General features: G+C 41.2%; 3 protein-coding genes across 13 annotated transcripts; 2 read left to right on the forward strand and 1 right to left on the reverse strand.

Annotated features, from left to right (window-relative positions):
- The first annotated feature begins 5,050 nt into the window (after positions 1 to 5,050).
- NFE2 (nuclear factor, erythroid 2) lies at positions 5,051 to 27,520 on the forward strand. Of its 3 annotated transcripts, XM_081936444.1 has the most exons (5): positions 5,051 to 5,550; positions 8,447 to 8,547; positions 19,339 to 19,420; positions 21,229 to 21,441; positions 25,977 to 27,520. In XM_081936444.1, the coding sequence occupies exons 3-5, from the start codon at positions 19,370 to 19,372 to the stop codon at positions 26,979 to 26,981; spliced, it is 1,269 nt and encodes a 422-aa protein (XP_081792570.1). In that variant the 5' UTR covers positions 5,051 to 5,550; positions 8,447 to 8,547; positions 19,339 to 19,369; the 3' UTR covers positions 26,982 to 27,520. The 3 variants fall into 3 exon arrangements, with proteins under 3 accessions (XP_081792570.1, XP_081792569.1, XP_081792571.1); XM_081936443.1 differs by lacking the exon at positions 8,447 to 8,547; XM_081936445.1 differs by lacking the exons at positions 8,447 to 8,547; positions 19,339 to 19,420.
- Positions 27,521 to 31,184: 3,664 nt separating this feature from the next.
- On the reverse strand, positions 31,185 to 40,736 carry HNRNPA1 (heterogeneous nuclear ribonucleoprotein A1). Of its 5 annotated transcripts, none has more exons than XR_014174203.1 (12): positions 40,585 to 40,718; positions 40,456 to 40,494; positions 38,510 to 38,626; positions 38,089 to 38,235; positions 37,345 to 37,555; positions 37,149 to 37,241; positions 36,980 to 37,072; positions 36,613 to 36,717; positions 36,314 to 36,424; positions 35,459 to 35,587; positions 32,238 to 32,329; positions 31,185 to 31,611 (listed from the first exon to the last, which is right to left on the reverse strand). XR_014174203.1 is itself a non-coding variant. In XM_081939582.1 (12 exons), exons 1-11 carry the CDS (start codon positions 40,597 to 40,599, stop codon positions 35,211 to 35,213), a joined length of 1,116 nt encoding a protein of 371 aa, XP_081795708.1. In that variant the 5' UTR covers positions 40,600 to 40,715; the 3' UTR covers positions 34,651 to 34,974; positions 35,204 to 35,210. The 5 variants fall into 5 exon arrangements, 4 of the variants coding, with proteins under 4 accessions (XP_081795709.1, XP_081795708.1, XP_081795710.1 ...); XM_081939582.1 differs by lacking the exons at positions 31,185 to 31,611; positions 32,238 to 32,329 and adding exons at positions 34,651 to 34,974; positions 35,204 to 35,266 and having other exon boundaries at positions 40,585 to 40,715; XM_081939583.1 differs by having other exon boundaries at positions 31,185 to 32,329.
- Positions 40,737 to 40,863: 127 nt separating this feature from the next.
- CBX5 (chromobox 5) lies at positions 40,864 to 91,775 on the forward strand. Of its 5 annotated transcripts, none has more exons than XM_081939588.1 (5): positions 40,864 to 40,980; positions 61,075 to 61,252; positions 66,302 to 66,485; positions 80,852 to 80,949; positions 84,431 to 91,775. In XM_081939588.1, the coding sequence occupies exons 2-5, from the start codon at positions 61,116 to 61,118 to the stop codon at positions 84,579 to 84,581; spliced, it is 570 nt and encodes a 189-aa protein (XP_081795714.1). In that variant the 5' UTR covers positions 40,864 to 40,980; positions 61,075 to 61,115; the 3' UTR covers positions 84,582 to 91,775. The 5 variants fall into 5 exon arrangements, with proteins under 5 accessions (XP_081795714.1, XP_081795715.1, XP_081795713.1 ...); XM_081939589.1 differs by lacking the exon at positions 40,864 to 40,980 and adding an exon at positions 41,014 to 41,093; XM_081939587.1 differs by lacking the exon at positions 40,864 to 40,980 and adding an exon at positions 41,053 to 41,133.
- Positions 91,776 to 144,179: the final 52,404 nt, after the last annotated feature.

Genomic DNA, 144,179 nt, shown 5'->3' on the forward strand with positions numbered 1-144,179 from the left:
TCAGCAATGAATCAGGTCAAGTTATATCTGCACTACACTTTAGAGTTTTCCAATAAGCTAGCCTGTTTTTTGTGCTTTTTAAATGGCAACTTAATCTGCGAAAACAAACAACTTTTTTGTGACATGTACAGCAGTAGATTAGATCTTTGTTTAACAGAATTGCTATTAAAGCACACAGGAACCAAATCTGTTGCCTGTGTGTGTCGTGGCGAATCTCCCTAGAGTGACACTTTACCTTCTCAAGGCCTACAGAGGACAAGGCAATGAAGCCAAGTGGTTTTTAAAAATTAAGGTACCAACTATAAATAGATTTGAGATACGTGCTGCCCAACTCCAGCCAACCACTAGATGGCAGCAAAACCTTCCACATTTTGCTGCCATCTGCTGGGTATTTGATTTTTTGCAGCACATCCGTTAATCCTATCCTGCACTTTTCATTCCAAGGAAATATTCATGGATGTGCAAACTACCATGACCACCTTTTTTTCCTTACTTAAAGGGCAGTTTTACAAGGTCCAAGAATTCTCCGTAGGCTCTAGATAGTGAATGCTGGGTTTTGCCATCTACCCTTCTTTACATCAACTCAAAAGTATAGCAATCTAGATTTATGAAAGCTCTCCCTGGTAAATATGAAGAAGGGGGAATAAGATGCCGCAAGCTCATACACAAACCCATGTGCCCGTTTCTGCCTCATAGCATATGGTGCTGGAGGGTCGGGGTCCCTCCCCTGAACTCTGCAGGACGGTATTGTGAGGCTCTTCAGATGAGTCTCTGGAGGACCTGACTGTTGGAGTGGAGGGAAGCGCCTGGGTTAGGAATAACTGCCACCCAAGCCTGTCAGCTTGTTGTACAGGAAGTTAGGAAGGCAGATGCATTGTGAGGAGCTGATAACTCAATACAACTCTCTTTCCTGGCCTTGCCAGCTGCCTCCCCTCCCCTCCTCCTTCACTGGTTTCATAATATCCCACAAGCCCAGGGGAGGGCCTGGAGGGGTGTGGGGGGAGAGGGTTCAACGGGGCCTCTTCCAGGCATCATTTTGGCTTGGCATATTTCTTGTACCGCAAAGTTCAGTTCTTCCAGTGAAACAATAGTGTAACTTTTATGAGTAAGACTGCCTCGGGGCAAGCTGACCATCTTTCTCCTATTCCCACTGAATCACCAAGTACCCCTTGAAGGGAAGGAAGCCTGGTTGCTCTCATTCTAGAAGGCCGATTGTCTACCAGGCAGCAGCAATGGATGGAGCCACTGAGGAATAAGGAGGGCAACTACCCTTGAATGGCAATACCCTTCTAAACGCCCATCCCTCCCCACTTCTGCACATTTTAGAGTTATTTGTTGTCAGGATGATTCTACTTGTTGCATTTCCCTTTGGCCTGCTCCAAAAGTGACCTTGAGAGTCCTACAGTTCCCCCTTCCTGCGCCCTTTTCATTTCCTGGGTAACACAGGGCAGAATTCCTTTCTTTTATGCTCACGGAGGCCTTCAGGGAATATCCAGAAATAGGCCTCACCCTTGAGGGTTTTGAGGGGTCCATATGGCAGAAGGAGACAGGAGGCACCACAGAAACCACAATAACTGCCTTCCTGTGGTGGGCAGTCGTGAAAGATGCAACCGTGGGGCAGAGCAAGGTAGGAAAAGGATGGGGACTTAGAAAGGGAGAAACACAGGCACAGCAGTATGCCCGCCCGGCTCATGACATTATTATATAGTTTGTAAAAGGGACTGTGTGTGTCACTCCATATTCTGTCCTGGACTATTACGAGCTACAAATCTTTTTCTTTGACTCAGTTGCATGAGCCTAATAAATTGTCGAACAGTGATCAATATAACGCTAGCTTCAGTCCACACAGTCTGGTGTATTCTTCTCTGTGAAAAAGCTCGTTGTAATTTGTGTGGTATATTTCAGAAAATAATTACAGTGGATTGAATTCTGAGGTTGAATTGGTATCTGATATTCTTCTGCATGCATAACAACTGTGCATGATATAAGGTTCCTGCCTTCGCTTTTCAATTATGCTACATGGAGTTTTCATTTTCAGTCTTTTTTTCCTTACAATTCCAACCCGTTTTGGTTTTGTCATAACTGCAGCCACATTGACCCAACATTTCTATTGGGGGGGATTTTTTCCCCTGTGATTTCTTAACTAACCATAGTGTGTGCAAAATTTCAGATGTGCGCTTTGAATATTATTTTGCACCTTCTTTAGCCCAGTTGTTAAATAACACTAGTTTCCATAAGCGCATTAGGAAATCCCATTGCTCATTTATTTATAAGTACAGTAAGTACATCATTACGTAAGAATATTTATTTTTTTCCTGGACTTCCTGTTTTAACTTGCTACTTAGAGTAGAGTAGAATAACAGCATTGGAAAGGACTTTGAACGTCTTCTAGTCCAACCCCCTGCTTAGGTAGAAAACCCTATACCACTTCAGACAAATGGATATCCAACATCTTCTTTAAAACTTCCAGTGTTGGAGAATTCACAACTTCTGGAGGGAAGCTGTTCCACTGGTTAATTGTTCTAACTGTCAGGAAATTTCTCTTTAGTTCTAGGTTGCTTCTCTCCTTGATTAGTTTCCACCCATTGCTTCTTGTCCTGCCCTCAGATGCTTTGGAGAATAGTTTGACTCCCTCTTCTTTGTGGCAACCTCTGAGATATTGGAACACTGCTATCATGTCTCCCCTAGTCCTTCTTTCTATTAAACTAACATACCCAATTCCAGCAATCATTCTTTATATATTTTGTTCTCCAGTCCACCAATCATCTTTGTTGCTCTTCTCTGCACTCTTTCTAGAATCTCAACATCTTTTTTACATTGTGGTGATCAAAACTGGATGCAGTTTTCCAAGTGTGGCTTTACCAAGGCGTTACAAAGTAGTATTAGCAATTCACATTATCTTGTTTTTTATTTTGTGATTTGTTTTTCAAAAACACATTTAACGGTACTAATATATGTTAAATTGTGTATGTCTACTTTTTCTTGCTACTCAAAATTTGCTGAAATGTTGGTTGTTTTTTCATTAGAAAGACTTATTTTGCTACATGTCTCGCAATGCAAAGTTTAAGTACACTTTATCCTATTGGCATATTTTGTCAGATCTATAGATTTTGGATTTTCTCTCTCTTTAAATTGCTTTTGAAATTGCTATTTTTAAATCAGAGAATAGGTTTGTTTGTTGTTGTGATTGTTGGAAAGCAAAGCACAACTGAATGTTGCCTAATCTATTTTTTAAAATTGGAGTATTCTCCATTGCAGGTTTCATTTGTGCATATAGGAAGGGGCTGCAGGGATATAGGAAACAAAAAGTACTCTTTTCCTCAATTAGACATCTCAAATTATATTTAGTTTGTAAACTTTTTTAATAAATGCAAATTAAACCAACTTTCTTAGCTTATTGAACAAATGAATTTCCACTGCCATCTTATTGTTAGAGTAAGTCACAGTATTAATGCTGGGGATGGAGGCTGAGTAATAAATCCTTCTAATGTATAACATCTAGCATATATAGCCTAGTTTATGAAAAACATTTCTTCATGTTAAACAAGCCTAAAAGGTTGTCATATTTTTCTGAACTTTTCTGGTGAAATTCTAATGATTGTCTCATTTCTTATACTCCTAATGTCTAACCCATGTTAGTCCACTCTCCAGGGATTACTTTACCTTATTGGAACAGTAATATGCTTCAAACAATAGTGATTCCTAGTAATTCTTACTAGTAACTCTCTGCTCCTTAATTACTTTGGTCAATTACAATTTACATAGAACGTGGGCAATAGTTGAAGGGAGGATAATGAAAGTTGAAGCAAGCAGTCTGGTATCCAAGCATCTCTCTCCCCCCCCCTTTTTTTCCACCTGCTACAGAAGGCCACCCTTCCCAAAGGGGCCATCCCTCTCAAGGAAGAAAACAAAGACCTCTTTATCACTCCACTTCCCCCCCCACTACACATTTGGGAAATTTGCAAGCACAAGAACCTGTCTTAAAGGCACAGGTAGGTTCTCTGTCCATTCCTGGGCTGCATTGAAAGGAAGCTTCAACACAATAAACTCTATTCTAGAATTAGGAACTACAGTACATATATTTAAAGGGCCATTGTTTGTTCATTGTCCCCCATCTATATAGATTAGACATCTAAAATTCAACAATATTAGCTATCAGAAAAAAAACCATACCTGAACTAAGCTTCAAATATGAAACTTGCTCTCAAGTTTATAAACTTCCTTTTTTATAAATAAAATATCCAAGTATTCTACGTTAAGCAGAATTTCTATACGGATATATACTTTCCCAATGGTGCAAGCTAGGAGACCTGAAAAGTGTTTTATTATATATTAAGGGATAATGATTAAGTATGTCCACTTACCATCAAATTGAGAAGATGACTTTCAGTACCATAAAATATAAAAACCAATGAAAACACAAAATTACTATAGTGGTGACATGGACACCTAGGTCTTAAGTGAAAAAAAATTACAAATTAAGAAATCAGGTATCACGCTAGTACCACCCAGCAGGTTTTAAAGAACTCAAGTGTGAAGTCGCTGATCATTTGACGAAAACAACTATTGACAAAACCTTGTATAACTGCCACAGCTTATCTCAGGCAACTTGAGAATTGGATTCTAATGTGACAATTACCGGCAAGTGTTTTAAGGATTTTGAAAATGTCCCAAAGTTATAATTCCCCCAAAGTCTTTGAGATATGCCTTGCAAGCAGTCAATCAATCCTGTTTTTAAATATTGGGTTTGACAAATGGGTACAATTTTTTGTTTCTTTCATTTGGGAGAAGGAATGGGCATTTCATTTTAAAGATACATTATGTATGCCAAATATCTCTTTAGTCCAGTCATTGCAGGATTCTCTTTGCTGTGTACCTCTGCAAACAATATAAAACAATGCATAGTGTCTGTTTTGAATGCCTTTCTGGATGCCGACACAATGTGGGTGTATCCCATTCACGGCTGTGTTGTAATTAAGTGTGGTCTTGATTTTTCTTCCCTGTTCTTACTATATAGCCAGTTCTCTGGTTTGGTTGACTGTGTGGTAACCTCAGAGTAGCTTAGATCATTTCTCTAGTTTTCTTCCTTTTGGTACATGTGTGCATTACTGTATTGTAGTGATCTGCTTGTTTTCTTTTCCTGAGCACTGAAAATGTAGATAGGAAGCTTTTCTGTGGAGCGTGTTTCTTGGAAAGAATGCAATACAGCGTTTCTTGGGAGGGAAAAGTACAGTGCTGGGGCCATCTCCACCATTACCAACACTGTGGTTTCCCTGCCCCTTGCACAGGGGCGGCTCCTGTTATGTAATATCAGCAGCCCCCAGCGAGGCGAGGCGGGGCTCGCACTGTACAGCTCTGGCCACCTGGAGTCTGGAACAGCAGCAGCGATGGAGGCACCCTGAAGCCCCATAGCAACTGGGCCCCGAGAAGTGGAAGGCGCTTACATGTGGGGAAAATTGGGGGCCTTTTCTGCTGCACATCCTGGAGGAAAGCCTTTTCTTCCCCACCCACAAGCTGCACACCTGGCTAGACAGCTAGGAATTTCAGCAGGTAAGGGGCCATGCCACAGCCTCAAAGGATATCATTGTTTCCACTCCTGTTAGTGAAGGAGGGAGGGTGGATGCTATTTCTGAACTGAATGCCTAACCAGGCAAACTTTTTTTTGGAGGGGGGGGAGTAATGGGACCTCTAACCAAATGTGTGTTTAAAACTCCAAGACCAGTAAGTTCCTTAACCCATGGAATTACGCATCACCTTCAAAAGGTTCCCGAGGGAGCAAATTCTGCTGGACTGTAGTTCCTGTCTCCAGGCATTAGGATTTTGCTTGATTTTAAATCCTTCATCAGTGGAAATAGATGTTCTAAGTTCTGTAGAACATGATCCAAAGGATTTGCTGGGAAATATGTGAGAATGGAGAATGGGAAGCGAATGAAGTTTTTTTTTTGGCTCACCCATCCATTCTGATGTGGAAATTGCAGGTGTGTCAATGTGATATTTTGTTCAGGAACTTTGAGATAATACCCATTGAGTTACTCTTTTTAGGCAACATAGCTTTGGCTGGAGAAAATATAACTTTCTAGTGAGGTCTGAACTTCTAGGGGAGCAGGAGAGCAATGCAAACGTAAATGAAGGTGAAGCACACAAAACCGTACATAAGCAACGATCTCCTGCAGGCATAGAGGAACATATAACTGTAAAAAACAAACTTGTGATCTCTGCATGCCTAACAAATTTATTATGGCATAAACTTTCCTGGACTACTGAGGAACATATAACTGTAAAAACAAGAAAGAAACTTGTGGTCTCTGCATGCCTAACAAATTTATTACGGCATAAACTTTCTGGACTACAATCCTCTTACTCAGATGTTGATAAATTTCCTGTAATAAATTTGTTGGCTTGTAAGACGCCACAAGACTGTCTGTTGAACATGATTATAACCACTAGAAAGTATAACTGTAGAGGTTCACTTACAAACAGTGCAGCATGCAGTCAATTGAGTGCACAAATGCCACTCCATGGTACAAAGATGCACAAAAATAATTTTATATATCATCAGGTCTTTTGAATGTTCTTGTGAGCTCATACCAGGAAAACATCAACATAACTCTAACACAGATCACGAGTAAACACTGTCTGCCTTATCCATTTCATAGTATTATTGTTATGGGATTCAAATTAGGTAACTCTCATTATCTATTAGATCTCTAGCTAGATGTAGTAAGCAAATAAAATATGAAGCATTCATTGGAAATATCAGATAGATCAAATGCCTGGGTATTGGCAGCCATCTCCTAAGTCAGATTAATAGTATTTTTTTTACAGTATACATGCTTGGGAAATTTGCTTCCATACATGAGTTATGCTTGTGTAGTGTAATATAAAATGTGATGTAAAATAAAATATTTTTACAGGTTCCATAATATTCAATAATGGAAGTTGTGAACAGTGAATGGAACTGGGAAATTTTAGTCTAGTAAAAGGCACCCAGTTTAATTTGTTTCATAACTTAAAGCTAGGAACAAGGTTTGGATGTTATGGTTGGTGTAGTAATATGTGATGCATGTGAACCAGTGCAGTGCATTGGGGATAAGCTCAAATTCTCCTTTAGCTCTTTCATTAACTTGGACCAAGTCACTCTGCATAAAATGCCAATAGGTAAGCTGAGAGCTGTACATGCAGCCACAGGGTTTGATAATCATCAGAGGCTAAAGCGAAGTTATTGGTTGTAAATATTCTTGGATGTTTTGCAGAATACTAAAAGTGGCCAGGAACTTTTAATGTTTGTAGTGCACATACGCTCATTGCATTTATAACCTCCTGTAAAGAGGTTTTTTTGGGGGGGGGGGGTTGTGGTATTATTTCAGATACCTGAAAAATTATTTGGCAGGGGATGAATATCTACTAGCTAGCTAGCGTATCTACCAGAAAAACTGAAAAAACTACTGTATTTGAGCTGGAGAACAATTGTATCTTATTGATTTATCCTCTATGCTTTGGGTACATTAATTGTAGATTGCATTTCTTGTACAATCTTAATGAAAAGGTTACTATGTAATAAGAATCAAAAACCCAGTTCATATATATATGCTTAGCCATTATGTGGGTGTTTGGTTCTGGCTTAGCAAGTTGTATATGATGATTAGGGGACTGGAGACTAAAACATATGAATAACGGTTGCAGGAACTGGGTATGTCTAGTTTAATAGAAAAAAGGACTAGGGAAGACATGATAGCATTGTTCCAATATCTCAGGAGTTCCACAAAGAAGAGGGAGTCAAACTATTTTCCAAGGCACCTGAGGGTAGAACAGGAAGCAATGGGTGGAAACTAATCAAGGAGAGAAGCAACTTAGAACTGAGGAGAAACTCCCTGACAGTTAGAACAATTATTCAGTGGAACAGCTTGCCTCCAGAAGTTGTGAATGCCCCAACATTGGAAGTCTTTAAGATGATGTTGGATAGCCATTTGTCTGAAACGGTATAGGGTTTCCTGCCTAGGCGGGGGGGGGGGGTTGGACTAGAAGACCTCCAAGGTCCCTTCCAACTCTACTATTGTATTGTATTATATTATATACTATGATATGAAGAAGATGGTAAGATGGAAGTTTTGACTTTGTCTGGTTTATTTTCCTCTCTTCTGAATTGAACAGTTCCCTCTACTCTTTGAGTATTCTATAGATTCTTTCACTAATGCTATTTCCTGCAGTATACAAGAACTATTATTGATTCAACCTATGTTGTCTATGATTTATAAGGATGCAATTGCAAACTCACATTTTAAATTCACTGCAATACGGGATGTTGTGAGCATGCAGAACTGTGTGTTCTGTATGTACGGATATATATTTCATTATCTACATGTGTGTACATACATGTGCATATGTTTTCAGTCTACTGCCCTCTTCTGGGTGTATATAGGTGACACTGCTTAATTTTTTTCTTAAGTGGAATCCAGAGAGGAGTCTGGAAAAAACTTCAGATGCTGTTCTAGGGATGGAAGCAGGGATCTTCTACCAAACGTACTATGGGTCAATATACATGAATGGGTATGCTCCACTATACATTGATAAGGGATTCAAAACTCACATACTTGCATGTCCTCATTCCTGTGTCGCATTTAGGGAGCATGTGAATAAATGTTATATGTGGGAATATAATAGTGCAGACATAAACGGATTATGGGCTGAGAAGCAAAACTGGGATTACTTTATAGGCCCATCTGTGCATGTGCTTTTTGCAGTAACACAATCAAAGAAGCACATCTTCTTCAATGGCCATATTTGATTATGAATATATGCATTTTTGCCAAGTGAATTTCAAGGTCATTTGCAGCACAATTGAATGGGAGGATGAAAAGCAAGCAACTGCTTGGTAGACCAACTGCAAAGACTCAGGAATGGGAAGTTACTTTCCTTCAGGTCTGTCTAGCTCAGGATTGCTGATTTTGACTGACAAGAACAACTGCTTTCCAAATTTTGACTAGAAGTCTTCCCTATCACCGGTTAATGATAGTTCAAACTAGAGATGTCTATCATATATATATATATATGCTTTACCATCAGGCTGTGGTTTTAAGGGTATGGGATGTATTGATTATTGTCCGGTCAGAAGAAGTATGAGATATTATTTGGGTCTGTGTGTAAATGCAACATTCTAGCCAGATTGATTACCTACTTATTTATTGCCTAGCGAAAAATGTTCCCACCCCCATAGTACATGCACACAATGTTCTCTTCTTGCTTATCACAACCCTTTCTTTAAACATGGAGATTATATTTAGTAGACCATGGGTGTCAAACTCGATTTCATTGAGGGCCGAATCAGGGTTGTGTTTGACCTTAGGAGGGCGGGTGGGGAGGCATAGCCAGCTCAACATCACTCATGTCAGGGGCGCCTGTGGAGGCCACTCTTCCAGCCAAAACGGGCTCCCAAGCTCCGTTTTCAGCTGCCACAGCTTCCTGCAACCCTCTGCCAGCGAAAACGTGCACGGCCCTCCTGAGCTCCGTTTTCATTGGCAGTGGCACCTTGGGCCAGATCTAAGCACCTCGCAGGCTGGATCCAGCCCACGGGCCTTGTGTTTGACACCCCTGTAGTAGACACTGGCCATCCATAAACCATGTTTTCAGATCACGAATCTGATGAAATAACTTCTGTCAGTTGCTGGATATTATTCAACTACAGTTCCCATCTCTTCGAATTAATATGATTAATGAGGAGAAATAACGGGAGTCACAGTTCAACAAGGTTAGAAAAAGATGAACAAAGCCTTATTCTGTATTTATCCTCACTCCGCTACAATCCTCTAGGCCCACTTTCCAAATTCCCTCTCAAGTGGCTTAACTTTCGGGGGGGGGGGACTGTTGACAGACTTATTTTCATTCATCTAAAACTCTTGTGTCATTTACCTGATTATTGCTTTTGAGGGTGGGAGAAATGAGCATGAGAATGTAGCATTTTGGAGCTCTTCTAAAGCCTTCATGCATTTTCTTCCCCTGTCCCTGGAGCTCTGACAGATGTTCTCTCTTGTGCAACATCCCAACAGAGAGGCTGAGGAAATTGCAGGACCGGTCTCTGTTGAAATATACATGAGAAAAGCAAAGAGTGAGTGGCGATAACGGACCACAAAGAGAATGGAGGAAGAAGATCGTGGAACAATTACTTTCAGATATTTGGTGCTTTCCACAGTAACTCCCTCCCCTCCCTCACAACTAAGCAACATGCCTCATCTGCCGCCCTAAGCTATGGTAGTTAAGGGTGATGGCATTCAAAGTTATGGTAGCTAAGGGTGATGGCATGAAAACTTATTTATCCATCCTTGAGAATCAAACAAGAAACATCCCACAGTTATACCAGAAAACTGTGCCAGTAATATTTCAAAAGAGATGTGTTGGATCGGAAGTGTAAAGTAATCAATATGATTCACCCAGCTATCCAAATATTATCCGCTCTGGCAATTAGGGATTTTTGCAAGTTCTCCAACAGAGAGAAGACTTTCTGTCACTGATATACGATTCTCCTTTCTCCCAATTGGAGATGGCAGTGACTGAAAGCAAAGTAGGTATATGAGGAATATGACCTGAGTGCTACTATTGAGCTTTTGTCTAGCGATAACTCCTTTTTCTTGTAGCTTCTCAGCACAGGTCTAATTTAATCATTGCTATTTTCCCTTAGCACTTTGGCAATTCTGTTTATATGAGGAGGTTTTAGCAATTTCTTAAGAGGAAACTCTATAGCTCCCAAGATTCTTTGGGAAGCCCTGCTTGCTAGAACAAGAAAGAGCCATCTGAAAATTGTAAGAGATTTATTGTACTTTAACAAGGGGTGGCCGAAGAAGAGTTGGACTCAATTCCTTGTCCCGAAGCAAGTGAATTTGTAGCTGAATTTTATCTCAGTTGCATTGATGACATTAGCTATTTTAAAGAAGTGGAGAAACAGCCTCGTGGCATACTGTTAGCTTTTTTTTTTTTCAACAGAAAGAAATGATCAGAAGGTTTACAAATAATGGCAGGAAGATGGGGGACTGCTCCAGACCCCAAAAACTGCCACCTGCAACTGTGGTGATGCAATGGTTAGAGTGCAGTACTGCAGGCTATTTCTGCTGACTGCCAGCTGCCTGCAATTTGGCAGTTCAGTTCTTACCAGCTCAAGGTTGACTCAACCTTCCAAGGTCGGTAAAATTAGAACCCAGATTGTAGGGGGCAATAGGCTGACTCTATAAACCACTTAGTGCTATAAAACACTGTGCAGCATTATATAAATCTAAATGCTATTTCTAGTCTTTCCTCATTCTTGCCAAGAGCAACAGATCATCCTAAGATGGGCCAGGACTCCAGAATCTTTAACAGCAACTAACAAAGCGGACTTTGGCCAAGATAATGTTTATACCTTCCTCTAGTTGAAATATTTAAGATCTTCTCTATATACTCTTTGGTAGATTTGTTTCCATAAATTAATTTGGGTACTACTTGTCTGGAATTTGTCATGAATATTAAACTGACATAAGGGGTATGAGAGAAAACAGAAAATGCATAGGATAAATGAATCTGGATCTGTACAGATCTAAAGTAATAATATTTTTCAAATGCCTAAGTAATTGCAGTAGGACTTCTAGCTGTTTGATCTTCTGAGATTTTAAACAGTTCTCCTCCGTGCATAGTTGTGTAATTGCTTCAAGCAATTTACTAAAAGTTATCATTTCTCCCTCACATACCATTACTCTGATGCAGTCCTTTGCAGTTTGTTCCATCCTGCCAGCCAGTTAAATAGTGGCCAATGTTTTCCCCAATTCAGATACCTCAGTCAGTAGCGGAAGTGAGCGAAAAGGTGAGGTTTAGAGGACATTTCTGCATTGGTGTTGCAGATAGATAATTTTAGACTTTGTGTAATATGAGTGAGGTAGGTATCTTTTTAGATGATAATGTTTTATTGCAATAACCCATTTCTATTACCATCAGCTGAATGATGGCTTAGGCTTCTGTCCACAATGTTCCATGATGTTACGTTTCCATGCTTCTGCCATGTATGTCACGAGGAAATTTGGAATCCTTAGAAGAGCAGGAACTTCCAGAGGTAGCAGGAATTACCCATTATATTTTTAATTCTCTCGGCATATACTTCCCCTCTCAGCCACAAATGACATAAAATATATATTTTTAACCCACTTCACTCTACATGGGTCTGGAATAAGTAATAAATAATGTTTTGAAACAATAAGAACAATCTAAGAGGAAGAAAGTCAACAGATATTAGTAGTGACTAAAGCACACAACTCAAATATTTTGGCCACCTAATGAGAAGGAAGGACTCACTGGAGAAGAGCCTAATGCTGGGAAAGATTGAGGGCAAAAGAAGAGAATGAGATGGCTGGATGGAGTCCCGAAGCAGTAGGTGTGAGCTTAAATGGTCTCCAGAGGATGGTAAAAGACAGGAAGCCCTGGAGGAATGTTGTCCATGGGATCGCGATGGTCGGACATGACTTCACAACTAACAACAACAAAAAGCACACAAAAAATATTTCACAGTGTCTGAACCATTCCTTAATTTAGCTTGGTATATTTTCCTACCATTACCTCAAATACAAGCTGATGCTAACCTACAGAATCATAGCCCTTTTTTTTTTTTACAATAAATAATATATCCAAACTTATTATCATGATATTAAGGTGATACCTAGTTAAAGAAATCTACTGATAAAACATGAGCTTGAATTGGTTAATCAAATAATTCACGGATTATGTTTGTACATGATTAAAAACCATAATTCTAGAATAAGATGATGATATACGTAATATATGTCACAACAGATACAATAGATAAGTCTTAAAACAGGCTCCCCCCCCCCTGCACTTGAGGGAATAGGAAATGCCTCTTCTTAGATGGTATTTTCCATCAGCGTTTTTAATAAATACTTTTACTACAAATATTTTAAAATATTCAATTAAGTGAGGGCTTTTTAAAGCTACTTTTAATCAATGAATTTTTCAACAGTAAAATCTTAAATATATATGGATGAAAAAAATGCATGTTCATGTAGGTTTTGTCAATAGGCATTTGGTTCAGAAACCACAAAGACTACTGCACTAGATCACACATCAGATATATTTTAATTGCGTTGTGTGTTTCAGATAAAACGTGTTATGTGTTTTAGGTAAATATTTGTGAAAACACTGTTCTGAAAGTGAGACTTTCTTAATCACTGACAGACAGGTTTGTGACTTTAAAAGGATTTGTACACCAGTCTAATATATTTGTGCAGTACTAGATATTTCCAAATAGCTGAGGTTCTGAGTTCTGAGATACTGAGAAATATCCGCTTTTCACAGAACTTGATTAAAGAGAGAACAGGATTGAAAAAATTATTTGGCCTGTGATTGTCATCACAAAAGTCTGTTGTATTTCTGAGCATTCCTCCCCCCTCAAAAAAACCTCCTCCCTTCCAAAATTTTGGGATGTTATTAAATTTAGGCAATCTTACTCCCTTTTTTTGCAAGTTCTGTATAAGAACACTGAAAACAGGTAATCTGGAAATTTGGTGAGATTGTGGATTATTTTATGAATTTATTTTGTAATTATTTTTAAATGAAGCTTGGGGTCAGATTGGATACCATGATATTCATGGGTAAATTTTTTGGCTATCATAATAGATTTTTTTTTTAAAAAATGTAAATATTTTATACCTTATCTTTTTGATAAATTCTCATAGTTTGCAACACATTGCAATAATATATGCAAGGAAATGAAAATAGCAGGTAAGAGGCAGGTGAAACACATCATTCTGCTTCTTTCTAGGAGTTGGTTGCATGGATCAACAAAAAAGGCTACATAAACTAAATGAATCACAATTAAATTGTGAAACAAGAGATCACGGAAAGACTCTGTCAGCGTTCCAAATATCATGCAGAATTAAATCATTGTCCAAGGCAAAGTTATCCTTAAAACTCCAATTTAATAAGACAGACATGTTGGCATTATGCTGTGAAATTTCAACTCTAATCAAGGTTTTGATTATGATCTTTAAAGCGCTCCATGGCACAGGGCCTAGTTATATGCAGGATCGCATCCTGCCCCACACATCCCTACGACCAATTCGCTCACACAGAGAGGGACTTCTCCGGGTGCCGTCCGCCAAACAGTGTCGGGGGGCGACACCCAGGAGCAGAGCCTTCTCTGTGATGGGCCCAGCCCTATGGAATGACCTCCCCCGTGACATCAGGATTACTTCCGATCTCCGCTCCTTCCGTGTACAGCTGAAGACCCACCTCTTTCAATTATCCGGCCTGGCTCAATCGCAATCGTAATTTTCCCATTCCTCCAAACTGTTTTTTAAATTGTTCTTAAATATTAATTTTATTGGGTTTTTACAATTGGGGTATTTTAAAGTAGATTTTTAACTGTCTATTGATGTAATTTGTTTCCTCCTCCGTGTATATGTATATGTGTTGTGTATGTATGTACGTTTGGTGTTGTTATGTATTTTATGTTATATGCTCCATTGTACGCCGCCCCGAGTCCTACTTGGAAAGGGAGCGGCTAATAAATCCAAATTTATTATTATTATTATTATTAATGTACATCCTGTGGGTTCACCCAGTTGAAAGTTCATTATCTATCCCCACACCCCATAATTCATCACATGGTCCAATCTTCATCTTCCACGCTGGCATGTACACCCCTCTGCTTCCGGTCAGGTGTCGAGGTACGGAGACAAAAGACGACCTTGAGCTTCTAAGAAGAACCATAACAATACATTCCACAATCCTACTCCTTTCTATTCCCCCTCAAAGAGGGATTATAAGAGACTCCTAGATATACCAGAACAGTCAGAGATCACTGTGTGGATCTTTTGACAGGAAAGAACAAATATCAATAAGAGGCAATTCAGAATTCATAAAACAGCCAGACACAATAAGACACCTGCAGTGAAGCCACCCTCAGTACGTACAGCTGTTGAATCCAGTCAACTGTTTTCTTCAAGACGGTTTGGAATACTTATAATTGCCTTGATTAATCATACATTGTATGCAAGTTTTCTGCTAATCTCCACTATCAACTTAATTCAATCATTAATTGAAATGTAACTCTATTAATGAAACTGTATGTCTGTCTTAGTTGAAAAATAGTAACAATCTTGATACAGATACTTGAAACAGAGGAGAAATTTCCTGACAGTGAGAACAATTAATCAATGGAACAGCTTGCCTCCAGAAGTTGTGAATGCCCCAACACTGGAAGTCTTTAAGAAGATGTTGGATAGCTATTTGTCTGAAACGGTATAGGGTTTCCTGCCTAGGCAGGGGGTTGGACTAGAAGACCTCCAAGGTCCCTTCCAACTCTACTATTGTATTGTATTGTACCCTAATAAGGAACATACCTTGATGGAAAACACAAATGAATCTCTCTGTAACATATTGTTTTGAATGGTGTAGAAAGGACACTATTCTTCTTGCCCTCCATATTTTTATCTGACCATAATGATAATTTGCAGGGTTGCTGACTTTTACAAGTTAGAGTTTTGTTTTTTTTAATGGTTCCATAAAAATGAAATGATTTCACTAGTTTCAGATCCCTAGTTTAGATGTGCCTACTGTATTCTGGAGTACTCCTGATTTGTCCTTGAGCTGAACTTCTCCACTGCTGCCCACTTCTTGGTACATGAGCATCATTGTTTGTTCAAGAGTTAAGAATATTGGTGAGCTTGCTGTTCCCGGAATAGAGGAGACATTTTTGAAGTCTAGCCAATGAGAGGAATACAGAATGCTTAACTTACATGTGCATCTAGAAGCCTTCTCTCTGTCAGTGCATCATCAGTCCAAGATATTTTATTGCCTGGAATGGAACTAGGACCAGCATATTACTTTTTTCCCCCCAGTTCAGACACCAATTCCTGTATTCAGAGCCATATTTTGCCCTCCCTCCATGCTGCCATTGAAAGTCAGTTACTCATCTTGCGGTGAGGAACAGAATTAGCTCTATAAATCGAGAGGTAAACAAGGGCTGTAAGTCATCCCCAGCAGGCCCAGCCTCTGTGTATTTATGTATTTATATCCCACTTTTATTATTTTTATAAATAACTCAAGACAGTGAACATAACTAACACTCCTGCCTTCTCCTCTTTTCCCAACGACAATCCTATGAGGTGAGTTAGGCTGCAAGAGAGATGACTAACCCAAAATCACCCAGTTACCTTTCATGCCTAAGGCAGAACTAGAACTCAGAATCTCCTGTTTTTTAGCCTGGTGCCTTAACCACTAGACCAAGCTGATTCTAGATTCATTTTTAGGATAAACAGCAAGATATCAAGAGAAAGGTAAACATGTACTACTGTACTGTACCTAAAGGAGGATAGGCATAGGACCGTGATGGCGAATCTATGGCATGTGTGCCACAAGTTGTTACTCCAGCTCAGCTCCACCGAGCATTCGCACTTGCCTCCTGCCAGCCAGCTGATTTTCGGGTTTTTGTCTTTGTCACACATGCAGGAAATGCGCACACATGTGCAGTAGTGGTGGTGGGTCGTGCGTGCATGCGTGGGGGTGGGGGGAGTGGGGGGTGTAGCGTGCCCCCCCATGACCCACTTTTGCTCCCAGGCGGCTTTTGCTAGGCCCAAAATGGGGTCTAGGGCATTGCGCATGCATGCGCAGGGTGGATGGACAGGGGGAGTAGCACATGCATGCGCAGGGAGGGCATTGCATTATGGGTGTGTGCCCGCATTGTCACGCGGATGCACGTGCTTTCAACACACAAGGACAAAAAAGTTAGCTATCACTGGCATAGCAGATCAAGCTAGGTATGTCAGTTATCTTCTTCCTCTCATTTGTCACTCACAACTTGTGATTAAGCCTGTGTTTCCTATTTACTGTGTGTAAACTGTCCAAGCTTTCCCTCTGCAAGCACATTGTAGCTGCGATTGTGGATTAAAGTATCAGAATGCGCTTTTGTGTTTTAATATCAGAGCAGGGTTATGTGTTCATACACAAACACACACCCACATAAACAAAAGTGCACAGTTTCTCTCCTGTTGCATAATTTATTCTGGTTTTGGTAATAAGGGGAGTAATTTGTTCTCCACCCTTAACCACAGGAAATCTTATTCAACAACTCCTCTGCCTTCTGAAATTTCTCCAGGCTTTCCCCATCTAATTAAACCTTAACTGCTAATCATTTACTGTTCCAAGAGTTGTAAACTAAGATTCTTAAACAGCTATATCCCGCTACCATCATTGTTTTCTGTGACTTTTCTTCTTCTGTTATGGAATGTTGAGAAACAATAATCAAGAATAGGGTTTAGCTTAGAAACCTTGGTTCATTTTCTCTTCTCTCTTGAAAGTATTTTTCAAGACCTTCTTGGTGGCTCTTCTCGGGCATTGGAGTTTCCTGGAATATTCTCCTCTACATTTAAAATAAAATAATCTGATTTCACAAATGTTCAACTGGTTTTCCTAGTAAGGTCGCCTTCCTATAACACTGTTGTGTTTCTTTCTTTTTTTTTAAAGCACTACAATAACTTGTGCTGGTTCCAAAATTTATAGTTGGGCAATACATTTGTTCAGGTCAACTATAGTGTCACAAAATGTTTCTTTTAAAGGCCCATATAGATACGAGCAACAAAAAGAGATATCTTTTCCCTTCAGAGTTGGCTATTTGAACCATCCTCTTCTTTTTCTTTAACTAAGGTTAAAAATAGAATTGGAGGAGAATTAAAGCATAGAAAGTTGATAAGAAGCTTTCGGCTGAAGCCCTCCACTTAGAAGAACATTCTTGTTCAGCTGAGCAGAATTCAAGTAGTCATACCAACTCCAGCATTCCTCTTAAGAAAAAGTGTTTTGCACGTGTACGTATCTTTTCTAACAAAATGACACAAAACTTATTTGTTTGCTCAAAGCAAGCAAACAAGTAAGCAACTAAGCAGTAGAAATCAAAAGGAAGAGGAACAGTTAGCAACTATGACCATGAGGGAGTAGGCTCAGTGAATGAGGAAAAAAACCAGATAACTGTTTTTCTTGGTGAATTAAAATGTTAATCAGTTAACGATCCATTAATTAAGAGCACTTAAGACTTATATAATACTTCATAGTGCTTTACAGTCCCCTCTAAGCGGTTTACAGAGTCAGCCTAATGCCCCAACAATCTGGGTCCTCATTCTACCCATTTCGGAAGGATGGAAGGCTGAGTCAACCTGGAGCCAGTCAGGATCGAACCCCTGGCAGTCAGCAGAATTAGCCTGCAATGCTGCATTCTAACCACTGTGCCACCAGGGCTCTTCTAATGTCTTCTAGTGAAGACCCCTTGCCCAAACATCTCCCAAAACATGGAACTGGTTCTCATTATGTTTATCTTCAACTCTTTCACAATTGCTCAGGATTGTAACTTGGAAAGAGTGGAGAATCATTTGTATTCTCATGATAACCTTACAGGTTAAGCTAACATAGAAACAGGGTCCACATAGCACACTACTGTAAGCATACGGTAGTCTGTTTGTTTGGAGCTAGTTGTGTAAAACCTGTCAATTGGTTAACTTGCTTAAATAAGTCAGTTTAGGTTGGTTAAATAAGTTGTGGCTGACTTGCATTGAGGAATGAAACTGGTGGCCTATCATGTCCCTTTCTGAGTTTTTGAGGTCCTATTTGAACATGAATTCTGAAAATAAGGCTTGATTTCATGCTGTTTTGAAGTGGGAAACTAATGGAAAAAATGATGTGACCTATGCCATAGCTAAAAGACAAAGAACATTTCCAAAACGGAACTGGCCCCATCTGTTCTGCAGCCTTACTACACCAAACATATGCCATGGAACATCATATAGGCACCATGTGAAGTCTGATAATTTCACAAGCACTTCCACTATTCAAAAGGCACTCGGCAGCCTTCTTGCACTCAGCAGCCTTATCAATTTGAAAAAAAAAAACTTGCAGATGACAGCTTTTCCTTTAACCTCTGGAACAAGCTTCAATAAATAAAAATACAGGTGCAATGGAATCAATTCATTATGTTTTAAAAGTTATGACCAGCGCATAAAAGTTCCAGAAATCTCAGCTTCATGGAATTTAGCCTGACTCGACAAAAAAGGAAGATGATGTGAAGGATTGGACTACTATCATTCCAGCTCTTTTTGTTGCATTCTGTCAAGTTCTCCCTCAAACTGTTCTTGTCCTTTAGCGATGACCTCAGTCCGTACTTTACATGGTTTTTAAAATAATGAATAAAATTGTGGACCCAGAGCTCTTGATTGATGAACAGTTAATAAAACACACCACACATATTTAAATAAAAACGCCTCCCCAATACTTCTCTGGACAAACCCTAGGACTGATGCAAAGGTTGTTATCTGTCTCTTGCAGGAAGAAACTTGGCATCCTTGTGGCTTCATGAATGTCTGATCCAGGCAGCTGCACGCTGCAGATTCACAGGGCTGCTGCAGAGGTAAGGGGAAGAAACATAGCAGCTTATCAGGGACCAGATGGGCAATCCCACCCTTGCCAAATTGGGACTAAGAAATGGAGGCAGGGAAAAAGGAAAAAAAAAAGTTTCTGAAAATCATCCAGAAAGAGAAAGTGGTAAATTGTTCCATTCTACTGCCCCCTAGAGAAATCTCCCTTGCCATTATTTAGGTTACGAGATGAGACTAGTAAAGTGAGAATGAAGGAAGCATAGAAAATCCAGAGTAGAGCTTCCGCAATTTTTTCCATTCTCTTTAGCACTAGTGGCCATAAAAAGCTTCTGTATTCCATCTGTGTAATAGATTAACGTGCTTTTGTGTGTTTCTGTTTTGCTTTCTTGTGCTGCATCTGTGTATCCAATTAAAAAATATATATATATTTATAGTTCAGGATTGAAATGAGGGCTCCTTGGTGCTCTGCGAGCTTGACTGCTTTCTTGCAGATGCTTCATTACCAAAACTAGGTAACATCATCAGTGGGAGAAAGGAATGGGGTTTGCTCTCAGTTTATATTCTAATGGCTTGCCCTGTTGGTGTTGGCAAGCATGGTCTTTGAGGTCCTTTGGTTGGGCTGTTAGCTTATTTGGCAGTTCCTTGATGGGGGAACTTCTTGATTGTTGGTCTGATGATAATCTTGGAGACAATCTACGTTCATCTAGGTCAATGGTATCAAACTCACATCATCATGGTGGCATCACGTGACTTATTGGGACTTTTTACCCCTTCGCTGAACCAGGCATGGGTGTGGCCAACACATGATGCATCTGGCCCACGGACCGGGAGTTTGACAGCTCTGATCTAGGTGCTGATAGCTGGGGAGGTGTTTTAGGCTTCTTGTTCCCTTTTTTGGCTTGTTGATTAACTCTTTTGCATAGTGTGCAGATATTGTTTGTGTCTATGTGTCTATTGATGGCTTAATTTGCCAGAGTGCCAGGCTTCTAGAAATTCCCTAGCGTTTTTGGACTTGGCTTGGTCTAGGATGGTCAGTTTCCCAGTTGAAATTATGGTTAAGTCTGTCCATTAAGTCTGAACTTACTCCAATAAACTCCCATTCCTTACTAGCACTGATGATGTCACCTAGTTTGTGTAATGAAATGTCTGCCAGAAAACAACCAAACTCAGAGAGCACAAAGCACCTCACATCTGTGTGTTTTTGTGCACATGCCCCATTCTAGAGAATATGAACAAGAGAGAGAAGGACTTTAGACCAGAGAGCAGTCAGAAGCATTCTGAGTCACTGCCCAGTGGCTTTGATTGTGTATTAGTTTGTTTAATTGGTTAACACTCCTCAGAGACTTTATAACTAACCAAAATGATACAAAAAAGAATGCACGTGTGTGTGTGGGCACATGCGGGGGAATGTATCACTGAATTAATCAAAGCCCAGTCTAGTTGGTTTTGGTTTTTTCTCATACATCTCATACATTTTGACAATTGTGTTTTTAAAAAAAGTTGAGTTCTTGTATTGCAGGGGTGGCATGCCCACCCCCCGGTTTAGCGAGGGGGGGAGTCACAATATGTCATGTGATGACGGCGTGACGACACGAGTTTGACACCCTTGTTGTATTGTAAATTTAACTTCAGCCTCAGGAAGATTACAAAAATCATAATCAAATAGTAAGAAGGGATACAAACAGTAGATATTAGAATGTATGTATTGATTTCATGACTAACCCTAATCTGCAATCAGCCAATAGTTTACTCAGCTTAATGTAATGTAAGCAAGAGAGAAAACTGACTAGATGGAACTATTCAAGACAGTCAAATCTAATTATCGTTTTTTCTATAACAGAACTTTGCTGCCACGGCTGATTTTGGAGGCACCTTGCTGGAGCAGACACTGGGCCGAAGTCGACCTGATAAGATGTCCCCCTGCCCACCCCAGCAGGGATGGACTCGGAGTACCTTCCTCCCTTTGTACAACCCCCTGGCAGGGGGGGAAGCTTGCTCACAGGGGGAAATGGAGCTAACCTGGCAAGAGATTCTCTCAATCTCAGAATTGCAGGTAAGCATGGGACTGACAGAACACGCTATTATTTGAACAGCTTTGGGGAAGATAGGTTGGACATATTGACAATAGTCAACACAGTAGCTAAAATAAGAACTTGCTCCATAGAGCAAGGCAAAGGGGAAGGAAGGAGCAAAATGAAGAGGATTTGTTCATAATGGATAGTCCTTGATTAACAATCAAAACTGGGACCTGCAACTCCATCTCCGTTAAGCAAGACATCATGTGACTGTAACTTGCAATTTTACTGCTGGCTTCTCTATTGATTTCGCTTGTCACTAACTGGTTATCAAGTGGCTTGGTCCATGTATTATCCTTAGTCAAGTGGCAAAAACATGATGGCTAATATGATGTCTGAACCCAGTTGTAATAGTTGGGATGGGATTTGGACAGCCCATAAATGTAATAATAAACAAAACAGACAAATAGTGTCTCTTGCAGGAAGTGGATCTTTATTTCTTCTTCCTTTGCCTTTTCCACCTGGTATCAATTTGCAACCTTTGGCCTGGTATAAAGTGATTCATTCAGTTCTTTGGCAGGAATTCTTTTCCTTTTTCCTGGCAGCCAGCTCTGTATAAAGCTAAAGAAAAGAGGAGAAAAACCAAGAGCAAAATGTGCCATACAGAGATTCTGCAACAGGCAAGATAAAAAGAGTGATTTACCAACTGTAAAGCCCTTGGTTTTCTGATTGAACATACCTTTATTAGAAAAAAACCACTTCTCTAGTCTTAAACCTTGAACACAATGCTGTAGCTGCATATTGCTTGCTTCGGTCTTCCTGCTCACGCCATTTTTTTTTCCTTCAGAAGAAATGGTGTATTTCATTTGGTACTTTTGCAAACTTTTACAGCCTTAAATGCTAGTATTTCTTTTAATCAAAGTTCACTAATAGTTCAAATCAGTCTCAATCTAGAATTTGTTTTGTTAAAGACTGAACTCCCAATCACCATTCACTAACAGCTACAGCAAGTTTCCTAAAAGGTGCCGGGATTTAAAATTCAGCAATATTAGGCAGCTATTCTTCTTTTCAGTAAGATTTAGAGTTTCAATTTTCAGATGAGCCTTTTGTTTCATCCAGGGCATGTAGTGTCTACATTTTGTAGATATGATGACAGCAATAAGGAAACCTCCAGATGGTTTTAAACTATACTTGCCTACATTTTCTTGGGAATTACTTAAGACAGTGGCCTTCATTTCCAAGTTGATATTCCTTTATTTCTTCCTTCAATTTAACTTAACCAAGTGACTCTGGGCAGTTTACAATTCTAAATTTATAAAACAATTAAAACAAAAGAGTAAAAACATCCAGAAAATAAATATCAATAGCAGCCAAGATAATTACTCAATTAACAATACAGCCAAGAAACAGGGCCCTTAAAACATTCTGAGCCCCAGACCTGAGTGCATAGCCACATTTTCAAGCTTTGTGTGTAGAATGTAATCAGAGGTGGGTTGTTCCCAGTTCGGCCCAGATCGGGCAAACTGGTAGTAGTAGCAGCAGCAGGAGGCTCCGCCCACCTGACTGGATGCTTCTGTGCATGCACAGAAGTGTTGTGCGCATGAGCAAACCGTTAGTAAAAAAATTGGAAACCCACCACTGAATATAATATTAGAATATTGTACTGTCTTTTAAAAAATATTTATTTTACTTAGTAAATAAAGCAAATCACAATTACAGGGTAAAGAACAGAGGTGGTATTCAGCAGGTTCTGACCAGTTCTGGAGAACAGGTAGCGGAGATTTTGAGTGGTTCGGAGAACTGGTAAATACCATCTCTGACTGGCCCTGCCCCCATCTATTCTCTGCCTCTCAAGTCTCAGCTGATCAAGAGAGAATGGGGATTTTGCAGTAACCTTCCCTTGGAGTGGGGAGGGAATGGAGATTTTATAGTATCCTTCCCCTGCCATGCCCACCAAGCCACAGAACCGGTAGTAAAAAAATTTGAATCCCACCATTGGTAAGCAATGTATGGCTTGGCAACAGATAATAAAACATTATTAAACATTATTAAAAATAGTATTTAAAATATTTAAAACAATAACCTAAAATAAAAACAGCCATTAAAATGTAAAAATATCACAGGGGAATGAACAAATATTTTAAAAGATGTAAGAGAACAAATCAAAACTCCAACTTTTGTGTATCTTGTTTGTTTGTTTCCGTTCATTCATGTACGATTCTTGGATATTGCCTGCAGTTTTTTTGCTAACGTTTTTCAGAAGTGGTTTGCTACTGCCTCCTTCCCAGGGCAGAGAGAGAGTGAGTGGTAGGTCCAAGTTCATCCAGCTGTGTTGTGCCTAAGGCAGGACTAGAACTCAGTCTCTTGCTTTCTAGCTGATGCCTTAACCACAAACTGGCTGTCTTGTATATACTAGGGCAGTGGTGGGCAACCTTTTTTTTCAACTGAGCCAAATCTCGCCAAAACCATGATTGAAATTTATTTTGAGAGCCACATTTTTAAAACCGAAAATACATAGGATGGTACACAGTTTTTAGTTTCTATAAACTCTGGCATTTGAAGCACGCAAGTCTTAAAGCTGTCAAGTTACAAGATCCTTGCATCCCTAACCCTTTAGGAAAAAAACCCCAAGGGGTCTTCAAACCTGACAGCTTTAAGACTTGTGGACTTCAACTCCCAGAATTCCTCCTCCAGTCATGTTGGCTCAGGAACTCTGGCATTGAAGCATGCAAGTCTTAAAGCTGTCAAGTTGCAAGACCCTTGCACCCCTAACCCTTTAGAAAAAAACCCCAGGGGTCTTCAAACCTGACAGCTTGAAGACTTGTGGACTTCAACTCCCAGAATTCTGAGAATTGAAGTCCACCAAGGGCATCAATCATATTAGCCCAGGGATCTGCAAAATTGGCTCTTAAGACTGGTGGACTTCAACTCCCAGAATTCTGAGAATTGAAGTCCACCAGTCTTAAAACAGGCAACTTTGCAGACCTCTGTGTTAGCCCAAAGCCTGGCGCTGGGCGGGCCTTGCTCCCCCATTGGTGGAGCCCCAAGAAGCGAGGAGGGAGAAAAAGAAACGGAGGCTAAGGAGCTTCCCCCCCGCCCCCTCCCAGCAAAAATCTAACCGGGGAGCCGGGAGGGCAGTAGCAAATTAGCCAATCACGCCGCGTGGGCAGTAGCAAATTAACCGATCACGCGGTGTGATCGGCTAATTTGCTACTGCCCGCCCAGCTCCCCGGTTAGATTTTTGCTGGGAGGGGGCGGGGGGGAAGCTCCTTAGCCTCCGTTTCTTTTTCTGCCTCCTCGCTTCTCGTCCCCGCCCAACTTCAGGATCCTCCCTAATCATTGTGGGTCGAAAAGAAAAAAGGGAAAGGGGCGCTTGTTTTGAAGTGCCCGAGAGGAGGGAGGGGAGCGGGCGCCCAGCACACAGAAGAGCCGCATTAAAGTGTGTAAAGAGCCACATGTGGCTCGCGAGCCGCGGCTTGCCGACCACTGTACTAGGGCAAACAATTGTTGGTCGATTCGACCTCTGATGTTTTGCAAAAAGGATAAGTGTTCCCCAGGCTGAATCAAAAGTAACTTTTCTAGTATAGCCCAACATTTCTCATTCTTTATGCTTCAATTTTTCCATAACAACAATCTTCCATATTTCTTTTTCATAGCAGAGATCTAATGATGGAGGCTCTGAATGTTTCCAGTATGGTACTTCATTATTCAGTTACAGACCCAAGATATGTTTACAGTAATTATTTCTTGAGACAACTCAAAGAACTGAAAACGTAACTGTTTAGTCCGTGATAGTTGCTACCAGGTTGGCTGAACAGTATACTGTTGAAGTACCATACTCAGTGGAATGGGTGGAGCTCATCCCACAGCTACAAAATATGCATTTGTGGGGGTTTGTCCCATTACAGAGGAGTGTACTGAATCTAAGTTGCAGGGTGGCAGGTATCCATTACATCCATCTGCCTTTTAAATCTTGAATCTCCCAACACTGCCCCCATTCAACAGCAAACCCCGGGGAGAAGTGAGGTGGGGGAAACCATGTACAATGGGGGATCTGTCCGATGGGATGAATCATTCTTTTGTTCTTGGGGGGGAACGTTATCAACCCATCTTAAGGGGCTCGGCACCTGCACAGTCCTTTTGAGTGCCCCTTTTCTTTGCTTCCCCCCCCACTTTTCTGTGATAAGAACATTACATAGGAAGAAGTAGATGCTCAATTTGGATAGCTACATTTATGTGACAATGATATAGTTAAGTCAATAGCTAAACAGACAAAGCAAAATTTCTAGAAAAGCCTGAAATTTTTTTAAATGATATTTCTGTTGGAAAACGGTATTGGGAACACTTGCAATTTACTGCAGGGGTGGGGGGAGAGAAAGCATTTTGAAACTGGACTAGGATATACAAGATTGACTGTCAGAAAAGAGCCCGGGCAAGCCATCAGAAATTCCTTACGTTTGACTGCAATCCTCTTGAGCCCCACTGGTGCATTTTCCGCATTCTTTGCTTGAGGGGTGATGGGGAAGGAAGAGAGGAACTCTCTTATCTTTTATTTTCTCTCCCTTTCCTGCAGGGTCTTGACATGCCAGCCGAGAGTTGCTATGACCCAGCTTTATGTGGCCATTCCCAACAGATGGCACCCCCTAACTATGGGCCATGTTCAGGGATGGGCGAGGGTTCTGCTTCCAATTACAATCACCCTACTGCTGCAACCTATGACCATTCCTACCCAGAGAATCTGCCTGCTTCTTGTACACTTTACAGCTACACCGGCATGCTGATCTCTTCCTCCCTGGAGCCTCCAGGGCCTGCTATGCTGGGCGGATATAAAGGGATGCCAGGGATGATGTTGGGGAGGGAGCTAACCAATGGCTATGGACCACAGGGACCTTGCAAGCTCCAAGAAGATCTGGAATCAGACTCTGGGTTATCCCTTAATTACAGTGATGCAGAGTCCCTGGAAGCTGAGGGATTGGAGAGAGCAGAATATCCATCTTTGTATCCCTTGGACCACGTTCCAGCATACCCTCCATTGGCTCCTGTCCCAGAGATGCCCTTCCCTGAGCATCACCCGGAGCATCCTTTGGAGAAAGGGCAGAGCCCACGGGGAGAATTAGTTGGCAACAGAGATGAACGTCGGGCTCTAGCCATGAAAATCCCCTTCCCTGTGGAAAAGATCATCAACCTGCCAGTGGATGACTTCAACGAGCTGCTGTCACGTTTCCCGCTGAGTGAGCCTCAGATGGCACTAATCCGGGACATCCGCCGCCGTGGCAAGAATAAAGTGGCAGCTCAAAATTGTCGCAAGCGCAAATTGGAGACATTGGTGCACCTGGAGCAGGAGCTGGATGAACTAAGCCGGGAGCGACAGCGCTTGCTACAGGACCGCGGAGAGTTTAACAGGAGTCTGACACTGACCAAGCAGAAGCTGGGAGCCCTCTACCACCAAGTCTTTTGCATGTTGCGGGATGAAGCTGGCAACGCCTATTCCCCTGACGAGTACATGCTGCAGCTCACTATCGATGGCGGGGTCTTCCTTGTTCCACGCAACAAGCAGCCAGAAAGTGCCAACAGCTGAACTGAACAAGTAGAAACTGGGGGGGGAATGGAATACAGCCAGTTGACCCCCACAAAAGCATCTCTCTAGGGGCTCGAGACTACTCAAATGTTGAAGAATTCAGATTCCATACCGTACAGCTGAACTGAACACCATTCAAATCAACCAGAATTAATTTTCACTTCATTAGGAGAAAAATAGAGTTTGATTAAAACGGTATCTAGAATTTATTCCTTATCCAAGCATCCATCTTTCTAAAACGTAACAGTCCCATCAGACTTCGCCGATGTGGCCAATTGTGATGGATGAATTATAATCCCAACAGTATTTGTAATCCTCAACCCTTTGCTTACTTTGGTACTTCGAGCTAAATTACCTTGCATACAATATATATAAGGCACTTGCTCACCTTACGGCTTTAAAATGTTCCTAGTGTATTGGGCTACAATTTCCACTGTCCAGAGCAAATATGAAGAAGCCTATTGTAAATTAGTTGTACATCCCTTTCTACACATTTCCAGAATGTTGAATAAAAAAATAAAAAAAAATGAATTCTGCTACATCCTAGTTAAGACTATATTGCTGGGAGGTATAAAAAAATGAATGTTGCTTGTATTCAAAATTATAAGCTCTAAACGGGTTTCCCATTTTCTTTTGATTTTTTTTTTGTCATACGTTTTCGAATCTATGCTATTCTTTTTCAAAGCACTTGCAAGGGTCATTACCACTGTATGCCAGCTATAAAAGAATTGGTGGCAAAGGGTTTAAAAGATTTGTTTTTAAAGGCTACAGAAAAGATAGAACGAACCTGTGTTGTTTTGGGACCTCACCATATAATCTCAGCAGTTAGCATGGTTCAGTCTTTGAAAAGCCAAAACATTCTCTAAGATAAGCAAATTGCCTTAAATCAGATGTTTAATAGCATTTTTTCAAACTAACAAATTTTATTTAAAAAGGCACCACCTTTCATGAGTTGCAACTCACAACAGTATATTCCTTTTTAAATGTTAGCCCTGAAAAAGTGCTATCATACTTCGAGTTTTGGCTATTGTAGACCTAGGATTTTCTTCCTCAAAGTTGCTTCCGTACATGATTGTACATGATTTTGGCATTTATTAACTAGCAAGCAGAAGTTGTCCTAAGGTTCTTCCCACAAAATCCAATTTTCAATTCATATCCTGATTTCTTTTGTATTATAAACATGGATGCCAAAACAAGTAAGACGTTTCAGAATGATGTGTACATAATCTATACATTATGGAGTCCTCTACCGTAGAAGCAAGGTTGATAAATGAGTTGTGTGATTTTCACTTTTGCCAATCGTTAAGCAAATCACTGCAATTAAGTGAATCATGCAGTCTTTAAAGTGAATCCAGGCTCTCCCATTGATTTTGCTCGTTGAAAGCAGCAAATGGTGATTGCACGACCTCAAGACACTGCACCCATAAATACATGGCACTGCCGAGTGCATGAACTTTGGTCACTTGGCTGTGAGAATACTGCAGTGGTTGCAAATGCAAGGACCAGACATGTCACTTTTTTCATTGCTATTGTTAACTGGTTACTAAACAAATGGTAGGTCAAAAACTATCTGTAGTGGTTAAAATGCGACTCAAGCATTTGATGGATCCTAGTTATCTAGGAGTATGCATTTACAAAGCGTTTTATGTCTGTTAATGAAATGCACCAAAACACACCTCAAAGATAGTTAGAAAATTTGCTGCTCTCATGTCAGAAGCAACAGCTATGAAGAAATAAGCCTGCCTTGCTACATCCTCTGCTGCAGGTCTGCAAACGGGCTTTAGTCTGTTGTTTTTAGATTTAATGGATTTAAGATTTCAAGTAACTTGAGGAAGATGAAGCTACAATATCGCGGTCCGAAAAATGGGTGCTTTGAAGGCCAATTTTATTTGAGTCCAAATTGAAAAACCCTTGAGGGGACTTGATTTGGGATGGAATTTCATGCTTAAAAATGGTATTTCTTGCTGTTTTTAAAAATCAAGCTTTCACAACCCTGAGGAGGAAAACTCCTGACCCCGCGGTCCAAAAAATGGGTGCTTTGAAGGCCAATTTTTTTTTAGCCCAAATTGAAAAACCCTTGAGTGGACGATTCAGGATGGAATTTCATGCTTAAAAATGGTAATGCTTGTTTTTAAAAATCAATCCTCATCTCTCCTGTTAAATGGGATTGGGATAGCCTCAGGGTTTTGAAACCCATTTACCTCCCGTTTGATGGGATGGACTCCCAGTTTAAGAGAAAAAGTTTTAAGACTGCCATCATGCAAGCTCTCCTCTGTAGGTAAATCCATGTAATTATATACCAAATATTGAACTTCTGCAAGAGATTATTTCAAACTCGATGCATGTAGATGTTGCTTTGGCTAGGGTATGCAACCTTAAGCCATTTGGACCAGTTTCCCCCAGAAAACACCAGGAGCCAGAAAACCTAGATGGACTGGCCAAGTCAACATCAGTCTCCCCTCCCCCTCATGCCCCTTTAGCCACGCCTACTCAGGTTTTGTGTCTGTCTATTTTCTGTGGGGTCTATTTCTTCGGTGTCTATTTCTTTTTCTCTCTTCCTTGGTCTTTCTGTTGCTCTCCTCTCCCCCCCCTTTGGGGGGAGGGTAGGAACCCCTGAACTGGTGCTGGGTGGTGGGAATCTGATGTGAATGTAAAGCAGCCCCCTTCCCAGCCATTCTGCATTTATATGCAAGAGCAGGTTGCTGCAATGTGTTTGGGAAAGCGCTTCCCCATTGAATCTTGTGTTTTGCAGAACAGTGGATCCTCCCCCTTCCATCTAAGTTGCAACCCCCACCCTTGATGGCCACAGGCCTGTTGCCTCCCCCGCCAGAGGAGGCTGGGAGAAACATGCACGTCTTGAACCTGTGTACATTGGCGCTGCCACTTCAGAGCCCACGGAGGATGGCAGACTAGCAGCGTTGATCAGCTGGGAGGTGGGACATAAAGCAACTGACATCCAGGAGGTGAGAGTGAATCACCGGAAGAAGCGCCCGTGAGACCCAGCAAGTAGAGGGGTGCTTCGCTCCCGCTCTGGAATATGGAGCAAGTATCCATCCCCCACTGTTGCCCTTACCTTCTCAGGTAAGCGAGGAGTGACTGGGAGGGGAGGGCAAGGGCCAGGGCCAGCCAGTGATGGGATCAACCAACAGGGAGCCAGAGCAGAGGGCTGAAAGAGCCGCATGCAGCTCTGGAACTGCAGGTTGCCAACATCCGGGCTAGGCTGTGGCATGCTTTGGTAACAGCATTGAACGGAATTAGAAAACACTGCTTTTCATACTTCTGGTCCATCTTGACTACTGGAAAAGATGTTTGTATAAAATGTAAAGAAGATACAAATGCATAGATTTGATTTAGCAGCTCAACTGTTGCTCCAGAATCGTGGCGTTTGGAAAGTTTACAAAAGTTCGCTTAGTGACTATTCAAAGTTACAAAGGCACTGAAAAAAGTGAGTTGTGGCCGTTTTCATACTATGACCATTGCAGCATTCCCACGGTCATGTGATTTACATTTAGCTGCTTGACAACTGACTCACATTTATGATGCTTGCAGTGTCCTGGAGTCATGGGATCCCCTTTTGCAATCTTCTAACAAGCAAGGTCAATGGGGAATCCAGATTCACTTAACAACTGTGTAACTAATTTAAAAACTGCAGTGATTCAATCAACAAAATATGGCAAGAAAAGTTATAAAACTCAACCAGTCTTATTCAGCAACCTAAATGTTGTGGTCATAAGTTGAGAACTATGCGTAAAACTCCAGGTCAATTGGTTAGGAAAATATTAGGCCCAAAACTCAACTGAGTGACAAGCCAAAGGCCTCAATTTTGACTTCAGGGTGTTTGTTTTTTTAAAATGTTTTTCCACATAAATAAGAACTAATCTTTAGATGTGGAGAAAACCAGTGTTTACAACAGGTATGCCCAGTTAGCCACCTAGCATCCCTTTGTGTTTTGCTAAGATAGGGTTCTTTCTCAACAAAATGTGTGATTTTGGGAAAAGGGGAGTTAAAATGGGTACAAGTCTCAGAGAAGATTAAGGCACTCATTCCAATTCCTCAACCCCATTTTCCAGAGAGCATAGCCCCTTGCGCCTATTTTTGGACTATGCCGCTTGGCATGCCATGCAAAGCCTGCACTTGACCCAATAGAAGTTGAGCATCCTATCTATAATAAAAGAATCTTCTGCCAAAAAGGACAAGAATCTCTCATGTTTCCAGGGCCACCACCAGGTAGCTCTGTGCAGCACAGCATTTAATAAATGCCATGCTTCTTTTTTAATTAATTTATAATGTAGCATACAAATAAAATACAAAAACAGCAAATAATAGGAAAAAGGGGGAAGGGAAAAGGGAAGGAAACAGAGTGAGGGGTAAAGAAAGAAAAGGCATATCCATTAGTGTGTCCTTCAGACCAATACTGATTTGCTATTATAGAAGCTTGTTCATTCTTAAACACATTTTAACATCTTTTTGGAAGAGATGTTAACAAAGTCACAAAAAGATAGACAAGAAATTTATATCAAAAACTGTTTTATTAAATAAATCTATTCATAATAATAGATTATACGTACAGCTACCTAGTAGCCAAGGTAACTTTCTTTGAAAGGTTTATGGTACATCAAGCTGAGGAGTCCTGCAAGACAAATAGCAATAATAAATTTTAAGATCAGATAAATTATAGTAGGGAGGGAGGGTGTACTTTCAGACACAAAAATTCCCATTTCTTAATAGTTATGTTAATTTTCACCACTATGTTAAATAAGTACAGGTAGTCCTTGACATACAAGTTTATTTAGTGACTGTTCAAAGTTACAACGGCAACTGAAAAATGTGGCTTATGATCATTTTTCAGAGTTATGACCTTTACAGCATCCCCATGATTACGTGATCAAATCAGATGCTTAGCAACTGGTACATATTTATGACTGTTGCTGTGTTCTCCAAGGTTATGGTCACCTTTTGCGATGTTCTCATAAACAAATCAATGGGGGAGCCAGATTCACTTAACAACTGGGTCACTAACTTATCAACTGCAGTGATTCACTTAATTGTGGCAAGAAAGGTCACAAAATGGGGGGAGGGGGATTTACTTAACAAATGTGTCACTTAACAATAGAAATTTTGGCCTCTACCTGTAAACATTCAAAGTTCACCACTCTTATCATCTGCCTCTCAAGTTAAATTACAGCACAAACTCATTTACTGTGTGTTAGCTTATTTGTTTTGGAAACCTTATTCCCACAATTTAGCAGTTTTTACCTTTAGAAAGAAAAGGAAATCCAAAGACAGTCCATCTGTCAGGAACAAAGGCACTGGACCGTTCCTCTTTTCCTATAAAAGTTCCTCTTTTCCTATAAAAAGGAAGAAAAATTAAATACCCCCCCAATTTTATTAAATCCCTATTCACACTTTATATAAGCATTCCCAACCCCCATAAATTCCTCTGCCTTTATAGCAGCACAGCCAGTGCACTGTGTTATGCTAAAATTGTTTAAGTCAACAAGGCCACACAAAGAGGAATGGAAAAGGCATTGCTTTTATTAAAGTACATTTCATTAATGATGTTGCCAGGCCTGTGACAGTAAAATATTAATTAGTAATGTTCTATCCATCTACTGCTTGCATATTACAGCACTGGGTGAATTAAAAGATAGCTAGACTGGTATTTACAAGGTAAACTCAGCCTTGGAGAAAATTTAGTAGGATAACAAAACTGTATAGGACGTAAGTAAAATCTGTTCTTACCTACCAGTACAGTAATATAACCTTTCCTTCCTTCTGCTAGTCCTAAGAGCAAGGATCCTTACTCTCGTCTGCCTCCTTCCGATGGTCACTGAGTACTCCCTTCTAGTCAGCAGAAGCCTGCACCTGGCTTATCTGTCCACTTGACTCAAAACACGTGTCTACTCTCAGCTGTAGTAGCGTCTGATCTGGAAGCCATTCGGAGCTATGCTTGCTAGCCGTTCCTAGTAGCTCAAACATCTGCATGCCTCCCGGTTTTGTAATGCTACTTAGTTTTCGGGTCCTGGTGTGCTCTCCTTTGTTGTGGTTATGCTACCATGCCAAAAACGAGTATTATTTCATAAATCCTGAGGTCTTGTCAGGATCCACCTGCTACTGCAAACTCAGCCATGGAAAAACCCATCAGGACTATTAATTTTGCATTCTAAATTAAGCCAGTCACCAATCAGAAGTTTTATATATAAATACACTTGTACACACACCATATACAAGCACCATTGCATCCATAAACATATTTAAGCACACATTTGTCTTATTTCATAAGACACTAAGATATAAATGTGTATTCAGATCTGACAGAAGATTGATTGACCGAAGTATAATGCAATTCGTGACATTATCTATACCCCTCCAATTTTTAAGTGCATTTCTACTTCCATCTTGTGGAACAGAAACATACTACCATGTTTAATGGAACCAGAAAATAGGAGCCAGTGTACCCATTTTGTATGGTAAGAGTTGCATTAAGTGGGGAAATATATGAAATGTATTTCATAAAATGGAAAAAATGAATTTCTGGAGTTTCAAAATGCAACTGAGCTTTAAAAGAGATGAGAAGTTTTTAGCTCCCTCACATGAATGAACCAATTTGAGGATAATTAGGTTACTTTAAGTGCCTCAAGTAAAAAACTAGTAGCACTTTTAATACCAAAAAATTAACTTAAGAGTGCCTAATAAGATTCACACTTTTTCTCATGCTAGAACTTTTCAGTACAAAATCTAGCCTACTTTTGAGAAGAGAGCACTGTCAAATTTTAATTTAGACCAATGGATTTTTAATAAAACTTTTGCCTAACAGATATCAATTATATGAACTACCCTGCACAACCTCATGACACCCCCCCCCCCCATTAGTTGGGATACTTTTATCCTTATATAATAAATTTGTTTGCTGCCCATCTACAATGTGCTCTTACCAATTTTAGCAAATGTTACCATTTGAGGTATTTATATATTCAGCTAGCAATGGATTAAAAGTCATGTATTTTGCTAGTTTCTTCAGTGGAAAATCTGTTTGCTTTTATTACAAAAATGAGACTGCAAGGGAGTCAAAGCAACCTGGTATCAACATCCCAATTATTGGAAATCTCACAGCTTTTGACAGCCGACTGATTCTCTTGCTGTCAAGCCCAAGAAATTGAAATTTCTACAGTACAGATAAAATGTTGACACTATATTGGGGTGACTTAGGTCCAACTGGATAACTGCCTAGATATCGTAAACACAGCAGGCTCTAGTAGTGACTTATTTGCCAAATGTCCCGTTTCAAGCTCCTTGTTAAGTTGAGCTGCTATGCCTATATGCTGATGTGGCCAATCTTTTTATTTGCCTTTAATTCAGCATATAAAATATCCTGCCTCAGTCATTGGCACTCTTTAAACAGGAAAGAACAATGGTCAAGCTACCAAGAAGATGCCCTTATTTAAATAAGGAATACATTTTGGAAGTGGTCCTTCATTTGAGGAAATTTCTGCAAAATTTGTTTTTCATGAAGTTATATAAGACACAAAATCAATATATTTGGCTTTGAATATAAAGATTTCTTGGCATTCTGAGAATCATTCTCTGCTATTTGACTCTTCACTAATCTTTTCCATGTAGTGAAAATCAATGTACATTAACTTATAGTAAACTAACTTTACACAGCACGTTTAAAAAAAGACACATTTATTCAGCGTCATGATCAGTCTATTACAGTTTGCAGTCAAACAGCATGGGTGTGGAAAAAAAAAATCTACATAAAAACCCTGGTTGGAATGCTTTGTACTTTCCACAAACACAAAAACTAAAATATCCTGTTATACAGTTAGTCGCAAATACAGTCCTGATGTTTGCAAACAAGCGCTTGTCTAACACATGTCTTCATGAGGCAGTTCTACCCTGCCACAACTCTGTTTGGCTGAGTTCACAACTGTGGTAACCTGTAGCTTCCCTGTCACTTCTCTGGCTCTCCTCTCCTGCTAAGCTTTGTTTCCTGTTGAATAATATGGAATAAAGTTGTTAATCTAAACATATTGAGACTCAAAGCTATAATCCAATATCAAGTTGTTCCCCCGATTGCCAATCCATTTATTAGCTTTAACATCTGCATTTTATTCCAAATATGCTTAAACTACAATAACTTGCTCAGCCATATTATGAATTACTGTTACAATTCATTTAGTACTCCATATCTATCCATGCGCAAATGGAGGAAGTCTTACCTAGGAATTAAAATCGCCTTCCACCACCATAGCTACTGCTACTACCAGAGCCCCCATAGCCACCTAAAAAGAATAAGTAAGTTATCTTAAACGGGAATGGGTAAAAAAAAAAAAGAAACTGTTTAGAAAAAACAGACTGTCTATGAGAAAGAATGAGGAAACTGCGAGGACTGACCTCAGTTTTTCATACCATTCACGAATTCCACTAGAAATTAATGTGATCCATTTTCCTAGTCAATTAGATCATATACTTACCACCACTTCCACCATAAGGGCCAGAGCTCCTCCCTCCAAAGTTTCCTCCTTTCATGGGCCCAAAATTTGAAGACTGGTTGTTGTAACTGCCAAAATCATTGTAGCTTCCTCCACCTCCAAAGTTGCTTCCTGAACAGAATAAAAATCATCCACAAAATTACAAGACCCCAAATATTTCAGCTATGAAATTCTTTATCTATTTAGATATTTTCCCAAATATACTGAGCATAGTTAAATGAAGGTGCATGCTAAGGCTCATACAGTAGACTGCAAACATTCATACTACAACTAGATGGCAGCAAATATTTGGTTTTTTTTCTTTTTACAATTCTCTAGATCTGAAAGCAAACTTTTTAGGTTGGGCATTTAAAAAATGTCCTAACTTGACTGTGCTGGTAAGATCACTCGCCCCAACCAAACAAGAAACTATTTTCTCCTCTTCCCCATTTAGGTCACCCTGAATAGTGGCACCCAGCAGCTTGAGATTAAATCTGGGCCTGGGCCTCCACTTCAGTCCTAGCATTACTGCCACTCAAAAAGGCCACTTTGTGTTGCTCAAGGAGTGTAACCCTTGGGGAATGATGCAATTGCTCTCACAGCTCATTCTCACACAGCCTCTGGAAGTTGTGCAAGAGGGCCATGCTCTTCTTTTCTGGAGCCTCTGTAAATTGCACAACAGAGGGTCTTATTATTTTTTAAAAAACCTTTTTTAAAAGGTGGCTATGGGGAACCAGTCTGGTACTCCTGAAGAACCCAGGCCATTTTTATGCAGCCTCTGCAAATCCAAGTTGCACTAGATAAAATTGTACTAGATAAAATAACAATCTTAGTGCTCAAAATCAAATTGACATTTACCCCCACTGCCACCACCAAAGCCGCCCCCGCCGTTGTTGTATCCATCGTAGCTTCCACTGCCACCATAACCCCGGCTTCCTCCAGAATATCCAGGGCCACTGCCTCCATAACCTACAAAGCAAGTAAGATACTGAAGTGCAGAACATTGCCAATTGTATATTTTACAAATCTCTAAAATGAAACTATTTTTAAATTTTATGTATGCAATGAAGATATATACATACCCTAAAAATAAATCAACATGTAGCAATACAATAACTTATAAAAAACAGCAACTTTCAAAAGCTGTATAAACTTACCATCATTACCAAATCCATTATAGCCATCTCCGCTGCTCCCGTATCCTCCTCCTCCACCGCCTCCTCCGCCTCCACCACCACCACCACTGCGACTGCCAAACCCACCTGAGGAAAAAATAAAATATTAGCATAGTGATCTTACTTCAGATTTATGGTGAACTTCTGATAAAATCATTCACACAAACATAAGTTTGTCATTTGTGTAAAAAAAAAAAGTAGAAGTGTCTAGAAAAGATACACAGATCCAAACTACTGCTTAATCCCAGAAAGAAATCCAGCAATGTTAGTAAGATGCAACAATGTATTCCTTTAAGTCCTGACTGTGATTAAGATCTTAAAATGAATTTTAAATCTTCAAAAACCTTACCACGGCCTCCAAAATTGCTACCACGGTTGAAATTGTCACCACCGCCAAATCCACCTCCACGCCCACTGCCAAAACTTCCAGAACTACTGCGACCTATGAACAACAACATGATGTAGCATTCCTGGAAAATTTCACTACAGTTCTAGCTGTTCAAGTACTGCACACTTACCTCGCTGACTGGAAGAGGCACTGGCCATTTCTTGTTTTGACAAAGCCTTTCGGACTTCACAATTATGTCCATTTACAGTATGGTATTTCTGAACTAGACATGAAAAGATAATAGTATCAAAATCTCTGTAGAAGCTACATATAGAGAAAACAGAACAAGTTAGGGCATAGCAGAAAGGATGGAATAAGATACTTACTGACAATTTTGTCCACAGAGTCATGATCATCAAAAGTTACAAAGGCAAACCCCCTCTTTTTGCCACTGCCACGATCAGTCATTATTTCTATAACTTCAATTTTGCCATACTGTTCAAAGTAGTCCCTCAAATGGTGTTCCTCTGTATCTTCCTTAATCCCCCCAACAAAGATTTTCTTCACTGTCAAATGTGCTCCAGGTCGCTGGGAGTCCTAGGAGACAGGACAAACACATTTGAAACGCTTAGTGATATTGCCAGAGATGATATATCTTAATGACATGGGTATTTAAAATTTCAAGCCTATCAATTTCAAATTTTAACATACTATAACCCTGAATTTCTCCAACCTGGCAGTGCAAAAAAACAAAAACAAACCACAACTATTTCAATCTCAGCCAACATATTGATAGAGTAGAAGGAAGGGAGGAGGAATTAAAATTAAATTTGTGTTTTGTTCCAAATGCAATTCATGGATGATTTTTTTAAAAGGAGAACTTAAGAAAACTTCTTATATGCTCTAACTTTGCACAGCTCATAGCAAAAATCATAAAAACAAAATGATATTAAAAGCTAATAACATTTACAAATAAATTTAAATTAACGATGCCTAATGCAACAGTAACTATTAAACCAACTATATTATCAATGTTCTGTGTAGGATACATGACTAATATTTTGGGCTTCCAGCATTTTCACAAAGACTTTGAACCTATTGACTATGCATTCAATAGTAGTTTTTCTTACCTCTCTAGATACTGCTCTCTTTGGTTCAACAACCCTGCCATCAACCTTGTGTGGTCTGGCATTCATGGCAGCATCAACCTCTTCCACTGTTGAGTAAGTGACAAATCCAAACCCCCTGGAGCGCTTAGTATTTGGGTCTCTCATTACCTAATTAGAAACAATATACATTTTTGCTCTAAAATACACAATTGCAAGCAATGCACCTGGTACAAGCAATGTTCAATTTTAAAAAAATGAATTTGTTTTCTTAGAAATAGGGTAGTGACATACTAAAGGCAACATTAGTACTTAATATAGTAGTTGGGAGATTTCCCCCCCCCCCCACTATTCTATACTTCATATATCTTAATTCAGGCAAAGTACACATTTATTTATTAAATTTGTTTGCTGTCAAACTTGACACAAGCTGACATATACTTACCACACAATCTGTTAGTGTGCCCCATTGCTCAAAATGAATGCGAAGGCTCTCATCTGTTGTCTCAAAACTCAGGCCACCAATAAAGAGTTTTCGCAGCTGTTCAGGTTCCTTGGGGGACTGAAACAGAAAAGTAGGCAACACTAGGAAGGATATGATCACAGCGTATAATGGTGGGGGGGCATAATGAAAATAAGCATGATTTATTCAGCGTATAATATCAGGTACCATCAGCCAGAACCAGATAAAAAGTACGGAACTTAGCTATTTAAGAAATAGAAATGCTTTTAGCACATGCACAAGCAATATAGCTGTTGTGAGCAAGTACCAGAACCAAGCTCATAAAACTTGAAAAACAATTTTTGACTTTGGTGTTGTGACTTTTTCGGTTAGGTTTTTATCTAACAACTGCAAAACCTAAGTACAAATAATCCTTGACCTACGACCAAATTTGTGCAGCTAAGCAAGACAATTAAGTGAATTTTCCCCATTTTACAACCTTTCTTGCCACAATTATTAAGTAGGTTACTACAGTTAAGTTAGTCATATGGTTAAGCGAATCTGGCTTCCCCCTTGGCTTTGCTTGTCAGGTCAAAAAAGGTGGTCACATGACCTCAGGACAATCTTAATACATACATTCCAGTTACCACACTTCCAAATTTTGAGCATCACATGGGGATGCTGCAATGGTAGTTAAGCATGGAAACCCAGTTTTCAGTGGCCTTACAACTTCAAACTGTCACTACAAAAATAGTTGTAAATCAACGACTAACTGTAATTTAGGGATCACTCAGAAAATGTAGCCATATTTTTTTCTTTGACGCATTCTGTGGTGTCATAAAATGCAAACTTTCACCCTACATCAATTAACTGCTTTGCTTGTTAATGTACACAGAATCCCAAGACAGTAAGTAGAACATTAACATTAGCATGCACCTCAAAATGCAATTAAGCTGTCTAAAGCATTTACTGTACATTGTTGGCTGCATTTTTGTTACACACTATAAGGAATTATATTTTAGGAACAAAGCCATTTTCTGATATGCCCCCAAAAGGAGAAAAATACAACAGACCGTCCTTTTAAGGCAATTCAGGAATACACTTATTAGGACTACCACAACATTATTAGTACTGTCTTTAATAAGTTTACCCCCATTTCTCCAAATTAGGTGTATTTTAGTGCTTCCATAATATTACTCGCTCTGATACTAAGGAGTAAACGTATCATTTAAGGGGGAAAGGCGAGATTACGGTTCCAATTTCCAACATTGTAGCAACCTCGAAACTTAAAATACATAAAAGGGCTGATGGCACACACTTTCTCAGCCACCTATTTGCCAATGTAAGGGCTTTCAAAATTTTAAAACTTTTAACTAGAACTTCCTCGGGGACAAGACTTGGTTCAAAATGGGCATGCATTCTCTTCTCGCCCTCACATAAAAAAATCACCCGAAATAAAAGGGAGAAGCCACCCGGCCGCCTCTTTCCATTTGCACAGAGAAGTTGGGAGCAGAGAAACGTGAAATTAAAAGGCCGAGATACCAGCTACCAGAGACAAAGCAAGGGAGCACGTGGCCTTCGCATCTTCCCATCCCCCCCACGCAAACTCCGAACTGCTCCGTGGAAGTGCGCAGGCGCGCGTTTCCATAGCATGGGCCGCCGCACGGCGCAACCGCAGCCATGACGAGCACAGAAGATGGCAGCTGCGAACGCCACGCACTGGAAAAGATGGCGCCTAAGCTAGCAACACAACGCGCATGCGCAGTTTTGAACCCACCGTGGGGGATGGGAGGGGAAGTAGGCCCAACCGGAGAAAAAGGAAGACCTACGACAAAGGAGACTCAGAAAAAGCCAAACGTGGGCAAGCGGCGGAAAAAGACGAGCGCAAAAGGAAAACAATGCATTTGAGTAGCGGGAATGAGGAGAGGAACGGTATTTGTAACACTTACTGCGTTAGGCGACAGATCGCACCCATAATCAGACGATCCCTAAAGGCAAAGGAAACATAATTCCACAAAAACAAGCCACTGGTATAGAGTCGTAAAAACAAAACAAAAATGCCCGTCATAGGCTCTTACCTCAGATTTGGACATCTTGGCGGTAGCAAATGATTAAGGCCAGCCTTCTCGGACGACGCTACCTCTCACTGCACCCGATACCGAAAGGGGCAGAGTCACCCGTGCGTCGTCGCCTCACTATCAATACCCACCCCTGCCCACTGTCATTGGATGGCTGTGTAGCTTTTGTCGATGCCTATTGGTCAACAGAAAAATAGTCGGCTCCTTAGTGGACGAATACGTGAAGTTACGCCTGTTTCCTCTTCAGTGTCCCACCTCCTTTGTCTTTCTATTGGTTGGATTTCTGTCACTCCTTTGATTTGGTGAATTTTCCCGCCCTGTAGTATTAAGAGCTCCAGCTGCAAGGCAACACCCTTCTCTTTCACATTGTTTCCTTCTCATTGGAGCATTCGGAGCGTAAGTTGTTCTGATTGGCTTTTACCACCGGCCATCGTTATAGAGATTGGTCTATCTTCTCTTCATTCATATCATAGAGGCGGGAATTAAGTTCGTGTTCTACACGGGTTTAGGTCGGTGGTTAGAACTATATTCATCCCTGTGGTGGTGAAGGTACATGCCAGGGTAGACGGGGGAAAAAAAGATCGTTTTATGTATAAAACTTGTTTCCAGGCAGGCGTACACGGTGAGGCGTATTGTACATATGCGCATGCGTTTTGAAATATATCCGCCGAAGGGAGGAACGGTTGAGGAAGATAGTAAGGAGGTGCGCGCGCCTCACGCCAGCGCGGTGAAGCTGGGAAGGGGGCGGAGGGGCTAGCGCGTGCGCATTAGAAAGCTGTTTTGGCGGGCGTTGCGCAGAAGCGGTGGCCGTGAGGGGGTACAAACCAGGGAGGGGGAAGTTGGTTTCGTACCGAGCCGTTACTTTCCCCAGGTGAGCGACCACGGGAAACAGTCTTGGCGGGGAGCGCGTTACCGAGAGCCAGTGATTCTTCGGAAGAGGGTGTGGTTTCGGTGTGATTGGGAACCTGATTGACTGAGCCGTGAGGCACCGTTGGGAAGAGGGCGGGGCTTGCATTTTGGGCGGAGCCCTCAAAAGTGAGTGACAGCCGAATGAATGAAAGCTTGAGGCATTTAACAGCGTCAGAACGTTGAGATCCAGTGTGTGAAGTAACAGGCGTTTTAACCAACGGGGGTGCTGCGTTTGTCTTCGGGAGGGTTGGCCCAGTGTCGTTTGATTGATGTGCAATCTGGCCAATGAACGGCTACAAAGAGCCTTCCTTATGGAAGTGTGGGGGGGATCTAGGAGTGAAAAGCGATCCCGCTGTGACTCCACCCGCTCAGTGGATAGGCGCTCATTTGCCTTGCGTCTTATTCTGTTTCCCATGCAGAATTTGTCGCCAAGCTTTTTCCCCCCGATCCACAGAAAGTGGGAGTCGTTTTCTATAAAAGTGGTGGCCGGGTGTCTGCACCTTCACTTAACATGGTTTCTGTATCATCTATAGAGAATTTTACAAACATTTTTCAACAATAAAAATAATCGTATCTAGTTGCTCGACGCCCTAGTCTTGACCGTCCTTCCCTGTGCATCCATACTACTTTAGGCGATCCCGTAATTACCTGCGACCCTGTGTCAGGGATGTGATGGTTGCAACTCTTTGGTTTCCAAAGATTTTAAAACCGAGAATCCCAATAATTGCATGATACGAACTATTTTATATGCGTACATTCTAACTAGAGCATCATTATTTACTGTGATAAATATTTGTACTTCTATAATACCTGTTTTATTATTTTTGTTGGTTTATATATTGTTTTAAGAAAAATAGACTTCAATTTTTGTCCAGTCTGGCAGCATTGGGGATCTATTAAGTCCCTAAGAAATGACTGGAGAATTTTGTTGATATACTATAAATCTTTGAGAAGATAAATGTATATAAATATTTATAATAATATAGCCATATGCAGGCATTTCTATTTTTTAATTGAAAGAACCTTGTGGAACTAATAAAGCATCTGGATCTATTAGTAAATTTCATTGACTCTTAAAAATATGAAAGCAGCATTTTCATGCAACAAAGTTTTTTCCCCTCTGTGTTCATCCTGGACTGTCCGAAAAGTGCTTTTTCAAGAGGCAACTGGACTTTCTTGCTTTTCTTGACATTTTTCTTCTTCAGCTTTGACTGGATGGTGGAGAATGGAAAGATTTATACTCCTTGCAGACAGCTGGTCATTTGCATTCTTTTAGAGAGTCATGAAAGCCACCTGGAGGTTTATCTATGTCATCAGGGTCACCTGGGTAGTGCAAATGGGTGTGGAGCCTTCTTGGAACTGTGGAAAGGACAGTGTTGTAGACTGGAGTCAGATGATGTGGTATCCTTCCTCTCCTCTGTTCAATTTTGACGTAGATGGCCTCTTTTACCCCTCCCCCCTCTTTCAAACCAGCAGTCCCCTCTGTCCAAAATGTGGACTTTGTGGTCTTCAAAAGAGTAGCCTTTGTCTTTTAAATTAAGATGAGACTGCTGAATGTTGTCCAGATGGGTTTGTTCTCCTACGTCAGAGTTGGCAAACCTTTTCGGCAGCAAGTGCCGAAACAGGAGAACACACATGCATGTAGGAGAGCACCAAAAAACAGAAGACCAGGTGACCGGTCCACATGTGCAGGCCGGAAACCAGAAGCCCTGCTTCCTGGCACGCATATGTGTGCTAGGGAGCTGCTGTTCCAGTTTTCGTTGCTCCTGCGTATGCACACTGGAACCCAGAATAGCAATATGTGATGGCTGGTGTGCCCGGAGAGATGGCTCTGCATGCCACTTCTGGCACGCGAGCCATAGGTTTGTTGTTACTCTCCTACATTATGCCATGTGTTTATGATGTGGTTGCTTTGTTTCCCCAATGTATAGATCTGCACATGGCTCATTTCTTTGTACTGCATATGCCACATCACTCAGTTTGTGCCTGGGAGTTTTATCCTTGAAGTGGACAAGCTTCTGCCTTAATGTAATCTTGGGTCCATATATATTGTGTTGGCTGAAGATCCTCTTGAGCTTTTCTGATATTTATTCCTTCAATAAATATCAGAATGGAATGATGATGTTGCTTTGTTTATTGTTCCCTTCTTTGTCTGTTGTAGAGGGGCTCCTGTTGGGTCTTTTTTGAGATTTGATGAACAACCCACTTGGGATAGCCACACGTTCTTAGGGCTTCCTTGATGTGCTTTAGTTCTTTTTCTTTCCCATCTTTGCTGGTAGGCAGGCCTTCAGTTCAGTGTTGCACGGGTCTGATAACTCCCATTTTGTGCTCCAGTGGGTGTGAGAATGAAAAAGTAAATATTGATCTCTGTGTATTAAACTTCAGTGTTAAGGCTTCTGTTTTCCTTAATGTGTACTGCACAATTCAGGAAGGCTAGATTATTTTCCTTAATGTCTTCCTGCGTGAATTTGATGTATTTGATATATCATAGGAAACCATGGTGTCATCCAGATCCAGTTTTAGTTTCCAACCTTGCTGACAAAGCCTGTGAATTGTGATGGACGATGTTGCCAACCAGAGAAGCTAATAAGGTGGTTAGATGGTTTGCAATGTTATAGATGATGTGTATCTTCCTATATCAGTGCCACCTGATAAAGGAAGATGCATAGTCATCCTGAACACAGATGACAAGGCCAAGGTGAACAGTTTTCTGAAGGACACTGCTACGTATGAGACTTGAAGAGATCCCACAGTAATTGCAAGAAAAAAGTCATTGATTTCTTGCAACAATTAATGGAGAACCCCATCGACAAGCCACAATTCTAGTGTCTATACCTTGGACTCTCCAAAACTCCACATAGACCAATTGTCAGCAGCATTCATTCTGTCACCTACAACATTGCAAAGCATCTTATTAACTCCTCTAGTTGTCAACACCACCCATCACATCAACAATTCACAGGTCTTCATCAGCAAGGTTTGGAAACAAAAATTGACCCAGATGAGAACATAGTTTCCTATGACGTGACTTTCCTCTTCAACTGTATTTCAACGATTGCTACAAGACAGCACTACAACCAACCTCACCCCAGACCACATCTGGGGCTGACCACTACCTATTTTAAATACAGTGAAGGTTTCTACAGAGAAAACACAGCTGCGCCACTGGTTTACCTGTGTCCCCCATTGTGGCCAATCGCTACATGGAAAAGGTAGAAACCAAAGAGCACTAAATTCCTTCACAGGAATTCCACCCACTCACTGGTATAGGTATGTGGACAATACTTGGGTCAAGATCAAAACACAGGAATTGGAACCGTTCACCAAACTTATCAACTCTGGGGAAGATACATCAAATTCACACGTGAAGACATTAAGGAAAATAATCTAGCCTTCCTGGATTGTGCAGTACATATTAAGGAAGATAGAAGCCTTAACACTGAAGTTTACAGAACACTCACACACAGAGATCAATATTTACTTTTTCATTCTCACACCCACTGGAGCACAAAATGGGAGTTATCAGACCCCTACAACATTGAGCTGAAGGCCTGCCTACCAACAAAGATGGGAAAGAAAAAGAACTAAAGCACATCAAGGAAGTCCATAAGAACATGTGGCTATCCCAAGTGGGCATTCATCAAATCTCAAAAAAGACCCAACAGGAGCCCCTCTATAACAGACAAAGAAGAAAACAATAAACAAAGCAACATCATCATTCCATTCTGATATTTATTGAAGGAATAAATATCAGAAAAGCTCAAGTGGATCTTCAACCAATACAATATATGTGGACACTTCAAACCCAAGATTACATTAAGGCAGAAGCTTGTCCACCTCAAGGATAAAACTCCCAGGCACAAACTGAACAATGTGCCATATGCAGTACAAAGAAATGAGCCATGTGCAGATTTATACATTGGGGAAACAAAGCAACCACATCATAAACACATGGCACAATGTAGGAGAGTGACAGAGAACCTATGCCTCGCGTGCCGGAAGTGGTAAGCAGAGCCATCTCTCCAGGCATACCAGCCGTCACCATTGCTCTTCTGGGTTCCAGCGAGCTGGCCAGTTGGTCTTCGCACGCAAGAGCACTGGAAACGGGAACAACAGGTCCCTGGCACACATGTGCGTGCCGGGAAGCAGAGCTTCTGGTTTCCAGCATGTGCATGTGGACCGGTCACCTGGTCTTCCATTCTTTGGCACTCTCCCACATGCATGTGTGTTCTCCTGTTTCGGCACTTGCTGCCGAAAAGGTTCGCTAACTCTGACGTAGGAGAACAAACCCATCTGGACAACATTCAGCAGTCCCATCTTAATTTAAAAGACAAAGGCTACTCTTTTGAAGACCACAAAGTCCACATTTTGGACAGAGGGGACTGCTGGTTTGAAAGAGGGGGGAGGGGTAAAAGAGGCCATCTACGTCAAAATTGAACAGAGGAGAGGAAGGATACCACATCATCTGACTCCAGTCTACAACACTGTCCTTTCAACAGTTCCAAGAAGGCTCCACACCCATTTGCACTACCCAGGTGACCCTGATGACACAGATAAACCTCCAGGTGGCCTTCATGACTCTCTAAAAGAATGCAAATGACCAGCTGTCTGCAAGGAGTATAAAAATCTCTATTTCCCACCATCCACTCAGAGCTGAAGATGCTTTTTGGATGAGAAGCAAAATGTCAAGAAAAAGAAGAAAGTCCAGTTGCCTCTTGAAAAAGCACCTTTATGACAACTATGACCTGGATGACAGAATCTCCATAAACATCATGTCTGGATTGTTTTATAGTAAGGTATGAATATACAGGTAGTTCTTGACTTATACAGTTTATTTAGTGATAGTTCAAAGTTACAATGGCACTGACAAATGTGATTTATGACCATTTTTCACAGTTACAACCTTGGTAGCATCCCCATAATCATATGATCAAAATTCAGATATTTGGCAACTGGTTCATATTTATGACTGTTGCTGTGTCCTGGGGTCATGTGATCACCTTTTGCAAGGTGACCACAAAGTCAATGGGGAAGCCAGATTCACTTAACTGGGTTACTAACTTTTCAACTGCAGTGATTCACTTAAGTGTTGCAAGAATGGTTGTAAAATGGGGCAAAATTCACTTAACAAATGTCTCATTTAACAATATAAATTTTGGGCTGAATTGTGGTCGTAAATCGAGGACTACCTCTTACAGTAGTTATTGTGCATAGCTATTGTGCAAAATGGCAACAAAGTGAGGACAGTAGCAGGGCTAAAAATCATGCAGTTTTCTGAGATATACTTTATCGAGCCCTACTTTGATACTTAAAACACCTGGAGGTCTATGAAAGCATGGCATTTGGATATGATGTTGTTGAGAAATTTACTATTTACCTCTAAAATTGTAGAAAGTATTTGCCTCCATGAGGAATGAAATTTCTTTGCTCACAATGCACCATGTTGTTATGGCATGAAGATCAACTTGAAAAAAGCACCTTTATTTTAGGGACAAATAGGAATTACTAATGAAATGGGGTGCAGGGTCACTTAACGATAGCAGTGGGAAGAGCAGGAATTTTGGTCATTAACCATGGTGATCAGTGAGTGCCTCAGTTAATGATCGCCATAACTTACAATTGTAATGAGCAGGCTCCATTATGGTTTTAAGTCAAGGGCTACCTATGTATATAGTTAGCTTCTCACTAGTACCTAGTCTGCCCAAGGGCAATTAATGCCTGATAATATGTGTGTGTGTGTGTAAATGTCACACATGCGCGCATGCGCTTGTCAGGGCCGCACTCCAGAAAAGCCAAATGTCCAGGTTCTAGCTTACATGCGCACCCAAGAATCAGCTGGGTGGTGCACATGCGCAGGCCAGTTGGCCACTGCTGCACGTGCAAAGGACAGTTGATTGTCACACGTGAATGCACACCAGAAACCCGGAAGACAAACAGGCAAGTCTGCGCGTGTCATGCAACATAGCTTTGCGTACCACTTTGGGCACACGTGCCATAGGTTCACCATCACAGGTCTAGTAGTTGAGTTACCAGGCTATAAAGCAGGACACTTAGTTGCAAGCCCCTCTTCCTAAACATATAAGCCAGCTAGATGACATTGGCCAAGTCACTCTCTCTTAGCCCAACCCACCTCACAGGGTTGTTGTGGGGAAGTTTGTAAAAACAATAAAGGAGGGATACAAATTAAATATACAGTTCTAAACTGAGAGGAAACCTTAAATTGTTTGCTGGAATGGTGGTAACGGTGTGGTTGCTTCTCAGTAATAATTAAGAACTACATGTAAGTATGGTGTAGCATGCTTGCGGGGGAAAAAGTCTTAAGTCAGTGCAGTTCTGGGATATTAGATTCAAAATGTTCTTAATTGTTCTATTAAGTCCCCAAACTTGCAGTGTTTTTCATGTTGGCCATATATAGCCTTATTAATAGTGCATTTAAGCATGAGCCTGGCTTACATGGAACTCTATATGTTGTCAAGTTTACAGGTAAGTGCTTTTTGCACCCTAACTTTTTGTTTAGTATTTAGCATGGAAGAGATAGTTGTTGCCTATTTACAGTAATCTGCACAAACAGAATCCTGATTATCATAAACTTGATGACTTGAGAAAGAACAGAAGAAAACTGAAGAGTAATTACAAGAATTCAGCTTGGAACATGGTAGCATTCAGGAGATTTCAAGAAAGATTCCTCTTGAAATGTAAAAAAGTTGATTTCTTAATCTCAACATGAATTATGTTGGTACATTTCAGGTTATTTTCTAGTAAAAATAAAATTGGTTTGCTATTAAGTAAAATATTTACTCAGAATTAGAACAGAATCTAATCTGGCTGTTTATTATATATACCATTTACACTGAGCTTTTTTTTTTTTTTTTTTTTGCTTAAAGATAATAACATTTTTTCTTTTTCTATTATGTACACAAAATAAGTAACAGTGTTTTGGTTAATGATACTCATATTTGTAAAAACTAGTGAACAAAGCAGGAATAACTTGTAAAAAAAAGCATATATGATTGAGGTACACATGAACATATCTTACATGAGTAAAAGTAAAATATTTATTAAGGAGAGAAAAAGTAGTTGCTTTCTATGCAGAGCTTAAAACTCAGCACATTAAGATGCTTATGCAGTGGTGGGAGCCCTGAAATGACAATGTACTCATTGATATGTTTCTTGGTGCTCATTAAACTCTAGCTTGTTAAATGTTGTTTGTAGGTAGTTTTCAACTTTTTTCCAATTAAAACTATCATGCTGCAAAACAAACCACCAGCCTCAAGCCAAACTTGTATTTTAACTGTGTTTCATAAAGTACTCCTGAGATGGAATTAGAAAATAGGAATAGATGGATGCAATAATAATGCCCACATAACTCCCAAAATTCTAAGTGAGCCAATTGACCCAAATAATGTTAGAAATCCTTGCAAAAGGGAAAAAAAGGTTCCTTATAGAATTAAGAGGATGATCAGATTGTTGGTATGTATGTAACACTTCTAATGATTTTCTAGTTCTTAGATATAGAGGTGAGTCCATACGGTAGTGTTAAATGCAAAGTGTAATTTTTAGCAAATCAGAACTTCTGACTGCAAAATGTAGTAGTGGCAGACTCAATTCATTGTTACCTGTTTCATTGTCCCTTCATTAAGAAAAGTAAACTAGGCATGGGGGAGATTTCTGTACATAGTGTGAATCCAATCCAAGAATTTAAAGCACATTTCCCTACACTAGATTTAATAAGTCAAAAAAGTATCTAGATTATGGCTTATCCACTTTGAAAAATGTAAACTTTTTTTTTTTTTTTTTGCTCTCTGGGAGGAATGTAATCTCTAAATTATCCAGAAATTTTGGTGCACCAGATAATATCCAAAAAGTTAATTTCTCAAAGTGCATTGATGTAAACAATACACCCATTCTCTGAATATTAAATTAATGGTGTCCTCCAGAAAATTCAGCACAACTCTTTTTTTTTTCTGTCTTTATGTTAGTGTTTGTACATAGACATCACTTCCATTGAAACTACTGGTACTAGTAAAACATGTTTGCAGAGGCATGCAGAAACAACCAGGGAAAACCTTCAAAGCAGCTAGCTGTATTGATTCTTCCAGAAGACATTATTACTTTAGCACTTTAAGAATGGTTTCTTTGTTTATGGCTGCTTTACTAAGCTGCTTCAATAAATTTTTGTTTCAATGTAAATTTTATTTCTATCAACTATTTTTCATGCACATTAAAAAAGAACTAATTAGATTAATACAGGTAAATTGGCAATTATTTATTTTTAACTTTTCTTTTTTACTGTAACTCTGATTTAGCTACTCTATATTGTCTTTAGCATGCTGCCTGAACACTTTTCTGAACGAACAACAGATTTGCTTACAATATTAAGCTAGTTTAAGATATGAAGTAAAATGTCTGTATTCCTAATTTGCCATAATAATAAAAACCCTTTTCATATACAAAAAGTAAACATATTTAAATACTTTAAATGTCTGAAGTGCAGTGACTATCAATGTTTTTATTTAAAGTACAGTGACTGTCAAAACAATGAGAATTTTAGAATAGTTCTGTTTTCAACAGGTCCCCCCCCCCTTTTTTTTTTTTTTTTTTTTGCTTTAAAGTTGAATTATAAGATCTGGATTTCCTTTTGCTTTTGGGATAAAATTTCTATTACTGGTTTGAGGATCAGGAATAATTAAATATGATTTGAAGTACAGTGAATGAATGTTTGATACAAGTTGTGAGAAGATCGATGTATTGAAATTAAGCTGTATTATTTTGAAATGCATAATTGTAGTTTTGTAAAAAGTTTAAAACTTTCCAGAGTGAGTAAATTAAAAAAAGCAATGTTTGGAAGCCAACTTTATAGAGATATGTGAGTATCTTAAGAAGACTGCAAAATACCGGTATATACAAGAAATTAACCAATATAAACCCAGTACAGTATATATAAATATTTGTGTTTTTTTAAAAAACAAATCAGTGCTATTCCATATAGCAGTGCATATTTGTAGTTGTATTTGCATTGTATAAATGATGTTCACTTTAATTAAAGATTAAAGAGGATATTGAAATTTGCTAATCTTATCAGGAAGCCGGTGTAATAAGAGGATATTCTAATTTTAGGGTAGTTTTAAAGCTACATTTAAAAACTAGAATAAGTTCCAAGAATACAGCATTTGAGCTGCTGCCTCCCATATTTATACAAGTATCGGAATAATTTCTGGGGAGTAAAAAGATTAAAGTTAGTTGCAGGGTCAATTTTGAGTGGAAAACACTTTATTTTGTAAAAGATGCACTGATTCCCTTCCCTCCTGTTCCAGCATTTAATATTGCTACAATTTGCTACCACAGATCCATTTTGGTTATAAGCATAGTCATAAAAGTCCTGACAATTATTATATTCGTATTATTACTCTAAGAACAAATTTTTATCATGTGTTTTATTACATATGTGTCTCCCTTGTTTCAAAGATCTCAAATTGGTATCTTCAAAAAATTGGTGTGGCTGGGAAATATCACACTAGCTTATCAATTTTTAACCTCTTGAACCATGTAATAATTCCTTCTGTGATCTAGAAAACGTAAGTGTGTTCTTATGGGAGCTGTCAGGTTTTATTATCAGATTAACTGATATCTGGCAATCTTGAACAAATGTTAACTGGTATATTCAGTGAGGAGAGTCATATGTTATTAATCAGTTAAGCTACATGGATGATCTTTTAGAGTGATTCCTGAAATGGGAACAAGCATAATTTAGGTAGAATGAGTTATCTAATTTTATATATCAGAAGAATGGAAATATTTAAAGCACAATGCATTCTTTGTAAATAAAAGTTGATTTAGTCCAAATCGTATTTGAAAGTGAGTATTTTCCATTATCACCTATCCTGATACAGGTAGTCTTTATCTTATAACCACAACTGGGACCAGAATTTCCACTACTGCGGCCATAAAGTGCCATGTCACATGATCATATTGCTTAATGATGACATTATTATCCCCATTACTATTATTAAGCAAACTCCATTAGTTGTTAGCCAAGGACCCACATAGGCCAAGGCAAACCATTTGGGGCTTTGTCCCTCCCAGCTCAAGCCTGAGTAAGGTAAAGGAGTGACAGTAACTCCCCTGCTTGCTCCACTGCAACTTGGGCTTCTTGACGCTTTGCAGCCCTGGAACTGCAAAAAGGCCCTGAACCACAGTGTGAAGCCCAGATCCAACCTGGCCCAGCAGTGCAGTGCAAAGGGGCTTCTTGGTGTGCTACAGCTCTGGGGCTGCAAGATGGCACTGAGCCACAGCATAAAGTTTGGCGGTAGCATGGTGCAAAGTCACAGCTGCCCTAATTGCCCTTATCACTTTTTTCACTCCAAGGCCCCTGTTGCCCTGCCACTCTGATCTTTGCAAGGCAGCTGCTGGCCATGCGGCCATCTTCCCCAGGTCTTGCAAAGAAACCATTGTGCACGACATGAGGGAGAGAGCCTCATACAGCCAACAGCTACCTCACAAAGGGTCAGGCCAGACACATCTCATCAGCAGTGCTGGGAGCAAGAAGATGGTGAATATCAGTTGGGACAGCAACGTGCAGGGTGGCAGGGGATTAAAAGGACACAATTGAGCAGGCTGCCAAGTGCCTTAATTTTGATCATGTGACCACAGAGGCAGTGCAATCACTAACTTCAGAGACTGATCATAAATCCTTTTTTTCAGTCCCACCAGAACTTTGAACTATCACTTATTTATTTAAAAGGCAGATTAAACCATTTATGTTCAAAAATAATAAATAAATAGTATATATGTCTTAGTAAGGTTTTTTTAAACACAACATAGGGAATTATTTTTATTCCCTTCAATGATTTGACCTTTAAATTAGGTTATAGGAATTGCTTGTTAATAAAAATATCAGAAAGGTAAAATTATAAAGCAGTATGAAACACAGCTGAATTACAAAACTATCAGGCAATCAGAAACTCTTATAGAGTGAGTTTCATTTGCTGCCAGAGTAAATGTAAAGTATTTATTAATATATACTCTAGAAAAGAGATGGTATTCAGCCAGTTCTCTCCGGTTCGGGTGAACCGGTAGTGGTGGCTGCAGGAGGCTCCACCCACCCACACTAACATAATGCACGAGTGGACAGAACATGAGTGTGCTCACATTTGCGAACCAGTAGGGAAGGTAAGTGAATCCCACCTCTGCTCTAGAAGCAAATCCATTATCATTAAACTGGAACAAGAACCATGTACACAGGTGGTTTGAAAATCGGTTTCATCAAGACAATTGATGATAGCCTAGGTTATTGCTATTGCTCTACAATAAACGTAGATAAGGACTAAGAAATTTATTAGATCATACTTTGACACTAATTTTAAGGGTTTGTTTTGATGTTCAACATTTTAATTGTTTTAAATTAGACATTATCCATAGATAATTATAAGACAGGTGTCCCAAAAATGACTAATTTGTAATGAATAGCAATTTAAAGATGTATTTTTAAGAAAGTATATTTATTTCAAAATAGATGATCCAGGAGACTGTAGATGGTCATTCTTGTCTGGGCTTAAGCTAAGCAAGGCCTGTACTTGGTTGATGCTTGGCTGAAGTATCAGGGAGTATCATGCGTATACCTAGAATGGAAAGTTAAAAAAAACATCAGAAGAAGGCAATAGCAAACCAAAAAAACTACATGGACACATCCATAAAATCAGTAGGAACCAGGCTTGTCTCAAAGGAAGCTTTACAACTAGTTCTGGACAACTGGGTAATATGTTCGTTAATGATAATAAGTATTATGGATGGATTTTAATTAAATATTTCCACAAAGTTTCTAGTATGAAATAAAAATCATTCTTCCTTCAACAAATCTTTGTGAATGCCCTCAAAATCATCTCTAGAATTGTCCTGGGCAAGGAGAGAGAGAAATGATTTTATAGAAAAGGCATATATATTGGATCCTGCCTTATATACTTAAAATATATAAATATTAGACATCAATTGCATAGCATGATACGAGTATTTACATTTTTGTGCTGATTGGTGTTGTATATTAGTTTTGTTCTAAAGGCCTCATTCATCTGATAAAATTGTAACTATTGGTAAGTTAATATTAAACAAACATGGGCTTCTGCCTCAGAAGATATTAGTTGTGCTTGAAAATGATTTTGAAGGAGGATAAATATTCACATCAGTATTGCTAAGGGCGGTACTGATAGTTTAGTACATTAATATGACCATAAATGTTGGAAATGGTAATTTCTCTTAACTATACTATAGACTAACAGCTAAAATGAGATTGGGAGCACTCACCAAACTATTTGAAGAAATGGGGACATTTCAACAATGAATATCAAAAGTCATCTGATATGGACATTTCATTTGGACATCATAGAAACTGACAAGCAACTAACAAAATGGTGGCTATATATTGCCATCTCTTTAATTCTCCAGATTTCAGTGGCTTGTAGCTATATTTGCAATTAATATTAAAATGATTTTAAATTAAAGCAATGTTTTTATTGTCTGAATAAACTGAAACATTGAGTTTTATACATCAATTATACTTAAAATCGCAAATGAGCGTATATATGATTCATTTTATAAAGTCATGGTGATTTTACCTATTCAAAATAATGTTGCTTCCCCCCCCCCCCCAAAAAAAAAACCTTTTATTTGTTGCAGCTATCTCCTCCACTCCCAGTTGCTTCAAAATTACCAGAAGAACTGAGTACCAGCTGAGTATCAGGAGTGGAAAAATAGAAGTGATTGTATGGAGCCAATTGAATTTTTCTACCTGTTGAAGCATCTTAACAGCCACAAATACATTGATCTCTTGTTAGAAATCAGCATTGTGAGATGTGTAAAGGCTACTTGAACAAACTTTGATCAAAGAACATGAAGTGGAAAGGTAGCAAAATACTGTACTATGGGGAAACCAATAGGTTTTCCCTGTATTCTTCATCATATAAGAGACGTTTCTATTATACTTTTCTTTATCTTGTGGTCAGATGAATATCCAGTACAAGGATGGGCAATGCAGGGATCCATCCAGACTTTCAATATCCTGTTTTATACCTTCCTCCCCATCGGAAAATCATGCTACTAAAAATTCAATAGCAAAATGGCTGAGACTTGACAGTTGAGTATTTCTCTTTTTTAAATTGAGGGAATGGAGTGAGAGACCTTGTAGAGTATTCCCACTCCCTTTTAATGATTTGCATCACAGCTTAGATTCCAAAGATGGCTCCGTCCGTTCTGATGAGGCCACTACAGATTGTCCTTCCTTGACCTGCCACCACAATTGGGACTGAAATCTTGATTGTTGAGTGAAGCAGTCAGTAGGTGAGATGTCATGTGACCTCTTCATTCAACAATCACAGCCCTGGCATTCGCAATTGTGTTTGTTTAGTGAGAATCACAGGTTGTTAAGTGGACAGAGTCTCAGGTATGGGGTACCTCAGAGCGGGGAAGGCCCTGGGAGGCCTGGTGTAGGCTATGTATGAATTGAGGGATGCTGCAGTGTAGCACAAAGCATCCGTTACCTTTGAAAACCTCAGCCACCCCAGCCTGACCCAACAGCATGTGTAAAGCTGTCATGCCCCCAGAAACAGGTACATACCCAGAGTGCTTACAACTGTAGGAGTGCTGCAGCTCCTGACACTCCCATCTGCCCCCCCCCCCCCCAATCTATGTCTAATTGGCCACTCAATAGGGAGAATGTGGTGGTGGTGACATAGAAGTCTGGGGACCAGTTCTCATTGCCCCCATGCTTCTACTTCAACCTCAGCACTGCCACTGCCAGAAAAATGCCACTTTAAGCCCTACACTGTATACTTCACAGGATCTACTGTGGCCCATTTTGATATTTTCTCCTGCTGCTCTTAACCTATGTGAGAATGGCATGAGACAGTCTCGGTAAGAAGGCCTAGCATGACTAGCAGCTGCCTTGCATAGACAAGGTTCACCTCTTAACAATCAGAGAAAAACATTGAAGGAAAGAGAGGTGTGGCAGATCCAGTGGAGCACAAGGCACTGGGGCAATTGAGGCCTTGAGGCTTAGTGGCACTGGAGGCATTTGGCCTGAAGTAGAAGACTTGGGGTGTTGCAGTTGACTGAGACTGAATCCCCAGCCTCTTCTGTCCCAAACTCAGATCAGTTCTTGCAGTAACTGCAAGCTATTCTTCAAAATCAGTTACAGAAGGCCAGGGATTTTATAAACACTTTGCTGATTATTGTTGCCAGGCAGATCCTCCAATAGTTGTGCAGATCCAGTAAAGAAGTTGGATCACTGCTTCCTGGGGTCATTCCCAATGGAAGCTATTATCAACCCAATGGTTTCTGGCTCAAATTACTTTTCAATTTCCATGTTCATCCTGTATTTCATCATTCCTTGCTGATCCTGCTGCCTCTCAACCTCATTGCTCCTCCACACTAGTCCCACCATCCATTGTGCTTGAAGGGGAACCTGAATAACATTGGTAACCCACATTCTGGATTCTTGGCTTCATCAAAGCTGCCTCTAGCATCTGGTGGATTGGAGAGGTTATGGACCAGAGGAGCATTCCTAGGAAGATATCAGTGATGTTCTTCCTCCCTGCTTCACATTCCTGCTTCATTGATGGTATCCAAAGAAACCCATGGATTAATCTTCAGGAAAGGGGGGATAATGTCAGGGTCAGCTTAGATTTGGAAAATGAAGAAGCTTATCAGCCTGAAGCAATTCAACTGGAAGAGTTGCAAGCAGAAAAAGCAGTGTTGCATAGCAACAAAGAGAGGCAGTTATCACTGGCTTCAGAAGAGACAGAGCCACACACACCCCACACCCCATGCAAAGGCCTGCTGGGAGGAGAGGAGGCCCGAACAAAGTACTAAGTCCTGCCTGGTCAAAGGAATAAATGGAGGTCATGCCACTATTATATAAAGTGAGCCATGTACCTCACAGATCTGTTAGTGACAACTCTTCATTTATCTCGTATTCCTCAACTCTTTAACTGCCGCCTTGTTCAAACTGCTGGCCATTAGAATTCTGTTTGAAAACTTTTTTTTAATAAAATTACAAAATTTCCTGTTTCTGTAATTTCTGTGGGTTGGGTCGGGACAGGATAGCTTCTTCTAAAGACCATCTGAAAGCTGCAGTTGTTCCAAAATGAATGAGTGTGGGTAGTTATGGGCATACCTTGGGTTATCCATGTAACAGCACTACTTTGTGAGTTTCAGTGGCTCTCTAATAGCTTCCAGATGCAATTTAAGGTGCTGGTTATACTTACAATCCTATCGGGCAAAGGATTGAGTTATTTTTGTTGCTATCTCCTCCTAAAAACATCTGCTTGTCTCATTTTAATAGAGTGGGCATGCTTTGGATTTCTTCACTGAAACAGTGCCACATGATAGGAACCAAATAGGTGCCTTTTCAGTAATGTTGTTTGCCCCCTGAGACAATCTTCCCATTTTTCAGTTGGCCCTGTTTAGAAAGGGCTTAAAATATGACTACCCTGAGTGTTGGGGCCTGAGTAAGTTCCCATCAGGAAATTTATTTATTAAATTTATTTGCTGCTCATCTTGTAATAAAACAAATCTGAAATAGTAGGAATGTGAATCAGGTTGCCTGTCATTAATTTTATTGTTTGTTGTTGTTAGGGTGTGTTGTAAGCCATTTTGAGTCATATTGTTAAAGTTTAGCCAGCAGCCATATAAATTCTGCAAATAAATATTGAGTTCTTGTCATTTTTACATTGTCTAAAGCAGGGCTGTCAAACTTGTGGCCCGGAGGCCGGATGCGTCAGCACTGGACACGCTCACGCCCGGCTTAGCAAAGGGGAAAAGTCCTGATATGTCACATGATGCCGCCATGACGCCACGAGTTTGACACACCTGGTCTAAAGCTATTTGCTAGGATAAATCACAAGCACATTCATTTAAATATCAGCAGTCGATAATATGCGGTCTATCACTGATTTAATACAATCTTGTTACAACATTTTTTCTACATTTATGTTTTCACATTGCTCAAACTGACCTTCTGAAATCTAGATCCTGTTAATATTAGCTGATGAGAGCTAATTAGCTCGAAATAGATCTATACTAGTCTCCCTTTATTTATTTATCAGTACAATTACAACATATATATATATATATATAGTATTTATATATATGTGTATGTATCGGTTTATTGCACCTTGAGACATTTAACAGTGACTGGTTGTAAACAGATGTTTCAACAAGCAGAGAAATATTCCTTTTAGCCTTATTACAAAGAACCAAAACATTTTAGACAATTTGTGAGCAAATAAACATATTTCACGTTAAGGTTTATTTGTCATTGTTTCTCTTTAATTATGTTTGCCAAAGAGAATGTCATTCAGTGCTGCTTGGTCACCACAAGGAGATAGCTTTTTAAATTTCTTATGTTATGTTCCTGGGTTAATGGTATTTTGCAGAGTAGATTGGGTTAAGATAATTTAAATGCAATCTATTAAATTTGAAAATATTTAACTCTTATTCAGAAATAAATAAAGGTTTAGCACCATACTGTTATAGATTGCAAAAGCATGAAGACTTCCAATTGAGGGGGTCTTTGGTGCTCTCTGAACTCACTTGTTCCATTACCCAAACTAGGCAACATCATCAGTGCTTTGAGTTGGAACTCATACTCAGGGTCACTAATAAAATAATCATTTAACTATAGATGTCCTTACCCTGTGCTATTATTAAATTAATATTTAATGGTTTTAGTTTTCCGCAAGTACAGTAAAACAGAGACTTCCAGAACTCAGTTTATAGGACTTTGGAAACAATAAACAGAATTTCATTTTGGCCTTAGACAATGGACAAAATCTATTTAGAGATAAAATGCAAAATAAAATTATCATTGTTAATAAAGCAGTTTAAGACATTGACATAATTTTATTTCAGTATTGTGTAATTAATGAAAATGATGTAATTAAGAAAAATTTTAAAAGCTGTCTGCACCAAGCACAGCTGAGTAGTGTTTATGAACTAATCGTCTCCTACATTCAAATTATTTAAAACTGGGAATGTAATTTATAATTGCCCAAGGAAAGTATAATTACTCTCCTTCCCCCTTGCAGTCTGGTAACTCATATGGTACAGGTAATTGATATTTTATTTTATTCTTGGAAGACCTGAAGAGCCAGATTGGAGACAGATCATCTTGGAATACGTCTATGTGTTCACTAAGAGCATATAATTGATCAAATCCACATGTTTCTTTGAAGGGCGGAATATTAGCATTCACTCAGAACTGAGTCCTCCTAAGCCAATATTTCAAACTGTGATGAATGTTTATAGCCAATAATGCCTTTGTATAAGTAGCTGTGACTGTACTTTTAACTACTGATCCATGAACACGACATCACTGCATTCCAGGTTATTGTAGCTGTAGCAGTGGGACTCTGGGTCATAAGAAGAATCAATCATTTAAGTTATTTAGTCTTTCAACCCCACATTTGAATTAAAATTTCACTTATTTGTATGGCATTTTTTAAAAAAATTAATTTTGTCTATCAATACCTCCACTAAATTACCTAATTAACAAATGAATTCTCTAACTGCTATGAATATAAATAACCTATTATGTATGCCTGTGTCTTGTTTTTACAATGAGAAGATGAGGATTTAAGATAATGTGTTCATCTTTTAACTGTAGAAGTGGAGCAATATTTGAAGGGTTTTTTTTAAACAAAGTAAGCATCCAATTACTGTTGCAGCAAAGATTTAAATATTTCATATCAAATATTTCTTGCTGTCAAGAGCATCATTTCTGTCTCTCCCCCCTTTTTTTTATTTCTAGATCTTTCTTTTTGAAATCCACTCTCCATCCACATTCCTAATATTCCCAGAACGACTCCTTTGCTGTTTCCCTAGTCACTATACCAAGTGTTAAAATGTTTATATGCTTCTATAACATGAGTAATAAGGGCAATCTAGCAATATAAGCAAATGTATATTTTCTGAGCATTACGTTATAGTATAACGGTTAAGGTGTTGGACCCAGCTTCAAATCCACTTTTAGCCATGGAAAATTACTGGGTAACTTTGGGCCAGGCACTCTCTTTCAGACTAATCCATCTCACAAGAGTGTTGTGAAGATGAAATGAAGTGCAATCCCTATAGAAGCCCTCTTGAGCTTTTGAAAAACAGGATGTAGACTATCAAGTAAATACAATTCCTGTTCTAATGATAACTTCTTGTAAATCCAACTTCACATACTTTTCTTTCCTCAACTAAGTTACTTAGAGTGCAAGTTTATCTTTGTACTGTGTTCCAAAGTAAGTACAAATGAGTTCATTAGTTCTTACTTCCAGAAAGCGAAGGGCCTTAGTATCTGGAAATCTTTATACTGAATACATATGCAGTGATTAGCCGAAAGCACAAAAAGCATGCTTTTTTATGTTCAACATTACTCTAACATCATAACTTTAGTAATCCCAATCAGAGTTTTCTGTGATTATATATTGGATTTGGTGGAACCTGGATTCTGAGGCAAAGTAAGCTAAATTGGAAAACTTTAATTCTGCTCCAAAGTGGAGTAGAAAAGTGTAAATTCAGTCAGTGACTTAACAAAGTTTCATTTTGATTTGTTTGCAAGAAGACCTGTAAAAAGTGCTAAAGGTGAAAAAAGTGGGAGGTACATTTCTTCATGCACTTAAACAAACATTAAGGTAGTGAAAATATGGGAGAAACATTATTGGGATGCTCCCTCTGCTTGAGAAGATTTTTAAACTTCTCAAACTTTTAAATGTTTAAAGTTGAGAATATTTTTAAACAGTCTTACAGGCCCTGTGTACATAGCAATGACAATGACAAGTCATTACGTTTTTTGGAAGCTGTATATGAATTATTTAGTTAAAATGTGTCTGAAATTACTATTCATTTTAAGTATAAGATACTGCATGAATAAATATATGTGGACAGATGCAAGGTCAAGACTTTTTCTTGGTTTCAGTCATTCACTTTAAAATATCTATGTTAAAACACTTTTTAGAGGAAATATAGAATTTAAATAAATAGTGCTTAGGAATATACTAATAAATGTAAGAGATTGGGCCTTGATTTGGATATTCTCATTGTTTAGCTACAAAGAATTTTGAATTTAAAATGAACAGCCAAACAATGTTCAATTTGTTGAATTCCAATCAGATCTGCAATAAATAAAACATTGGTATTTAATAATTTGTGGGCTAATTTTAACTGTGGATTTTTTATGAGAATAGTTTTTTTCTGGGTTATAAATTATATCAATTAATTCAGCTGCACAGTCCTTAGCAACTAGTATCAAAATGGTTGATATTTCAGATGAATTGTAGGTAGCTTTAAAATTGTATGTGGTTTTGTGCTGTATCAACCATCTTAAAGGAGAACATGGAAGAAAAATATTAACTGTTTATTTCTCCTTGGTATTGAAGTTCTCCTCTAAAATATGCTTCCAGATTTCCCTGTAAACAATGAATGTTAGTAATCAGACATGAGACATTTGAGATGTGTATTATATAGATGGATGTTTAGCATGAGATTTATGGAAACAGAAACCGGTTTGCAGTTACCACCAATTAACATTTCACTTCCGATTTGCAGGAATTGGGTAGCCTTGGTGCATTAGGTACAACTTCTGCGCTATGGGAAAAAGAAACAAGAGGACAGCAGATAGTTCGTCCTCTGAAGAGGAGGAGGAATATGTTGTGGAGAAGGTTCTAGACAGGCGTGTTGTGAAGGGTCAAGTGGAGTATCTTCTCAAGTGGAAAGGATTCTCTGAGTAAGTCCAACTTTCCTTCTGACATGGGCTTTGATCTTTCTTGGTAGCAGAGCTCCAGGCAGTGTTTCAAATTAAAAATCCATTGCCATTATTCAAGCTTTCCCTTAAAGGAGGAAGGTAAATCCCACAGGTGGGAGCTTGCTTTGCTCACTCCAAATAAGAGTGGCGTGCATCCATTTAAATAAGTGGGTCATGAGGCAAAGCCTGGGACCTTAAAATGTGTTTTGGAAATACTGGCATCTGCGTTCCCTCTCTCACTTCACAGAGTTGGTAGTTCCACTTGAGTTATTCACCAGCACTATTGCTTCATGGAGAGAAAAAAAGTTAATTCCCTGCACTCCACATTATAATATATTCTGCAAAAATTCTGTGATCTTAGCTTCCCCATTGTGAATTGGACTTTTGCCCCACTTGGCTAATAAAAGCAGTCAAGCAGGGACTAGAAGTAGGATCCAGGCTGTAATCAATCATTCTTTTGAGAGAAGGGGAATTACTAGAAGCCCCTAAAGAAGAACTTCCTTAAAAGACAGGATTAGATACAACAAACATCCTTCCTTTTTTGATTAAGTGGTGGTGCTGCAATTGCAGAAGGCTCTGGGGGTGAGATTATTTTAGCCCTTGGTAGTTTGGGTTCAGACCTGAGCATGGGATGGAAGCATGTTGGTCACTCTTCTGACTGTCCTACAGTGAGACTTGGATGTGACCATCCTTGTTCTTCTGAATCTCTTTGATACCGTCGACCACAGTCCTTCTGGATTGCCTGCAAGGGGTGAGAGTTGGAGGCATGATGCTGTAATGGTTCCACTCCTACCTGAGGTATCCAGATGTTGACTGTGGAGGGAAAGAGGTCAGACTCCTAGACAATTCTATATGAGGTCCCTAGTTTAGTCATTTCCCCTATCCTCTTCAACATCTATATGAAACCACTGGGAGAAGTTACCTGTTGGTTTGGAACCAAGTATCATCTATAAGTAATTGCACTTCTCTATCCTAGGCCTACTAGGAGAAAGAGAAAAGTCACAACCTGATGTCTGGAGGCAGTCACAGTCTGAGTGGGGAAAAGCAGGTTCAAACTCAACCCAAGCAAGACAGAGTAGTTATTGTTTCAGAGAATGTCTGATTCCAAGATTGCACCAGCTTTGTGCACCTTTGGGGAAAGCACACAATTGCAATCAGTTTGTGTTTGTGAATGGCTGCTGGTTAAAGACCAGGGGGAGACCATGGCCAGAAGGGCTTTTGCACAGCTTCAACTGGTTCACCAGTGCAGCTTCCTTGGAACACAGTGCACTGAAGATGACTTCACGCCTTTCTCATCTTCAAATAAGGTTACTATAACCTGCTGTACTTGGAGCTGCCCTTGAGGACTGCGTGGAAGCTTCACACAATATGCATGCTTAGCCAAGAATTACAAAACTGCCTCTATGGCAGGAGCTGCACTGGTTATCAGTAAGTTTCCAAGTGCAATTCAAGACTCTGATAATTATCTACAAAGTCCTACAATGGCTCAAAACCTGGGCATCTTAGGTAGTGTCTTTTCCCAGCCGTTTCTGTCCTCCTACCCAAACAACTAAGAGTTGTCAACCTATCAGGAAGTACTGCAGGGAGGGGAGGCGCTAGTGATGGGTGTACTCTGTGACAGCTCCCTCCTTTAGAAAACCAAGGCAAGGATCCTCAGGACCATTCAAAAGCAGGCAGATGCATGGTTCTTTTGGAAGGCCTTGGGAATTAATTTTTACCATGGCATCATATTCAATAAATGTAACATTGTTTTTAACATCAAATCAGATTGAGATTTAATTGAATTACCATTTTAATTAATGTCATCACTCTATTGCATCATAGGGAAATTTTGTAAGTGCCTTGAACGCTATAAACAATCCAAGCACATCCTAGATATTTCCGTTTTTACTTTTTAAAAACTTTTCTAGCTGCTATAGCGATTAAAGTAAGTTGAAAACTGCAAGATAATGCCTGAAAATCTGTGAAGCCAAGATAGGCCAAGCAGAATTTCCAGGATTATGTAATGGGACTTAAGTGAATAGATAACCGCCCAGTTGAATGTATCAGAGCAAGATATGCAGAAGAGTGGGGGCGTTTTAAGCACCCAAGATGAACATTCTTTCTCACTTAACTTACTACAAAATAATTGCTCTCAAAAAGATGTTTGTGAATATGTGTGTTCATATGTATTTGTATCCTGGTTTATCAACCTGGTTATGCCAGATAGCTTTACAGTTCCAAAAGATCAAAGTAGGTTGTTTATAGAATCATTATCTACAAGATTCAGATTTGAGGATGTGATATTTAAATGGATGCACACTACTTGATTGTAGGAAGGCAAATCCATCAAGCCACTATTGAGGTGTTGACCTATTGTGTAGCAACTGAAACAGCAGGTCCCTCTGCTATCACAGCAAAAAATGAGAAACTTTCTATATTTGGCAATATTTCAGTTAATCAGACATCATGAGGTCTTACTCTGTCTTACTCTGTTACCGAGGTAAAATAACTGCTGATTATTAATCTCCCAGACTTGCTGGGAGTTGGGTGGCTATAAGCTTAATTATTTTTATTATTTCCAAGATGCTTTGATATATATGGTATTTTGCTGTGATCTTATTTATTTAGCATATGTGATCAATATATTGGATACAAATTAGCCTAATTAACCTGTGGGATTTTTGCCCATTCACCTCATGTCTTTTTTCCTTGAGTGGATTTCTTTAATTTCTTCTAGCCTGGATAAAGTTTTTCTTTGAGACTCAGACATTAGTTTGCTGCCATGAGGTTTTAATTGGCTTTAATAAAGGGTTATCATATTATTTATTAGCATTTATTTAACATCTTAATTACTATCTTAAGAAATCTTATCTTAAGGTGTATAAAATAAGGGTGTCTTCTGACAAATACTTTGCATTTTAAATGTCATGCTGGTTTGATACACAGGAAACCCACCTAATAGTTGGGAAAATGCTCTTTGCCTGGATATGTTCCATTTGTGAAAGTGATTCTTACAATATGCATTTCTATAATAAGATGTACATCTAATGTTTTATACAGGTAGTCCTTGATTTACAACCACAGCTGAGCCCACAATTTATGTTGCTATGTGAGTTTTGTTCCATTTTACAATTTTTCTTGCCACATTTGTTAAGTAAATCACTGCAGTTGTTAAATTAGTAACATGGTTACAACTACACGGTTGTTAAGTGATTCTGGCTTCCCCATTGACTTTGCTTGTCAGAAGATTGCAAAAGGGGATCACACTACTTCAGGGCACAGCAACCGTCATAAATGTGAGTCAGTTGTCACACATTCAAATGTAAATCATGTGATCATAGGCTTGCTGCAACAGTCATAAGTGTGAAAAACAGTCGTAAGTCGCGGACTACCTGTATATCAAGGTATCAAAACTGATTTGTAAATAACAGCCCTATGCAGGAATGAGATGGTAGATAAGTATAACAGGCCTGAATACACATTTTTGAAGCAAGGACAAACTAAAATTAGATATATATATATATATATATATATATATATATATATATATATATATATATATATATATATATATATATATATATATATATATATATATATATAGTATTTGTGCTGATAAAATAATATTAGGTCATACATACATATATAATGAATATTAACACAAATTAATAAAAAGAAAAAGCAGAAAAGAAAAAGGACAAAAGTGCAAAAATAAAGAAGAAAATGAATCAGAAAGCAAGCTTCCAATTTTCTTTGCAGCAAATATAAGTACAATGGCAAAATTATGTCTTACTCTATTACAAATGACAAAAGAAAGCCCATTCTTTGCTGTTATCCAGGTGGGTTTTTTTTTTGTTTTTTTTTTTTGCTAATCATCAAAATCACAAACCATAAGTACATTTTTTCTATTTTGTGCAAAAATTCTTTAACCGGTTTCCAACCAATCATAAATGAAAATATTGTTTTTTCTCTAAGCAAAGAAGTTAATTTGTTCATCTCTGGATAAATCATGCTCACCAGCCATTTCTCTATTGTGGGTATTACAAAACTTTTCCACTTATGAGCATATAGTAGTCTTGCTGCAATTATCACAAGTAAAAACAAAGTTCCATAGCTTTTTTTCTAGTTGTTTATCTATTAGTCCCCAAAGAAAGGTGTCTGGTTTCAATTGCATGTTAACTTTTAAAATATTCTGAATTAGTGTACAAGTAGTCTTTGACTTACAACCATTTGCTTAACAACCATTTAAAGTTACAACAGCATTGCAAAAAGTGACTTACAACCAGTTCTCACACTTACGACTGTTGTAGCATCCCAATAGTTACTGGTATATGACCATAATTCAGATGCTTGTCAACCAGCATGTATTTAGAATGGTTGCGACGCCTGGGGTCAGGTGATCAGCATCTGCAACCTTCCCAGCTGGCTTCTGATAGGTAAAGTCAATGGGGGAAACTGGATTCATTTAATGACCATATGATTCACTTGACTACAGTCATTCGCTTAACAACCATGTAAAAATGGTCGTAAAATCAGGTGTGAGTCATTTTGCTTAGCAATGGGAATTCTGGACCAATTGTGATTTTAACTCGAGGACTACCTGTATTATTAGTATCGCAAGATTTTTTTAGCCTTTTTACATGCCCATCATTCATGATAAAATGTTTCTTCATGTTATTCACATTTCCAACAGAGATTTGAAGTATATGTATACACTCAAGACAATTTCTCTGGTGACAAATACCAATGATACATTATTTTATAAAAATTCTCTTTAAAATTAGAACACAATGCAAAAAGTAATCTATAAGTTTAAGTTTTAAAGCAAATCTAATTTTCAGTAAACTTGAGAAATAATTATATTGTTTTGATAAATGTCATGAATTCCTGGGGGGGGAATGAAACTGTTCTTTCATACGTTGATTATGAATTAAGACTTCTCTCACTTCTCAGTTGATGTTTGTGATCACTGAGTGGGAATGTCTTCATTTTTTCTTCTGTTTGTTACTCTCCTTTCCCCCCACTGTTGCCCATCTCTTGTTGTGTCAGGGAGCATAATACTTGGGAACCTGAAAAGAACCTTGATTGCCCTGAACTGATTGCTGAGTTTATGAAAAAATACAAAAAAATGAAGGAAGGTGAAAACAAGCCTCGGGAGAAATCAGAGGGCACCAAGCGAAAGTCTAGCCTTGCCAACAACACTGAAGAGATCAAAGCCAAAAAGAAGAGAGAGGTGAGTATCCTGCTTGAAGATCTTTCCTCTTTTTATGACAATTTCTGTTTGGCATTCTTATGTAGACAGTTCTTCCTGCTTTTTAAAAATTGGACAGAAAACTACAGTTTGGATTTTCAAACTATCAGGGAATGAAAAACCTCTTTTCAAAATAAAGCTCCTGCTTCATTTGTTTTAATTTTTACATGCCTCTTGTGGAAAACTATCTTGTAAAACAGGACGAACTAATTGCCACCACTATATTCTAAAGTAATTGTATTCTAAAGGCTGTATTTTAAACTAATTGCCAGCACTTTTTTTCTTTACCATTGTAAAGAAAAGAAACACTAAAGTAATTACAACCTTTAAAATATAATAAAGATTAACAATCAAACAGGGCACTACTGTAGAGTAGATTAAGAGTTGAAGAAATGCAATTTATCATTTGAAAGGCTGGCTGAAGCAAGATTCTTAATTGTGACAATAAACAAAGAATGCAAGAGGCTGAAGACTTCTCTGCCTAGATAAATTCTTCCCTTTTATTATCTTTAGTTTGCTTCAACTTTTTCCAACTTTTGTCTCTAGAAAAAAGAGCTTTGAAAGTCTGTAGTTTAAGAATCTCTTAGAAAAAAAATGTGCAGCCAAATGTGCTGAAACCTTTGGTGCTGAAATTATAGGAGGTTCAGAACAAATGCGATTCATCAGAAAACCAGGGGAAAGAACATCTCTGGGGGCTTTGGTGCTCACTGAATTCAGTGTACTGGATATTTGTCCTTTGCTTTGTCTTGGGAAGTGTGCCTTTCCTGTCATACTACTTGAGGTTTGGAATAGATCCTTCTGGAAGTTTGGACTGCCTGACCTTGCAATATTCTTTAAATATATGGCTTTTTTTTCACAAACTATGGGACAGGTTGATGAGGGGCCCTTGTGATGCTTACTGTTGATTTTGGTTGTGACGTTTCCACTAATTACATGTTTTCGCATGGTGTGTTTAAGCATTGTACTGGTTTCAATTGTACAATATGCTGCACAGAATCTGCTTTCAGTTGATTTGGCCTTAAAAATTGTAGTAACCTAATATACATTATGCTTATACATTCATTCAAGTTGTATGGCAGTAAAACACGTTTTTATTAGGCACTGTGAACCTGTGAAATCTGTATAAATGAGGATCTTATGAGAGGCACTTTATGTTTTGCTACTCCTCTCTCGAAGAGAAAAATCTCCCGTAATTCCATGTGGTTTTTTTTTTTTAAGTCTTATTTGAAAAAAATGCCCTGCCCTTTACATCTGTGCCTATATAAAATTATGACTAAGTCATTAGAGATTCAAATCTACACTTTACTCTTAGCCCTTAATGAAATAATGAGGGGTAATAAGGTCACACATTTCATATCCAGCGGATTATTATTAGTATATTCGGATTACAGTTTTATAAAACCATTATGATTTTTTCTTAAAATGTGGGAAGTAAATCTATCAGTTGGGAAATGAATGGTTTGTTTCCTGCTACTTCAGTTCTCTTAACATTTTAGGTTGCCATGGTTCCCTGTTCAACATGGTACCTCTGTTTTTTTAGGGCAAGTCAATTAGAACTATGCATAGCAGGGATTAAGAGGCCTAATTTCCTGTTAAGTACAGGAATCCAAATTAAAATAAGTGCCTTTTTAGCTTCTGCTTCAACACATCCAGTGAATGGATGTCCATAATATCTCTGGATAGTTGCTTCCATTATCATTTTTGCCATTAAAATGTTTTTCCTAACATTTAATTGAATATTCCATTCAGTGGACTTTAACTTAAATTTAGTGTCTTAAGAAGACTCTTGTATGATATCACAGAGTCATGTAGGTGAGATAGGTGACGTAAAAATTTGATAAATAAATATCCTTCCATGGTTTTGAAGAATGCTTTCATTATTTAGCTGGCCTGGCCTAATCCCAGTTTAGTCCCTCAATTCTGCACTTTTAAATTTTAGGGGTTGGTTTTAAGTTGATTTTTAATTTTTATCACCCTGTACAGCTTTATGGTTTAATTTGATTTTAAGTGTATTTATTCTTTGTATATGGTTTTAATGTGGTGTCTGTACACCGCCCCGAGTCCCTTTGGGGAGAGGGGGCGGTCTATAAATCTAATAAATCTAATCTAATTCTCCCTCAGTCTTAAGGCTAAACGTTCCTAACTTCTTCTTGGTATGTAATCATTGTTATTAAACAGGCTTTGGGATCTTAATATTCTAAATATACATTCAGCCCATAAATTAGCCTTCTTTTTTATTTTTTATTTATTTTAATTAAACAAAAACACAAAAAAAGAATCATCCTTCATTACATCTTGTAGAAAGCGTATCGATTGGTTACAAATAACTTTCGTGCATTTCTTCCACAGTCATTACTTATAGTTCATATTAGATTATACACTTTACATAAAAAATCTTGTATATCTTACTATCAATGTACCACAATTCTCATTTGACTACAATTATTTGAACGTGCTTTTACCTCAAATCATTCATACTTAAAGACACAACCACATAATGGCATTCATTAGCTATTTCAAAAATCCTCCAATAACATTACACCTTTATGACATATTCTAAGTAAAAGTCAATTAATAAAATTTCTAAATCTTTCCCCCCCCAACTCGCTGTTTAGAGTTTGTATCCAAGTTGCTTTTGCCAATACTACAGCATGTATATATTATTAAACAATATCCATTGACATTTCCTTGTTGTTATTATAATTGGCTAAAAATCATTTACTGTTTATATCCCACCTCCTCTCGTCAAACCCAAAAAACATTACACCTTTATGACAAGATCTAAATAAAAAGTTTATTAATAAAATTTATAGGTCTTTTTCCCAGATCACAATTTGCAATTTATATCCAAATTTCTTTTATTAGTTTGCCAGTACATGTATATATCATTAAGCTGTATCCATTATCATTTCATTATTGTTATTATAGTTAATTATTTGTTGACAAACATTTAATAACAATCTAAAACAAGCTAAGAATTACAAATTCCTACTTATTGATCATCAAAATTAACTAATTTTTTATCAGCTTTCATTGTCAACCTGTATCTTTCCAGTAACAAAACAGTCTATTTTAAAAAAGAATTTTATTGGTTTTTAAACATTTATGGGGAAAGGTAAAAGGGTACATAGAAAATTTTGGCAGCTCCCATGCTAGTGGTAGAAATCCCTCCAAATCTCACAATTTTTACAATGTTAAAGACAATGTATAAAAGATAAGCAAAAACAGAATATTGTTCTACATTATATCAACCATGTGTTCAATCATCTCTTTTTTTTGTCACTTTCTAGTATATCAACAATTACAATAATATTTCAAATACATTTATTTTTGTGACCTGAGCCTTTTCAATATTGCTCCCTCCTCCCTGTCCCCAGATGGAGCCACAGCCCCTCCTTCCTTCATATTTTGTACATTACTACCTTTTTCACTACTTCCCATATTTTCGTCCTATAGGAAAGAACTGTGTTTTTTAATGAAGGCTTCTGCCTCCCCCACTATATTAATTCTAATTCTGTTTCTCTCCTAAAAAATCAACATTCCCTCTGGCAATAACCATCTAAACCAAGCTCCTTTATTATATAATTTCTTGATAAGGAGGAGTACTTCCTCCTTTTTTCTCTTATTTTTTTTCGGAATTTGCTTAAGAATGGTAATTTCTTTGTCTTTATATTTTAGTGGTCCCCCCCCCCTATGGGCCCCTAGCACCTCATCCCTTATGGTCCTCCTAAGAAATTTAACATGTACCTCCCTTGGAACATTATGTGTTCTAGCATATACTGAATTAATCCTGTAAACCAGATCCATATCCCACCACAACTGTTCTTTGTCTCTCTTAATATATTCTGCTAAAATTGTACTCATAATATCCTTAAGATCTTCATTTTCTGTCTCTGGTAGGTTCTGGAATCTGAGAAAAAAGGACATTCTTTCAAGTTCTATCTTTGCCATAAAATTTTCCAATTCTAAATTCCCCTTCCGGACTGCCTTAACCTCCTCCCCCAACTCAGCCACCCCCTCCTCCAACACCCTAATTCTTTGTTTGTTTTCTGTTATATGGTGTTGTACACCTCTGAGTTCTTCTTTGAGGTCTGTCACCTCTTTTTTCAACTCATTTTGACCCCTCATAATTTCCTGAAACATTTGGGTAACAGATAAGTCTTTTGAGCTCTCTCCAGTCCCTTCTTGTTGTAACAATGAAGTAATTTTCGTCTGATGCATACTTGGGCTGGAGGTGGCAGAAGTGGGAGCTGAGAATGACTTGCCCGTTGGTGGTTTTTTGGGGCCCATTTATCTGAGTTCAGAGATGGTATAAATCTTTTACAAAAGAAATGGCGTCAGTTGAGTGCGTAGTTGTGCTGATCCAAGGAGGCAGGCAAATCCAAAAGTGAAAAGTTAGTTCTCCATCACAGTTCCAAGGCACGGAGGCACACCAGAAAGGGGAAAGTCAAATAATCAAAATCCAGGAAGACCACATAACAGGAGAGGTCCAGGGGTCCTTCAGAGGGGGTAATAATACAATGCCAGAGATTTTTTCAAAGGTAGTTTCAAAAGGCAGACTTCATTTATAAGAACAAAAACAAAGATGGAGGGGAGCCATCTTGGCTCCTCCTTTCACAGGGAGAAGAACAAAGATTTCCATAAAGTTTTTTTTCCTTTAAGAAAACAGCTCAGCAATCATCTCTTGCAGTTGTGATATAAATCTTTCTCACATAGTTAATACAGGTGACAAGTCAGCCTTTATTCTCTCTCCATTCCGATATAGAGATAATTCAAATGCTGCTTCATCCGAGGGAGGTAAAGAGAAAGAAATCTAATCTTCTAGCTTCAAATAGATTGAACACGAATTTACAATAGTCTGCTGCTTATCCATTAACGATAATTAAGGAGATTAGGACGGATCTCTCGCCACCCGCATTCCAGCCGCTTCTCCTTAATTAACTCCTTCCTCCTGGAGCCCATTCAGCGAAAGGGCAGACAGCCATATGCTGTTCCATGCCCCCCCTCCGTTCCCCAGCTCCTGGGGTGAGGCTGGTTCCAGCAAACCGCCCTGCGGCAGGTGGTCCCTCCGAGACCCCCTGTGCTCCTAAAAGGAGCCCACCAGAGAGACGAACAGCGGACAACAACGTCGTCGCCTTCAGTGATCAGAAGTGATCTCCAGTAACAAAACAGTCTTATCTCTCTTGCCAATTGTGGTGTCAGTCTTCTTTTTATCTCCTTTATAAGGCTTTTATAGACTTCTCTCCACATTTTGTTGCTTGAAAGATCTCTCAGGTAATCTCGTTGCCCTCCAGCTGTTATTAAAATTAGCTTGCCTTTGGTTGTCAATCATGCTTCTGAAAACAATTATCTTCTTAAATCCATCATCATTACCCTTTTTTTCCTTCTGTGTCTTGGAATCTGGAATAGAGCTCCAGTTCATCGAATTCCCTTTTCGATATTCCCTTCGTTCCATTTTCACCCACATTTGCTCCATTAATAAATTCATCTATTGTCTTGTCTTTATCTTCTATGCCTTCATTCTCGCCTTTAATTTTTGGGGCTCCAACCCCTTCATCTTTTGCTGTGAGGAACACTAATTTTTCCAACTTCTTCTCAATTCTCCCATATCCTTCCAATAGATTTTGAATTCCAGCCAAGATATTTTGGTATTTTAAGGCTTCCTCATCTGAATATTGATCCATGTTTCCAAAAAAGAAGAAGGAAAAAAAAACTAGTACCCACTGCCACTCTAGCCTTCCAGGTCTCTTTTATTTTTTTATTTTAGGTTGACTTAAACACAAGTTATTTTATGCTATTCAAAGGAGAAGGGTTCTGTTTCCCCCCCCTTTCTCTCCGCTGCCAAAATAGTTCTCAAAAGCACCTGCAAAAACAATTCGTGCTCTTGGCTCTTTATCAGTTTCTATAAACAAATTGCAAACCCTTCAGCTACAAAGTCAGTAAGATCAAAGAGGAAAAAGAAGAGATACGTTGTTTCAAAAACTCCAGCCTCTGACCTCCGAGTAGCAGTGTTGCTACTTTTCACTTTCTAATATTTATCTCTGGCTTATAGGAACAAAGTTCTTTAATAAAATTTAATAACAAGTAATAGGAAGAATTGTTAAAATAAAAGGGAAGGTTTTAATCCAGAAGTCAAAAGATAAAGTAACAAAAAGCCGAAGAAAAAAAATTAATCCGTTCACTTTAAGAGGAGAAACGAAAAACGTTGCGATCACTTCAATCCACAAAGTATAGTTACAAAGAAAAAAAAGCTTTCAAAAGAAATCCAATATAAGTTAATTTCGCCACTTAATTCTTTTGCTTAAGGATCTAATTTGGCTTTTAAAAAACGTTTCTTTGGGCAGTCTTTCCCAAAATAGAAAAAATACCTCACCAGATGGACTCATTTTCTCTTTTCACTTCCTTCCTTCCAGAGCCATCCCAACTTCATCAACCTGGGGCTGCCTGTTTACCGCCGGCTTGAAGAGCTTCCCTTAAGTCAATCAGGGACTTTGCAGTGTCCCTGAGACCAGCAAGGCTTTGTCTTCCTGATCATCGTCTCAGCGGGATGGTTTAGGTCCAAATGGACCGTCCAGCTGCAAAAGTGTCAACAGCGGTCTCGGAGTGTCGAGACCGCACATTGTAACGTCACAATGTTGGCTCCCCCCCCCCCAAATAAATTAGCTTTCTGAGGAGGCTGTACAACAGAGAGCTATTGGGAATCATAAATTGGCAATGAAGTTATTGCTGATCAGATGTCTTTCTGAGCATTGTGTTCTTTGTCCACCTTCTTCCTAAGGCCAATATATGCACTATTTGATATATGGTATTTCTGTAAAAAAATGTGCATATAGTTGACCTCAGTTTGCTCTGATAAATATTACATGGCAATTTTTCTCCCTTTCTGTGAATTAGAAATTTAATTAATGTTATTCTTATGTAGGCATCTTTTCTAGTATTTAGGTGTGATAAAGAAACTCAAACCTGAGGCTAGTCAGCAAAACATCTTTTTAGTAGCACATTCCTTGCTGTGTTATATATCTTGTCTGTATATCCCAAAAAGTACTATGTCCTATCACCCCTTTGATGTTCCCTTTAGCACCTGAGTAGTTACTTCTGGCTCACTTTCTGATGTTAAGAGAGTATTGTTGGAAGAAATTTTCCTGGTCCATTCCCAGTTGGGAAGCAGTGACCGATGCTGAGAAGAAATACACACGAAAACCAGGTGCCAGAAAAGGGGTCCTTTAATTCAGGAAGGCAAGAAGACAAGCTCAAGTAGTTCTGGGTTGCAAGCAAACTTGGAAGTGTGACTCTGAGCCTTTTGTGCTTAATTCCCCTTAGAAGCTCCTGCAGTTTGATGGGTTTTGATATGTTTCTGATTGCCTTGGGTTTTGTTTTCCTTTTTCCCTGAGTTAATCTTGGTCCCAGGTCTTTTGTTTTTCCTGTCCTAGGAGTTAATCCTTGTCAGGGAGGCAGGAAAAGGGGAGTTTCGGTTTACCCTGGAGAGTTTATTTTTAGCCTGATTCCCCTTATCTTAATGGCAATACTTAAGTGTTCCTTTCAGCAGGTGCTTTTGCCTGGGGTTTGCTTAAAGGGGGAAGGGCTGGCTTGAGCCTCTTGGCACTGTTTTCTGAGGTTTTTGGTACTATCCTTTTGGGGTATACTTCCCACAGTATGTTATAAAGAAGGAAAAGAGGCCACCATCAAATGAGCCTATCGAAAATGGCCTTGTACAGCATCACTTTCCAATTTTCAGTTATCTGCTATTTTTGAGTAGAAAGACAGGTTTGACCTATCTGCTGTTAGGGGATTGGGATTGTAACATCAGAATTGAAAGAAAAATAAGTGGTGCAATAATATACAAATTTCACTTATTTGCCTTTTTTGAGAAGTTCAGTAGACATGTGTGAGCTATCCGCTATTATTTTAGTGCCCTGGGATTGCCGAGTTGAGAGGTACAGTAATGGCTTGCCACAGTTTCTGTTTCTCAAATTCTCTTATCCCCATCTCCTATCCCCTCCTAGGCCTGGTTGGCATGCAGATAGCAGTGTCTGATACTATTTGTAGCTCAAGACTCTTCTCAGTCACCAGTGTTTCTTTTAAGATCTGTTTCCTAGAACAGAAGGCTATCTCCATTTTTGTACAGCAACATTAGATTTAACATAAGATGTAATTTTCTAGAAAATTCTTCTCACACATTACAATATCCCCACAAATACACTGATCATTGAAGTAACAAAAAAGCAATTATGACAGTTATGGAATTAGAAACTTAGCTAGCAGAAGAAACCGTTTTGATTGTACGCCGCCCCGAGTCCTTCGGGAGAGGGTTGCGGCTAATCAAATAAAATTATTATTATTATTATTATTATAAACAAGAGCGCAAGACAATATTAACTTACAAGAAAAATCTTAAGTTTTGCCTAGGTCAGCGATGGCGAACCTTTTTTGGCTCGCGTGCCACAAGTGGGGGGAGCGCAGGGGGGTCGTATGCAGGCGTGCTGCACCCATAATGCAATGTGCGAACCCCCCAGTGCGCATGCGCGCACTACAAGTGCGAACCCCCCATTTTTACATGCTTTTTTCGCCCTCCCCAGGCTCCAGAGGCTTTATAGGAGCCTGGGGAGGGCGGAAAGAGCCTTCCCCCCCCCCCGGAGGCCCTCCGGAGGCTTCAGGGACCGTCTGGAGGCTTCCCTGACACCTTTGGAGCGCTCAAAACAAAGTGACTTCCGGTTTGCTCGGAGGGTCTTTTTGAGCGCTCCGAAGGCTTCAGGGAAGCCTTCAGACGGTCCCTGAAGCCTTCAGAGCGCTCAAAACGACCCTCTGAGCAAACCGGAAGTCACTTTCGGTTTGCTCGGAGGGTCATTTTGAGCGCTCCGAAGGCTTCAGGGAAGCCTCCGGATGGTCCCTGAAGCCTCCGGAGGGCCTCCGGGGGGCGGCGGAGGCTTTTTTCACCCTCCCCAGGCTCCTATAAAGCCTCTGGAGCCTGGGGAGGAGGAAAAACCGCTTTAAAAAAGGGTGAACTCAGCTGGCCAGCGCGTGCATGCACACTGGCCAGCTGATAGGGCAGCGCCTCACGTGCCCTGACAAATGGCTCCGCGTGCCACCTGTGGCACGCATGCCATAGGTTCGCCATCACTGTCCTAGGTGGATGCTTATATTCAATTCTTTTTATCTATTTTGTCTAATATATTTTGTAAGATTGTTACAGTATGAGGATGCTTCTGCTATTTTTAGGACAAGATACATTTTTGCCTGGATGAATAGGAACCCAAAACGAATTCAATATCCAGATCCATCCCTGAAAAACAAATATTTTAAGTTATTGTCTTGTGTTAGTTTAATCCAGCCATGTTTAATGTTTTGAGAAACACTCTAGTGGTGGAGGAGTGATCAATTTGGATTGTGCACATTTGATAGTTTACTAAATATTGTGTATGTATATAATGTGTGGCTTGTAGATTGTGCCTCGCCCTCCTGTATTCTCTAGGGCAGTGGTCGGCAAGCCGCGGCTCGCGAGCCACATGCGGCTCTTTACACACTTTAATGTGGCTCTTCTGTGTGCCGGGCGCCCGCTCCCCTCCCTCCTCTCGGGCACTTCAAAACAAGCGCCCCTTTCCCTTTTTTCTTTTTGACCCCCAATGATTAGGGAGGATCCTGAAGCGAGGAGGGAGAAAAAGAGACGGAGGCCAAGGAGCTTCTCCCCCCCCACACACAAAAATCTTATCAGGGAGCCAGCGGGCAGTAGCAAATTAGCTGATCACGCGGCGTGATCGGCTAATTTGCTACTGCCCGCCCGGCTCCCCGGTTAGATTTTTGCTGGGAGGAGGCGGGGGGGAAGCTCCTTAGCCTCCGTTTCTTTTTTTCCCTCCTAGCTTCAGGATCCTCCCTAATCATTGTGGGTCGAGAAGAAAAAAGGGAAAGGGGCGCTTGAAAAGAAAAAAGGGAAAGGAGGCAGAAAAAGAAACGGAGGCTAAGGAGCTTCCCCCCTGCCTCCTCCCAGCAAAAATCTAACCGGGGAGCCGGGCGGGCAGTAGCAAATTAGCCGATCACGCCGCGTGATCAGCTAATTTGCTACTGCCCGCCGGCTCCCTGATAAGAATTCTGGGAGTTGAAGTCCACCAGTCTTAAGAGCCAATTTTGCAGATCCCTGCCTGGGCTAATATGATTGATGCCCTTGGTGGACTTCAACTCTCAGAATTCCGGGAGTTGAAGTCCACAAGTCTTCAAGCTGTCAGGTTTGAAGACCCTGGGTTTTTTTTTCTAAAGGGTTAGGGGTGCAAGGGTCTTGCAACTTGACAGCTTTAAGACTTGCATGCTTCAATGCCAGAGTTCCTGAGCCAACATGACTGGAGGAGGAATTCTGGGAGTTGAAGTCCACAAGTCTTAAAGCTGTCAGGTTTGAAGACCCCTTGGGGTTTTTTTCCTAAAGGGTTAGGGATGCAAGGATCTTGTAACTTGACAGCTTTAAGACTTGCGTGCTTCAAATGCCAGAGTTTATTGAAACTAAAAACTGTGTACCATCCTATGTATTTTCGGTTTTAAAAATGTGGCTCTCAAAATAAATTTCAATCGTGGTTTTGGCGAGATTTGGCTCAGTTGAAAAAAAAGGTTACCCACCACTGCTCTAGGGGATAAGAATACAATGAAGCTTGTTAAAGGTAGGTCTCTTTTATAAAAGCGCATTGGTATCTCAAGATTCTGCTGTGCTGTTGGCATATAGAAAGTCAGGGCCTACCCTCTCTTGGAAGAATGAAATATTTTGAGCAATATTCAAAAGGACAGAATATTATATTCCCCCAAAGGGAGAAATGGAGAAACATGGTTTTTTAGAGGCAGGAAGCAGACTCACACTTTCTTAATAGCCCCCCCCCCCCCTCATATTTTGTACCCATTAAGAAAGACTGAGAACAGGACATGATGGACCTTCAGGACATAAGCAGAAGATTACAGATTAAGAGAGTTGTAGGTTATCTAGTCCAACACCCTACCCAAGCAGGAGACCTTACACCATTTCTGACAAATGGCAATCCAATCTCTTCCTGAAAGCCTCCAGTGATGAAGCTCCCACAATTTCCGAAGGCAAGCTGTTCCATTGGTTGATTATTCTCACTGTCAGAAAGTTCCTCCTTATTTCTGTTTTAATCTCTCCTTGATCAGTTTCCATCTATTATTCTGTTGAACGAAATCTCCTTCTGGGTTCTGCTCCAAGTGGGGAAAAAGACACTGGAGACATGGAGGCTGCTTGGAAAGATGGTTTTAATGGTGGACAGGACCACATGGCTTGAGTCCTGAACAGAAAAGGTGATCACATACTTCAATGTTGGGGAGAAGAAGAGAAGGAAGGACTGAGATGCTGAGTCTCTGGTTTTATGCCCTCTCTGGCCTTCGATCTTGAGCTTGTCTTCTGATTGGTTGTCAGACTCCCATGGGGCCATGCAGGGGCAACTCTCTAGGCTGCGTTTTGAATCCAGATTTGGTTTGAGTTCTCAGATGCCATGTGGAGAGTTGGGTAAAGAGCCAATATTATCCTGCCTTAATCCCATCCCCCTGGAGCTGAAGGGGAGAACTCTTTATTATGTAAAGGGACTGGCTGGCCTTCTTAATGGCCCATTGACAAAGTGGGTGGAGGCAGGAAGCTACAAGGAACTATTCTCAATTCTTCCTTTTCACATCCAGGGAAATATAATATTCTGCCTTTTCAATATTTCCTAGGATATTTTATTTTTCTGGGAGAGGCTGGGTGATAACTTTCCACAATTCCTTGTCTAGCCTTTGGGTACCTTGGAAAATAGTTGGACCCTTTCCTCTCTGGTACATTGCACCACCCCTAAAGCAGTCGAAACTTCAATTAAACTTAGCTTAGACACGCACCTAGGATTTGCACTTCATCTTTTGCCTATAGAGCCAGCTATGACCCCTACATAACTCCATAGGAATCTAACACCCAATGGAATATTAAAGGACAGGAACAGGAAGCAACAAAGCCCAAAGAAGGTATAAAAACCACCCACTCAATTCCATTTGGTCAGCTGCACCAGAACCACAAATGTGGTTTTGTTCATCAATAAATAGAGCCTCTTTCCAATCAGCCTCCATTTTATTTCCAGTGCTTTTCTCCCGGCGTGGAACTGAACCAGATGGATATTTCTTCCAACAGGCACTATGCTCAAAGAAAAGTATTTATTTGGATTTTTTTTTTTAATTGGGGGTGGTTTTCACTGGTTTTTTCTCCACCTGGCTGGTTGCAAGCCTTTTGAGGAGCCCTAATGAAGGGCCCTCTCTGTCTTCTAGCATAGAGGTTTGGGGCATATCATTTAAAGCACAGGAGGAGAATGTAGGCAAAAGTGTGACATCTTTAGCTTACGAAATTTATGTTCAGTAATGGAATTTGTCTTTGGGAATATTTACTGGAGAGAATATTGGCATTCCCTTCTGCACTGGTGTTTTAAATTAAAAGTTGTATAATCTGCTTTTTGAACATCCAAAAATGGTATTAATAAACTGTACATATACAGATATAAAACCCAAACAAATCAAACTAACTTCAAAACCTTCAAATGTGATCAGAGGGGAAAAGGAGTTGTCTGTGTGTTGTGAGTAAAATAGGCAGTCTCTAAATTTGCTAAATATGTTTTACAAGCTTGCTTAGACAAAACTCGGTCTGCAATCACAGATTAGTGGGCTACAATCTCAGTGCAGGACCAAATCATAATGATAGTTACAAATCCTGCTGAAAAAACAGAACGTTATAAGGTAATATATTTTAGTCAGCCTATTATCCTGTTACTGTTCTGGCTAATTTGTATGTAACAAGACCTTTGGTTTGAAGTATTTTTTCTACCAAGTTGCTGAGCGATATAGTAGCTATCTTTAAGGCAACACTAATTTTAATGGTTGCTGGTACTTTTAAGGAATTGGATATTTTTAGAATGTCCAGAAACTCATTTCATATGCTTATTTACCTAAATTGAATGAGGATGTTATAGCACTCCAGTTAAATGCTGAATGACAACTCCAAAAACCCTCAACTCTCTTGGCCGGTAATAAGGCATTCTGGGAGTTGTGGTTTAGCAGTATCTTGGAGATATTGGAGGATTGTAGGTACCCATTTCTGCTGAATGTAGATACATAATTGTTTTGGGTTTTTTTTAGTTTTAATTCTGCATCGTTCTGCATTTTTCCTATCATAACCGTGCATGTCTTGGGAGGCTAAGACCAATTCATATCTTAAAATTTCCCACACTAAATGAACTATTTTTTTTTAAGTTTTAAAAAAATCACTGTCCATAATAAACATTTTTGAAAAATTAAAAGACGAGTGCGCTTAAGTATTTTTTGATGGCTTTCTTTTGCAATAGATGGCACAATTTGTAAATTCCTTCCTTCCTCTGGGTTGTACCAATCATTAAGTGAGATGGTTCATCTTGTTGCCTTTCTTTTCTTTCACTTAACTATCGCAGCTTATTGTAATGCATTTCTTTTCTTTTCCTTCTTTCTCACTTTGCAACTGGCTTTAGTGCTTGCACACACAAACACACACACAAAGCCAGGCAGTCTGCCTCTGACATGCTTGGTCTGCATAGCTGCATCTGCTAGACAGTATGTGTGAGCAACAAATGTGTGGATCTCTAGCAGAATAGCGTGCGGTGGTGGTGGTGCTGCTGCTGCTGCTGCAAAGCAGGGAGAACGCTTCTCGCTCCAGGCTTGCAGTGACTGAAAGCTGTTACCAGCCTTCAGATGGTATGTGCAGAGGGAGCTGATTGACCCTTGTCTGGGGGCCCCGGAGGCTTAAGCTCTCGGTTGCAGCAACAACAACCAACCAAAAATTCCCCCCCTTCTGCATGAATGGGACACACCCATCGACGGCACCACCGGCACAAAGACCTCAAGGACTGTGAGAGCCCGTAGAGGTGGTGCGCTCTGGAGCGGGGGAGGCGTAGCAGGGATGGGGAGCTTTGGAAATCGCGAATGGCTGCTGCTGCAGCAGCTGCTGCAAAGGCAAGATGACTTAATTCCCTCAATCTGCCCCCATCGCTTTCTTAGTTCATTTTCATGGCGACTTCGGGTCCTTCCCCCCCCTCCTCCCTCCTCCCTTTTAGGCTTCTTTCCTTCACCTCCACAATCTCTCCCTCTTCCAACATGTAGTGAGAGAGAGTGTGCGTGTGTGTGTAAAGATTATTAATACAGCCAGGAAAGATATTAAGGCCTCCTCGGCTGCTAATTACAATCACGCCACGTATGGCATCTGTTTATCACCTGCTTCTGAGTGGCCCTGGAAGCCTCTGCTTCATGGTTGAGGAGACTAACAAATGGCTAAGGAATAGGAATATTTTAACTCTTTTTCTTCTCACTTTCTCTCCCATCAGAGCACCGATATTGCTAGGGGCTTTGAAAGAGGATTGGAGCCAGAAAAAATCATCGGAGCCACAGACTCCTGCGGAGATTTAATGTTCCTAATGAAATGGTGAGTGTGCTTCTTTATTTTTATTTTTTATTTTAAAAAAGAACAACCCATCCTGTGGTCTGATAACTGCATATTTTCTCCTTTGTGAAATAACCCCAGTAAATTAACCACTCTTGGGTGAGGCGCCATGGTTTAATGGCAGTTCCTTGGCTGGGCTTTGTTCTCCTTGGAGTGGATGTTAAGCTTCTGCTTTACAGATGCAAGTCCACTCTGAGCTTAACAGTTGTATGGATTTTGCTTAAAGGAAGGCAAATTTACTGCCTCTCTCCTTGTCTCCCCAAACCAAAGAGAGCACAGGAAATCCTTCTGGAAAGGTTTTGACTTGCCTCTTGTTTTTGTTCCTGAGCTTATCTCTGCGGGAAGCCTCTCTGCAGACAGGCAGGGCAGCAGAGAGAGAGAGAGAGAGAGACAGAGAGAGTTGGCTGGGCTGCATATGCAGCAGCTGCCCCTCCCCCAGCAGAAGCCAGACAAAGAGCAGAGCCTGCCTTATCAGCCAGCCAGAGGTTACAGCATAGCTGCCTTTAAGAAAATTGTGTGCTGCTCCCCCCCCCCCAATGCCCCCCCTTCCTCCTCCCAAACTCCATCAGGATTCCATCTTAGGAGAGCAGGTCTTCCCCCACAACAAGGCACTGGAGAAAATAAGCCCTTGTCCTCCTTTCCCGTCTCTAAAGCTGCCTGGGCTGAGATGGATGGGGTTGCTGCTCCTCACAGTGGGGGCGGAGATCCAGCTGCAGGCCACTCGTTCAGAAAAGGAAGGGGGGGGGGAAGGAAGGAAGGAAGGAAGGAAGAGCAAGGACTAAAGGGCTTGGTAGTTTTCCACCATCATGTTTTCTTTGTTATGTGACCGAACGCTGGGGGCAGTGAGTGAATGCAAACAGGTCTCTGAATTATCCTGTAATGGTTGCAATCCCTAATTTGGGCATTCCTGTAGCATCACCTGAATTGCAGTTGTAATTTAGGAGTGGTTGTATACTTTGAGGCCCTAATTTTCAAATCCCAGATTATTTATCAAAGTAAGATATAAAATGCTTACTGTTTGAATGTCTGAAGGGTTATCACTGTCAGCTGATTCTGAAGGACAAGAAATGTATTCAGTAAAGCTAATAGAGTAATATTTTAGACATTATCCTGAATATATATAGTTTATTGTGGTACTTACTGTATATAAGAATTACAGTAAATACTATAGAAAAGTTTGCACATTCTAGTTAGATTGCTTTTACTGATTTATAAAAGAACTGAATTAAAAGAATGAGACTTGACTCAGGTTTAGATTCAAACCTAGGCTTGTAGGCCAAGATCAAATTATTCCTTAGAGTGCATTTGCACTCAGACCAGTAAATTATCTAGTTTGAAAGAGCCTAGTCTCCTAAACAGTGGAATTAATCAGGACATTCTTAGAACAGATTGGAAAGTTCAGCTACACTAATTGTAATTAACCCTGTGCTGTGTTTTAGGTTTTTTTAATCTTACCTTTGAAATTGATGGGCTCTATGTTCATTAATAACACATATTAGCTATGTTAGCTCTTTAACTCAGTTATTGCAGGTTGCAGTCCTATTACATTTGCTCTAGAGGAAATTCCCATTGAAAATCAGATTTTCTAATGAGATTTTTATCAGATAGCAATTGTTTGCAAATTTAATAAAAAGTAACATTTATAGCCATAAGAAAAGCTATATTTTCACCTCTGCTGGAACATGAAATATTGTAGTTATTGCTTTTTTTTAAAAGCAAAATTAAGGCTACAATTGTAAAATCTTGGCTTAAGCATATTTATTTGTATCAATTGTTATTGAATATTATCAGTCTTAGTTACTGATTATTGTAAAATAATTTTGCATTACAGACTATAAGTACTAATGTTGGGGAACATGTTTAAAAGAAAAGTCATCCTCTAATTTCTTTTATCAGAATTGCTAGCATAGTTATAGGGCAAGAATGTCAAACTCGCATCATCCCTTGATGTATTGCAACTTCCCCCTCTTTTGCTAAACCAGGAATGGGAAGTGCGTCCGGCCCACAAGTTTGACACCCCTGTTTATAGGGCATCCTGATAGACAAGAGTTCTGTCTCAGAATGTGTGTTTATCATTTGTGCCCCTTTAGTTAAATGGGTGAAGATTAATTCTGATGAAATCTTTAGCAGAGTGCCATTAATTAATTAAAGTTTACTGCCTTAATCAGTATTACTGTTCCTTGAATGGTAGTTAAATAGGTAGGCCAGGGATAGAACTGAACAACAGACAAAGCTAATAAACCAATTGATGCTTTTTTAAATTAGAATTCCTCATCCAGGTGTTACCCAGATGTTCCCTCCAGTACATGGGTGTCAAACTCAATTGTGTCATGTACTTTTTCTGTTTGCTTAATGTTTAAAAATTTTGCATTTGGCTGTAGGACCTTTTCATCTTATATGGCTTTGTATTAAGATTTTAAAATAGAAACTAAGTCTTGAAAACATCTGTAGAGAGTAGAAAAATACACATTTGCATAAATACAAGTTCAAGGCCAAATGATATATCAAGAAAATGAAATTTGGGGATCTGGGGAACAGTTTTTTTTGGGGGGGGGGTGCATTGTAAACACGTGGAGTACTTTCCTGCCCTTGACTATCTTTATGCAGATCTCCTATGGAACTGGGCAAAATTGAATAAAAGATTCCAAAGATGGGTGTACATTTTTACAATTTACCTCTTTAAGATAATACCTCTTTAAAACTTTCAGTTTAGTTAATCGGGCAAAATGTTAGGGAACATATTTTTTAAAAACAGATTTGACAGATTGATTTTATTTTGGCATTTTACTTGAAAATACAAAGCTCCTGTAAACAAAGAGGAGATATCTTCCTATGTTTCTCTTCTCTTTTGCAATTCACTCATTTTGTTGATGGAGAGAATTGTGGAAAAAATACATCTTGTCCCCCTTATCTGTTATAGCAGTTGAGGATGCAGTGAGATTTCTTTTTGAATGTTAATAGCAGTTACAACACCAGTAAACTTTCTGCAGCATTAGGCTCATCAGTTTCAAAGGATTGGATCCATTGGACCAGCAGTGTCCTCTTACTTAGCCACTAGCCACCCCGGAGTAGCTGGGACAAAAGAAACTGCTGACAGTATCCATCCATAAATAAATTGTCCGGAAGGAGCAGTTCCTTATTAAAGCAGTAGCATATTCACATTGAAACATACAATATTATGTGATATGCAGTAAATGTAACTAAAATTCATAAAATCAATGGGTATCACTTTGCAATACCTGCCTCCTTTCATAATCCCAAATTAATTGGCAGTTCAGACAAGCGCTTCCTGGTAGTGCTGTTGGTAAGTTTCCCAGTGATTCTGTTTTGTTATTGTTTTCTATTATAAAATAGGTATGGAAAAACTTGTTTATTTTTATGGTGCCACCTCTTGGATGGAATGTTTTTGCTTAATCAGTTAGTGACCAGTGCTCCTTTTGTTGTTTCTTGTCTATCTCTTTAGGAAAGACACAGATGAGGCTGATCTGGTTCTAGCAAAAGAAGCCAATGTGAAGTGCCCTCAAATTGTGATAGCATTTTATGAAGAGAGACTGACCTGGCATGCATACCCAGAAGATGCTGAAAACAAAGAACGGGAAGCAGTGAAAAGCTAAAGTGGCTGGGGTTCTCTGTCCATCCATAATTGTACATATCCACCCACCCCCTTTCCCTCTGCCCAAATGCATCCATGGAAATGTGCTTATTACTGTGCTCGACAGGAGAAATGTTGATATTGGTTGGTTTAGTCATAACATAAATGGTGTGAGTCACGTTTGGTTTCCCTCCAGGAGATTGACATGCAGTGTGGAGTTCTATCACCCCATCATTAATAACAATAATGGTACTTGTTTTTAAAGCTTCCTCAGAGCCTCCAGGCCTTTTCTTCCTGCCTGGCTGTTTAGTTCTGCCCAATCATGTTCTGTGTAGAGAATTGTTAAGCATCATTGTTACTGATTTAAAAATGGCAGGAGCTCCCTGAATTCAGGACAGACCTGACTGACCTAGCCCAGGCTTTGGATTCTCAGATCACCAAAATAACAAGCAAGCTAGATCTTGGGGAAGGGGGAAGGGCTTTTTCTAGTTCCTTTCAAAATTGCTCACATGTTGCTTGAATTAGGTAGCCATTTTCACCCAAATTGTCTAACTTCAGGTCAGAATAGGAACCTTTTGAACAAATAAAAATTAGTTGGCAGGGGTAGCATCCCTCTTCGAACCTGTCTTTCTCATCTTATTCCTTCCATTCCTGCGTATCTCTTATCTTCCTTATTACTGGTGCTATTTGGATGACATGCTTAGTTAGATTATAAGGGTATCTAATTAATCATGTGTGTGCTCCAAAAATTGAGTTAATCGACCCATTGCTTATCCTGGCAACAAGTCCTGTCTCCCCCCCCCCCCCCACGACTATTGTTACTTACTAGACAATTGACTCCCTCTTTTAACAGCTGTGATCAAAATGTACTCCTAGAGATGCCCTATAAAATGCTTCTTCTGTGGGCATTCCATTTCTATAGTCCTTTTGATTTTTCATTCATTGCACTCCAGGTGTGTATGTTGGGATGTTTAACTCTGTGAATCTGCAGTGACACCAACCTTAATTGCATTGTGGCAACTCTCTTTTAAATTTACTTTCCCAGGGGGTGGAGGGTACAGCATGAAGTAAGAAAGTAAGTAATGCCTCCTGTGAGGATTAAATACAGTGTCACTGAATGACCATCTCTGTCATTTGGGATCATGTGCCCTGAGTGTGCCAATGTGAATTAATTGGCTTAAAGAGAACTGGATCATTCATGTTGCACAAATAGGGCCTTTGTGTTATGTAGGTAAGTAGATCAGCCAAACATCGTGTCATACTTGGAATCTTTAAATAATTCCTTTTTCCTTTAAAAAAAATGATTTGTTTATGGGCTCTCAGTTGTATCTTTAGAGACTTCCCCACCATAATCTCTGTGCTCTTTCGTCCTAGTATGTCAATTCATAACATTCGTATCTGTAAAATAGATTTTACAGATAAAATACTTTAGCAATTTAGCCAAAATACCATGTTACATAATAAGGACATATTGGACTGCAAATCCAATTATCCTTCACTGGCTATACTGGTTGGGAATTGCAGGTCATACATAGCCTGTCCCTGGTTTGGCATGTTGACCATTAATAAATGCTATTTCAGCAGTGGCTTTTTATCTTGTTCTTCAGCTCCAGGACAGGGTAACAGAAAGCAAAGGCCCTTGGCAGAGCCCTTTCTCGTAACAAAGCCCATGCATATTTTATTTCATGTGTAATGCCTGCATTGTGTAGCATGGTTGGGATTTCAGACTCACTTGGCTGCATCAGTTTTGAAAAGTGCCAGTCTCCTACTACAGTATCTGAATTTCTGGATACCTCACAATGGGCTGATACTAGTAAGATTTGATAGGAGCTTGGATCATTACTAAAATGTACAGGCTATTTTAAAATGGACAGTAGTCATTAACATTAATTCAGAATCTGAATTCATGTGCTTTGGTCTCTGCTAATTTATCAGTACTTTTTTTTAAATAGTAAGAGATGCTCTTACCCATGCTTGATCAGAAAACCCCACCACTACTTACTTCATTTCTGCATTGTTGAATTTCTTTCCTTTTGTTTAGCAAGCAGATGAAGTAGGTTGCCCTCTTCCATTTACATCTTCTGTACCCTGATAATCCGTCAGGAATTGCAACTGGGCATGGTGTGATGTAGCATGACATGAATGACATCTGTGACACAACTAATGATTCATATGTTTGATTAAGCCCATGAGGCTGTGGTGGGTCATACATGACTTCACAAGTACCAATAACAATTTTGGTAAATGCCCAGCATCAGAAAATAGGTGCCATTTTTATTTTCGTGGATTTCCCTAGATTCAATTGATAGGTGTACTTCTGTCAACCACATCGAGATAAAACATTTATGAAAAATGTATTCTAATTTGTTTGGATTCCATGTATGCAGTTTAAGAATCTATTTTGCAACCAGTCCATCTTTCAGTGGTTTTGAGGCAGGTTTGTCCTTAAAATATGCAGCCCCCATGGCGCTGCTCAGCGTATTCTGTTGGAACTGAATAGATTTTTACTGTTTGCTTCCTGAATGGGGATGGGTGACACTTTTAATAATTTACTTTGGAAGAGATTTTTTGAAAGAAATTCCCTGCTGCTAAATTAATAGAAATATCTTTCTTTTCTAGAATCCTTATTTGGTGCAGTCTTTTTCAACAATGTTAAACAAGATATATGTGAAAGTTCAGACTATAGATTGGACATTAGCTTTGCATTTTTGATTCCACGTGAAAGCTGCCACATATAGACAGAAGCATAGCTTGCCTGCATTTGGCTAATGGCCAGCTATTGCTCTTGAATCCCACTGAGCTTCTTAATTTTTGACTATTCGTTCTTCAGTGTGGGGGTGTTTTCATTCATTCCTCAACCACATGAGCTGGAAGAGGACAGTAGTTGCAAAACAGGATTTGGGAAGCTATATGGATTTAACTGTTTGCATGTGATTTGTACCACTTACACACTGAATAAATGATTACTCGAGGGTTTTTTTTAGTCAAGAAGTGTCTCAGGTTCTGATTTTTGCATGTGACTCAAATGAGAAGAATATCCCTTTCATCCATTATGCTTCACAGAATACTAGTTATCCTGCCTCACTCCCTTGGAATTCTCTAATTTCTGTATGACAGCTGGAGAGGTCAAATTATTATGTATTGTATGGCTACTATCAAGGATAAAAGACAATTTACTAATAACCATCTGTCTGAAATGAAGCAACACATAAAGATCCCTTGGTGTTCCACATCTTCCTGAAAGGGAGACTATTCTGATTTCTAACTCCTTCAAGAACAGAATAGAGAAAAACAAATACAATATGCAAGTTTCCACAGCTTACTACCTCCCTACCGAAAAATTGCTAATTCCAGCAGAAAGCAATTCTGGAGGTTTTCCCTATTGCACATACATGTGCTTGTGTGATACATTCATTGATTAGAACCCACCCCCTAACAAGGACAAGGCCATGACAAAAAAAGAAATTGAATAATTAATGACCAAAAATAATTGCCTATAAAACAAGGTACCTGTTTGTAAAATTCAATGTTTTCTGTGTAATGCAAGTCCCATCATTCTGCAAACAAAAGGATACATGCAGTTACAAGAGGCCATTTTCCTCCAACAAACTGCAAAAACAATGGCCGTGGGGTAAAGGAGAATTACACTGGAAAGAAGAACAATGGTAAACCACACTGGGTGGAGATGGAAGAATGAGGAAATAGACGAGTATCTGGAAGGAGTCAGGAGGAGGGGAACAAAACACCACCTCTGTTAGAGTGAAAACTAAAATGTGTTGGCAATAATTTAAGTTCCCTTCTACACGCCTCTTCTGTGAGAATTAAACACATGGTTACATACAGTATTTACCCTTGATGGTCCCATTTGTTAGGCCTATTAGCTCTAGTGGGGAGCTGAGTCCCTTAGCTTAGGGGATGGGGGGTGATGTCCCCAGCTATTTGGTAGGAGGTGGCTTAGTAGGCCAGGAAAAAAAATGCACATCTGAAGAGTCAATTCTGAGAGCAAGAGTGACAGGTGGTCCTTGACTTACGACATTACAAGACTGCCCCATACTACTTACAACCTGGTTTCAAAGTTACAATAGCCATCTTCCCCTTCCTGCCATGTGACCACATTTCAGACACTTGGCAACTGACCTCTATTTATGCTTGCAGTTCTATGATTGCATTTACTTCAGATTTTTGGCCCATAGCAATCCATTGGTTCCTTAAAGACCATTGCATTTTTTAAAAATCGTAAAATTGGGTCAGTCATGTGGATGGCTTGCTTTACAGCCATCATGTAATGAGCAGACTCCATTAAGTTGGAGACTATTTGCCTCAGAGCCTTATCTCCCATTTAAAAGCTATATATACCTTTAATAATGGTTTATTTTCTTCCCCTCAAGCACCCCCCCCCCCCCCCCATGATTTACAGCATCATGTAACAAATTTCAGCCATCACGAGGTGCTATAATTTGTCCTCATTATTGCATTGCCATGATGATGCTCTAAATCACTCCTGGAGATTTCACCCATGCCTCAGTACTTATCTCTGCATTGTCTGTATTTTGTGAAAGTGGGCAAAGTGGTGGAGGAGGAGTATTGAATCTGGAGCAGGTTGCTGTGGATGATTGATAGTCTGCCATTCCTTTCTGTGCTGCAATCCTGTAAAGTCAAGTCTAAGATGGAGAAAGCCTCTGCTGTTACTAAGCAGATTATTGGCTTTCCAGCCCATATCTTTTCCAGGTATTTTGGCTGGCATTGCCTCTTACCAGCTAAGTTCATTGGGTTGAGTCAGAATCAAGTTGAATTGCAGGCTAAATAAGAGACATTTCATAAAGTGTTGAGGAATCAACTCTGATAACATTTAGGTATTAAAGTCCTGCTACCTCACTGATTTCACCCTTATTTTTATTCTCAAATGTATTGGAGAGGAAGCTTAAGACAGCCTTGGGTGCACCTTTCTTTCCTACCAGCCTAAAAGCTACCTTCTTCACCAGCAGCTGCTAATAGAAATTCTTATATAGAGTTAATAAGGAAGACTTCTGTGATTACAAGCACTTGTGTGTCAGGCTAAAAAGAAAAAGGCATTTTAGGAAGTTGGTAGCAATGCCATTAGTAAAAGAAAAAAGAAGGCATTTCTCTCTCAAAAGTTTTTGCTGGGATTTTGAGATGGACTTGTGCATGTATGTTATAAATGCCTACTCTCGTACAGCCTGTTGCATGCATGCATGTAACTGATTTGTTGCCATGATTGGAGAATAGAATAAAGTATGCATTCTTGGCCTTCCTCCACTTCCACAAATTACACAATTTTAAAATTTATTTTGGATGCACCATTAATTTAAAGTAACACACACAGGACCCTTTCATCCTTTGGCAAATTTGATGAATATCTGAAGGTTCTTAGAGTTCTTTGTCAAACTTAAATGAAGCAAAAATAGGGCAACTTGACACTTGAAGAATTGCTTTAGCTACTGCAGTTTGAAATGCTAAAACAAATGTACCGTAAGTACAGCAACAGCTTTAGTAAGTTCCACAATGTGACCCTTGTGTAATATGGTGTAACCCTATTCAAAAGCTCTTTTTTTAAAGGCAAAAGTTCCTTTTAAACCATGAAGAAAGAATGCCCAGTATTTTTTTTTAAAGGAAAAAAAAGTTTCACCTTTACCTGAAGATCATGTTAAGTTTCTCTTTCTTAGTGTAGTAGAACTAGCCAGCTAGTTCTGAATTTCCAGGATTTCTAAGCCATTCATGCTGCATTTAGGTGGCTTCTAAACTGATCCCACCTCCTCACTTTTTGGCTCCTAGTCTAAATGTTTCAATGGCACACCAAAAAAAAAAAAAAAAAGCTTTTGGGTGTCAGCTTTTTCGCCTCTTCTTGTATTTGGAAGTTGTGGGGATGGGGCATATGTGTATGATACATTGGGAGATTTGAATCTTAGCTTTCTGTGTATCTGTTTAAATTGCACATTTTAAACTGACGATCACTCTGAATTTATCAGAATTTAAATTTATGGCAAGACTTCAATTATGTAGTAGGTGCAGTTTTCTGATGCAACACTTTCTTAAGAGGCTATCAAACATGAATTGTTATCCTCGGTCACCTAAGCGTGGATTAAAATACAAAGACAATTAATTTTGTGTTAATTAAACTCATTAATTTTTGATTAACTATTTAATTTTTACCCAGGTGGCATTTAAATCTTCTCGGCTGTATGGGCTCTAATGATTTTTGTCTCCTCCCATCAGCAGGAAGAGGAAGAGGAGAGAAATCAACCAGCCAGCACAATTTGAATTATCTCAGAACCTCTATACCACTGCTGCCTTTTCTTTGTTTCACATGACCTACTGTGAATCATTTTTGCCAGAACTATACTTTTATGCAATTCAGTTTGGTATTTAGCCCTATGACAAAATTGGTTCACTTTTGGCTCATAGACCCTTTTCTTTGGTTTTCTGTCTCTTTCGCTTTCTTTCCTTTTCTCTGCAAGTTTTCTAGTGGACAAGGGACATCTGAGATAATACCTCACTCCACCGCTTCAAAAGTAAACATTCAGATTTCTTTCCTTCTGAAAAAATGAAAGAGAATTGGCTTAAGGAACTGCTCTGCTTTTGATTGAGCTTTTTGATTGCTTGAATCCAACTGTGTCTCTGACAGATAAGATTGCATTAATTGCTCATTGTGGGTCGATGCCACAATTCTTCATGCAACGCTTTGAATCATTTGCAAAAGTATATCAAGTTGCAGCTTTTGCTTGCAACAAGCAGTCTGGAAGATTCATGGACATCTATTTGGATCCAGGTGAAAACACAAGCCCAATCATGTGCACAGAATGTGTGAAAAGGCCTTGGAGGTTTAATGCCCCTGGTGTTGGTTGCAGAAATGAAATATATCCAGGTTCCCCATGATCAGTATTAAACTGATGAAAAAGAGAAAGATGGTGTGTAACTTTTCCCCTCCCAGCCCAGCAATATATGCTGCTTTCCACAACGGAATGTCGAACTTTTGGCTAATGGGTGTGTCTGTGCATTTGTGTTAGACTTCCTTGGGGGTAACATTTTAGCCAAGCCTTTTGATTCTAAAGTAGGTTATGCTGATTTTTAAAGTGTGAAAATAATTTTTAAAATGAGCTGTTTGTTGTATAACTTGACATGTTACAAACAAACCCATATTCCTCATCTCAGCTCTTTCATATTTCTTGTATCGGTTCTAATAAATGGTTACTTTTCAGTACAGGATCTATTGTCTTTTATTCACCCTTCCCCCCTTTTTAAACCCCTCAATACTGTCTGGATATGGTTATATTTCATATACTTTGTTGCTGTTTAGATATGGAAGGTAGCCTTGACCTAGAGAATTTGACCAACTGATAAAGCGTAGCTGTTATGAAAATTTAGCTGTTTGCTTTACTGAATGTGCCCTTGTGCAATTGACATTGTATAGTTGCTGGTGATCTTTAGCTTTTCTGGAACTGAAACTTAGTTTAATCCCATTGTTCATTATTTTTTTAAATTCTCCTTTCCCTTCCTTCTGCGATTGCTTTTAACCAAATATTCTGGCCTCTAACATCCATCTAAAGCAGTGACATGCAGTCAGGGGAGGCAGGAGAGGCAGAGCCTCACCGCTCTCATGAAAAGAAAAAAATGTAAAAGGGAAAAGGCGAGTGCTGAGGTGAGGCTTTAAAAAGCCTCTAAAAAAGGGAGGACTGTGACAACTTTGATCTTTGCATGCTTGTAAGCAAAATACCCCAGGATCACGGTGGCGGGGACAGCCACTCCTTCCGCTGCGCTGTGGAGAAGAGCCACGCTGTGCAGGAGGCTCCTCAGCGCTAGCCTCATATCAGCGCGAGCCGTGGTCCCATTCCCCTCCTTCCTGAGCCAACATGAAGCGGACTGCGGCTCGCGCTAATCTGAGGCTAGCGCTGAGGAGCCTCCTGCACACGCTGTCCCATTCCCCTCCTTCCTGAGCCAACAGGAAGGGGACCGCGGCTCGCACTGATCTGAGGCTAGTGCTGAGGAGCCTCCTGCACACGAGGTCCCATTCCCCTCCTTCCTGAGCCAACATGAAGGGGACCGCGGCTCGCGCTGATCTGAGGCTAGCGTTGAGGAGCCTCCTGCACAGCGTGGCTCTTCTCCGCAGCGCAGCGGAAGGAGTTGCTGTCCCTGCCACTGTGATCCTGGGGTATTTTGCTTGCACGCTTGCAAAGATCAAAGTTGTCACAGTCCTCCCTTCATGATGATCATTTGATGACGTCAGTGCCTCACCAGCCATAAACCTCACCGCACATCACTGATCTAAAGTCAAGTTCCGTCATGCTGACTGGGAATAATTGATAGATTTGCAGGTCAATAGCATAGCATTGATAGCTATTAGCTAATAGCATCTGGGGGATAATAGCTGATGACTGCAGTTCTATGGAAGCAGTTTTCTGAGTGGACTGCCCTACTCCCATTTTAGAGTCATCCTTTCCTGATTGTTGGATAGTAACAAGATCAATATATAACCTTCAAATGAAACAGATCTTGAAACACCAGTCTGTGTATTTCTGGCTGAGAGTCAGAGAAATTCTGAGCTTGGCTTCCCTTTCTCGCACTTCTTAGGTTCAAGTGCTCTTTGTGCTTTCTCTCAGTAGTTCCTGTGAGTGCAGCAGCCAGAAATGGGAACAGATTGCATTTTTTTTATACTGAAGGGAAAAAAATAAACTTATAAAAAGCAGAGAGAGCAAAAGAGCACCAGAGGTGGTATTCAGCCAGTTCTGACAGGTTCTGGCGAACCAGTAGCCGAAATTTTGAGTACTTCTAAGAAATGGCAAACGCCATCCCTGGCTGGCCCCGCCCCCATCTATTATCTGCCTCCCGAGTCCCAGCTGATTGGAGCCCCAGCTGATCAGCTGGGTCTTCTGTTGCCATGCACTGGAGAACGGCGCTAGAAAGCAGGTTAGCGGGGTGGGGAGGGAATGGGGATTTTACAGTATCTTTACCCTGGAGTTGGGTGGAAATGGAGATTTTACAGTATCCTTCTCCCAGGAATGGGGAGGGAATGGGGATTTTGAAGTATTCTTCCGCTGCCATGTCCGTCCAAGCCACGCCATGCCCACCAAGCTACGCCCACAGAACCGATCGTAAAAGTTTTTGAATCCCACCACTGGAGAGCACTCTCAAAGTAGCAGCTTTGGTATCCCTGTACTTAACATAGTATGTGCTACTCAGGGATGTCAAACTGGCGGCCCGCAGGCCAGATGCCTCATGTGCAGGCCATGCCCACCCCAGCACCTTGAAGGGGGAAAAGGATGAGAAAAGGCAACGTGACGGCAACATGATGCCACGTTTGACGCCCATGTGCTAGATTGTGGGGTCCTTATTGCTCTCTCTGCCTGCAGATATTTCATTACCTAAAATTGATTACATCATCAGTGCAGTTGGTACATGCTACATTTCCACACTGGTCACAATTCCTTCTCTGTATAATCTGGTTTGATTTCTGAGGTGGGATAGGTTATTATGAATTCTCTTCAAGGAAGAAACATTGCATGGATTTCCCCCATAGAGTGATGGAAGAGGGGAAAAACCCTGCTTCCTTATATGTAAAATACCAATAAGAAAAGGTGAGGACACCAAAGATGATCTTTGGACGTAATTTGCATCACTTTTCCCCAACAATTCCAGGATGATCATATGTAAGGATAGGGAGTTCTGCAAGTTAGGACCCATTGCTGCGAAGGCTTTATCCCTATTTAACCTATTTTAAAGTAGTTCAAAGTAATAAGGTAGGCACCTCTTCTTATAACTCCTCACTAGGTAAACCAAAACCAACCCTGTCAACTACCGTACACCTGGAAATGCAGTTGGCACCAAATTATTGTTGGATGTTCTTGCTGCCTAGAATGACAGCTGCCAAATTATTGCATATGGCACCAGTGGAATTCCAGATTTTCAAAGATTATTCTGCTCCAAAATCCTTATATCGATGTACTAGGAATACAATGACATAGAATGGATAAGGAATGTGACACTCAGATGACAGCTGCCCTGGCCTCCACATTTTTTTAAAATGCCAAATCATCAGAAGATTTCAGTGACTTTTTATAAGATTGCAGAAAAAAAGCCAATGATCTTTCTTATAATCTCATTAAAATGTTGTGATATGTGGGAGAATGCTTAAAGCTGGGAAGTGTGTGCTAGCATGCATGTGTGTCATTAAATTTCATTATATGAAACGTGCTTTTCTACAAATAATCTCTTCCAAACATGATAATTTAATTTTTTTAAAAGGATTCTCATAATGCCAGTGTGGAAGTGTGTTTTTTGAAGACTAGATGGTTGGTGGATTATTGCATTTGACCATATATATGTATAAAATGTCTGGGATATTACATATACACACATCTCAAATTTCCCTAGAGAGGACATGACCTTCATTGGAAGGCGGAATACTCCCTATTCATGGCAGAAATAATCTCTGGAAGGCTAATAAAAAACTATGCAAGCTGAAACAAAGAGCATGGCCCTTTATCATTAGTCTGTGTTTTTTTGCAAGCACAGCAGAAAGAAGGAATTTCAGCAAAGAATCTGGGTATGCAGCATACTTACCCATTTACTTCCCCATTGTACTATTCCTTTTCAGGGTAAGAAGCATTCTATCCCAACAGGGACAAAATGGCATGTTTCCCTAAAAATACTATCTATCCCAAAAATAAGCCCTAGTTAAGATCCCGCCCATTCTGTCTCACCCTCTGATTCGGAGGTGGTATTCTGCCAGTTCACACCAGTTTGGGTAAACTGGTAGTGGCTGCGGTGAGAGGCTCCGCCCACCCACCCGGATGACGACGCACCTTCTGTGCATGCGCAGAAGGTTCTGCACATGCCCAGACATTCATGCGGGTGCACGCTTCCACTACCGAACCGGTAGTGAAGAAAATAGGATACAATTACTGCTCTTTTGTATGAGGTGGGGTGAAGTGCATGCGTCAAAATCAAGCTAGAGTAGGGGTGGGTGGTAGAGCTGTCACACGCGCCTCACACCCGTTTACCTTAGGACCGCCACAGCCAGGCGTCCTACACCCTGATGCTCGTGGCGCTGCTGCCTGACTTCTGCGGCCACTTGGAGCCGCTCACGGCCAGATGCCATGAGGTGCATCGTGCTGGTGCCACCGCTCACAGAAGCACTTGCATACACAATGGCACACCACACCACAGAGCCTCCTGCTGCGAGTGGCGGCACCGCTGAGATGTGCTGTGTGGCCTCCTGCGTAAGCAGCACCAGCATGGTGGCAGAAGAAGTCGGGCAGCGCTGTGAGAGGTGTCGGGGCATGGGAGGCCTGGCTCCGGTGGTCCTAAGATAAGCAGGTAAGACATCCCCTGAAAATAAGACCTGGTGCTTATTTTGGGGCCCAAAAGAAAGTAAGACTTATTATTTTTGTGGAAACATGGGTAGTTGAGGAAATGAAGGTAATTGATACATGAGGGGAAAGTGAACATGTTTTCCTTGAATGGGTAATATCCAGGGGAGGAAGAAGTGGAACCAACCAGATTCACATACTGAACTTCAAAAGAGAGGATTTTGATTATCTCCAAGAAAAATGAGGTTGGGTCCAAGAGACTGAAGCCCAGCATCTCAGGAATATTCTAGTGGCTTTTACACTAAAGTCAAAAGTCACATAAAAGCAAATGTTTGACTTTATGATTATAGGAAAAATTTTACAAAGGATTAATTATTTGGTTATCATTATGTATTTACTGCCAGAGTAGGGGTGCACTGCAGGATTTTCCCCCCCTCAAATAGCCAAATAACCCACCTCACTTAGTGTCTTTCTGAGAGCAAAATAACTGAGCCCAGCCCTGTTTACCGGTTTACAAGGGCTCCCCCTGTATTTCGGTCAAAGGTCTGTCTCTGTCTGGAGGCTATATGGCTTTGGATGGAGAGAAATACTGTGTTTCTCCAAAAGGACAACCCACCTTGAAAGGAAGCCCTATCACGTTTTTTGAGCTCATGTGATCAAATTAAGACCCACCCACAAAATTAGCCCTAATGAAGACCCTGCCAACCCGGGGGGTGGGGTGGAGCGAGGCACACAGGTAAAAAATAAGCTAGAGTGCACACCGTGACACCTGCCTTGCCGTCTTCTGCAGCTGCTTCTTCTGCAGCCGCTTGCCACCACTCCACACATTGCCCCGGCCTGTTTCACCTTCAGGTGCCTGATGGAAGGCATCTGCAGCCAATAACAGAGCTCTGGATTGATCTGGATCAATGTGTGAGAGTGGGGGCAAGAGGTCACAGAAGAAGTGGGCCAGCAGTGGGCTCCTTCTGGGCGGGGCTGTTGGCGCCACCATTGCAAGGTGAGTCACTAATTCGAACCCTCCAAAAGGAAGGCCTAGCTGTTTTTTCGGGGGTCAAAAGAAGACCTGGCCTTCTTTTTGGAGAAACACGGTAGACCTATCCTAAAGTGTTTTTGTTTTTTTCCAAAAGCCAACTGTACTTTTTTTTTTCCTTTGAAAACATTTCACTTCTCATCCAGAAACCTTCTTCAGTTCAGATAAGACATGAACTGTTGTTGTTTTTTAAAGGCAATAAAGTCCAGTTGCCTTTTGGGAAAAAAAAAACACCTGTTGGAAGGAAAATCCATCTGGTTCAGTTCCAAGCTGTGAGGAAGATGCTGGAAACAACATGGAGGCTGATTGGAAAGATGATTTAATGATGAACAGAGCCAACAGCCCTCCTGGGTCAGCTGGCGAATTGGTTTGATGAGGACATGGGTTGTTATAAGTTTCAGAGGAGGTGGGGTTGTGCAATGTCTGAAATGCATTTAGGAGATTGTGCAATGTAGTGAGCTCTGTGTCTTCTGCTAAATGGTAGTGGGTTAATCCTATTATGTCCTGAAGGGTCATGTCCTGTTCTTCTTAATCCCATCACCCTGAAGCTGAAGGTCTTTTGTTTTGTAGATAATCTGGCCCAATCTTTTTTAATGAGCACAAAATATCTGCTGGGCAGGAAGACTGAGAGAAAGACTGAGTATGACTCTCCATTTCTCCCTTTGGGGAAATATAATATTTTGTCTTTTTAATATTCCCAAAATATCATTCTTCTAGGAGGGTGGGGTGGGGGCTTCCCACACACCTTTGGGACAGCTGATTTTAGCTGTTTGAGAATCTCCAGATTTGAGAAATAGACTGGACATTATCTCTAGTAAGATCCAGTGGCTGTGGATTTTAAGGCCTCCTGGATCTACAGATTTTTCCATCTCTAGTTCTAGATGGGGTTACACTCCACCAAGCAGACCCAGTACCACAATAACAAGTGATTATAATAACAAAACAACAAAAATCGAGGCACAATAGTTGCACAATCTGGGGTTCCTCCCTAAATTCACTTCTACTTGAAGATAGGTGACATCCGTAGCTCAGAGGGCCTCTGCATACTATGTGCTGAGCTTTTCCTATAGTGCCATCTGGTGGCCAAAGAGTTTTTCTGTAAGGCAACATAACACACAAGAACAGGTGGTTGTGTCACACTCATCAATGCAAATATAGTACAACTAAGCAAATCCCCTATGTAAAGTGGCTTGCAGGGGGTGGAAATGCCTCATGCATCTTAATCTGCATTTAGTATTCTGGCCTTAAAAATTGGTTTCTACTTGTGTTTCCCCTCCCACCCCCTTTCAATCACATACATGTGAATGCCTCCAAATAATGCTAAGCTTAAAAAAGTCACTAAGATTTTTTTTTTCATTAAAGCTTCCAAAGATTTATTAAAAGCAAAAGTCAGATGACAATAATTGGCAGAAATACACACACAGCTGTCTAAAATAAATTATTGCAATAATTTATGTGTTATGTTATTAACACATAACAATTCTATAACTGTAAAGCTTATGGGCACTGTAGGAAGTTATCACCCAGCCCTCTCCCAGAAAAATGAAATATCCTAGGAATATTGAAAAGGCAGAATATTATATTTTCCTGGATGTGAAAAAGGGAGAAACACATTTTAAACACAAAGTAAATTCCTGCAGCTTCCGGCCCATCCCCACTTTGTCAATGGGCCATTAAGAAGGCCAAGCTAGTCCACTTTACATAATAAAGAGTTCTCCTCTTCAACTCCAGAGTGATGGGATTAAGGCAGGATAATAAGTCTTTACTCAACTGACCACATGGCATCTGAACTCAATCAAACCTGGATTCAAAACTCAGCCTAGAGGGTTGCCCTTGCATGGGCCCATGGGAGTCTGGCAACCAATCAGAATACATTTCTTACACAGGAACAGGAAACAGATAGGTGGGGCAGAACAGATTATAAAAAGCCCTGCAAGCCCTTCTTCACTCTCTTCTCTTCTGCTCTTCTCTTCCCTTCTCTTCTTCTCCACCAACATTGAAGCATGTGATCACCTTTTCTGTTCAGGACTCAAACCATGCGGTCCTGTCCACAATTAAAACCATCTTTCCAAGCAGCCTCCATGTCTCCAGTGTCTTTTTCCCCACTTGGAGCCGAACCCAGAAGGACATTTCTTCCAATAGCACTAGATACTATGTTAGCTTTAAATTGTTATACATTACCTATACATTTATAGATTTGCTGACAGTTTGGGATAGGAATCAAGGCTAAAATAGTTAATTAGGGTATATTGGTCACCAAGATATTGATAGTTTACCACACAACACAGGTAAAACAATAATAAAACAAACCTCAAGAGACAATAGTTGTAAAACAAAATTAGAGCAGAAATGAATTAAAGTACTCAAAAACACATAAAGGCTTCCCTAAATAAGTGGGACACTATATGTTTAAAATATTTTGGCAGAGGTCCTTCAAAGATCATGGGAGGCTTGGGAGCATAAGTACAGCAACTCTTTTAAGCAGCCACATCTGTCCTCATGTCACCATTGAAACCTGAAAAATAAGTTGTAGGGTTTTTAAACAGGAACTATGCTTATGCCTTCTGAAGCCCTTCTTCTGAACCATTTTTTTAAGTATGTGCAACCCTAAAAATAAGCAGCAATTGAAAAGGTTGTTTTCCCCACAACCCAGTTCCCATAGCCTGATATCAGGAAACTCTTAAGGTCCAGGCATATCTATGCAAATCTGTCATTCTCTAGTCACCTGGCCCTGATTTGGGTTAGGGTTCAGAAATAGACTAAAATGGAGCACTGAAGGTGGCCAAATTTTGGCATGCTTATATAAGGAGCCTTGCAGCTCTTCCAAAATTTCTGAGCTGGATTGTTTGTCTAGTGTTAGCCCCTGGCAAACAGGCTCACAATTGTCCTAAACATTCATCCCTCCCCCCCCCCCAATATTATTTCCATTTTTGTAAATACAGAATAGTATATAACGGCTGTGTCTGTTGAAGAGCATTTCATTTTATTTATTTCTCTATCGCTTATTCTCACTTTGCATCTTGATCTTCACTTCTTTACACGTGCTACTAGTCTAAACTAGTAGATATGATAGAAGACACTGTTTGGTCATGGCCCTTCCCTATGAAACAGTCAATCTTTAAAGAAAGTAATGGAAATCCCCAAATAAGCAAATAACCATTTTACAGAGGCAACTATCGGCATTTAAAAATAAAACTTACAGATTAAAAAGCAGTCTGAAAGATCGTTTGGGGAACTGCCTTAAGAGAGAGCAACAGCTGGAGGCACGACATAACTCGCTGCACTTGCTCACATTCAAAACCAGGGCAAAGGATCCAATTTCCAGAGTTCCACTAATTAATTTGTTGGCCTTCAACTGCTGAGTTGGGATTCTGAGTTTTGCAGCGTCACCAGTGATCATCTCTGTTTACCATTGTGAATATCTGCAGAGAAATGAAATGTCCATCTGGGTTCAGTTCCAAGTGGGGAGAAACACTGGAAACATGGAGACTGCTTGGAAAGATGGTTTAATGGTGGTAGGCAGGACCACATCGTTTGAGGTCCTGGGGGAAAAAGGGGAAGAGATGCTGAGAGTGCCTGGGTTTTATGCCCTCTCTGGCCTTTTGGATTTGAGCTTGTATTCTGATTGGTTGTCTGACTCCCATGGGACCATGCAAGGGCAACTTTGTAGGTTGCGTTTTGAGTCCCAAGTTTGGCTAAGCCTTGCTGGGTGATGATGTAATGAAAGGGCTTTAGGCAATTCCTACTATAGCTCTGCTTGAAGGAGGTAGATGTTTGTTGTGTAGAATAGACTGGCCCAAGCCTTAATGGCCCATTAACAAAAGTGGGAGCTGAGTTTCTGCCTCCCTTTTAATATTTCCTAAAATATCTCATTTTCCGTTTTTATTTGTGCGAATGCTTTGGAATTGGCATAAGTGGTAGAGCTATTCCTAAAAGAAAAAGAGTTTAGGAGGGCTCTATAGTTGGGCCACAAAGAGTCAGATAGTCACCAGATGGCAGCAAAGACTTTGAGTAAAGGTTTTTTTGTATCTCTTTGCTGTCATCTAGCAGTCAGGCTCTGCTTTGATTTCTGCCACAACTGTTAGATGTTTACTTTTACCCCCCTTAGAGAATTTTCCAAGGAATAAAGTCAGTTGAGGTCCACAGTCTGATAACTTTCCAAGTGTAAAAATTGGGACACGTTAGTAAAAGGTCATCCTTACTGGGAGCCCGTATCTCGGTTTTTCAAAAATTGCAGGCAAGTACTGCAAGTCCACACCCTGAGTAAAATTTTGGAAAGGCATCTTTCCAACAAAGCCGCTGTCTGTACTTCCTAGGACTTCTCTTTCCCCTTTGTGCTCTTTCTTGTATGCAAAATGATCTCCCAGTTAATGGAAGTTAGCAAGTTAATGGATGACTAAGAAGCAAAAGAGCAGAGGAGATCTCTTCTAGCCCCCTTTTCTCATTTCACCAGGAGGTGCCAGCAAGAAAGCTGTATGAGGCATCATCAAGAGAACAGGATTAACTGAGGGCATTTTTTATGACTTCCTTGGTCACATGGCCTGCTGAACTGCAGATGCAGAAATCAGTGAATTTCTGATTGATTGATGGTGTGCTATCAGTTTAGGACTGGAGTGTCAGACTCGTGTTGTCACGTCGTCGTCACATGACGTACCATGACTCCCCCCCCTTGCTGAACCGGGGTGGGTGTGGCCACCGCGTGATGCATCCGGGCCAGGAGTTTGACAGCTCTGGTTTAGGGCTACAATGTTTAGGCTGTAAAAAATTCCAATGACTGCTAGATGGCATCAAGAAGCTGTTTTGATAGCCTTATTATGCCTATGGCCAGGTGTAATCCCTAGCTGCATCATAAGACCCTTTACCTGTCATGTTAAATTGACCAAGTGTCCTACTTTACAAGAGGATCTGTACCAAACTGTAATCATGCCAAATATGTGTAAAGATGTCATTATGTAGACGCTCTGCTTACAACCTTGCATCCAAACATCTGACACTGGTATGTATTCTTTGGTGTTTGCGATTACATCATCTCACATGTGTTGTCATATTAATTTATTAGATTTTTATCTCACCTTTATTACTTTGGAAGTAACTCAGGGTGGCAAATAGATCTAATACTCCTTCCTTCTCTTGTTTTCCTCACTACAACAACCCTGTGGAGTTGCTTCCCTCTGCAGACTCCAAGGCTGCTACAAAGCAGTTCCCAATCTCCTCACCAAAATATTCTATTTTGTCCCCCAGGCAGAAAAGGCTGTATTCTACATATTGCAGATTTGCTATAACTCTGCCCTGTGTATAACTTTTAAAAGCAGCAGACTATAAACGGCAACTGAGATAAGTGCCTTCTCTTCCCACTCCCTTCTTTCTGATCCTGCTTGCATTAGCCTCAGTTTCCCATCTCTTTTGATAATGTGGTGTTACTATTATTTAAGAAAGGGGTTTGGGGATTGCCGCTGGAAAGTAGCAAGGGTCCCAACCTTGGCAACCCTTTTGCAGCATAACCAAGTCTAAACTCACCGTGGATAGTCAGGATTTGCAACTATTTCCCCAGTTCCCCGGTGAAGACTGAATCTCAGACCTTTTACATGCAAACCATGTGCTCTCTCATTAAGTTATGGCCTATCAAGTAGATACTGTTAGCTTTAGCATTAATTACAGAAAATAAATACAAAAGATTGTCACCTAGAATGGCTCCGGTTTCTTGAAAATGGGGCATATATTTTACACCATATTCAGTTGTATCCTGCAACAACAGAATAATATATACATGTGATGAAAAAAGAAAGTAGGGAGCATAATTAAAATTTAACAAACTCTTTTACAACTGGTGATATTTTATACTCTAGGTATTTACGCATTGTTAATCTACACTATAGGTTCCTGGGATTTACTGCTACTTTATCTTACATGGAAACTTTATGAATTTACTGTGCATGCTTATTAATTGTCAAGTATTAATCAATTTGATGTGACTTGGTCAATAAATAGCAGTTACGTGGTTGTTAGCGGCCACCAGGTGGCGCATGGATAGGAAGATAGTAAGAAAGCAGGCGATTGCCAGGCTGGGTAGCTGATCACATTATGCCCTTCCACTGAAAAAGGCTGATACTTCTAGACGCTGTCATTTGAAGCTGTCAATCAATACTGCACACAGTACAACTAATCTTGTTACTTCAGCATACCCGAATGAACTGCCTGGATAGAATTTGGCTGGAGTTTTTCCATTGCTGTTACTCTCTTATGATAAAAAACTGATCTTCTAAGGAATAAAGAACACAACCTGCAGCCCCTGGAAAAAGTGCAGGGCTTTCCTATGAGTTGTCATCCCACAGTTGCAGGTAAGTTATATAAACGCCTTTGACCTACAACTCCCAACATCCCTCACTGTTAAGCTGGTCGGGTTTGCCGTGATGCAACTTCAAGTTCCTGGTATCAGCTGAAATCCTAGTGGACACAACTGACAACCACTGCGGCATTGCAGAGAGACTGCATTACTTTGCTTTAAGTAGGATTTCTAGCGAAAAGGATCTGTGCTGGCCAAGGGAGATCTCCCTGCTTGAGATCCCCCCCCCCCCCGCATTAGATGAGCAAATCTGACTTCTCATTTGTTTAAAAAAAGAGAGAGGCTGCAGACTGGTAATTAGAGAGCTTCTGCTGCAGATACTGTCTCAGCCAGGTTCACTGAATGATGTATGGAGGAGGGGAAAAATTTGGGATTGCATGGAAGCAATCCCAAATGAAACAGGGGGCTGTGTTGAAGCAATAGACCACTATTCAGAAATGTCCCTTAATAGCCCAATGCAATTTGGCTTGCACTGAAAGCTGGACGAAGAGGCAGATATCCAGGAACACTTTTAGCGAGATGAATAGACGGGTCCTCAGTGAATCTACCCTATTTTATCACCATTTGAAATAAGAGAAGTAATAAATGGGGTTAGCTATAAGAGCAGCTTTCTTCCCTGAATTATTACCGTCAGAGTCTAAATTTATCTATCGGTACTACTGACTAGTCCAATCAGAGACATAATAAATTTAGCTGCATGGGATATCAGAATTCAAAAAGAGCTGGGCTATATTGGGAAATTGTCAGGGTAGCAGGAGTGGGTGGGGGGGTTATTTCTCTTCCCTCCATCTCCTGCCAAACTTTCTCAATTTTTCTCTTACCTTTGAGGAAAAAGGATTGGACTCACATAGCCATTTTTTCCCCTTCCCCAGCCAAGGAAAATTGTCAAATTGTCTTATTGTATAGAGAAGCTAAGAAGGTTTGACTTATAGCAGAAATTCATCAAGGAAAGCAAGAAGCTACACTTGGAATGTTTCTGTTTTGAATGAAATATACGATATTTAACTTTTCTGCTTATTAGCTTGAGCATAATCAATCACACACACACACACACTCTCCAAGGTTGAAAAAGGAATAATCAAAACACACACGCATATGGATTCATGATCATCTCCAGCTGGGTCCAATAATGTTGACCTTCATCCTCCATTGTGGTTTGGTTAACCTAGCTTTTCACATAATGCTCACTAAAGAAAGGTGGCAATGCCACCTTTAAAGTAAAGGTAAAGGTTCCCCTCGCACATATGGGCTAGTCATTCCCGACTCTAGGGGGAGGTGCTCATCTCTGTTTCAAAGCCGAAAAGCCAGAGCTGTCTGAAGACGTCTTCGTGGTCATGTGGCCGGCATGACTAAACACCGAAGGCACACGGAACACTGCTACCTACCTCTCAAGGTGGTTCCTATTTTTCTACTTGCAGTTTTACATGCTTTCGAACTGCTAGGTTGGCAGAAGCTGGGACAAATAACGAGAGTTCACTCTGTTACGCAGCGCTAGGAAGTGCCGAACTGCCGACCTTCTGATCAACAAGCTCAGCATCTTAGCCACTGAGCCACTTGCCAGCTTTAGACATGCCTATATTCCCTGATAAGGGGACAATAGGGTTAGGGGTTATAACTGGCACATTTTAGCCAGTACACCATAAGCACAACTGAAATCCAGATTTACCCCAACTATGCTCAGACCTATAGGGAAGTGAGGACATGCAGTGTGATATGAGAAAAACCTTGGGAGACAGGAGGAAGGGAAGCTACAGCCTAACAATAGCAATAGTACTTATTACTTACTGTGCCTGTTGCAATAAACGGAGTTAAATCTCCTCAGACGTCTCTAGCCTCTTTCCTTCGCCTAATCTTCAACATTATATACCGCTTCACAGTGCTTCACAGTCTTCTCTAAGCGGTTTACAGAGTCAGCATATTACCCTCAACAACCTGGGCCCTCATTTTTCTGAGCTCGGAAGGATGGAAGGCCGAGCCCCATCAGGATCGAACTCCAGGCTGAGGGCAGAGTTTGCCTGCAATATTGCACTATAACTACTGCTCCACCAGTGTCATAGAATGAGGCACAGGTGGCAACCATTGCAGGGACTACGTTGAAACCACACAGGTTTACACACACACACACACACACACACACACCACACACACCAAGAATCTGGCTGTGAAAAACTGCACCTGTCTAGTTTGGTCTTGAGAATTGACCAGGGTATGTCAAGATGAAGGAACGAAGCAAAACAGAGAAAAAGACATGGCATAGCTGGAAACAGATTCGGATAGCCATTGTTCTTTCTTGCCCTGCCTCCTTACCCCAATTTTCTTCCAGTTTTCCCTTTACCATGCAGATTTCTTTTTTGCACCTGCAAGCTTTGGATCTTTCATGGTCTGCTTTCTTTCCACTCTCTAAAGACACCTTGTTGAATTACGGGTAACACTGCTCTCTGCCTTGTAAAATATTAGGAAAACATCTGTAGCACTACTTGGGTTTATGATTTGTGACCCTTGGCTGCTCACTTTGAAAGCACCAGCCCTGGTGGGCTGGCACCTGAGAGCTGTCAGCTGTGGAGCTTCAGGCAAAATTCCTCAGGTGTGAGATGGTGAGGAAGAGAAAAGAGGCAAAAGGTAGAGAAAGGGATTTCCCCATATTTTGATGGATCTGGAGCAAGGAACGGGGCAGATGTGGCTTCAGACTATCTTAGTCACATGTCTGTCATTTACTTTGGGATTGCTTCAGCTACAATAATTACAATAACTTGACATCTGTGAGGGAAAGTTGACCATCCAGGTTTCTATAAGCACAACCATCCTGGGGAACAATGCACACGCCATGTGTGTTTATGTGTGATGTCAAGGCATGTGTGCAACATTTGCAATGGAAACTTGTGGCACATACAATACGCAACCAACCTTAATGGATTAGAACTCCACGAAGGAGGCATACATTGCTTATTTTCTGTGAATTTCAATACGAGAAAGCATGAACATTTCTGAACACGTACAGAGTGTTTTTAGTCTACAAATATATACTCACAGCCAGCAAGGGAGGCCCTAGCTTAACTATAACCACAAGCTTTGCATTTAGATTTCAACATCAATCTCTGGCATGACCGACTAAAAGGGTAGATGCTTTACTGATCCATGTTGAACTGAGGAAGTTTTTTTTGAGTAGACCTCAGTATCAATTCACAAGGTTGTTCTTAAGTTATTGAGAGGGGCATCCACTAACCCAGAGGGACTTCTTTCCTATAATTTATTTGCCTGGTATCAAAAGCAACTTCTAAAAAGTTTGCCTTTCCTCCACCCACTACTTGGAAATGAAGTATATTCTAAAAATCCAACCGAGATTGCTTGCTTGCTAGTGGGCCAACGTCTGAAATCTGAGCACTTTGCACTACAACAGTTTGTGGCCGGGAGGTGGTGGGTTTTATGGATTTTATCTTGTGGATTTTTAAGGCTGTAAGCTGCCTGAAGTCACTGTATATAGGTTGGGTGGCCCTACGCATTTCTTTAATAAATAATATAAGACAATTCAGCTATGTTTTTTTTAAACTTAAGGAAAGTTTAATTTTGCGACCTTTTTTTGTCGCTATCCATTCCATGCGGAAAGCTGGATTTGCTTAATGACTAGTGTAACATTGTTGTAAAACCGGTTTGACTTATGACCGCAACAACTTAACGATGTAAAATCCTGTCCCAATTGTGGTCATAAGTAGAGGACTTCCTGCAGTGGCGGATGAAGGCTCACTGGTGCCCTAAGCACTGACAAATCTTGGTGCCCCCCCCCCTCCTTTGTATATACTGTACAAATCTTCATTGGTGGTTTTTTTTTTTCTTTCTCAACTTTGTGGTGCCCCCTTTGGGCCTGGTGCCCTAAGCACGTGCTTAGTCTGCTTAATGGTTAATACACCACTGACTTCCTGTAACTATCTTCAAAAACCTGGCAGGAGGCAGCAGCAGCAGAAGAGACTAATGGCAACAATTCAAGACTGGCCGCACTAGCTAGGAATTCTGAGAGTTAAAATCCCATCACCATGGTTGGGATTTCGGAAACAAGCTGGAGAAAAGACCAAATTCCAGACACAACTACTGTACAGCTTCTGCAGTCATTTGGGGCAGGTTTTAATTATTCCCAGAGTTTTATGATTCCTATTGGGGAAACATATTCAAGTAACTACTTCATTCACAGCAGGAGTATTGTCAACAGTCTCATGATGATGGAAGAATCTAGATGAACGTTCTCCCTCCACATAATGCCTATTGCATTCAGCTTGTCTCACTCCAACATACTTCACAGTAGTCGGAGTTGTTGTTTGTGAGGGAAAATGGGGACAAGGCAGCCCTCTTCTGAACAAAAGGCAGGATGTAAATTTAATAAATAAAATAATAATTACTCAGGATTTTAGTTAGGACCACTTTTATTATTTATTGGGGTTAGATGTTGCTCTGGTCATGATTCACTCTGAGTAGCATATATGCCCAAAAACAGTAATGAGAAAGATAAAAAAGGTATAACTAACTTATCTATTTATATCCTTTTTTTTCTGTAAATTTACCCCCCCCCCCCAAAAAAAAAATTATAGCTTTTATACATTTCTCTTCCTGCTACTTGATTTGGGGAGCTCGATGTTGAGTTAGGGCCTGGACAAATGGACATGTTGGGGTCCTACTCTAATATGGCATCGTTGTTCATCAGTGAAGGAAGAGATTGCCAATCTCTGTGGTGGCACCTCCAGAGAATTGTGAGCAATTTTGTGTATGTGGGAGTCTTGTCCAAGCAAAGCAGAATCACCATCAATACTTCTGCTCTGTGAGGATAAGGTGGCAGCCAGCTTGCCATGAAATACCCTGAGCGAATTCGGAAAATTTCACGTTTATGCAAAGCAGACAGCATTGTCAGAACTTGTTCCTCTCTGCCTGGGCAAGTTGATGACAAAGTGAGGATTGTCTATAGTTGCTGCTGTAAGTTCAGAATAAAATGACAGTGGCTGTTTCAAACATTAACTCCAGATTCTGGGAATGATGCCAAACTAAACAAGCTCATCCTTCCTGTTAACTAAAACGGTTTTGAATTGGATTGCTTCATTATTTCTTCCCCAGTGGAAATATTTTATTTTATAAAGTTCTAAAATACGATCAACATTTTATTAGATACGTAGATAAAAGTGCAGCTTCTTGATTGATTTGATATAATTTGATTCCGGCACTGCCCAACTGCAAACTAGGTGACTTTCAATCTAAACAGAACAAGGTAAAACAGACAAAAAAGGTAAATAAAAATACACTAATGGAAATGAACCAGATGCAAAATTAGGACAATCAATACCAAAATGGATGCAGCATACTGTATGTCAAGCATATCCAAGAGAGACTTCATCCAGTCTATCACTAGATAGGTCTTTAAGCCCCTCTTGAATGCTATCAGGGTGGGAGCCACACAAATTCCACGGTGCAGCTTATTACAGGCCTCATTCTGTCTTAACTTCAATGTAACCATGAATTCCAGGGACACACAAATTTATTTCTCAATTTAAAGCACCGTTTTTTCAAACCTGGCAACTTTGATAAGATGTGTGGACTTCAACTCCCAGAAGAAGGGTTGAAGCTGAAGTTGGAAATTGAAATCCACACACCTTTAAAGTTGTCAAGTTTGGGAAAATGTTGTTTTGCAGGTTGTGGCCTACCGAGTGCCAGAACCCAGATGAAAAAGCCTAAGGAAGCCCCCAGCCCTATTCAGCCTTCCATTGGATGCACTGTGCTATGATCTCATCACCATTCATTTTCAGGATTTTCTTTGCAGCTCCTTTTTTATCTTTAAAGATAAGAAAAAATAGATCCCTCTGCAGCTTGCAAAAAAAAAAAAGGAGAGCATTGCTTCTCTGGAGGCTGACACGGACCTTTTCATTCTGAATGTCTTGCTTGCTGTATCTGAAAATACAAGCCTGGAATATACTGGCAGCCTTGCTTAAAAGATGCAGAAAACTTCATTGCAGAACTTCTGTAGTTCCCTTGATGTCCAATTCAGGAAGCTTCAATATTCCCCTGGTGCCTCTCCTTGCTCTTTCTGGCCTGCCTGCCTTGTCTCTCCTCAGACACGAAGGTCTTTAGGTTCTGATTCTACAAGCATCAGATACCTCAATTCCTGGCAAAAGAACAATTTCCAAATACACAAGGCATACATTGTAAAAACAACAACAACCACCAAAACCCAGCCCTGATCCTGACCCGGTCTGAAAATTATGTGGATGTAAGATACCTCAAGGCCAGGCCTGCATCTCCCCTCCACAAATTTGTTGCTGAGTGCGTTCAGACGATACAAGCAACACCCCCAACAATCCCAGTAGAATAAAATATATTTATTAGTTAACACGGGGGATAGTCATCAAAGGATATTTATTAGGCGTCAAGGAGGGCATTAATTTCACTGAGTGCAGAGAGATGCCCGAACCAGATTGCACTTTAGTGTCTCCACGTTAAGAGTTGGTTTCAGGCAAAATGACTTCATATGCAGGCACCGTTCTATCTAGTGAACATTGCAAAACAGGGAAGAACCAGATCTCATCAGCAAAATGCTCGCTTTCCATGCAAAAGGTCGCTGGCATTTACAGTTAAAAGGGGAACTGCAGATAATGAGAGAAAAATCTCTTTTACCAGAGAGCACTTTACTCTTTAACCTATATTGGAAGGACAGAGAGAGGGCCAAGTTCAGGAGCTTAGCTAGCAACCATGGTACTGGAATGTGAAATGGTTCCACTTGCAGTCTCTCCCCCACACATCAGATATCTCATAGGAAAAAAAAAATCCCAGAAAGGCTTTTATCCTCTGCTTATGTTTCCCATATCCTGCTGTCCCTGGTTGCTGATTAAGTCATTCTCTCCTGCACTTCTTTAACTATTGAGAGTAGGATTGTTCTACAGATCGGAGCTATCCTCAGACACAGCTTCTGGATTTTTATATGGGACAGCCTAGAGCAGTGGCCCCCAACCTTTTGAGCACCAGGGACCGATTTTCTGCAGACCAGAGTGGGCATGGTTTCGTATGCTGCCTGTATCCTGCAGATGGAGCTTCGCTTGTTTGCATAACCCAGTTTCTGGCATGCCACAGACCGGGAGGGACCCCTGGCCTACAGCAGCGGTTCTCAAAGTGTATTCTGAGGTCCCCCTGGAGATATCCGCAAGACCCTTTCAGGGGGCTCACAAAGCCAAATGAATAATTTAAAACATGCCATTTTTGTTTCTAATACAGTTAATATCGAACGATTTTTACAAGTGAAAATTATTTTTAAAGATAGATATTTTAAAATATTTACAAGAGGAGAGGTAATTTGATACAGTGCTTGTTGTGTATTATAGTTTTCCCTCTGGTCCGTTCCGCTAGAGGGCGCTGTGCTCGTTGCTGATTGGTTCCCTGTTTGACAGCCGGCATATATAAAGAGCTGCCAAACAGGGTTCAGCTGTTGCCAGTTAGCTGAGACGCGCGAATTGTGAACTGCCGCGTTTGGCAACCTGTTATCATTAAAGCTGTTAGCTGCTTAAAGTCCTGGCTCGCCTCCTGTCTGTCCACCCGCGTTCTCCCAGCTAGAACAGTGCTTAAGGTGGTAGCCTAGAAACCAGGAGATTTTGAGTTCTGGTCCCGGCATAGGCATGGAAAACCAGCATGGCTGGCTCAGGAATTCTGGGAATTGAAGTCCACAAGTCATAAAAGGGCCATACTTCCCCATCTCTGGTTTAGACTATGTAGTGGGGAGAAAGGGGGAAGAGTAATCATTTCAATGTGTAAATAGTAACCTGCTCAATTATCTTATTTTGTATTATTTGTGAAAGGTTATTAGAGAAAGTGGCAAAGACAGTGGAGAGGAGTATGTAAAAGGCCCAGTAGCAATGTGAGTAAAACAAGCCCTGTACAGTATTAACACTGGCTACCTCAGCAAACTGATTCTGGTCTCCATTGGATACTGTTTGGTCACTGGTAGAAAGATGGTCATTGAGTGGTATGGAGGTCCGGTGACACCATTTTGTTTAATCTTACTCACAGGTTGTTATGAAGGCAAAATGGAGCTGAGAGGAAAGACACATATTGCACTTTGAGCCATTACACAGCAGGTCTGTTTGTTACAGGAGTTATGGGCCTTCAAAACTAACTGAAAACTGAGCTGGGGTGTATGTGTGTTTGGGGGCTGAAATTTTGGGCTCTGTATGTATTGTATTTTTTATTATTCATGATCATGTTATTCTTAATTGTGACCTGCCAAGAGTATATAGGACTGTGGTGGTAGAATATAAACCTGATTGATATAAATGAATGAAACTTGTGAAAAGAAAATTAGAATTTTTGGACAAGGAAAAAGTCGTCCCAGTACTGGCAAAATTAGCAACTGGATCAAACTTTAAACTGATAGAATGAAGCCACATCCTTGGCTTTGTGGTAGGCCAAAAATAAGTCATCATCTGTAGATGTTTCTGGTAGTAGCTGACATACCAGTAGATGGGCCGGACTGTGAGTCTTTCCACATTCATGTAGCGTATTGTTATTCATTAAGAGCCTCCACTCAAGCACATTGGTTTTACATTTAGGCACTCCAACTCTCAACCTATTCAGGTCATCCAATAGTATAAGGGAGGCCAGATACTTCAGCAACATCCGCCTTTAATGTTATTCCTAGCTCAATGATCTCCTTCCTCCATCTTTTAATTGAATTTTGTTCTTGTGTACCCTCAAGAATGCTTGTTCTTGCACATAAAGCTGTTCCTAGGCCCAAGTCAGCGGGCTTGGGGCATATGTCCGTTCAGAGGATGTCAAGAACCATTCTCTTGCTTAGTTCTCTCGGCATCTGTTGCTACTTCTCTCCTGGTCTTAGTTAGATGGGGCAATGCCAGGGAGAGGATATATTTCCTCAATTGGTGTAGGCTTGAGGCAACCTGTCACTAAGTGTGCTGCTTCATTGACGGCGATATCAACTCATTCCACGTGTGCAGATCATGTTCCCCACACTGGAGCAGCACCGTCTGCTGCAGAGACACTCAAGGGCAGAGCTGAAATGCGCAGCGTAGATGGTTGAGCTCCGCATGTGTAGTTTATCAATTTCCTGAGTCATGGGGAAGTGTCATGAGCTGCTTAAAGCAGTTTTCCCTCCTCTTATGTTGCCAACCCAGTAAGAGAGAAAAAGGGGAAGATGTTGTTTCTCTGCAGGAGCCCAGAGAAACTCCAGCTTCCTCAAATAATATGCATACATTTTATGGATGAAAGCAGAAGGCTGTATGAGCATCAGATAATGTATTTAATAGGCATTTCCACTCACAGCTGAACGCATATTACATGTTTGTTTTACTTGGTGCATGGCAAGAGATCAGTGCATCTTTCCTGGCTATTGCTCGTCTAATTGCCCCCCTCAGGCAGTTTTTTATGGCTGGGTACAACCATTTTATCCTTTTAGGCCAGTTGCCAGAATAGGAGAACTTGTCTACTTCCTGCCAGGATTTTGAAAGTTTTGGGAGAGAGACTCCCTTCAGCCCCATCAACATCTGAAATGTATTTAGGCAAGACTCCGTTTAGAGAACCCTTTTTGGAAACGGTGCAAACTCTGAAACATCTTTCTTTGGAAGGTCTGTTTAATAGCATTTTGTAAAAAATCAGTCTTTGAGCTGAATTTGGGGTGTGCAAGATACGGGAGAGCTTTCTAGCATTCCCATTATTCCCTGTGATGGAACACAGTCACAAGTCATTTGGAGTTGGACAGTTTGTTCCAAACGTGGAACAAAAAACATGCTTTGCCGTTGGAGCCAATTGGACTTTGTCAGCAGCACCCAGCAAAAAAAATGCAAACATGCTCAGAGCAGGCCTAAGTCAAATACGGTGGTTGTGAATGTGTTTTGAGATCTTGTAGCATTATTCCTTCGGCTTTTTCAAGGCTTCCTTATCTACTTCCTGGCAGTATTATTTTAAGCAATATATTTTTCTAGTTGTTTCTTTATTTATCAAACTTGTATGTTACCTAAATTGCCAGAGTCCATTCTAGGCGGCTTACAGACATTGAATAAAATACACCCGTGATGGTGAACCTATGGCATACGTACTACAGGTGGCATGCAGCACCCGCTCTGTGGGCACGCAAGCCATTGCCCCAGTTCAGCTCCGCTGCGCTTGCATGTGTGCCTCCCGCCGGCTAGCTGATGGTCGGGTCTCTGCCGTATATGCGTGGTGGGCGCGTACGGCTGTGTGTGTGTGCATGCACGGGGGCGTGGGGTGTGTGGGGAATGCATGCGCATGCACAGGGGATGGGATGCATGCATGGGGGTCACACATGCATTGTATTTTGGGGTTCGGGTGCATGCAAGTGCATTCGTGCATGCATGTGCGCGCTTTGGGCACTCAGTCAGGAAAAGGTTAGCCATCACTGAAACATACTATGAAACATTCGAATGAGTAAATAAGGATCATACATTTACGGTTTTGCTGTTGCTTTGTAGACTTGATTAATCAGTGGAACGGCTTGCTTCCAGAAGTTGTGGGTGCTCCAACTTTGGAGATTTTTAAGAAGTGATTTGATAGCCATTTCTCTGGAATGGTATAGGGCAGTGATGGTTAACCTTTTCAGCACCAAGTGCTGAAACTGGAGCGCGCACCAGAGCGCCGAAACCCGGAAGAGAGCTGCTGGCCTATGTGCGGCGGCCAGCTGCACTTCCATTGTGCACATGAGTGCCAGCCAGCTGATCCAGTGTTTGTGTGCACTGGCCAGTTGCTCTCTTCCGGGTTCTGGTGCATGCGTGCCATAGGTTCGCCATCACGGGTATAGGGTTTCCTGCCTGAGCAGGATGTTGGACTAGAAGACCTCCAAGGTCCCTTCCAACTCTTGTTATTCTGTGATTTTGTTCTGTTAAAAGAACCAGCCGCAGCAAGATAGCAATAGCACTTAGACTTATGTACTGCTTCACAGTGCTTTACAGCCACCTCTAAACAGTTTACAGAGTCAGCCTATTGCCCTCAACAATCTGGGTCCTCATTTGACCCACCTCGGAAGGATGGAAGGCTGAGTCAACCTTGAGCTAATCAGGATTAAGGGAATCGAACTCCTGGCAACGTGAACAGGGTTAGCCTGCAGTACTGCATTCTAACCACTACGCCACCACAGCTCAGATGCCTCCAAACTCCCCCAAATTTTTATATTTAAAAAAATTATCTCAGTGACTGTTTTAGGTTTCAGTTCTAAGGAACTGAAAATAAAAATGGATTGCTAACATGGCACATTAAGCTGCATTATCATTTCTCTTGTTGACATAGTTTATGTAGCATCTGCTCAGGCTCTTCAGATGAATCATAGCAATTGTACATCATCGTTCACACTTGAAGCCCCGGTTATATTAGACTACATCATTCCCATAATATTTTGACACACTGAGTATAACCCAATACATTTGGAAGGCAACAGGTGAAGGAAGACTGCTGATACAGGTCATCCTTGACCTACGACCGCAACTGGGACCAGAATTTCCATTCCTTTTTTTTTTTTAAACAAAGTTTTATTGGTTTTCAAATATATAGGGAAGGGTAAATAGGTATACAAAATTTTTTGGCAGCTTTCATACTGCTGGTAGAGATCCCAGCACGGTACTCAATAACATTGTACAACAAATTTATAGAAGAAAACAGTAAACCAAATCTTACTCTATATTGTTAGTCTTGTCTTCCTACATGTTTCTCTTTGTCGTTTTTTAATATATCACTAACTGCTATTGTTCCAAATAATTTTATTTTTGAGATCTGAGCCTTTTCGATATTGCTTCTTCCACCCTGTCGCCAGAGAGAGCCTCAGTGCCCCCCTCCTTCCCGTCTTGGATCTTACTGTCTTGTGTTTTACTGTCTCTTTCACTACTCCCACTCTTTTCCTCCTCTGAGAGTGGAAAATTCTTTTTAATGAAGGCCTCCGCCTCCTGGACTGTATTGATTCTGATCCTGTTTCCCTCCCAGAAGATTAACATCCCCTCCGGAATCAGCCATTTAAACCAGATCCCTTTTTCATATAAATTTTTTGCTAGGGAGGAAAATTTCCTCCTTCTATCTCTTATTTTTTTCGGGATCTGTTTGAGAATGGTGATCTCTTCACCCTTATATTTCAATGGTCCCTCCCTTTGGGTCGCAAGTACCTCGTCCCTTGTGGATCTCCTGACAAACTTAACATGTATCTCCCTCGGAACATTGTGTCTTCTAGCATATGCTGAATTTATCCTATAAGCTAAATCCATATCCCACCATATTTGTTTTTTATCTCTCTTGAGATAATCTGCTAAAATTGTACTCATAATATCTTTAAGGTTTTCATTCTCTGTTTCTGGTAAGTTCTGGAATCTAAGAAAAAAGGAATTTCCATTCCTAAGCATGGTAGTTGTTAAGTGAGTGGCTCCCAATTTTGCCACAGTTGTTAAAGAGAAACACTGAAATTATTAAATGAATCGCGTGAGTCCAGTTTCCCCCATTGAACTTTACTTGTCGGAAGATCACAATTGGCGATCACATAACCTGGGATGCTGCAACTGTCATAAACCAGCTGTCAAGTGCCCAATCTTTGATGAGGATGCTGCAACGGTCATAAGTCATAACCAATTTAATTGCATTTATTTTGCACAATGACAATAAAGACTATACTATAAGTGAGAGGACCAGTTGTACTGTTTAACTTCGGAGGATCATTAAACGGTTGGTTGTAAGTCAAGAACTACCTGTACATCAAGACTGTGGGTCCATGGGCTCTAAATCAGTGTCTCTTACCCCCCACTCCCCAAATACACACATATTCACACAAGTTCTGGAAAACTTCTGTTTGACATTTTCCACCTTTATAGGCTGAATGTGACTTTGCCAACGTGCATTACAAGTGAGAAGAGGGAAGCTTCTTTTGCAGTCCAGTGGCATTTCTTCTCTTTCTCTCCCATTGCCCTGGGCTCTTTCATACTAAATTAGATGGTTTGGGGTTTTGCCAGGCAGTTGTCAACAATTAAGTTGGGCAAAGACAAGGTTGAAAGCTGTGGTTTTTGGTTTATCTGTTGATCTTAAGTGAGCAAGAACTCTGGATCATATCCCCCATTTCTCTCCCCCCCTCCCCCCTGTGTGTGTGTGTGTTTACACTAATCCCTGTGCTTTCAGGATAGCAAGCATGGTTGTTATGCTAATACTTTGAAAATAGGACTTTGGAGTTTTGCCCACAAATCCTCCTGCTGCCTCATTAACTCAAAGTCTGCACCTAGTGGGCTCGATGAATTAGAAATAACTTCTGAAGAGGCTCTTCTTGCTTATATCACTCCTGAGGCTTGTAAGCATCTTCTTAACAATGGTAGAAAGTTAGCTTAGAGGAATTATGGAGCACCCATCCTCATTACCTCCACCATTAACCACGATGATGCAGCAGTAAAAACTGGGAAGCTATGAAACACGTGCCTACAATATGTAAATGTCAATCTGGAACATCCCAATCTAGCATCTCTTTAAAATGATGAACATTTAAAAACAAGCAACAACCCACCCCAGCTCTCAAATCTCAGGAGCATAAACTCCTGTGCTCAAAACAGGGAGAAGAGTTAGTGGCCATGTGGATTTTCCTTTCATCAGTGCAAGACAGATTAGTCAGCTGCCAAAGGTGATGGAAACAGTTTGGTATGGTGGTCTAGTAAACAGGAGACTTGGTAGTTCTAGTGCCACCTTAGACACAAAGCCAGCTGAGTGACTTTGAGCCAGTCCCTCCCTCCCTCCCTCACAACTCACCCCACCTCACAGGGTTGTTGTTGTAGGGATAATAGGAGAAGGAAAGAATATTAAATATGTTTTTGAGTTGGTCATAAAAATAAGGTAGGGTAAGAGTAAAGGTAACTAATCCAGCTACATCTGGAAAGTCACAAATGTCTGTTCCCTCCACAGTATTTCCCTTCACTGAGCTTCTGCAGTTGTGCAGTTTTCCTAACAACAACAGGACTATTATGGCTATTTTCCAACTCAGAAATGTGTAATGTGTAATATAATTTTAAGCATGCTCCCCATGCATATGATTTCTTGGGATTCATTCAGCACCCTCAGAGATGAGAAGTGATGGAAGATGGAAGGAAGAGTACCTTTACAGCTGTGTAGGAGAGTTTTTTTTTAAAAAAAGAATTCCCTTTCTCTAGTAGAGTCAGAATAGGAACAAAAATAAGGATAAAAGCAGATAGCTGAAAATAGGGCCATTAGACATACCAGAGAAGGAGTGGTTCCTTTCCTGCCTTCAACCTATACTTATTTGTTAAGGATTTGGATATGCAATGATGTTGTGAGGGCAGACATCCAGCAGTCGTAAGTATTCTAGATGGGGGTTCCCAAACTTGGCCACTTAGGCCACTTATGGACTTCAATTCCCAGAATTCCTCAGGCAGCTATGCTGCTGGGGAATTTTGGGAGTTGAAGTCCATAAGTTTTAAAGTTGCCAAGTTTGAAGAGCCCTGTTCTAGCTAGGGCAGGGCTCGGCAATCTTAAACACTCAGAGCCACAAAGGTCCTAACTGGAAGCCCCCTCATTCAATTCTGGAGCTGACTGGAAGTCCAGTTCCCCCACCATAGAACCTCCTCCTAGTGCGGCGTCCTTTTTCCTCTATCTGTCCTAATCGAAAGCTCTATCAATTGTGGAGCCAACCAGTGACATGGAGCCACAGCAGAGGGATGAAAGAGCCACATGTGGCTCCAGAGCCACGGGTTGCTGAACCCTGCGTAGGGAAGCATTCAGAGGAAGGATTACTAAATTATCCTTCAAAGTCCCTCTCCAGAGATCTGCATACATTTCACAAGACCAACCCTAACTTAATCCACAATCCTGGAACTTTCAGGTGAATTTCCCACCTGAGGATAAATCTGACCCTGCTGCGATTTGGAGGATCAGGCCAAGTAGGTGCTGCCACCTAGCCGACCTCAGAAGCTAAACACAAGGTCAATATAGCCCAAAAGATCTGCCATATATACACATATGCATACACACACACAAAGTACATTATGCTGAGCATGGAACAAAATGCTCCAGGCTGGCACGTCCCCAGTCTGTCTGAGTAGATGGTGCCCACTTGCCTCTCCTTGCCAGCTATTCATTGCACAAAGCACTAACCATCAGTGAGCAGTTTTTAATAAGCAATTGGTATTTAACTGGCTAAAAGGTACTAAATGTCAGATCGGGGAACTCCAAATCCATTGCAGGTTTAATGGACTAGGAATGCAATCCATTAATTGCTTTTGCTTTATGTTAATTACACTCCGCCAGGGATTGATGGCCTAGCTCCTCTGCCAGCACCCGCCATGCTGGCAAACTCTGCTGTGCTGGGAAGATGGAACAGCGTCTGGTAGCCTGAGAAAAATCTCCAGGGTTTGTGGAAATTGTTAGGGATCCTTACAATTCAGGGAGAGAGGGAGAGAGAGGGGGGGAAAGAGGGAGGGAGGGAGGGAGGGAGGGAGGGAGGGAGGGAGGGAGAGAGAGAGAGAGAGAGAGAGAGAGAGAGAGAGAGAGAGAGAGAGTGTTGAGAGAGTACTTTCAGAATCAGTTTCCATTTGAAGAGACAGGAGCATTCTGGGACCCTTGTAATACTTGGTGACAAATCAGAAGCTGAACAAGAGCAGAAGATCATGATTAAGACACGTAACGCCAGTCTTCAAAACCGCATCAAGCCTTGCCAAAGCGAACTTGCACAGGAGATCTGTGTAGCCCTTCAGGCCTGCCAATTCCAACCAACTGTGAAGTGCATTTTTCTGTCTTCAAGTTACCGCTTCTTCGCTAGAGTCCAGCAGAGATCTATGCAGGTAGGATGCTAATAGGCTACAGTTCTCTTAAGGCCTGATGTCATTCAGGTTGCCTTCTGACATCCCTCACCAACTCTGACAGCCAACTTTGCTAATCAAACTATTACCTCCTTTTGCCGTCTCTCATACTGGACAATCAAGATACCCGACTGTCTGAACTACATGCCAAACCAACCTCCTTCACAGTAGTGGGATTCAAAATGATTTAACAACCGGTTCTCTGCCCTAATGATTTCTTCCAACAATCAGTTCACCAAACTGCTCAGAAAGTTAACAGCCAGTTCTCCTGAAGTGGTGCGAACTGGCTGAATCCCACCACTGATCCTTCAGAAGGAGGATGCTATGCAAAGATCTACTATTACTTGTTGTGCTGGAGTGGTGAAACGAAAGGCAAGCTCTGTGGGAGCAATTTAGGAGAAACTACGTATGTCTGGTTTGTGTGTTTAGGGAAGAGAATGCTGTCTCCTTGCCAATACTTAGGTCAGGCTGTGGAGACAAACTGTTCCTGGATGCATTTGATACTTGGACAAGCCAGTCCAGGAAAGCATGATTGGTTGTTTCACATGTCACTGGAAGCTGTAGGTTGTTTAGCCATAGTGTGCTGAATGAACTACCCTTGGCTTCACACAGTATGCAAAGCCATACACGATTGGTTTACAGATCACAGGGGCTAGTCACACACAGCATGCTAAGCTAGAAAGCAGCTACACTTTGGCCTAGCGCTTTGGTATGTAGGAGTCAATCTATATGTCACAGGTAGGATTGGCAACAGATAACTGGCTATTCTCTGCCTTTAACTGTTTTGGGTCAAGCAGAATTCAGGTCCTGAAATTGTCATAGTGCACCTTATCACATTGGGAAATTTCCTGATGATGCAACCTTTAGTCTATATGTGTACTTGAGGTCCTGAACTGCATCTTTTTAAATTATTATTTTTCAAACTAGCCTTGATTCCTGGCAACTGCAGAAGTCCCTGAAGTTTTCTTGCCAAGATTTTCAGAAGTTTCCCTTGCCGCCTTTCTAGGGTTGAGAGGGTGACTGGCCAGATGGCTTCCGTTCTGTCCCCAAGGATTTTAACTCAATCTCTCCATTCCTAGCCAGTTACCTATAATCGCTGCACCAGACTGGCCCTTGAACCAGAGCTGAGCCAATCCTATTTTAACCTGGAACATTGGCTAAACCCAGGTCAAAAGTTGTGCAACCTAAAAAGCTGTGGTTAATTCAAGAAATCATGGTTAAATTAACCCGCATGAAGGAAACACAGCTCACCGGTACTCTTGTTTGATTTTGTTTTTCAATTAAAATAAGTAGGGTATAAAAACTGAACAGATGGTGCAAATCCTTCTCAACAAGTTCCATTGAATTCAGTGGGGCTGACTCCCAAAGAGGTTATTCCCCAGGTGTGGGGAAACCTGTGTAGGAAGTTAACACCCACCCGTCTGCTAGAAAACTGAAATATCCTGGGAAATATTAAGAAGGCAGAATATTATATTTCCCTGGATGTGAAAAGGAGGAAACATGTTTTTAAAGACCAAGTAGCTTCCTGCAGCTTCCTGCACCCCCCTTTGTCAATGAGCCATTAAAGCATGAGTTAGTCTACTCTACATAACAAAGGTAGGATTAGCCTTCCACAGAAACTCACCACAAGGCACCTGGGGAAATTACATCAGCCAGCAAGACAACCAAACTTGGACTCAAAGCACAGTCTACAGAATTGCCCCTGAATGGGCCCTATGGGAGTCTGACAACCAATCAGAACACAAGATCAAAGGCCAGAGAAGGCATAAAATCAGGATCTTTCAGCATCTTGCTCTTTTTTCTTCTTCACCCAACATCTGGAAGCACGTGGTTCCCCTTTTCTGCTCAGGGACTCAACCAATGTGATCCTGTCCACCATTAAATCCATCTTTTCAAGCAGCCTCCATGTTTCCAGTGTCTTTTCCACCCACTTGGAACTGAACCCAGGACATTATTTCCAACACCTGCTCTGGACACCTTCCAGCATCCCTCATTACTACTATAACCATGCTGGTTGGTGCTGCTGGGAATTGTAGTCCAGTGACTTATAGAAGGCTCCAGGTGCTCTAGCTTGAGGTTTTATTTATTTATTCAATGTATGACATATCACACATGGACTAGCAATATAAATTAACACTTCTACTAGATTAGTCGAACCCAATAAAATATAAAGGTCAAAAAGATCTTATGTTCAGACATCAATATCTAGCAATGTTTGCACCTTGGGGTGCAAGTCCGTTAACTAACACGTAAGATCCCAGCCAGGCCTGAGCGTGGCACCTGTTATTTTAGAAACGGGGTCCGTCTATTCTCTCCCCCCACCCTCGCCCCATTCCTGTTTCTAGAGGGAGGGGCTTCTCTTTGTTCTCCTCATCCGGTTTCTGCCAGCTGGGGCAGCCGCTGCCTCTTTGCCTTCAATCGTCGCGCAGCCAACCTCTACGTATAGTTAACTCTCACGATCTGCTTTCGTAACTCATTCCCACCAGCCTCTTCCATCATTTTTGTAGCTCCTTCCCCCTCCGCTTCCAGTTTGTCAATATCTTTCAGGGAATGAGCCGCTTTTGCAGAGAGGAAAAAGGGGACGACGAGGCGGCCGCCTGCTGTGGCGGCGGAAGGATGGAGAGATAGCGGCGGGGCGGGTGGCGGGCGTTTGCGAGTGAAAGTGGAGGGTCTGTCTCTTGGATTGCTTTTGCCGTAATGTGTTTAATGTGGAGCAGTGATCTCCGCCTTCCCATGCCTGGGTGTGCATACGCACGACTTTATTTGCGTCAAAAGGTATTTAATCGGGGCTGTTCCGGGTAAGGAACAGCTTGAGGAAGAAGTAGGATCGTCTTAAAAGTGCCTCAGGGGAAGTGCAGAGTGCATTTCCCAGGGGACTGATTCAGGAGAAAACTCTCGCAAAACGAGGACTTTAGGAGAGCATGCCAGGTTCTAAGATGGGGATTGCTAGCCAAATGCATTTCTGTTCTGATAACCACATTTTAAGGGATTGCATTCGATTTTGGTGTAACTTTTTGTCAAGGTTAGGCTAGTTGATGTGTGTGGTGTGGCAGTCCCCTCAATTTCTCAACTCCTTACACATCCTATTGTAGTAAGAGGATCATAAATACGTGAGGTTCTTGTGATCATAAGTATTTTGGACACTTTTTGGTCTCTTATGGGGTGACAGTTTGGAACTGTTGAGCCCCTCTCTGTGTTAAGATAGCAATAGCAATAGCACTTAGACTTATATACCTCTTCACAGTGCTTTACAGAATTCTCTAAGTGGTTTACAGAGTCAGCCTATTGCCCCCAACAATCTGAGTTCTCATTCTGTCCACCTTGGAAGGCTGAGTCAACCTGGAGCCTGGTGAGATTTGAACTGCCAAATTGCAGTCAGCCGGCAGTCAGCAGAAGAAACCTGAACTACTGCACTCTAACCAATATGCCACTGTGGCTCATGGAAGGATGGAAGTTTTTCAAAAAGAAATGTAGTTCCTTTTCTGTTAGCATTCTTTTCATCGTTGAATTCTGCTTCATTGGTTGTGATGTTTACATGAGTGTGTGAGAGAGACAAAAGCTAAGATGATGTTTACACATTACATTTTGTCAACCACAGTTCCCTTGTTCCTCTCTGGGTCGAAGTAGAGGCATTTTCCAGTGTTGAGGACAGTAGTCTTAAGTGACTCATATGCAGCAAGGTCTCTGCCCCAAAAACAGATATCTCATTGAGAGTTGGTATACACATTCAGTGCATCATTCCATATCTTAAATATATGTATTTCCCCCCCAAGAAGCCTGGGTATCACATAGTGTATGCTGGCTATATTGTATCTAATGCCAGTTTGGTTTGAGAGCCAGTTTAATGTAATATTTATAATGCTAGCCGAGAAACCAGGAGACTGAATTCTAATTCCACCTTAGCTGCGAAAGCCAGCTGGGTGACTTTGGGCCAGTCCCTCTCTCTCAGCCCAAACTCACTTCATGGAGGAGTTGTGGAGAAAATAGAGGATGAGGTATTAGGCATGTTCACTGCCTTGAGTTATTGATAAAGTAATAAAGGTGAGATAAAAATATAATCAATGAAATAATATTTCTCCTGTGATCTTGCATTAATTTGTTTTTATCCAAGTTTATTGTTTAGCTGATTTTACTGAATGTTTTAATCTCTGGTTTTTATTGCACACCGGGCAGTGTCACTTTACGTGTGGTGGGCGGCCTTACACATTGGATAAATAAATAAATGAATAATATCTGATAACCTAGAAGTCTGAAAAGTACCCTGTTTCTCTGAAAATAAGAACTCCCCAGATAATAAGCCCAATCGGGCTTTTGAGCGCATGTGCTAAAATAAGCTCTCCCCCGAAAATAAGCCCTCCCTGAAAATATTGCAACATAGCAGCAGCCATGAGGTGACCACGCTCGCCGCCTCCTGCACCTCAAAAATAATAAGACCTCCCTGAAAATAAGGCCAAGCGCTTATTTCGGACGTCAAAAGAAAATAAGACCCTGCCTTATTTTCGGGGAAACATGGGTAATGTATAAAGCAAGGCCGGGCTGCAAGTGTAGAAAGGTAATGAGAAATACAGAGGTATCTTTAGGATTTGATGCAATCATCAAAACTACAAAAGTAGTTGTGATGCAAGTTCCAACCCCCTTGTGCATGGATGCAATGTTATGCGATCCACATACACAAGGGCAAAGCTTGCAGTGCAACGCAATACTGCTTTCAATGTTTGTCCCGACCATGGAGCCATCGGGTAGAATGTAGGGAATGGTGTTAGTATATATTTGTCTTAGCTACGTTTCTTTTTTCTTTTAACTCACATTAAGTCGAACACCAGAAGTAATGAGAAGGAACTAAAGATAATTAAAAGACAAACAAATTTAAATTTGACTTACTTTGTACAGAACAAAGGAAAATACTTTAACATGGGACATACTGTAGGCTATTTGTAAACAATGGACTCAAAAGTTAATTTGAAAAGTGTTTACCTCTATTCATAGACTGTTTAAAAGATCTTATGGAAGAGGAACAAGTTTTACTGGACAAAACTAAGATTGATTTAAAAGCGGTGGATTAAAAATCACAGCCTACAAGAATGATATAGAAAAACTTGCTGCACTGGACATATAAAACAAACTGCCTGATTCCTTAATAATTAAAAGGAATATACAAATACCAAACCAAGACAGTGACCTGGATAATTTTCTATATTGAATTTATAAAAGAGGGTTGTTAAAGCTTTGAAGGATTTTGTTAAAAGCTACAAGGAAAAAATGAAACCAGATTAAGCCCTAGGACATTATTTGAAGGGACTAAAGTTCAAAATTGTTAAAAATAAAAGGAAATAATATAAAGTTGATTTATTTGATCTAAGTTAAATAAACATTATTATTTCTGGTAACACTTGATGGGCTTTTCCTGGTCAGGAGGATTTAAGGATTTGATTATAGATAAATGGAAGAAGAGATCATTTGTTGCATTATAAGACAAGACAAGTCGTTAAAATTGTTTATATTTGTGATGAAGGGGAAAGTCATTATGTATTTTTTCTTTTTCTTTATTAAATTCATATTTTTCTTTTCTTTTTTCTTTTCTGCATTGTCTATTTTTCTTTTATTCTCTTATTTTTTTTAGCTTTTATTAATTTTCACATTTATAATTATAATTTTTAATAAAACTACTATTGGAAAAAAATATTCCTGGTCTAGACTATTTAAGATTGCAAGTTTGAATGTTTTCCTGTGGCTGAAGATAGGGAAGACTCTATTCCTTTCATTAATACATGCACATGGGTGTGTCCATTAATTTCATTCATTCATTCAATTTATGTAGCTAATTAATGTGCAGAGACTATTCAGGCATGAAAACTCTGATCTGCAATTTGAAGTGGTACAGTCAAGGAGCAGCTTAATAGATTTTGGATTGTTAATTTTTTTTTAATGCCAGAATTGTTAAGGATTAAGTGTTTTCTAAATACCTGTGTTTTGTTGACCCATTTTATATAATGTGTAAAAATTCTTAATGTAATCATATAGAGATTATACATTGAAATACAACATATCCTGGTCCTCAACTTATAACAGTTCCTTTTGTGACCTTTCAAGGTTGCAACGGCACTAAAAACCTGACATATGACCATTTTTCACACTTACGACCTTTGCAGCATCCCCCACAGTCATATGATCAAAATTCGGATGCTTGGCAATTGGTTCATATTTATGATGGTCGCAGTGTCCCAGGGCTACGTGATCCCCTTTTGCGTCCTTCTGACAAGCAAAGTCAATGGGTGAGCCAGATTCACTTAACAACCATGTTACTAACGGCTGCAGTGATTCGCTTAACAACTGTGGCAAGAAAGGTCATAAAATGGGGCAAAATCACAACGTCTATCTCACTATATCATCACAAAACTTTGGGGTTCAATGGTGGTCCTAAGTTGAGGACTATCTGTATTTGTTAAAACAATTTGTGTTGCTGTTGTCGTCGTCATCATTATCATCAGGCTCAAGGTTGACTCATCCTTCCGAGGTGGGTCAAATGAGGACCCAGATTGTTGGGGGCAAGAGGCTGACTCTGTAAACCGCTTGGAAAGGGCTGTAAAAGCACTGTGAAGAGGTATAGAAGTCTAAGTGCTATTGCTATTATATGTGTGCTCCCGTGGTGGGATACGATCGGTACACCCCGGTACGGGCGTACCGGTGCCTGTTGGGAGCATCAGGTGCCATTCCAGTATGGTGCTCCGGAGGGCCTGCCCACCCACCCGTCCTTCTTACTGGTATTTCAGCTGTTGGGGGCTTCCACACACGCACATGGAGCGTACGGCACCTGTGCGACCCTCCGCTTACCAGCTGGAGCGTTGCGCAGGTGTCGCAGAGCGTTGTGCAGGCGTTGCAGAGCGTCGTGGCCAGTAAGTATGCATGTGCGCGCTACACGCGTTCATGTGGTGGACGCCCGGCCCCATTGCGCCGTACCAATTGCACCGGGATCTGGAACCTACCACTGGTGTGCTCTGACCTTTTCCCACCCTGATGCCTTTTAGATGTATTAAAAAGCAGTTCCTTTCATCTCCAACCAGCCTTTCTGAAAAAAACAAAACAAAATTCTAGCAGAGGTGGGCTTCAAAAGGAGTTCTCTGCCGGGTTGCTGGGTGGGTGTGGCCATGATGGGCGTGGCCTAATCAGTCTCCTGCACTTCCGTAGACTTTCCTTGAGCCTCTGGGAGGGCGAAAACGGCCTTCCCAGCCTCGGGAGGCCCTCTGAAGGCCAGAAATGGGCTCTTCCTGAACTTCCGGTAGGCCCGTTTTTCTCTCTCCCCAACCCTCCGTGCGCGCCCTGCACTTACCTGCATCCAAAATGGACCGCGTGGAGACTCCTGGGAGGGGCGGGGTGGGAGGGGCGGGGCCAGCCAGGAATCGAATTTGGGGGTTCTCCCAACTGCACAGAATCTTACCTAGAGGTTCTCCCGAACGCCTGCAAATCCCCAGCAGCCCACCCCCGACAGGCATTTGCATCTCTCTGACTCCCAGGCCAGAGGTAACCCTCAAAGTAGGGAACCAGAGTTGCAATGCCAGCACATTTTTCAGCTTTGTGGGCTCAAGACTCCGTTTCCTTCTCTCCAAACCTCTTTTTCATTTTTCATAGCCTATCATGCCACTTGCTGAACCCCATCCATTTCCATTCTGCAGGAAATGGACTTCAATGTAGGTAATGGAAACAGCATGGAAATATTGGAGGTGCAAAGAAAGGGCGAGAAGAAGAAAAAATTAGATACGCATTCCACAACGGGAAAGTGTTTCGAGGGAGCGGTTGGAGTGATCCATCTGAAACGGGCTTGCATGGACAGCCAGTCCTTGACTTAACAACAGTTCACTTAGTGGCCGTTCGAAGTTATAACGGCACTGAAAAAAGTGACTTGTGACCGCTTTTCACACAACCGTTGCAGCATCTCTGTGGTCACGTGACCAGAATTCAGATGCTTGGCAAGTGACTCATATTTATGACGGTTGCAGTGTCCCCTTTTGTGACCATCTGAGGAGCAAAGTCAATGGGGAAACCAGATTCACTTAACCGTGTTCCTCACTTAACAACTGCAGTGATTCAGTTCACAACTGTGGCAAACAGGTTGTAAAATGGGGCAAAACTCAGTTAACAGCTGTCTCAAATGTTGGGCTTAATTGTGGTTGTAAGTCGAGGACTAACTTTATAGGAGCAAGATAATGTGGCAGTCTTGCTGTTGAAGGAGGACAAATTGGAAAAAAGATTAAAAACCCTCTGTCACTTCCCGTATGTCACTACCAATGAATCATTAGGTCCTCTGTTTTCATGTTATTTTTTTTAAACATAAGATGGACACTACAAGGTAAATCTTTCCAATCATTTTTACATAACTACCTTGGTTTTCAAAATACTTTGCTTCCCCACCCCTCGCTGTAGCCTAGGTTTGCTATTTTATGTCTCACAAACTAGAAAAATTTGTTTAATCTCAAGGAAGAGATTAACACAGTACCACTTTTAACAGAATACTTTCAGAGAAAAAAAGAATCTTGCAATAAAGGTAAAGGTTCCCCTTGCACATATGTGCTAGTTGTTCCCAACTCTAGGGGGTGATGCTCATCTCCATTTCAAAGCCGAAGAGCCAGCGCTGTCCGAAGACGTCTTTGTGGTCATGTGGCCGGCATGACTAAACGCCAAAGGCTCACTGAACGCTGTTACCTTCCCTCCAAAGGTGGTTCCTATATTTCTACTTGGATTTTTACATGCTTTCGAACTGCTAGGTTGGCAAAAGTTGGGACAAGTAATGGGAGCTCGCTCCATTATGTGGCGCTAGGGATTCGAACCGCCAAACGTTTCTGATGGACAAGCTCAGCGCCTTAGCCACTGAACCACCGCATCCTTGCAAAAACAATCTTGCAATAGCAACTAGCTAAAGTAATAGAAGGGTAGGCAATTTGTGGTGGTGGGGAATAGCTGTCATTTTGGAATTTGGGGAGGCTTTCAATAAGTGGCTGTTTGTGTTTGTGTGTGTGTACGTTTTAAGTTAGCATATTGACTCCTAGTGACTTCCTGACCCTGCAGTTTTCTTGCAAAGTTTTCTTTTCCCCCCAGACGTGGCTTACTTGCCTCCTTCTTAGGGCTGAGAGAGAACAACTGACCCAGAGTCACCCAGCAAAGCAGGATTAGAGCTCTCAATCCTCCTGGTGCCTTAACCACTACAGTGGCTCCCATACTGCAGAGAGTTTCAAAATTACCTTTTGGCAGATGAAGTTGCTCTCTGCTGTTCCTCCCCCTCACCCCCATCTCTATTATCTTAGCTCTCCTTCCTTACCCTCTCCCCACCCCCCCACCAGACACTTTCCAGCAAAGCACTGAATTCCAGACATTCAACACTGTTATTTTCTAAGCATACTTGCTCAGATGTAAGATTTACAGCCATTCTTAGAAATAAAATTAATGCCGAAGACAAATGTTTTTCAGCATCAAACTTTTTTTAAAAAATGTAAAGCATCTTTCAGAAGATTCAGGTGGGACAGAAAGCCTGGAAGGAAGGGGCATATTAGCAACAGGCTGCTGACCCCTGGGGCATTGTCACTTCAGGATAGTTAGACATTTGTAAGAAAAGGCACCTAAAGCACAGGAAATGTGCTCTTAACTAATGCAGTTCATTCCTGCCGATTGTATCTCTATCCTGGTCATTCAGCAAATACTTGAGGCCTTTATTTTTTTTTAACCCTGCCTGCAGTTGGATTTTAGGGTTTGATCAATGATAATACTTGATAGCTGAGGTGCAGGATACTTGAAAAGTTGAAGCTCCTGGTATTTTTTATTTGTCGCCTGCCACAAATATTAAGATGTATCAAACTCAGTTCAAAACAATGAATTGTTGAATTATGGACTAATACCAGCGTGGCAGAATTGGAGAATGTCAATGAATTTGACGTATGCTTTTTCATTTTCAATAATTGTCAGTTTAGGAGGGACATTTTTATATGGTCAAATAATCTAATCTCAGGCCTCCTGGCACATTAATCTAATTTGGTCCCTCCCAAACCTTCTGTATTTATTTCCATTTTTATCCCTGAACTTGGTTGTTTACCAGTTCCAGAAGTATTTTTTTCCCTTTGTAGCTAACAGACAAGCACATCTTTCTTGCAACTAAAGGCACATTTATGGCACAATGCTAAGTATACTGACTATATCCTAGCTTTGGTATACTACACCTTCCTCCAACAAGCATAAACAACCACTTTCTTCTGATGTTTCTGGGCATCTTATAAGATGGGCTAGGGGTGACATGATAACAGTTTTCTAGTTTTTGAGGGACTGCCACAAAGAAGAGGGGGGGGGGTCAACTTATTTCCCAAAGCACCAGAAGGCAGGACAGGAAACAATGGATGGAAACTAATCAAGGAGAGAAACCACCTGGAATTAAGGAGAAACTTCCTAGCAGTAAGAACAATTAAACAGTGGGATAGCTTTGCCTTCAGATCCATCACTGGAGGTTTTTAAGACTGGACAGCTATTTGTCTCAAATTGTATAGGGTCTCCTGCTTGAGCAGGGGGTTGGACTAGAAGACCTCCAAGGTCCCTTCCAGCTCTATTCTGAATATCAGCCTGGAATCTGCATGTCAAAATTCTATGAGATTCCTCCAAATAAAAATTGCGCTGTGGGCCAACAGTGCAGTAAGGTACATATTTTATGTGAAAGGATGTTTGAAGTTCTTCGTTCACTTATTAAGAAGACTGGACAACACATTAACTTGTTACGTTTTATAACTTCATTGGAAGTAGTTCTCAAGATGTTATCCCATTTCGTCCAGCAGAGGGTGCTCAAGCCCATTTTTCCCCCCTGCAGGGATGTTCTTGTCAGCATCTAGAATACAGAGCGCTGCTTTCCCGGCACAGGATGGTCACGGCCGCTGATCCCCATGAAGCATGTTCAGCTGAAGTCTGCCTTGCATCCTGTGACAACATTGAAGCAACATTGGTCACTGTGGAGGAAAACTCTGCATCCCATCCCTTGCTGTGAACCGTATTGTTATTGCACTCCCAAGAATGCTGGATCCATGGCTTCTCTGTTTGCCCATGGTGCCCTTGGCTGGGTTTACTTGGAAGCGGGCCCTAAACTAAGTGCCAGCCAAGCTCTTACAAAGTGAAGGGCCATCAGATCCCAAGGCAGGATATCCAAGTGACATCAAGATCAACACCACTTCTCTTTGTCAGCTAATACGAAGCTTTACATGCCCCACCCAAAGAGGGAGAACAGCTCATTTCCGCAATCTGGTCATCGGACCCCTCTTCCTTGAATATGTTCCAGTTGTGCTGCTGCACAGGTAAAGAAGGAAGCAGATGATCAGAACTGAGAAGGGTTATGGAAGCGGTTTGCCAGCTGTTGGGATCTGGTGTGAAGAAGATTTGCCCTGGGTGGTTACACAACAGCACCTGGCTTTTCTTTATTTGGGGAGGGTCTTACAGGTTGTGTTTCTTTCTGCATAGTGGCAAGAAACCACTTGGTTCATTTTCAGCAGTAACTGATAAAGAGGGGATGTCCGGGAGGTAAGGCGCACATAAACAGTGGGCCATAGTCCCCTCACTTTGATTTTCACTGGAAATGGTTTGAAGTGGACTTCCTGCATCCCAAGACCCTTGCCCATTTACACTAATCACAACTACTTTGTCTGATGACTCTAGGAAGCTGCTAAAGCTGGCCTCAGCTCTGATTCAGGAATGTCATATGTCTGGGTGATGGATGTAATATTGATCTTATTTAAAGGACTGTCGTACAGGTGACTGACACAATGTGCATGGGGTACTCTGAACAACAAACACCTTCAAAAGGGCCCAGTGATGATTGAATTTCTTCATTACATGTCTTCCAGAATGCATTCCTTTTGCACGGAAAGGATTTTGGTCCTGAACTTTAATTTGATTGGAGGAAATGGAATCCATTGGGAACCCGTTTCCCCCGTTGGGGAAAACCTGGCCCTTTCAGGCCACTTGCCTACCTTTGTGTGAATAGGAAAAAGTCATTGACATCCTGGTACTGAAGCAGCTGCTTCCGGTTCTGGATTAAGACCGCAATGCAAAGTAACACTTCAAACGTAATCTCATCCCGATCCACGGACGTGATAGGAGCTGGTGCTTCCACACCTATGAACAGAGAACAGGATGTGTTTGACAAGACCTTGTGAACTTGGCCTGATCTAAGATCAGTTTTGGAAGACATCTGGAAGGAAGAGATGTGGTAGCAATCACGGGAGATGTTGGCAACCAGAATGGGGAAGAGTGGGATCACAGTTTTCTTTTCTTGGCCACACTTCCTTTGAGGAAACCAGCAACATTCCATCTGCTTCTGGAGCTAAACCAAAAGTTCTACAACATTTAGTAGGAACCAACATCCTGCTCCCCATCTCTCTCTCTCTATGGATTCAAATGCAATTTTTACTTACCAAGGCAGCTAGCTGAAGACAGAAAATCAAAATGTCATCAAAATGATAGTGGTTGGTGTGTATTTTTAATAACCGAGATTATGTGTTACATTTATGTTTAATGCAAATGTATTATGTGTTATGTTTAATGTAAAATCTATCACCAATTCCTTTGATCATCAGTCATAGTACACAATCCAATTACAAAGATGGGAATAAAATTTCTATGTGTATTTGTGGCACGTGATTTATCCATACAAAAATCTAAAAACTTGAATATCACAGAGTCCCTGTTACTAACTAAGGCCCTGAATATAGTATAATCTATACTATATTATACCTTTTGAAAAGAAGGTCAAACTGTCTTTTAAATAAAGTCCCAAAGGTGCTTTTTCAAAAGGCAAGTGGGCTTTCTTTTTCCTTGAAGATGTTTCGCTTCTCATCCAAGAAGCTTCTTCAATTCTCTTGGATGAGAAGTGAAATGTCTTCAAGGAAAAAACAAAGGAAGGCCAGTTGCCTTTTGAAAACACACCTTTGGGACAACCATGGCCTGAATGACTGAGAATCCCCATAGACCTTTAAATAAAGATATAGCTAAATGTTTTAAGCCCAGTTAATAGGACTAGCACTGATGATGTTACTAGTTAGGGTAATGAAATGTCTGCGAGAAAACAAGCAAGCTCAGAGAGAACCAAGGACCCCTCATTAATAGGAGTTGCCTATTAATGATATGCTCAAACTTCCTGCTGTAAGTTAGCTGCCTTGTCCTATCTAGTGAGAAGGAGTTCTCCCACTTAGCTCTAGCTTCAGAAGAATAACAGAGTTGGAAGGGACCTTGGAGCAATGGTAAAATTCATTTTTTTTTACTACCAATTCTGTGGGCGTGGCATGGTGGGCGTGGCAGGGGAAGGATACTGCAAAACACACGAGGGAGGACACACCCTGGACCTTGTTTTTGTCTCTGGCCAGTGGTTGAGTGATCTGGGAGGAGGGGACTTAACCATCACTCCCCTGTCATGGTCAGATCACTCACTCCTCCGACTCGACTTCCCTGGTGCTACCCCCCGCTGCGGGGAGGCGGAACCTGAAAACACTAGATGGTTCCGCCCCAGGCGCCTGATGGAACCAGATAGGTTCCAGACGGAGCTTGGGCCACCTCCTGCAACCCTGACCCGCCCCCGAGTAGAGGACCTGGTGGTCGCGTGGAATAATGCGACTACCGGGGCCTTGAACCGGGTGGCGCCTTTGCGGCCTCTCCGGCGGCAATGATCCACCCTGGCTCCTTGGTTTACCGAGGAGCTAAGGGTGATGAAGCGCCGCAAGAGATGCCTAGAGAGTCGTTGGAGATCCTCCCGATCCGAATTTGACCGAGCACAGGTACGAGCTCATTTAAGGACGTACCTAGTGGCATTGAGAACGGCCAAACGCCAATATTGTGCCGCTCTCATTGCATCCGCAGAGAACCGCCCTGCCGCCCTGTTTCGGGTGTCCTGCTCCCTTCTGTTTCAGAGGCCGCGGGAGGCCCCTTTACAGGGTAGGGCAGAGGAATTTGGGAAATATCTGCAGGATAAAATCGCTCAAATCCGGAAGGATTGGGTCCCCTTCAATGGCCCAGTCGAGACGCCAGTGGCGAGTCTTGAGAAACCTTTTTGGGAGGAGTTTGACTTGGTTGTCATCGAGGATTTGGACAGATTGCGTGGACGACTGCGACCTACCACATGTTTACTGGACCCGTGTCCCTCCTGGCTTGTACTGGCATCCTGGGAGGTTACACGCGACTGGCTCCTGGGCCTAGTGAATGCTTCGTTGGGTGAGGGGTCTCTTCCGGCCGCCTTGAAAGAGGCGGTGGTGAGACCCTTGCTCAAGAAGCCTTCCCTGGACCCTACGGAGCTGGCCAATTATCGTCCTGTCTCCAACCTTCCATTTTTGGCGAAGGTTGTAGAGAGTGTGGTGGCTTCTCAGTTCCCACGACATCTGGAGGAGAATGATTATCTAGACCCGCGCCAGTCCGGCTTTCGCCCCGGGCACAGCACAGAGACGGCCTTGGTCGCGTTGGTAGATGATCTCTGGAGGGCCAAAGATAGGGGTTGTTCCTCTATCCTGGTCCTATTAGACCTCTCGGCGGCTTTTGATACCATCGACCATGGTATCCTGTTGCACCGACTGGAGGGGTTAGGGGTCCGGGGCACCGTTTTGCGGTGGTTCGGCTCCTACCTCTCTGGCCGGACGCAACGTGTGTTGGCAGGGGAGCAGAGGTCGACCCTAAGCCCCCTTACCTGTGGGGTGCCACAGGGGTCGGTCCTCTCGCCACTCCTGTTCAACACATACATGAAGCCGCTGGGTGAGATCATCCGTGGTTTCGGGGTGGGATATCATCTGTATGCTGATGATACTCAGCTGTACATTTCCACCCCGAACCACCCCAACGAGGCCGTCGAAGTGATGTCCCGGTGTGTGGAAGCCGTACGGGTCTGGATGGATGACAACCGACTCAGGCTCAACCCTTCCAAGACGGAGTGGCTGTGGGTTCCGGCCCCCCGGTTCAACCAGTTAATTCCATCTCTGGCCATTGGGGGCATTCAACTTGCCCCCGTGGAGCGGGCGCGCAATTTGGGCGTCCTCCTGGATGCCAGGCTGTCCATGGATGACCATGTGACAGCCGTGGCCAGGGGGGCGTTCCACCAGGTTCGCCTGGTGCGCCAATTGCGCCCCCTATTGGACCGGGACGCCCTACGCACAGTCACCCATGCGCTGGTGACGTCTCGCCTGGACTACTGTAACGCTCTCTACATGGGGCTCCCCTTGAAATGCACTCGGAGACTGCAGTTGGTCCAGAATGCGGCTGCGTGGGTGATTATGGGGAGTACGAAGTACTCCCATGTGACACCTCTCCTGCGCGAGCTGCACTGGCTTCCTGTGGTCTATCGGGTGCGTTTCAAGGTTTTGATAACTATCTTTAAAGCGCTCCATGGCTCAGGACCTAGTTACTTGCGGGATCGTATTCTGCCCCATACATCCCTACGACCAATTCGCTCGCACAGAGAGGGACTCCTCCAGGTGCCGTCCACCAGACAGTGTCGAGGGGCGGCGCCTAGGAGTAGAGCCTTCTCTGTGATGGGCCCAGCCCTGTGGAATGACCTCCCTCCGGATATTAGGACTACGTCTGACCTCCGTTCCTTCAGAGTTAAGCTCAAGACCCACCTATTCCAAGTAGCTGGCCTGGCTCAACCATGATCTAACTATATCGCTCCTGACGGGTTTTTTATTAATGTAATTCAATTGAATTTATTTTTTGGGGTTTTAAATAATGTGACTTTTTAATTGTTTTAATTGTTAATTGCTTAATTGTTTTTTAGCTATCAGCCTACCTCCTCCTTGTATACGTCTTGTATACGTCTTATATACGTCCTTGTTATATGTATGTCCTGTCCAGATTTGTATTGTATTGTATTGTACTTTGTATTTTATTTGTTTTGTTGTACGCCGCCCCGAGTCCTTCGGGAGAGGGTGCGGCTTAGAAATAAATATTGATTGATTGATTGATTGAAAACCCCCATTTCCTCCCCAATCCTGGGAGAAGGATACTGTAAAATCCCTATTCCCTCCCGATCAGCTGGGACTCGGGAGGCAGAGAATAGATGGGGGCAGGGCCAGCCAGAGGTTGTATTTGCCGGTTCTCCAAACTACTCAAAAATTTCCGCTACTGGTTCTCCCGAACCTGTCAGAACCTGCTGAATTTCACCCCTACCTTGAAGGTCTTGTAGTCCAACTCCCTGCTCAAACAGGAGACACTTTGATATAGAATAACAGAATATGATGTGGATCTCTCTTCCGCAGGGAGAAGTGCTCACCTTCCCTGCGTGTCCGCCATATCCAGGCACCAAAGTTCATCTTTCCAGCCTCCAAAGCGCTGATTTCCAAGACTCTGACGGCATCTGAGTGTTCCAGGTCCTTCTGGAAAAGCAGCAGCAGCCACCTGAGGCGGAGGCAGGAGGAGAGCTGTGGCAGAAGCTGAGAAAAAGAGCTTGCCACCCTAACCACTCCCTTGACCAGGACCCTCCCCAACCCACTTTCCCATCGATCTATGCTTTCTCAGCCAATTACGTCTGTTGCAAAAAGGTTGCTGGGGTTTGACCCGAGCATTTATTTTGAATATTGCGCTCCGGAAAAGGAAAGAAGCCTCTCAGGATGGACAGACTCTGAGTCGGGGTTCCAAGTAACACCCCCAACGAAAGAAGACTCTGAGGGTTGAGTTTCCTCAAAGTTCCCTTTTATTAGAGATGTCATATTGGCACATCTGGGAAAACCTGAATCTGAAAGCTTCCAGGTTTTCCCCACCCAAGTGAAAGTCCAAGCCCCTGCCCAGCACCCACACGTCCATCGCATGGTCCAATCAGGCACTGTCCCAACTGGAGATGCCTCCCAGTCCCCTCGTCGCAGCTGCAGGGCAAGATGTCCTTGACTCTCTGAGAAAGGAAGCAGAAAATGTGGGAGGCCTGAAGGCCCAATGCAAAAGATGGCTTCCAGACCTGACACTCTGCTTCTTTCACTATTTAATCAGCAAATCTGAAACGAGACAGAAGGGTTTTCAAGTCTAGGACCTCATTGCGATCCTCTCTCTGTGGTTTAGTTAAAGTCCTCTCTGTTCCTTCCCTGAACCCTCTGAAAAAGCAAAATAGTACAGCAGGGCTACGTCTGCTACTCTTCCCAGATGCCTATGCTCTGGTTTGCTTCTTGGTGGTGATCAGAGGTGGGTTTCTCCAAGTTTGGGCCGGACTGGGTGAACGGGTATTAGCAGCAGCAGGAGGCTCTGCCCACCCACCCAGATGCTTCTGCGCATGCCCAGAAGTGTCACACGTGCAAGTGAGCACGAGAGCAAACCGGTAGTAAAAAAAATTGGAAACCCACCACTAGTGGTGATATTTTGATTTTGCATTTTGTTGGTTCATATGCTGGCCTGTTTCCCCCCTCCTTTTTATTTTTTTGGGTGAGCGAGACCCAGTCAGCTCTCAAACTTGCTTAACGGTTAGCAATAGCAATAGCCTTTAGACTTATATACCACTTCATATACCTCTATAAGGGGTTTAAAGCAGGGTGGTCTGCTGGGGTTCACACGGGTTCGGGCGATCGTCTAGCTAGGATTCTGCCCAGTTCGACGAACCACCAAATGCCACCTCATCCCTTCTGGCTGCCCATGCCCACCCCATCCCTTCTGCCCCTCCCCGCCCCTCCGAGGAGTCTCCACGTGGGCCCGTTCACCAGGCCAGGTAAGTGCAGGGCCTGCACGGAGGCTCAGGGAGGGGGGAAAACAGGCCTACCAGAGGTTCCAGAAGTCTGGAATCGGGCCTGTTTCCAGCCTCTGAAGGGCCTTGGGAGCCCGGGGGAAGCAGTATTTGCCTTACCAGAGGAAAGTCGCTGACTGGGGAGGGTGAAGAATGATCCCCCCAACCGTGGTGCAGGAGGCCAACTAGGCCACGCCCACGCCCACCCAGGAACAGGGAGGCGAACCCGTTGCTGCAATTTTTGAAGCCTACCCCTGGTTTACAGAGTCAGCCTATTGCCCCCGACAATCTGGGTCCTCATTTTACCCACCTCGGAAGGATGGAAGGCTGAGTCAGCCTTGAGCCGCTCAGAATCAGTTGAGAGTTTGGTGAAAAGTTTTGAGAGATGATCAGGAAAGGGACTAGCTACTGAACTGGCCAGATAGCTCCCAACTTTTGATCTGAAATATTCAGACTCTCCTATGGCCAAGTGGTCCTGCAGGATGATGCCCAGAGACTAGAAGTTGTGGCCACCACCACAAAAAGGACCAGGAGCCACCTTGCAAACCCAGTTGAAACCAGAATTACCATTGTTAAGCCAGGCGGTTATTAAGTCCAATTTTACAGTCTTTTTTTGCCGTGATCATTAAGAAAACCACCGCAGTTGTTAAGTGAATCATACAGTCATTAATCAAATCCAGCTTCCCCATTGACTGTGCTTGTCAGAAGCCAGCTGGGAAGGTCAAAAACGGCAATCATGTGAGCCTGGGACACTACTAAATGCATGCTGGCGGCTTTGGAAGAAATGTCCATCTGGGTTCAGTTCCAAGTAGGGAAAAAGACACTGGATTCATGGAAGTTCCTTGGAAAGAAGGTTTTAATGGTGGACAGGATCTCATGCCTTGAAGATGTTGGATGAAGAAGAAGAAAAAGGGAAGAGATGCTGAGAGTGCCTGGGTTTTATGCCCTCTCTGGGCTTTTGAATTTGAGCTTGTATTCTGATTGGTGGTCCGACTCCCATGGGGCCATGCAGGGGCAGCTCTGTAGGATGTCCTGAGTCCCAGGCTTGGTTGAGCTTTGCTGGATGATGTAATCTTCCCAGGTGCCATGTGGTGAGATGGGTGGAGGGCTAATCCAGGGGTGAAATTCAGCAGATTCTGACAGGTTCTGGAGAACCAGTAGCTGAAATTTTGACTAGTCCGGAGAACCGGCAAATGCCACCTCTAGCTGTGCCCCAGAGTGGGTTGGAATGGAGATTTTGCAGTATCCTTCCCCTGGATTGGGGAGGAAATGGGGATTTTGCAGTATCCTTCCCCTGCCACGCCCACCAAGCCACGCCCACCAAGCCACACCATGCCCACAGAACCTGTAGTAAAAAAAAATGAATTTCACCACTGGGCTAAACCTATCATGTCCTGATGGCCATACCTTAATCCCATCACCCTGGAACTGAAGGGGGAAGGGGCAGAGAGCTGCAGGAAGCTGCTTTGTCTTTAAAACATGTTTCTCATCTAGGGAAATATAATATTCTGCCTTTTTATATTGGCCTAAAATATTCATTTTTCTAGGAGAGGGGTGGGTGCAAACTTTCTACATTGCCAAGCATCCAAATTCTGATCCCCTGGCAGGTACTGCAACACTTGTGAGTGCGAAGAAAATTGTAAGTCACTTCCCCCCCCCCCCCCCCCCCGTGCTGTTGTAACTTTGAACAGTGACTAAACAAAGGGTTGTAAGTCGAAGAGTTACCCTTATTGGACCAGTAAAGGCAATTTAAAGGCTGAGATGGGTTGGGGATGAAATGAAAGCGATGTCATGGGGCTACAGCAGTAAACCAGATGTTCCCGGGATATGCCATTCGTATGTGCGAATGGAGTCAAGACCTCTGTTTTCAAACGAGGGTAGTTCTGCCAGATTAAAGAAGACTTTAGGCCAGGTGCCCATTAGGGGTCTTTACACCCAACTGTCGGTATTTTAAGATGCTTCTCCCCACCTAGTTTCTTTTTCTACCCAGCCCGCTCCCCTCTCCTTCCCCCCATCATGTTCCTTTTGATCATCCTGGTTTGCCAGGAAGCAGCAGAGACAAGTCCCCCCTCCTACGCCCCCCCACCCACCACCCCTGCTTTCTTTTCTAATATCTTCCATGTGAAAAAAATCAAGATATTGGGCTACACAGCTGCTTATCTCTGTGGTGCTTAAAAGTCTTTTTTTAAAAACAAATTACTTTTTTTTTAAATTAAAAGTTTTTTTTAAAGCTTTTTAAATAGGTGAAAGGACTGACCAAAGGGGCGTTCCTCCCATTGTATCACTCAGGATGGGAAAGTAAAGAGAGTAAGAAAGCACACATATAACGTATGTGTGGAAGCCAGGAGGCTATTTGTGGGAGAAACAAGCACATAGGACAGGACTTCTTCTACATTTGTTTAGGAGAAACTTGCATGCTGGATTTTATTTTATTGTAAACCCCCCCAAGTTACCTTGTGGTAAGACAGGCGGTCAATAAATTCAATAAAATAAAAATAAATAGATTTATGAGTGTAGGAGCCCGGGGAACCTGTACTTAGTGGTCTAGCCCCAATGGTATCTCTATTCCTGCTCAGTTGCTGGCATCTGCATTTTAGGGCGTTAAGAAAGGCAGATGAGCAGTCTTACAGCAGATGGTGGCATCTGGGTGACCACGTCTAATATTAGGAAGCTAACTTAAGCCTGGTTTAATATTTGGAAAGGAGACCACTAAAAAATCCAGGGCTATTAGCTAGATGGGAGTTTAAAAAACATCTTGTCAAGCCCCCAAGGAAATTGGAAGATACAGGCAATTCAAATGAGTATAAAGATTTATTGTAAGCTTAAGCTCTCTACAAATTCTCTACAAGAATTTGAACTAACAGGTCCAAACAAATTGGTGTTAGATAAGACTCACAGAAATTGGGGGGAGGTAGGGGGCTGGACCTGGATCTCTTGTGGGTGCCAAGGGACTCATGACTGATGACGCATTTGACCCCTCCCTCCAACTCAGCCTGGTCATCTCCTATATATCCCAGAATGAGGCAGTGGCAAACCACTTTTCTATTTGTAAAGGGGAGAGGGAATGCTTTGAAGGACAGGAAGAATAGCTGCTCAACGGTGAGATAAAAAGGGTCTGATCCCAGGTCAAAAAGGTAACTTGGGAACACATCATGGACAAGCCCCTCCCTCGCTCATACAGGTGGGAGGGAGATGCAAATTCAGTCTTGCACAATTCTGGTTTCTATACTTTTACGATAAAAGCATTCCTTGACCTATATGGCATTAGTTTCCTAGCCAGGTGTACCTTGTTAGTATCACTGACAGTATCACTGCTAAGCAAACAATATAGTCCTTGACTTATGACCACAATTGAGCCCAAAATTTATGTTGTTATGTGAGACATTTGTTAAGTGAGTGTTGTCCTATTTTATGACCTTCCTTGCCACAGTGGTTAAGTGAACCACTGCAGTTAGTAGGTTTGTTCGATTGTTAAGTGAATCTGGCTTCTCCCTTGACTTTGCTTGTCAGAAGGTCGCAAAAGGGGATCCCATGACCTTGGAGGACACATCAATGGTCATAAATATGAGCCAGTTGCCAAGCATCTGCATTTTTATCACATGATCGTGGGGATGGTTCAAAGGTTATATAACTGTGAAAAATGGTCATGGGTCACACACACACACACACACACACACACACACACACACACACATATATATATTAAGTAACAAAATACTCAGATAGATACCGGTACCTCTTAGCTTAGTGGCTAAGACTCCTGCCTAAGATATAATACAGCCCAGGTTCGAATCCCAGTAAGGGTATGGCTAGCTGATGAGAGCTAATTAGCTCGAAATAGATCTATACTAGTCTCCCTTTATTTATTTATCAGTACAAATACAACACAAATATTTAAAAAAGGCAACATTAAAAATAAAAATATGGTTTTCTGCCTGCATGGTCTTCTGTGATAAGCCGAAGGACAGAAAGAGGGAGTAGTGACCTTCCTCCCATATTTAGGCATACCAGGGGTTGTAACACAAATACATACATACATACATACATACATACATACATACATACATACATACATATGTTGTATTTGTACTGATAAATAAATAAAGGGAGGGGTTGTAACACAAATACGTATGTATGTATGTATGTATGTATGTATGTATGTATGTATGTATGTATGTATGATATATATATATCTTAGTGCTGTACAGGTGCAAAAGCATTGTTCAAATGAGGCAAATGCCTAACCGCATTTAGGCAAGTTGCAGATAATGACTTCTCTGCAGAATATGGTGACCTCTAGCTGCAACCTTCTGCATCCTGCAACCTTTAGATGCTGTTAGCATGGGCAGTCCCAGAGAATGATGAGAATGGTAGATAGGCCTTCTGGAGAAGGAAGATTTGTGGGGAGGGAGGGGAATGCTACTGTAGGAAGTTAGCACCCACCCCTCTCCTAGAAAAATGAAATATTTTAGGAAATATTAAAAGGACAGAATACTTCCCCTAAAAGGGAGGCAGAAACTCAGTCCCCCCCCCCCCGCACCTTTGTCAATGTGCCATTACGACCTGAGCCAGTTTATTATACATAATAAATATCTCCCTCCTTCAGGCAGATCCATAATAGGAATCCCAAAGTCCTTTCATTACATCATCACCCAGCAACAGCTCAACCAAGCTTGGGACTCAAAAGACAACCTACAAAGTTAGCTAAGACCCCCTGTCCTCTGGGAATCTGACCACCAATCAGAATACATTTCTTACACAGGAACAGGACGCTCCAAGGCGGGGCCCAAGAGAGAGCATAAAACCCTGGGACTCTCAGCATCTCTGCCCTTTTTCTTCAAGATCTTTAAGGCATGTGATCCTGTCCACCATTAAAACCATCTTGCCAAACAGCCTCCATTGTATCCAGTGTCCTTTTTCCCCACTTGGAACTGAACCCAGATGGACTTTTCTTCCAACACGACCCTACAAACAGGTGGAGGGCAATTGGTCCCGTTATACCCGACGGAAGGAAATGGATGTTCACCTGAGGCAGAAGAGCAGCTTTTCCTTGGAGACGCTCTCAATATGGTCATAGAGTTCAGGGTCCACGTGCTTCAGCAGCTCCTCACAGATTTCTGTATGGACATGACAAGAGAAGGTCATCCTTCTTTTCGGTATGCCTTGATGTCATCTCTCTGCCAGAGAAGGATCAGAACTGGAGTGATGTTCTTCACAAAGGCCCCAATGGGCCTACATGTCTCACACTTCAGGTAAAGCGGGTCTGTTCGCCCAGTTGTGCCAAGCCTGAATCTCCACTGATACAGGAATGGTCAGGAAGCTTTGTCCTGGCAGTCTGTAGAGATTGTCGGTCATCCAGGTCATGGTTTGTCCCAAAGGTGCTTTTTCAGGAGGCAACTTTCTTGTTTTTTCTTCTGAAGACGTTTCACTTCTCATCCAAGAAGCTTCTTCAGCTCTGACAGGATAGGGGGGATCCTGTCAGAGCTGAAGAACCCCCCATTATCCTATCAGAGCTGAAGAACCCCCCATTATCCTGTCAGAGCTGAAGAAGCTTCTTGGATGAGAAGCGAAACGTCTTGAAAAGAAAAAACAAGGAAGTCCAGTTGCCTCCTGAAAAAGCACCTTTGGGACAAACCATGACCTGAATGACTGACAATCTCTACAGACTGCCAGGACAATGCTTCCTGACCATTCCTGTATCAGTGGAGACTCAGGGCTTGGCAGATGGCACACATTAACAAACATTAGCCCTTTGGCATGTTTCTTCACTTATACAAATGGCAACGCTTGTATTTTCTTGACACAGATTATTATTTTTTAAATAATTGAATCCACACAACCTTGCTTAAGATACCCATTTATCTTTCCAAATATACACTGCAAGTCAATGCCTGCAGCCACTGTCTCAACATCTAATAATCTTTCCCAGTCCCTCTTCTAATCTCTCTTCCACCTGCTCAGAAACTACCTGCTGCGTTTTCTCTCAAAGATAGCTATAATTAAAGCAATGCTAGAGCAGGGTTTTTTTTTGTCTGTGCTGCCATTGTGAAAATTACCTTTCTATTCATTTTGATGATACAGATAACCACCTATCAGAGTTGGCTAGTATACATGGCCGGTGGTGTATTAACCATTAAGCAGACTAAGCACGTGCTTAAGGCACCAGGCCCAAAGGGGGCACCACAAAGTTTGGAAAGAAAAAAAAAGCCAATGAAGATTTGTACAGTATGTACAAAGGAGGGGGGGCACCAAGATTTGTCAGTGCTTAGGGCACCAATGAGCCTTAATCTTCTACTGTACATGGCTGTACATATTTCCCCCCCCCCCCCGGGCCGCAACACATAGTAGATATTGATTTCTTTATGTGTTGGCTTTTGGTCTTTAAAAAAGAAAGTTGCTTTGAGACTTGCAGTGACAAGTCTTAGGGCCTCCTCCCCCCCCCTTAATCACAGCACAGACAACACCCTTTATCTCATGTCCCCCATGATATTGCTATCAATGAGACCTTCTTAAATCACCCTTAGTCATACAGTATAGAAGTTGCATTTCCCCCTTAATCTATCTCAGGGCAGCCTCAGGGTGAATTAAATCTGTTAGGCCTGGGGTCCAGGTGTTTGGCTGGAGAATTCTGGGAGTTAAAGTCCACAAGTCTTAAAGTTGCCAAGTTTGAAGACATCTGTGTTAGGCATTTCCACTCATGACCCTGGAAAGAAGTCTTGTGAATGCAACGACTGGGCAGGATAGAGAATGGCAAGAGGAACAACATGTTTCACACCGCTGCCATCTTCGGCCAGCTCCAGGATAGTTGAAGGACACTTTAACTCTCCAGTGGGGAAGGTCCCTGGGTGGCATTGCAGCCCAAATACCTGCCAACAGCCATTTTTCACAATCCCTTTTTGCTGCAAACTTGCAGGAAGCATCCTATTCTTCCCTTGAAGCTTTCGCTGAAGAGAAGGCACAATGTTTGCATCAAACATAATGCTTCTAGTCAGTGGTGGGATTCAAAATTTTTTACTACCGGTTCTTTGGGCAAGGCTTTGTGGGCGTGGCAGGGGAAGGATACTGCAAAATCCCTATTCCCTCCCCACCCCACTAACCTGCTTTCCAGCTCCGTTCTCCTGTTCAGGGCAACAAAAGAAGATCAGCTGGGAGGCAGCGGGGCGGGGCCAGCCTATTTGCTGGTTCTCCGAACTACTCAAAAATTCCACTACCAGTTCTCCAGAACCTGTCAGAACCGGCTGAATACCAGTTCTGCTTCTAGTCAACAGGGCCTCTTTGCAAAGTTTGCATTGTTTTTACCCCTCCATATTCCCTTCACTCACGTATCTTCCGACGGACACCCGTGGTGGTGAAGCCCCAGGCAGACCGCCGCATGTATCCTACAAAGCACCAAAAAGCCTCTGTCTCATTGTCCAGGGTCTC

This window comes from Natrix helvetica, assembly GCF_964273705.1.
Source record: "Natrix helvetica genome assembly, chromosome: 1".
NCBI lineage: Eukaryota > Metazoa > Chordata > Lepidosauria > Squamata > Natricidae > Natrix > Natrix helvetica.

Coding starts and splice junctions, on each gene's coding strand:
- NFE2 (XM_081936444.1), top strand. CDS start 19,370: ATGTCTGATCCAGGCAGCTGCACGCTGCAGATTCACAGGGCTGCTGCA. Junction 19,421..21,228: donor TTCACAGGGCTGCTGCAGAG/GTAAGGGGAAGA, acceptor TTTCTATAACAG/AACTTTGCTGCCACGGCTGA. Junction 21,442..25,976: donor TCTCAATCTCAGAATTGCAG/GTAAGCATGGGA, acceptor CCTTTCCTGCAG/GGTCTTGACATGCCAGCCGA.
- CBX5 (XM_081939588.1), top strand. CDS start 61,116: ATGGGAAAAAGAAACAAGAGGACAGCAGATAGTTCGTCCTCTGAAGAG. Junction 61,253..66,301: donor AAGTGGAAAGGATTCTCTGA/GTAAGTCCAACT, acceptor TTGTTGTGTCAG/GGAGCATAATACTTGGGAAC. Junction 80,950..84,430: donor TTAATGTTCCTAATGAAATG/GTGAGTGTGCTT, acceptor CTATCTCTTTAG/GAAAGACACAGATGAGGCTG.
- HNRNPA1 (XM_081939582.1), bottom strand. Junction 37,556..38,088: donor AGAGAGCAGTATCTAGAGAG/GTAAGAAAAACT, acceptor CCTGTCTCCTAG/GACTCCCAGCGACCTGGAGC. Junction 36,718..36,979: donor TAGCAATTTTGGAGGCCGTG/GTAAGGTTTTTG, acceptor TTTTTTCCTCAG/GTGGGTTTGGCAGTCGCAGT.